Genomic DNA, 142761 nt, shown 5'->3' with positions numbered 1-142761 from the left:
TCATGAGTCTGTGCACTGTACTGCACTGTATGGTACAGAAAAACAGAAATAGCCAAGAAAAAGCAGTGGGATTTTGAGTATCTTGAGATTTATATTCAGTCCTATCGCTTGTGGGTAAGTTTTCTGTCTGACCTCCTGCACTATAAAGAATGTTCTTCGTCTGGTACATACGAAACTTCCATCTTTTCTGTCAGAATGGCTATGTATTATCACAGCAAATAGGGTTTTACTGAGCATGCCTGCTGAGGTAGGACACCCAAGCCAAACCAAGTTAGATTCATTATAGTTCACATCAAACGGAAATGGCAACACCTCTCCTGTAGTCCTTTTATTAGCCTACATTACTGACACTGCGCTTTTTCTCCTGATGTGTCATGCATAAAATAGTAGTGCTATGCCACATGTCCAATCTGAAAACCACAAACACCCTTTAATAGGAGAAAAGATGCATCCACAGCTCTAACTGGCCACTGGTCTTGATATAGTCTGTAACAGCTGATCTCATCGTATAATAGATTGTGTCTTGAATGCCTATCTTTGCTGACTCTCTTACTCCTGTATCTATACCTCAGCATACATACACACTCCTTATACATCAATCAGTGGTAGTTTACACACAAACTAGCCAAAAAACATCCTTATTTAAGAAGCACTGCCATTTTGTTTTCAGTTAACCCCATTCAAAATAATGTCTCTCTCCCTGCTGGCTTTGATTTGATATATAACCCTTTCAGATTATTTTCTGTTGTTCTTTTTGATGCATTCTGTTCCATGCTCTATCTGGATATAACCACATGGATTAATGTTGATGCTGTACTCAGTACAGTGACAGCATTATTAGAGCACTATTTTGTTGTCCACAATAAGCTCCGTCTTGTGCCTCTGGTGTTCTGTAATTAGGCCCCTTCAGACACACAGTTTAGTTATTATGGTTCATCAACTTATAATGCGTTATTCTAAATGACTGCATTTTCATTCTTTTTTTTTTTTTTCTCCTGTGAAATGAAAAAAAAAAAAAGATAATGGAGCTAAAAGGAATTACTCACCCTTCATCTCGATCTAACATAATGCTTATGGGCAGCAGGGTTAGCAGGAAGATGTTCTTGCGAAGAGATGAACTTGAGCAGCTTTATAGGACAACAGCCTAAGAAGAAATGACAAGCCAATACCCACGTTTACTGTTTGTAAATCTGAGCATTGATTCTGCTTTCACAAGTGGCTTTCATCAAATGCAAATCAGAAGCCTGGCATCTGCTTGGGTAACCAGGCAGCCCTGTCCCCCTTTCAGGGGAACAAAAGCCATACAATCAAAGGGTTTTAAAAGGATGGCAAACTTTGTAAGCTAGAAAAGGTTAAAAGTCTGCCAAGGCTTAAATATACCTCTCAGAACTCCCAACTATGAAAGCACTTGTGACCTTTTATGATTTTTTTCTGTGAAATGTTTCTGTGTATTTGAAACATGATAAAAAGTGACCAAACAGGAGAGAAACAAAGTGGTTATGTGTCTCATTTCCCAACTGATTGTCAAAGGTCCAGAAAGCTAACTTATATTAAAGACCATTTTATTTATTCTCAGATTTCAAAAATCCTGCTCTGACCAACAGCACCCCAGCTATCACAGCTGGGCCTACCTGTGCTCTCCCTGCATCAGCAGCAAATCTCCTGTAAGGATGCACAGAAACTGGCATTCACTCTAAACATAGTATTTCCTCATCACAGTACTCTCCACTGAGACTGGCACACCCTGGAAAACCATCTGAATCATATTTGGGTGGAGGAAAACACATACTTCAATGTCCTGAAAATTCACAGCTATACTTAATTCAGTTCAAAGCATACATTCTAAGCATCAGAGAAATTCAGACGACTGTTTCTACTTAAATCTTATGGAAAAATGTCTATTGATAATTTCACATGTATATTTATTGTATAAATAAAGACTTTTGCTGTCTGGTAACAACATACAATAGGAATTTAAACAGAAATAAATGTAAAATGCTTAACAAGCTCATCAGAATGTATCCTTCTAATAGTTTTATTTCTCATTTATTTGGGAATAATTACAAAGCTTATCCCAGTGACTGTAAAAACAGAAACCAAAGTTCAAGGATCTGAAATGAGCCTAAAGTGTCAGTTTGATCAAATATTCAGATTTTTCTTTAATGATTGATTCCAGATTCCACAGTCCAGAAAGGAACATTTCACACACAACTTTTAGCTTCGTAAGAATACAATTTGTCAATGTTGTTACTAACTAGCTGGAAAATAATTCAGTCCCAGCAATGTCTGAGGGACCCTGCTGCTGTAAGGAAACCACTCTTCATGTTTATAAACAATTTAATTTAAAACAGGTCTTGATTCTAATGGTTTTAAATACAGTCACTGTTTCACAAAACAACCTATGATTTCTTCTGAAGAATTCATAACCATCCCTGGTGTTTAGAGACGACTATAAAGCAAACGCTGACGGTTCTCTAAGGCAGAATCAGAACAACAGATTCAAAGCAATAGGAAGGATTATAGATATATATATGTATAGCATGAACTACACAAATCAAATTATGAAATTCAGTGTCACAAGATGTCATGGAGCCCAAAAATATAAATAGATCTAAAATCAGATTACATGAAGCAAGGGAGAAATCTATTGACAGCCATTAAACATGATGGTAGAGGTATAACCTCCAGCTCAGAAGGACAGATTAAAATATACCAGGTTTACCCTATGCTTTTTATCTTTTTAATTTTATGTTTTCAATATCTTTTATTGGCAGGTGTCTTTGTTGGATTACTCCAGGAAAAAGCCAGTTTGAAACAAAGAGCCTTCTCCCTGAAGCACAGAATTAGGGGTTCAAATACTGCAAATGTAACTGACAAAAAGAGAAACAAAACAGAACAAAACAAAAAGAAATACAGAAATTATAATTTAAAATTAAGGATGCAAAAAGAAAATAACAAGTAGGAAACAGATTCTGTTACCATTGTAAACATAGGAGGTGAAAGTCTACTTCAAGGAGGAAACATCACATAAATGCAAAATATGAATGTCGACCACATTCCCAGAGCACAAGAAATGACATACAGGAAGATGTCAAAGCACCAAATGTAGAAAAGCCAGGGAAGTGGAAAGAGATGTTAAAGAGAGCTCACTGCAACCACCACTCCCTGACACTACCCGGTGGAGCCAATGGATGCTGCCAAGTGGTGGTCTGCCCAGGGGCAGAGACATCTCTATCAGAAACAGATACTGAGCTGGAATCAATACCTGGTATTGAGCTGACACTTCCATCTAGCCCACCAAGAAATCTCTTAAAGCAACGTTATCAGGAAAAAGAAAAAAAATGATTTGTTATGCTGTTTTTCAGTACAGTATCTTATTTTTAAAGTTCATCTGCACTGACAGCAAAGCTATCTCCACAGAGACCTTTGCTTTAAGTAACATTGCAAGACCCTTCTCTTTCAAAATAACAGTGGATGTAGTGCATCTATTCAAGTATCTGATTCAGACAGAAAAAAAAAGTAAGAAATTCTGAGCTGAGTCATTCTCAGAATCATTCTTTCCTTCCCCGTGAGCCTTGACAGCTGCAGATACTAGACCTAGTTTCCTAAGAAATGCAACAAATAAACTATTTTATTATTACTCCTTTTAGTCTTAGTTTTTATCTAATCTAGTCATCTTAATAATAGTGAGTCTTCCCAGACAATTTCAGGAAAGCACAAAGTGTAAGAGCAAGTGCTAACTGCTGGAGCAGCAGCCTCACTTGCCTCTCACGGCTGTATGAAAACTACCATCAAATACTCAGTCACTGCAGCTCCTTGGCTAATAAGACTCCATACCACTCTTCTACACAACAATTACGAACACAGTTTAGCTGAAGATACTCAGAAGAAATTTCGGTACTTCAGGGATGAACTATGTATCTGATTAAACTCCCAGCTTGATGTTCCTTATCTTGGCAGTTCTGAAGGCTGGTATTGTTAGAGATTAGAGTGGTACGCTATGTTTGCTTAAGATAACTATTCAAATGTATCTGCAACGATGCACATTGCACAATAAGGATGATAAACTTTACTAATGCTATCCAAAATGCTGATAGCCGAATGTTAAGTACAGTATCCTTGTTTATTATGTTTATACAAGATAGCCCCACATAACATGAGCACGACACATTGTAATAAAACTGAATATTAATACAGGCATTAAACCAGCATGGGATTGCTTTTCACATAATCCTCTGGTTTTAGCTAGATTTCACTTGAAGCTCCAAAATAATTAGATAATGCATGTTGACTACCCTTTTCAGTATAGGCCGGAGTGTTTGTTAAGTGTTAGTTTCTAAGTACCAATAAAACAATTGCAGTATTTGTGCCTTAAAAAAATGTAAACTCCCTCTCCCAGGTCAGTACCTAGGACAACACAGATTGAAGGTTAAAATCCTCCTTCTTTCCTTAGTAGTTTTAATCTCATTTCAGATTCACTCTATCACAACAGTGGCTGTCCTAACCATAAGTTTCACAAATACTTTTCAAACCAAAAACATCAAATATGTAAATCACATTAACTTCTCACCTTCTATTCCGTAAATGTTTCCTCTTCTTTCTCCCCCCATATACATAAACACATGGAAACGCATTCACATATACAAAACAAATGCTGAAGATTACAGTATTTTTTTTTTAATGTGAAAGTATAGAGGTACACTCTTACAAATATGAAGCCACCATGGTTTAAAGTCTAAGCATTCAACACATAATTTGTAACTTTAATCAACACATCTCATTTTGCTAATGCACACTGACTGGATGCCTGAGTGCTAATGAGCGTCCCTGAATGCTAATGGCTCTGTGAAACTAGACGGCCTCTGAGCATCGCATGGATTATCTAAAACTTATTTGCATCTCAGATTCCCAGCACCATTCAGCTTCACCTCTCTTTGACCTTGACATTTTATAAACCAGGGAGAGCAGTTGTGTTATGAAAGAAAAGCCAAAACTAAACTAAAAAAAAAGGCAGGCAAGGACATATCCATCTAGAATTCATTCAAAACAATTTCTGAGTTGAATCTTCTCATGCAAGAATTTGATCATTGTAAGATATTGTACATCTTATCTCCTCAGTCTTTGAACTCTAATGCTTACAGAACACACACTTAGGGATAGTGTTGTCATAGCCAAGGTATTTCAAGGATCCAAGGCAAGCAAGGAATGTGAGAAAAGGTAACATTTTTCAGAACTGATTGATTTCCCAACAACTGAAGCTATTAAATATATTATATATTACTGCTTATATTCCTTATATTACTATATAATAGTAATATATGGTAATATAATAATACATGTATTATAAATTCAATATAGCTGGAAAATCAGACAGGGTTTGTGGCACACAAGCCCTTCTTCAGGTCCTATCCCATGTATCAAAAGAATATAATCCCTTTCCCCATCATATAACATTTCTTTGGTTATTGTCACATGTGCACTGTAACTTTACAAAAAAAAAACACTGGGAAAGGAAGGAAAGGGAAGGGAAGGGAAAGGGAAAGGGAAAGGGAAAGGGAAAGGGAAAGGGAAGGGGAAGGGGAAGGGGAAGGGGAAGGGGAAGGGGAAGGGGAAGGGGAAGGGGAAGGGGAAGGGGAAGGGGAAGGGGAAGGGGAAGGGGAAGGGGAAGGGGAAGGGGAAGGGGAAGGGGAGGGGAAGGGGAGGGGAAGGGAAGGGAAGGGAAGGGAAGGGAAGGGAAGGGAAGGGAAGGGAAGGGAAGGGAAGGGAAGGGAAGGGAAGGGAAGGGAAGGGAAGGGAAGGGAAGGGAAGGGAAGGGAAGGGAAGGGAAGGGAAGGGAAGGGAAGGGAAGGGAAGGGAAGGGAAGGGAAGGGAAGGGAAGGGAAGGGAAGGGAAGGGAAGGGAAGGGAAGGGAAGGGAAGGGAAGGGAAGGGAAGGGAAGGGAAGGGAAGGGAAGGGAAGGGAAGGGAAGGGAAGGGAAGGGAAGGGAAGGGAAGGGAAGGGAAGGGAAGGGAAGGGAAGGGAAGGGAAGGGAAGGGAAGGGAAAAGCTCTGTATTACCTTAGTCTATTTACCAGCTTGAAATAGTGTGGAAGGGCTTGATTTATGGCTAAGATCAAAACATAGGAGGGGCATTAGATTATCTATTTTGACCTCAGCAAAGTACAGTACATTTTACTTATAAACTTTCATATGGAACTCAGGATTTGTAGTTGACTCAAATATACCTCCCATGAAAGTATTTTTTTTTGATCTGAGGTTTTCACATCATGGAATATGAACACCTTCTCTTCGTGTTTGTTGTTGCAATAGCTTAATCACTTCATATATTTAAAATTATTTCTAACAGTTTCTAATATCCATTATTCTAATATTAGATAATTTAATAATATAATAAAATATTTCTAATAATATTTCAAATGTATGCTTCCAGATAGTGTTTTTCATTGCTTTACCTGATGGCAGAACCTACAGATACATGGAAAAAAATAAATGAAAGGTACTTCTGTATCTTCTATTCCATCATCCAACTAAACACACCACTATTGGTTGCCTCATCCAGTTTGCCTTTTTTTCTTTTTAATATTTATATTTTCTCAGTTCTGCTCTTCTGAATTTTACTTAGTACTTCAAGATTTATTAAAAATTACCAGCATGACAGATATCTTTATAGCTCTTCAAAGACCGTTTGGTACAAACTATGTGAAACTAAAAATGTTTATCCAGTAGTGATTATCTACACCCAGAGAAGTGCTTTCTTATCCTCATGGAATACAAACATATGGCCCTCCAAGTATAGAACAGAAACTCTTACTGATTATTTTTGCATCTTCTACATCATTATTAACAATTTCATAGAATCACAGAATCATAGAATATCCCAAGTTGGAAATGACCCACAAGGATCATTGGGTACAACTCCTGGCTCCACACAGGACCATCCAAAAATCAGACCACATCTTTGACAGTGTTGTCCAAATGCTTCTTGAACTCTGGCAGGCTCAGTTATTTAATTATCTCATGTTAGTAAGGAGTCTGTAGCACAACTAGGATTTCTTTGACATCTCATTACCATTAGCTTTGAGTTTCTCCCCTATTGTTCTTGGCTTCTTTATGAGTTTTCTAGATTTTTTATCTTCAAAACTACATATGTTATTTTTATTTATCAAAATCACTTTTTTGTAACTATGTAAAATTACAAGTCCTACAGGAAGAGAGCTGAATTCATAAAACTGTCCTAGGGACACCTATAAAAATTACTTTTGGATAAGATTGAAGACAAGTTTCTCAAAGGTGTAGCACAAAGTATCATGGATTCTTATGTGAAAACTCAGGCTGATGTCTGAAACAAATTTCAGCTCTTTATAGGACTGAAATTTAAGTATTTTGGGGTCTTCCAGATAATGTCATTGAAGATTCAGGAATCTTAAGACTCCTGTATTAAACATTTATAAAACACAAGCTAGTAATAAAAAAGTGGTGAAACAAATAGTCTCGATATATTAAGGAATACCTTTAGCACATCCTAAACTAAATTGAAACTGCTGTATCATATTCAGCACATAACAACATGGTCTGCTCTGTTTCATGCCCAGGAATAGAGAAAAAGCTGTAAGACTTTGCTATTACACTGTTAGACTTCTATTTCTTACAAAGATCATAGAGTGTAATGTTTGTTACAGATGGACTTTGGAATCCTGCTATAATAATGGCAAGAATATATAAAGAAAAGCTATCATGTAAGTAAAAAACTATCTTAGCTGCATGAGTGGTAGCATAGTTAATGCTACATCAGTAAACTAATCAATAAACTAATTGTTAAAGTTGTGGGTGCACTCTTAGCACTTTACACAACTTTGGTTTTCAAATCACATCACACGACTGGACAGCAAATGAATAAAAATATTACACTGCAGGAGAGCAGCATAATCTACAAGCTTTCCATATCAGTAATAACCAAATAATCAAATAACTACATCTTGGACCAACAAATATGAGATTTATGTAGATGATTCCCCTAAATATTTCTGGAAAATTATTACAATAAAGCCTTTTAACCAGTAATGGTAGAATAGTATTCTATTAGAAACTACATCAGGCTATGAATTTCTTTTCAGAGTCTAAAATAGTTGCACTTCTATTCAATATCTTCTTGAGTTAACAACAATAACAAAAATATTTAAGAGGCTGAAAAATGTTTAATGAATTTTACAACTTTCAAATTATTTTTTACTAACTTAATGTGACATAAAGACTTAATTGAAAACAATATCAGATATTTAAAGAACTTACTGTTTTAATTAGCTTGAAAATTTACAGCTGCTTCCCAGCTAATTCCGTATTATACACCTCAGTATTTCCCACTTTCCCAGTGAAATCTGTATAGGAAATGGGAAATAGTTTCAGTGGGAAAGTGGGAAATAAAAGCCCATCTAGGTTTCACCTACATCAGACAAGAGCCGAAACATTTGGCTGGCTTTTGGCTTACTATAAATTGCTGTTATGGGTTTTGTAATCTGAACAAAAGGACCCATTCAGCTACTTTAATCTTCTACCATTTCTGATAACACGTTCAAAGCAGGCAGAAGTTAAATCCTCAGTGCTGTGATCCAGCTGCACCTGAAGCACACCCAGCAGATTGGTGCACTTACTCCAGCCAGAGTCTGCTGGGACATGCAGCAATTCGCACTTCTCAGCCCTGTTATTCCAGGCTTTCTTCTGACCTCTCCATTTTACTTCATCTCAACTCATGGTCAAGTTTGGAGGTGTTTTCTCCCACTGTTACAGCAGTTAAGAATTTTAAATGTTAAAAGACAAGGGAAAAAAATTGAAGGTCAGCAGTCATATCATAGGATTATTCAGCTGCTGTGGGAATGAAGGAGAAAAGTGGAGATGACTGCTTGTTTCTGAGCAAAGCCCAGTTTATTCTCTGCCTTGATCAACCTTTGTGTTTGCCAATAGCATTTCTGGCATCTCTTGCTTCAAGCAGCCAGCCTCAAACACTAGCTATTGAAGGTATTTGAAGCACAAGGTAATTCCAGCGTGAATCTAAACTGTAAAGAAATTTTCAGTTTCAGTGAGAGCCTATATTTATTATGCTGTCCCTTGTCTCCTGAGTTGCAGTTGATTCATATCTCCACCACTGCTCCAAAAAAACAATATAGAGCTGGAAACAATTACATAAAAGTACTCTGTTGATTGTGGTAAGAATTCACTGAGTAGCTTTGTTCTGGTGTATCACGAAAAGCAGTTCTTCTTACAACACTTATAACTCCTGTTGTAACTTTTTCACAAAACGGAGCTATAAAAATTATACAAAATACCCTTGTCCTGCACGCTGGGTATGGGCTATCTCAGTTCGATCACCACCACCTTCTCTGGGCCGTGCGTGGAACTACATCCAGAGACTGGTGCAGCCTGAAGGGGATGGAACAAAAGAGACTAAAGCTAGATAGGGCCCACAAATTCTTGTTTTGCCATAACTGTAACAAAGGCACATGTTGCATAGGAGTGAGTCATGAAATATGTTGGTACCGGTGCCAACATTTTCTAACATGAAATCTTGGCCTCTATGGTGCATACAAACCAGAACACTCCAGACCTTCCTGAAGTATCACTGTGCAGAACAGATCCTAAACTCAAGCCTGAATTTGTTCAAATTTAATAAGACTTTTTACAGTAGTTTAAGCATCTGCTTGAATTTGTATTTTAATTGAAAGCCTGACAAAACAGCTGCAAATAAGCACAGTATGTGAAAATGCCTGCAAGAAAAATTTCATGTTAGAGTTAACTACCAACACTTTTCAAAAGGCATCCCATTCTCAGTTTTCCTATGTTCCTTTAATATATATATAAATATATTCAATATATTTTGTATTAAGAAAGATATTTTGAATGTTTAATGTTCTTTAAACTCATTTTCTTCTTTTCTTCTAAAAGCATTCTTCCCATGCAGACAACCCCTGGAGATAAGTAAGTTCACACAATTCCTGAGCTAACTTCTGTGCAGGTGAGATATCTCTTAAGCTTTGCTACTGTACATTCAGTGCTCGTTACAGTAGCCTTCTAAATGGTGCATTATAACCCCTTGAAACATTTGTGTAGTTCTCATGAAAATATGTAAAACTAAGCTTCACCTTGTGTGGCTGACAAAATGAAGCTTATCCTTTTATTATTAATCCTATTATGTCTAATAACGGCTTTAGAAACTTCTGCGCAAATATCTTAAAATAACTCCATATAGCATACTTTAATCCTGGTTTAACACAGCCTTTTACCAAGGAAAAGAAATCCTATTAATGATTCTGATAACTTTGTGATATACAGAAATAGGTGCTGTCTTCAGTCAAACCCTTCTCCATTTCCACTTGAGACCTGAAATAGAATTAAGGACCCGGGTGAAACTCTGGCGCCGTAACCCACTGACACAGCAAACACCTCTGCAAAACAAGGTACCCCATCACACTACTTCTGCTAAGAGCTTTTCTCAGAGCTTTTGGGAGCTGTATGTGCACCATTTAGATGTGAGTGCATTACAGGAATACCATAATTAAAACAATTTTTTGGCTATTTAGTCTGTAAAGCATAGAAGCTTTATGGTTAGAATAATACAACCTGCATAATTCAGTGCACATTTATTCTATAGAATGATAACTTAAAATGTTAAATAAGTCTTTGGGATACTTTGCCAGATTTTGACCTAACTTGTTAATTCCCAGTCTTACTAAAACAATGGGAAAAATATGAGCAAATTCCTATATTTTAGCCCTTAATTGTTATAATTTTCCATAAATTTACAATTATTTTTTTAAAATCTTAATGACATATAATCTTTTTTGCTAATTTTGAAAGAAACTTGTAAGTTCTCATTTCTTAAAAAATGTCATCACATTCTTACTTTGTAAATTACCCCAAAGTGAAAAAAGCTACATCTTAGCAGAAGTAAGGGGTCAAATCAATCTTTTTTACATACAAAGAGGAACCCCAGATAAAAAGAAAACTCTCAGCTAAGGTTGTTATAGATGACCAGTAATTTTCCTGTTGTTTTGCACAAGTTATTTTCTCCCTTCCATCCCCGCAAAGCAGGCAGATCATTAGCTAAAATCAGTTAGTTTGACCTCAGACATTACTGATCATATCCCTTGATCAGTAAACCCCAGACTGCAAAAGATGCATCTATTCTCCCTTCTTACTGGAAATTAGCATAGCAGGCATGCCAGAATGTTATTTCTAAAGCGAACACGCATTACTGGTTACAAATACACCTCTGTGAGTATTTTGATGCAAAGTTCATGGCCCCATAAGGAAGAGATGACAACATAAACATAGTACTGAAAGCTATGCACTGCTTTAACCTCTATGACTTTGCACATTCAAATTACAGTGCCATGGGTTTAATCAGTCATTCCTCACAGCACCACAGAATTACAAAACAAGACCAATCCCCACTGTAGTTTAACTTAAAAGAAGCATGAAAAAGATGTTTATGAAATGGCTGTTCTCCTGATCAATAGCAGAACTTCCAACCAGCAAAACATCTTACTTCTCTGAAGTGGGTAAGCACTAAACTACTGCTGACCTATAGGCTTTACAGCAAACCACTCTGAGCCTGATGTGAGGCTGGGCTGGGGACAGCTGAACTGCAGCATCTGGCATCATTCTGGGCTAACAGGGTCAAGAGAGGACAGCAGGCAAGAAAGAGAAGCAAGCAAGAAAGTCTCCAATAAGAAATTTTCAGAAGGGATTGACTATGCAGCGCATTGCCTTCATGAATCTAATCTATCGTACAGTCACTCCGCAGCTTTCTCTGAAGCTGAGGCATTGCATCTTTTGACTTCCAGTTTATTTAAGCCAGCGTGCTTCCGTGGATTCAGCTTGACATTGATTTTTCAGCTGTGTATGTGATATGGAAAGCCAATTCAGCTACAGTATTGTCAAATTATTATTATTTTTTTTTTCACATGGCATTTTACAAAATTCTCAAGCAAGAATGTGCAAGAGTTGTTTAAAACACACGATTCGCCAAGGGGGAAACAGCGGTTGGTTCTGCAAAGGAAAAAATGTCACATGGCTGAACGCATTCTCTCATTATTCCCAGAAGCTAAAGGAGTAGCTAGAGGCAGAAAACTGACAATAATTATATTGCCTAGAAACTGACAGCACACATAAATCTAGTGTATTAAGCCTTTATTCATTGATTTACTTTCCAAAGCTCATTTCAGCGTTAGCCCAGAAGTAATGCTGTACAAGACACTGGTCTTCAGTTTAAGGGGAATTTGGGTAAATTTTTCTTCTACGTACTGTGATAATTAAAGTTTTGTATGGTTGCTCTCTCTGTCCTGTGGCAACCTGAATTGCTATGATTTTTGGCTGCAATTTTCTTTCTTAGTAGATTGTCGGTAACACATGAAAGAGAAAGCAGGCGTGCTTAAAGAAAGAGTAATTCAGCCCTTGCTGAAATTGTTGTAGGCAGAGTGTAAGCCTGCAGTGCTGGCAAGACAGCTATTCAGTCCTGAATGTCTGTTTATGTCAAATCACAAGAGCATAGTGCAAGCAATCTGGACCCAGCAGGAATCTTTTACTGAACTAATTTTGATATAATACTGAAAAATCAAGAATTAGAGGTATATCTATGAGGGAAAAATAAAGATTGGTGATGCCACAGAGAAAGTGTTAGCACAGGACTAGCAGACTGACGCATATGTGTTCCTGTAACTATCTCACAGGCCAGCAAATTTTAAAATTAATTTCTCTTTATGAAGTACCATATCGAGCCTGCACTATTACCATACCTTCAGAAACAGCACATTGCTGTTGGGTTCCTGGACTGAGGTGAGGAGCAGACCAGCTCCCCTATTCCCCAAAAAAGAAAAAAAAAATAAATAAAAGCTTAAAACTTCCCACACTTATTAAATCAGCATTACAATTTTGCTTCTGTTTATTGCTTAGAGGTGCCCCTCAGTCTTAGTCGCTTGAGTAAACATTATACCTTTGGTATAAACAGATTACAAATGCAATTAAAAGTTTGGAAACATGTTCTATCAAATTAACATATTACCTATGATGTTTCTTTTTTGTTCTCAGATTTTTGAGCATGTTGGTATGCATTTACTTTATTTTGGATAACTTATCATTTGTATGCTACAGTATCATTTAATGTCATTTCAAAGGCAGAAAGTGTATAAAGAATTGCAACACTTCTATAGCCACATCCACAGGATATTCTATATGAACGAGTAAAATGTGTCATCTTTTGTAGTGATGATTAATGTTTATTAATATTTTTTTCTGCTACAAATTTCAAGATCTACAGTCTCCTTCAAATGATGTTAGCAAGTTTGCATATTGCTTATTGCATGCTAAGAATACAAATCAAACAAACAAACAAACAAAAAAGGCACAGTTGTGAAGTAATTACTTCGCAATTTTAAGGACTGTTAACTCAGATTAATGCTTATGTTATACTATTTCTTAATTGTGATAGACACCTTCAGGCTTCCTTTGAAACTCTGAGCTCTGGAGACCTTTTTGTTCTGGTTGCAGACCTCCTATATCCACTCATCCTGCTCAGGGAGACAGTTTACTTTTTTTTTTTTTGCTTCCAGGAGAGTTACCTAGGTGTGTGCATGGTAAACCCCGAAGCAGACTTTTTGCTCTTTTAAGGGACAGAACAGATATAAATCATGCTTTTATTCAGCAAATGTTTAGTAAATCTAGAGTTCTGAAACACAGGTGAAGGGAAAGGGACTTGAGGGATTCACAAAGACATCAGCCAAGCAGGGGGATGTTACTGATGCTATCTCCAGGTCAATCCATCCCTCCTGCATCCTGCTGCAAGTTGTCCCCTATAAGAGGACCAGAAGGCATAGCACGTGCTGTGTGGACTGTCCCAATGTCCTGTGGGGAGACAAAGCAGCTTGAAAGTAATCCTCTTCTAACATACTGCCTAGGCACCCCAAGTCCTGCAGCAGGCTCTGCTACTCCTTTTCTGGGTCTGGCATGATAAAAGGTGTAGAGTTCTTTTGCCAGGACAGCCACACGAAGAGCAGTGGTCTGTCTGTAGTAAGGTCCAATTTTTCTGCTGCTCAAAACAATCTGGATAACTTCAGGTAACTCAAATCTATACAAAGGAGTATTTCTGCAGAATTCAAAGGAGTCTTTAGCAATGACACACTGATCAAGACCCTTCCAAGTTCTGCATATTCCTGATTAAAGGAAATTGCAAAAATTTCACTTTGAATAAATAAAGAGCAAGTTAAACTTTGCACTCAGGATGATCTTCTTCTGAAATTAGTATCTGCATTGCCCACACAGCAGCCTGGCTTCAGGAAAAAAAAAAAAAAAATGTTGCCTGATAGTTCATTGAGAAATACACCATATTTCCAGTTTGCATTTTTATATTTTTAGGAAAGCTCTGAAACAGATTTTCAGCTTTGAAGACTTTCTGTCTTCAACTCCATGACAGAATTACTGCACTTGTTCTTCTTCTCCCTGTACCTACTTCTTCTTCTCCCTGTACCTACAATCTGTATGAAGCAAGAACAAAAAGATATTTCAATATTTCTTCTTCTAGGAAGGAAGGAAAGGAACCAAACAGACAACAGAGAAACAAATGAACAAACCAAGAAACAGTAGAATAAACCAGCTCTGGTATTCCCTACTCTCTGTACCTGAATATTAACTTTTTTATTTCAAATTCTTTGAGGAATTGGTATGACTAATACACCTAAATATCCAAATACGGTAGCCTCATATCATGGCCCAAGAACTTCCTGGGAGGGAAAAGAGGTGTCACAGCTTAATATAAGGAAAAAGGAGTCATAATAGCATATACTCTCCATTAAACTTCAACCTACCCTATGAAACAGTTAAAAGATCCCTATTCTAGCACCAATTAAACTAACTTTGATGGAGCATTCACTGTTGTACTCTACTGCTTAAATAATTCCTAGTATGCTAGTAATAAAATAATCTGTTGTGCACTACTTGCACATTGCCTGTGGGTTGTGAGGAAGAAAAAAATGCCATAAGTATTTTGTCTCACTTTTATTAAAATATGTTCTCCTGATTAACTATTTTCAAGCAATTACTTTCTCCTTATCATGCATGGAAGACTTTTTAAATTGAGTTTTGAAGGGGCAAGATTATTTTGGGTTGTATATATGCAGTTTACTGGCTTTCTAATCCCACAAAATACGGTGTCTCCACACAGTCCTTAGCAATTTATACCTCTCACTCCTGAAGTACAGAAAAATTCTTCGTGTCTTAGTGACAGATACTGAAGAATCACGACAAGGTTACTCTATGGCCATGTGATAGACAGACACAACCCCCAAGAAATGTTTTTTGTTCTGATTCTAAACATCCCCTTTCCATTGTTGGCTGAAGGGTGCCTGCTAGACCCGGTGAAAATCTCTCCCTTCCTATTCCAATGTTTTTTGAAGTGTAGTATAAAGCAATATTGTCTATAAATAGTTTCCATATATCTACCACAAGAAAGGAAAAAAAATACTCTCTTAAGCAAATTGAAAGAATATTCATAAGCCTGGAGGAGTGGAATACATGTGGCATAATGTGGGTAAATCCTTTTTGTCTAGGGAGACTCTACAAGAGGTTTTACTCTATTAATCCATCTTACTAAGGAAGGCAACCCCCCAGTATCCACTCTTATCCTTTCTCTACTCCCTTCTCCTTTTGCAGCGTTCCTTAGCCTTAACTCTGGACAGTCAAAAAGCAAACACAGATCTGTGAGAAGAGCCCTAACTGGTGAAGCTCTCCAGCAATGGCCTGCAGACTTTGCCAGATTATAGCTGACAACCCTGAGCAGCAAAGACAAGCAAGTAAATTCAGTGACTATAAGGAACCCTGCCACTAACCTTGCTGATCTTCTACCATTTAAACAATGTCAGTAAGGTTGATAGCAGTGGAAAAGGTTAATATAAACACTGGCAGGAGTGTGAAGTATTAAAAAAGAATATATAGAGTTGCAACACAAGATGATAGATCTTTAAGAGAGAGAAAGAGATCATATATATAGCATTTTGCTGCTGGGTGAACATAAGAAAACTAATACTTTTATCTACTGTGACTAAATGACTTTCTGAAGCTGGTTGTAATTTGGTGCAATATTTTTATTATACAAATGAATATGTTTATATTCTATTTTTTCTCATGTTTTACACGTAGCAGATTGTAAATGTACATTATTTTAATATTTCAAGCAATCTTTGGATTGTCAACATTCAGAAAAACTCTGAGGAAAACATATATTGGAAGAGCATTTAAATCCTATGTCAATATATTAATCACTATCACTGTCTTCCTCCTATGCCATGAAGGGGGGAAATCACATCCTAAAGATGATTAATCTTCTGAAATGAAGAAGAAAAGCTTGTTATATTTTTTTGCTCAACTATTTCAGTATCAATAATTAGCTCAACAGATAAGTTGCAGCATTTCTTGGTAAAACAGATGGGAATTTTTCTATGTATGTCTCTTATAGGAAAAGAGAATAATTTCAGTCACAATAAAATTCCTTATTAATTATTTGGGGGTTTTACTGCATTTCCCTCATCTCCTCTTTTTTTTCTTTTTTAACAAAAAGGAAGAAAAAGGTGCACAGCAATCTTTCCTCAGACATATTTTCTTACTGTTTTCTGATTGTCTCATTTTTTTTTCCTGTTGTTTAAATTATTTAAAGAATGGCTGCTTATATGACCATTGGTGATGTTATTTTTGTAGCTGTAGCAGAACTACCCTGATAATGTCATTGTCAAAGACTTCTGTCTCAGGCTTGGACTTTTAGGACACCATGAAGAAAGCTTCTTGCTTTGGTTTCATCTAACTTATCGATGACCAGTGAACCTTTGATCATGAATTATTGCTTTGAAGTACAGTATATGCACACTAAGGTATATAAATTAAGTGTCCACTTAACACCTCCTCAGCACTCAGGTCCTGCTTTGTTTGCCTCCCCACATACTTTTACTGCCACGTGATATATAAATTAATATCTTGTTTTTGTAATTAATAAATATATGCCTACAGGGTAGCATTTAGGTGGATCTGATTATTAGCAATTAGATCAGCAGTTTCCTTATGCTGCACAGTAGCATAGCAGAACACATACAGCTGGCCCAGCATATTGCTGCCAAAGCCAACTGAGCAGAATGATGCCTCATCAATAACTAAACAAGTGACAGGGCAATGAAAAATTTGATTTTCCCAAAAAGCGATAGCATCCAAGTAAGACTTAACTTCTCTGGACCATTTTGAGATGGTCTAGAATCAGAACTGTGACCATGCAAATACTACAAAAGACAACTAGAAGAAAAAATATATGGCAGATGGAGTATTAAGCCCTTTAGGTCTCCAAGAAACAAAGTCCAAGAAGAGCTTCTATCCATCTCCAGATCCCCTGCCCCATCCTTTCCCACCAAACAGTTTTAGGAAAGATTAATCTGGAGCACGGTAAGGAGTTACTGTTGTATGCTATGAAAAGAACTTGGGGCTAGTAATCAAACTGAAGAGCTGTTGGTGGTCCCTTCTGCACTCCTCTAATTCATTGCATCCTCACTCACACTCATCCCATCTTCACACTGCCACGAGCTCCATTCACCTGCAGAGATGACGAGTGAGATTTTCAGATTAAGTATATATAAAGGTTGTTTGGAACCGCGGCTTTGTCCCTTCAGCAATTTCATGTCCATTCATGTACTTTAAGGATTCCAGTTTGAGGGAGAATAAAGGCTAAGGGGGCAGTGCTAGAGGGCAGTTTTAGCCCCAAAGAACAGGCTATAATTTACATTTATCTCAGTCTGACAAGGCAGTGTGTGGCAGGGCAGGGAGATGTTGCTGCCTCTCTCTCAAGCTATTGATAAAGGAGTGATGGTTAAAGAATTACTAACAAAGTAACAGAGCAGCTTCTAGCCTGAAGGACTAGATGCAGAGAACTTCATCTGTGATCTAATCATCGGAAGATAAATTGTTCTATTCGCAACTGTAAGCCATCACTCCTAACACCAGCAGATCTGCTAAATAATGGATTTTGCTAACTACTGCAGCTTTTCTCTCTCTCTCTCACTTTTTTTCTTTTTTTTTTTTCTTTGTCTGAACCACATCCCTGCCCTGAGAAAACCATCCAGTTCACCCACAGGAGCACAGAGAGCTCCTTCAGAGCACAAGACATGGCAGCGGGATGCAGTGCAGCTGTTTGCTCAGCGGGCACAGCAGACGTGCCGCTACCACATGGTCCTACGTGGCCAGCAATAACATGATGTAACAGAAGTAACATAGAAATGTCTGATCCAAACTAATTGGTTCAACGGCCTGCAAGTTCTCCCATGGAGACCCCCAGTAGATTTCTTTCTCTGCTCCCACCCTTTATGTGTCTGCCCACGTCAATGGCACAATCTCTGTCCGTTCTCAGACAGAGAACAGATTTTCTGCACCAATTTCACATCAGACTTGACACTACATCACATCAGCATTTCAGTTTCCCTCTTCTCACCAGGCAGAGCCAGAAGCGCATTTCCATGCTGCTAAATCTCTCTGTGTAGCTTTGCCCAGCACTCCAAGAGGAACCGTGAGAACGAAGGAAGTGAAGGGGACAGCATTTGAACAAGCGCAGCTCAAAGCCACAATTAATAGGGCTAGTGATGGTGTGGTCAAAGAGAGTAGGCCAGAAGCACCCCAAATAGTTTAAAGACTAAAAAAATGTAAAAAGACCAACACAGATTAAAAAAACTTCTTCCTGTTTTTCACGGGCCAGCACTGGTGCATAGGCTTACAGCTCCCACTTTAGCTCAGAGTCAATCCCTGCCCGTGAGTTGACAGTTTACAGCCAATGGATGCATTCTGCTCCTCTTTATTTGGCATGTGTTTCGAACCTGTGTTTCTTATCTGTGCTTCTCTTTTTTTCCTCCAGAGGAAGGGAAAAACAGACAACCTTTCCTGACAGTCTATAATTAGAGAAGCGGGTAGTGTTAATGGGAATTTCCCATTTTCAATTTACAATGTGAATAAAAACTTCAGTGCTACTGATTTTTTTTTGTTGTTGATGTTGCTTTTGTTTTTGTTTATTTGTTTGTTTTTCTACACAGAGGTGTCTGAATTCCTACATACTAATGGAAACCCTGGCTTTTTAGTCCTCGCTCCATCCAGCTACAGATCATGTGGCTGACAGTTAAATGGCCAATCTGCAGATCCTGCCTGACGTTGCTGTGGCTGCGGTATGCCCCAGGATGTAGGTCACCATCAGTGTGCAGCCTTTCTCATATCCTTTGCTCCCATGAAGCATTTAGATGATGGTGCATTAACGTGACACTCTTTCAGAATAGAAGTTGTGAGATATAAAACCTGTTTCCTACATAAATGGTATTTAATCTGTAATTTCCATGACTCTTGACATCTGCCATCACATGAATACATCTTCTTGCTTTATTCTCAACAGAAAGACAGATTGCAGCTATCTCCACTGCCAGCACTCATCTCATCATCTTTAAACGGCTTTATTCCTGGTTTCCAGAGGTGCAAAAGGGACTCTTAAGAAGCAGATATTGTTGTTTTGGTTTGGTTTTGTATAGGAAACACTGAAAAGCAGAAAGCTCCTAGGGTTAGGAAGCCTTGCACCTCATGTCATATATGGTCACATCATGCAATACTTCTCATAAATTTAACAAGCTCCATCTTGAAGCTAGGGCTACATTTTGCCCTTCTCTAATCCCACTGAGAAGGCTGTTCCTAAACCTTGTATCTCTGTGGACCAAAGCTTTATTCTAATTTCCGGGCTGACCATATGCCTGTTTAGTAGCAAAGTGTAAGAATGCAAAAAATGTAAGAACTAACATACTAAACCAAAAACAAAGTCCATCTGTCTTGGCACCTTGTTTCCAACACGAGGCAGTATAAGACATTTGGAGAAAGAGTTTAAGAATCAAGTACTAAAAGAGGAAGGAAGAGCTATAAAGACTGTGATAGCAATTGGACACTAACACGAAATACTCTTTGAAACTGTACCCAAAATGAAAATTAACTGAATAAGCAAATTTTATTTGGTTCTCTTCCCTTCTGACCAGCCTAAGCATCTGAGCATGGCAGGTAAGAAGGTTATAGGTTCATTATTACTATTATTATTATTTAAATCTAAGTAGAGTACATAGCTCAGGCTGAAACTTGGCATATGATAGAGCTTTTTTTGTTTTTGTTTTTTCTGGGTTAATTAAAACTAGTCTGTTATAGTATGAATGCCTGATCAGACTGGGTGACAGCAGAGGCCATGAAACTATACTTACTTATAGATTAGGACCTATAGAGTATACAGATATAAATAGATACACCTTTTTTTTTTAAGATATTATAGGTAAACATGCCTAAACTTAGTGCCACTGGCCAAGAAGAATCACAGAAGTAAACCTAATATTGTTAGAATTTGTTTCAAAACCTGTAAGATCAACTCGTTATAAGTTACCTGAGTATCTTCAGAATAATGGGAAAAACTGAAGGGAGGCTGAACTTCATCTCTTACATCCTTGAAATAAAAGAGGTAATTGGGCAACTGTAGAGGCATAGTGGGGAGGCTGCTATCATTGAAATAAGCCTGGAAATAATGGAGGATATAGACAGTGGAAGAAGGCTATGGTGGAAAATTGTAGAGGTGTATTTGTCTTTCAGCTTCAGAGTGATCCTGGACTTTATCTTCCATTTTCCACACCCCTTCCCATTAGTCAATTAACTCTTTAGGTCCTAATGTCCCAATCATAGTCATTATCCTGTCTTCCTTACTCACTCTTTCCACTAATTCCTCCTTACACCCCTAGTTTCCCCACAAAAATTGTAATTGCTCAGGGTAACAGAAAAGAAAATGCCAATAGTGGAAAGAATGATATTTTTGATTTTTGCATTGATATTACAGGTATTCCAACTGCTGGCATGCGCAGACAGATGTAGAATTCAAACCCACTTGTTTTCCCTAGGTTCAATCAGATGAGACACATCCAGGGGGCATTTCACGCACATATATCATCACAAAGAACTTACACATACCATGCATTTCTTTGTAGTCTAATGCATAGCTACTTTGCATTCCATTAAAATGTTTATTTTCACTTCATCCTGGTTGTTGTGAGCTGGGTTGGGCAGAACCTTCTTGAGGAAAGGAAGTTTGCACCTTCCTTAGGAAAAACTGGGCATGCCCAGCCTGGGCAGGACATGCGAAGAGCAGATAAATGATAGAAAGGGGGAGAAGCTCCTGGAGATTCAGTGGACCTAGACTGAGTCACAATCCAGGCAGACTATTAGGGAACAAAAGCAAAGAAAAGGCCTCAACCTCCAAGGCCACAGTGGATAGAGAGTAACTTAGTCAAAACCTTTTGTTTCATCACATTACTCTTATGTTCTTTCTCTTTTAAAGGTTACAGCCTCTAGTGTGTGATTTAATAAAATGCAACTTAAAGGATCAGAAGTCCACATATGGTGCTGCTTTTAGGGCCCCAGCTTGCAACACTGGAGGCTATTTTCTCAGAAGTGTGGGTGCCTTTGAGACCTTGCACAGAAGATGGGTTGTGAAAGAGTGAAAAGCAAAGTTTCAAGAATCACTTACTTAGGAAAAGAATAAAATACATTGCCTTGACTTGAATTTGGGGTATGAACATTTACAACAGCCTTAACAATCACTTGGGAAGGTTTTTTGTTTGGTTGGTTGGTTTTTTGTTTGTTTTGTTTGTTTGTTTGTTTTTAGGTTAACATCTCATTATATACTGTAATCCAAATAGCAGCAAATTATGTAGCCAATAAGTTGCAGATAGCATTGTCCTTTCCTACTCATTTTAAATGGTTGGAGAAAGTTCCTATCAAAATGGTGGACTGTCCTTTCACATATGAAATACAGGCAGTTGTACATTATTACAAGGGGGAAAGTTAGCAACATATGATAGCCTTGTTTATTCAGGAAATTAAAATCCAGGGTTAAAATGTTATCTTTTCTGATTGGAACAGGCAAACTGCTTCCGTCACCTGTCTGACAATTTCAACTGTATTGGAGACTGACCAAGTTATATGTTTTTTTTTTTCATGTTTGTATAAAGAACACGTGGAGCCTTGGTTCCCTTAAACCAGAAAGAATCAAGAGAATTAAAGACCCTGTTAACATGCACGCATGTTTTGGCTGACTCTTAAATCAAAATTAATCTCTTTCAAGCTTTCTTCCCCCTTTTGGCCATAAATTCAGGATATGTTTGCATCTTTACATAGAACCTTCTGTATGATGTATATTGTTCTGTATGATCTTTTTGTGTGATGTTGATACTCTCACACCAAAACATGCTAAATTACTGATAGTACAACCATAAATTTTCTTTGTTACTCAAAAGTAAAACAGGGGTGTTACACAGCTCATCCTCTTGCCTTACACCAGTGTTTGGAGCTCATATTTTTACCTTTGTTTTGAAGAGTAAACCCCCTCTTTCTCATGTCTTTGATTTTCCCATTTCAGTCATCTGTTTTACCCTAGTTTTCAGTATCACCATCATCCCCTAACACCCTAACACTGCTCACACTTCTCCATTAGAATAAGCTGTGCTCTAAAACACCAGCATTAGTTCACCCACACAAGAGAACCTTTCTTGTTAACAGTTCCACTTTGCTCGGCAATCCAAAGCAACCTATAATCACAGCAGTTGGAATCATGCCTCACATAAAATGTTTTTGAATGAGATCTCAAAAAAATTAATAGGACAAAGAATAATAAGTTTAACAATGAGTAAGTGGAACAAAATACTTAATATAAAATCTCCCCTTTTTTTCCTGCTGAAGTTCAAAATTACTCTGTAAATGCCACCCTCAGTGAAAATCATTATAAGAAAAGAACCTCTAAACATTAAGTATTTTCCTAATCACAGCATGTTTAGGTGCATTCAGAGTCTCTGCATGAAACCCACAGAATGCAACCATGCACAAAGCAACTGCTCTGTTTAAGTCTGTTCCCCATTGACTAAAAGGAGGCTCAGGGGAGACTTTATCGTGTCTACAATTACCTTAAAGGCAGCTATAGCAAGGTGGGGGTCAGTCTCTTCTCCCAAGCCCTAGGTGATAAGACAAGAGGAAATGGCCTTAAGTTGTCCCAGGAGAGTTTTTAGGTTGGATATCAGGAAAAATTTCTTCAATGAAAGGGTTGCGAAGCATTGGAACAGGCTGCCCAGGGAAGTAGTTGAGTCACCTCCCCTGGAGGTCTTCAAAAATGTGTAGATGTGCTGCTTAGGGACATGGTTTAATGGTGGCCTTGGCAGTGCTGGGTTAGTGACTGGACCAGATGATCTTAGAGTTCTCTTGAACCTGAATGATTCTATGATTCTATGACTATAGCTCAGTTGAAATTAATGCATGAAATAATGGAATGTAACTCAAATGTGCTATGGCTTTCAGAAACCGTTCTTCCTGAAGGTACCTACCCAAGTCGTTTTGTTGTAGCAGATGTACATAAGAGTAGATGCACCTAATATCTCTTTCTGAATCAGAAGTATCAACTTAAACTCCAAAACTAGAATGCAGAAGAACAGGAGGAGCATTCCTTTACCTGAAGTCCATTGTTTTTGGCAAGTTAGTAACTGGAAGTCTGATGTTTGCACTTGATCTTGAAGGTCTTTTCCAGCTTAAATGATTCGATGATTCTAAGTGTGAGGGTCAAGGAGAAGATACTCATTTGAAAATTCAGCCCGCACTGGAAATGAAGAGTGGGCATTTCATGAGTATCAATTCCTGTTTTTGTTGTTGTTGTTGTTTGCTTGTTTTTGTTCCTCCACCAATTTTAACCAGTATTTTAAAAGGCATCAGACACTCATGAAGGAACTAATTATTGCCTGAAAACAAGAACTACTCTGTTGACAATGATTTTAGCCACCCCTGTTGCTTTGAACTTAAGTATTTTGTTAACTGGTGGCCAACAGCTACAAAAGCCATCCACCGTGATATGCTTGAAGCTGTGCTCCACCTGCAGCTCGAACAACACGCAGCCTTTGCGAGCTGTACCCAGCTTCTGGTAGGCGGCCTACAGACCTACAGTAAGGTGGCCGAGTGCCTCCACACAGGGTTTCATATCACCTCATGACTATGAGGGCAAACACCGCTTTGCACTTCCTAATAAACACTAACAATATATGACTGCATGCCAGCTACACAGCTCCTACATCATTAATAATATCTGCCTTCCCCTCCATGCATCTTCCACATGCTGTTCAGGCATTCTATACAGCATTCAAAATATTTCTGTGTTAACATGACCCACATACCTCTCTCTACCAGCACAGCGAGGACAGAACCCCCTGTACAGCGTGTACAGCACACCGATTCCCACCATATCTTTTGGGGAAGGATGCAGTGCGAGCCGTGGGCCTGCCGCCTGCCCTGTGAGGGATCTGGCTGGGGGCTGCCCTGGCCCAGCCCAAACTGACTCCATCCCGCTCAGGCACTGCTGGAAACTGCTTGGGGTTGTGGACACACTTGTGGGGGATGCCAAAAGGGGGTACACGTGTTCATGAGGGGGAGTGCGGCCTGCAGGACACCCCTGAGGGGCTGCGACCACGGCCCTGACACCTCGCTGAACAAATCCAAGCTGAGTGAATGCAGCAGTGAAAGTATAGAAAGCTGAGACTGAGGAGGGGGAAGGATACATTTTTTTAGTCTTCTGTGTATCCTCATGTTGCTAATAGCATGGTACCCACACAAATGAACAATACAGATGGTGAAAAGATTTGCAGGATAACACTTTGGTTGAAGAGTGGTCTGCAAACAGGAAGTTTGGGTTGATTTTTTTTTTTTTGAAGGAGAAACAAAACTTGGTATTCAAAAAAATTAAAGCTAATTATCAGGTAATGTGAGTAATGGACTGCCTCATTAGTGCAGTACTGTATGCATGCATAAGGCAGCCGTTATTGCTCTTAGGGCGTATGCTTTATGTGGCACTAATTTTAGATGCACTGTATCTGTTCTCTGCTGTCTGGAATAATATGGAAGGATGTGGATGACTGTGGCTGGCATTTTATGAGTCTGGTCATTCCTCACATGGAGGGTGGAAAAAAAATCTGGGGTTCTGAGTATATGAGAAGGATCTGAATAATCTGGAAAAGATACTTTCTTGGGAGTCAAAAAGGTTCCTTTCTTTCATGTGATGTTTGTGTACAGGCTTATATGAAAATAATTTTCACGCTAACTTGTGTGGATCCAGAATCTAATATGGGCTTCATTTGTATTATTTACTCAGCCACCTCTCACTAAGATGTTAGGGTACACTGGTAGAAAGAGTAATTGGTTTTTCAAAATTAAAAACAACACTGGATTTTTAAATCCCAGTTGAGACATTCACAAAACATTAACGCTCGTTGTGCTGGCTAGACGCTTACCACCACCTACTACCAGATTCATAGTCTACCTCTCTAGAGGAAGAGGTAACAGTAACATCCAAATTACTTGTCTGATGTAATCTCTGGCATAGCACCTCTGGCAAATAATCGTATATGATTTTGGCTTGTGCTCATGATTTTACATTACTTTCTCTTCTGACAATGTGGGTTATTTTCAGCTTCTGTTAGTGTGCTTGTGGAAGAGAGAACTGTATTTCATTCCTATGTCCTGGTTTTCATTTGTTGCTCTCAAAGCACTTTAAAATCATCTCATATATATTTGGGAGATGAGGAAACTGAGGTACAGGTGCGGAGATGCATTCAAAGTCTTCCAGCAGACCAGAAGCCAGAGCAGGAACAGAAACCAGGGGCTCCAATCTTAAGGCTTTTGCAGACTTTTTGTTTGTTAGAATTTCGTAGTACCTCCTTAGCAACTGTATTTAAAAGGAAGTTCATACAAGGAAAATATTGTGATTAGTGGTGTAGTTCATATCGACAAGAGATACTGAATAATGAATATCATACTATAAAAACAACAGTCATATGGCTTGCTACTTTTTGTTCCCTCCTAAACAACACTTTTAAACATATATATTATTATTACTTTATTCCACAGGCAAAGGAGTTAAAACTTCCACTTTCAAAACCCCATATTAACTAATCATTTTTTGTTTCCAAGTTCTATCTGTTTGTTAATACCAATCTTGTCTCAACAGCTCATTCTTTTGGTTGGGTTAGGAAATTCTGTACTTATAATCCTTAAGTGCAGTACAGGAGTCAAATACTTTCTTGCCCTTCTTATTGTGTCCAAGCCCTTAAAGCTGTGTGACAGAATATTGATTGACAATGCGCTTACTGATAACACATCAACAGAAATGCTACACCCTGTTGTGGGACTCCTTTCACAGCCTTGTCTTCTTGTCTGTCTTTTGGGGACAGAAGAGTAGAAATCATTGTTTATTATTATTATTTAACTTGGAACTTTTTTTTTTTAATATGGAATGTTTTTTGGAATATTTGGATGCAGAATATGTAATATATTTGTACTAAGGTGAACAAAAGGCTGGGATGCCTGGATTACAGGCAACAAAAGCAAGAAAGGAGGATGAGCCTCTCAGCAGAGACAGTGGCACAATTAAAATCCTCACTGTCGAAAATAACATTACATATTCAGTAAAGAAATATCCCCAATGTATTTGAAGTTTCTGCCCTCTGCTGGCATTCCCGAAGATCAGCCTCAACTCAGCTGTGGGAATCAGTGATCGTATCTCAAAAGAGTCATCGCAGACTGCAGGAGACTGGCCGTATTATAAAACAAACCCTTTAGAGCATGGTGTTTCAGAAAGTGCAGGAATGACAGTGTCTGACAGGGATCTACATCTCAACTGACATTTGCTACTGACTTCTGCAATGCTTTTCAGATGTCTGCCTACTTCTCACCTTGTTCAACGCTGTAAGGTTTAGTCTGAAGCATCTCCGACTGCTATTACAGTCCCCATCTGTTTTCTCCCAGTGAGCCAATATAAGGAAGAACAAACAAGAAAATAAATGCGACTTTTTGTTGTGGTGGTGGTTTTCATTCCATTACTGGGGGAAAAAAAAAAAAAAAAGCATAACGAATGGTTTCAACAAAAGATCTCACAGTGCAGTTTTGGGTTAATTTAGAGCTGCAGCTGCTGACTGACTCAGATATGACTCCATCATATGTGGAAACCATTCCATGATATTAAGAGTGCATAGCACAATTTTAAATCATTTTGTGGCAATTGCTATTAGCTAATTTGTAGAAGGCTAATTTTCCTGTAAAAATCCAGCTTTGAAAAACTAAATTCTAAATATTCTTTAAACCTGAGACATTTCGTAGTGAAACCTGAAAACATTTCAGACTCATTCCTGCAACAAACCAAAGCTTCTGCAAAGCAGCTGGTGTGGACATGGGTCAGGCTTCACAAGATGGAGGCCTCTGTCTGAGCAGCAGCTCAAGTTCTCATCGTCTCATGCTAGAGATGCCTAGAACAGCTTATTGTCCAGTATTCAGAAATCTTTGGATTTTCAGTGATACTACTGATATTCTTCTGAAAAAGCAGATCTTATACTTACTTGTGCTTTCTTAAAATCTACATTTTCTAACCTGTAGGAGAAAAATATTTATGCAGAATGGACCTGTCCATTCAGAATGCCAAGGCATTCTGGCAAAGTCATATTTTAGGAGGCACATTTATATCCAATGCTACTGTGTCAGCCTGCCACAGTTTGGATAATTGCATCTATGCATGTACTTGTCTTTTCAAAGGCACCTTGGCTTTGGTCTCAAAACATCTTTTTTCTAAAAATAAAAGACAAAAAAAAAATGGGTGGGGTGTATGCTACTTCAGTAGAAACAAGAATGCTAAGCACAAATGGGTTAGAGTATAGAAGCAAGACTGATCAGCCTGGCATGATTTGTGCTTTTCTTTTCCACAGATCTTGCAAATCTCTTCCTTTAATAAACAGTAACATGCATCTTCAAAAGAAAATTGTATTAAAAAGTGCCAGACTAAACTGGCTCTATATATGTTTTTGAATATGACATCAGTTGTACAGTGCTAAATAAAGAAAATGAATAATAACAATAAATAATAAAAAATAGTATATTCATCCACTTAACATATATAAAAAAATGCATTCCTTAAATTAAAGGAGAATAGGCTTCTTGCTTCTCCAGTATCACACTGTTGATGATTGTGCCATAGTAAAATATACTGAACAATTCAAGGGTTCCTAACATGTAAATTAGAAGTTCATCAGGTATTTCTGGAAGAAGCACTAACTTCTAAAATCTTCCCAGCAGACTTGCAGTTTCATGGTGTGTGTGCATTTCATATGAATTAATTCCCCACAGTTCCCACAGACTACATCCTTGCTTCTCATTGCAGCACCAACAGATCTCAGAACTTGCTGAAGGAGCCAGGCAACCCAGCAGATGTCTGCAATATTGGGGTGTTTGTTTTTCCAAGACAGTTACTTAACCACAACAAAGTTTGTAGGCACAGAATGAAACTAGTCATGTAAAGACTCTTTTCCATCAGACTCCCCATGCTAAATCTCTTCCCTCTATCCATGTGCTTGACATACCACTTGCCTACACCATTCTTTTTTTCAAGCCTTGATAAAGCCATTTTTGTACCCTTTCACTCATACCTGCAGTTGCTAAAAAATCCATCCAACTCTTCTATTCATAATTAACACTATTCACCATTTCACAGCATATTTCACCACTCTTATATTGCTACAGTCAACATACTGTTTTTCTATAGTTATATTAGCACTTTCCAGCAGGTTCCAGTACAAGTCAAGTGAGGACAGTGAGGCAGACGCATTTTATGCCACAGCCATTTTCTACCACTCCTCCTCCTTCAGACAAGAAGTGGAAGAAGGGAAGCTCAGCTGAGGATCTGCCTGTTACTACATCACATTCAACTCAGCAAGGATTTCTTCCATCTCATGAGCTTATACAGCTAATCTCTCTTATATCGACTGTAGACTTTCATTTAATTAGCTAGGTGAGATAGTAGTCAGGATACACACAGCTGGTTCAATGCCTCACAGCGCTCTGCACTGTAAGCTGCAGTGGCTGGTGACACTACTTCAACATTGTCCTGACACAGCTGTTCTGCTTCTAGATCTGCACTGCTGCAGTCATACAACGTTACGTGGAAGGAGATAACTAACCTGGTTAGGCTACCACAAGCTTAGTGACCCTCTCCATAGCATATTGTAGATACCACCTGTATTTTCCAGAACTTATCTCTGACACTGGCATAACATACCTGAAACAGCTAGGTCTGAAACACAGATGTGCCTCGCATTTTCCTACCAGGACTTCCCCGGGGAGAAGAAATTAATCAGGCAATGGATCACTCCTCATTTTCTTTTTGACTTTTTGCTCTCTTTATCAAAATGTAAACCTGCTTTCCCTTCCTCCCTCTGTATAATCTCAGTGTTGGTTATTTACAGCCTTCAACTTAATTCCACATGACAATAGCCATTAACTTTTTTCACCATGTTATCATCATTAAGGTCCAGGTGCATTATTCAAAGATGCTCAAAAAGCACTTGTAGCCCTTAGCAAATAAAAGAGTCTCTGTTCATGTCTTAAGTCCCACATACTATGTTACCATCTTTTGCCACGGCACATTTTACAGAAACACCCACAATCCATTCAGCCTGCTAAGTCCTCAGCTCTACTTACACAGCCATATAAATGCAGATCTGGAATCCCAGCTGTGCTCCCTTCACAATTCGAGTTTTTGATCTGTTCTTCAGGGAGCTTCTGAGACCTGATTCAATACATGTTCGTGAGAAGACAACACAAGCAAATTGAAAGCAATTTGGAAATTCAACTAGCTTGGCAAAGGGAAGCCTTCAAATGATGTAAGCCTGTAGTATGATAGCTCTTCAATTTTCTAGAATAATATACTAACACCTTACCCTTTCATTCCTCAACAGTACCTTGCAGTTTCTGTCTGTACTCTTAGCCTGCAGAAATTGCTGCTTACACAGAATGGTTGCTAGTCTTCCATTTAAGATCAAAAGCAGCACCATAATTTGACAGTTCTTGACTGATTTGACAGGACATAAAATTTTTCTTCTATACTATCCAGCTAAACAAAATGAGTAAAGGGACAGTCATACAAGAAAAAGGCAATCACACAGCCATCTGACCACGTTAAAATCAGCATGGGCATGAGGTTTTTTTTTCTTACTGGGAAAAAGAGAAAAGGTTCCTGACTCATGGCAGTAGAGCTTTGCCCAGCACAACCCTGAAGGTAACTAAAATAAATAAATAGAATTTAGATAAAACCTGAGATCTATTTTCAAGATGTTCCCAAAAACTGGCAGTGCTGGTTCCATGTAAGCCTGTGCACAGAAGCAGTGATACTTTAATCCAGCTACATCACGTAGAGATATGGTTTAATTGCAGAATGGAAGAATACCTTTTCTCCAGCTGAAAGCCTTTCCCCTTTGGATTACAGTGACAGAGACAGCCCAATATGTAAAACAATATACATTTATTTAGCACAAAAGTCCACGTCCAAATAGAAGTGTTTTTTTTCCTTTGTACTTCTTTACAGCACTTTGTGTTAGTCATTGTAGTTCTTTCCTTTTTGAAAAAGCAGAGACATTTGGCAAAACCACTGTTTTATCCTACAACTGTAGGCCTGATAGCAGCTTATAAACTAAGGCAAATTAGGAAGTCCTTCTCAAGTAAGCCATCTCTATACAGTTCCATTAACTCTAGTGGAACATTCACAAGAAAAGTGTTACAAGACAAGGATATATGATCACCATGTTTCCTACAGTTACAGCCAACATAATACGCAGGGGTGGGGCTATGTTCCCAGGCAGAGAAAGAAGAAAAAGACTCCTGGAAGATTCACAATAAATTGCCAGAAGCAGTGGCTGAGAAAAGAATCCAACCACTACATATGTGATTACACAACATAAGCACAATTCCCATTTCAGAAAAAAACGTGTAAGTCATCACATAATGCTCAGGATTTGAACATCTACAGACTTTAAAGCCCGCAACTTTTATTTAGGGACAAGTACATAGTACTTGTCCGTAAATAACTGCAGACAGCTCACAACAGACAGCACAAAAACACTACTTCAGATTTGGTTCCAATAATGACATGATTACAATTACTGGATACATAAGACCATCCAAATTATGCTGGCAGTCAGACTTTCCACAGCTTCTCCTTTGCTGAAGTTTCACCGTCTTAAGTGACCGACATCAAAGATGTGCTGGAACTAGTTCAGTCTTCCCTCCTGTAGTTATCACCTGGATTAGACTCCCTGAATTTGGTCGATTCTTTCCTGTTATCCAGTCATAAAAGGTTCTGTTTTAAAATAAATAGATAAAACAGGATGAGGAGGAGAGAAAATATACACACATACTATCAGTCATAAAAGCCTACTGATTCTCCTTCTTTTCCTACCTCTCTATAGTGATTTCTATGCATGTCACAAACTAGCAACGCAATCACTGGATTTAGACCCTCAGAGTAGGACAGAGGTCCAGAGAAATCAGAAGGGCTTGACAGTACATATGCAGGATTTTCAGAACACTTCAAAGAAAGAGGCCAGGAGTTGCATAAAAACAGAAAGATGTCAAAAAGTTTTTCCCAAGTTAAAAAAAATAAAATAATTGATAAGTGGGAGGCAGCGGCTACTTAAATTGCCTTTATAGCATGTATCAAATATGGACATAAGGCTAAAATAGAGTTGCTAAACCTTATAGGGTTGTTAAACCATACAGGCTAAATAATTGCTCTTTTCCTCCTGTATCTCTGTACTCTATTCGTTCTTGCCAGACCTATCCCCTTGCCTTTCAACCTGTGCAAGTACCTGTTCTTTCCAAGTCCTTCTTTCTTAACCCATTTTTCTGCCAACGGGCCATCACGTATTTAATGTTGAAATTAGTCTCAGTGTAAGCACAAAAAGCTCTAAGACATCCAGCACAGACTGAGTAAGATGGCCTCAATCTAGTTAGCACACCAGAACGCTTATCAAAACTAATACAGAAAACACAACATTTTCCAGGTCCATCAGCCTTTCCACTATTGTGGACAGAGCAACTGCCATTTTGGAACATCTTGCCATTTGACACAACATATATGGATACAACAGGCTTCAAAATGCAAGCACCCCATGGGAAAAAGAGTTCCTGCATCCTTTCTAGGTTGCAGATGTTAACAAAATCCTAAGAACACTAGAATTCTTTCCTTCAGCACCAGTGAACTTTTCAGTTTTCAAAGCTGTATTTAAGTTCAGAGAATTAGAATCTAAGAAACAAAACAAAACACCGAACTTAATTCTCCCATAAGGAAAAAGTCTTTAGAAGTTAAAAATTAATTTGTAAAGACCACAAACATCTGGTTAAGCACAATAAAGAACTTTTTTGAACATTTTTAGGCCAACTGAACTCAATTGATGGGACACTTAATGAACCACATTGAACAGCTGCATACGCTTCTTGAACCAAAAAACATTTTCCACTCGGGCATCCAACTGAATAAAAATTCACATCACAAGGAAACCAAATGTCACAACTACTCTGAACAATTAGCAATAAGTGAATGCTATTTCGGTGTCAGTTCTAAAAACTTTTGAATTTGTAAGAGTAAAGAAAAACATTATGTCCTTTACAACATGAAAGTAGATTCCTTTCCATTTTTCCCTCAACAAGGCAAGATAGCCATGTCCATTATTTTCTTCCATTTAACAGATCACCCTCAGCAAAGTCTTTGCTACTCTCCAGTACATCACAGAAGGCAGTACGTACGCTGCACCTTCTCTTGGAAGAATTAGAAACAATAAACCTTATTGTCTCAGCCTGTTGCTAAATAAACTGCAGCTGAAGTTTCAGCATTTTGAAACATCACTCTGGACAAGCCTTTGTGGGTAATGGAAAAAAAAAAAAACTTGGCTAAATTTTTCTAAACAAGAGCAGGAATTTTTCCAACTGTGAGAAGAAGTGAATTAACACACCAAAAATTGGGTAGTAAAGAGTGTTAAAACAAATAAATAAAACTAAAGTTTACATGCCTATTTGCAGTTTACCTTTAAGACAAACTCCCGCATCTGCTGTCTGTAATTTAATTTGTCTACTGGCTTTATGAGATTCTCTGGCTTCCGACTGATCAAGGCTATCTGCCTTGTCGCTATAACAGGCGTAGAGATGCTGAAGCTGATGGAGTTGAGCTAATTTTCTCCAGCTAGGAAGCTTGTGCAAGAGGCCTAATGTGATTTGAAGACATACAGAATCAGGGGAATGATTGGGAAAAACAAAACCCCAAAAACTCCAATCCAAGACAGCTACTTAGAAAGAACACACAGTAGGATGCAGCAGGAAAAGGCACAGTAAGGAATTGCTTAGTTATCACACGTATACTCACTCAGCAATGAATTCTAAGGATGTCCAGGAGCTGAAATCTGCGTCAGGCATTGATTTCCTGTTTGCTGGTGTATCCAAGGTAACCCTGTGATTAAAACGAGATAAAACTTTTATTTGTACATACTGTTTCTGATAAGAGCCACCTGCTTCTATTCATCACTGCAACATATGCTCCACTTTTATATACCACGTGGTATGGATTTCCTTTGCATCCTCTACATATGTTAACAGCATATAACCATCAGTTTCAATGCATATCAAAGGATCACAGCTTATAACCCCTTAGCTACCTGTCTTCCTGATGACATCCAGCCCACTAGGGCTATCACTTAGCCCACAGCTTTCTTCCAGTCTCTCTCATGCTCATTAAAAACAAATGAAGTTTTAATCCTAATATCCACTACTGTTTTGCAAAGGAAAGGAAGAAAAATAATCATTTTCAGGATACATTGCACATCATTATTTGCATACATTCAAGATGCGTCCTTTCCCTGTGAAGCTACGTCAGTCTAAGAAGCTATTTGAGTACTGTAGACAGGACATCACACCCCTATCAATGCGACTTGAGGTTACAGCAGTAATTAAACAAGATGATACAGACAGAGGTAACTTATGGTAAAAACACTTACGGTAAAACAGCAACAGCAGCAGAACCAGATGGCAAGCCACTATTGGTCCCAGCTAAACTCTGACAAAGCTGGTGCACTGCTCCTTTGGCCATGCCATAGCCAATCATCCCTAGCAATTAAAAACAGGAAAATTAGAGCACAATCAATACAGCTCTCATTACCAGCACTAGGACAGAAACTCCCATTATCTGACAAACAGTAAGTTTAAGATCACTTACAACAGCCAGAACAGAATCAGACTTAAAAACATATTTTTTAAAAAAACAACAATTCTTACTAGCTATCCTGGAACTACCACAAAGTTCAGTTTACTCAGCATTAAACAGGTACGAAAGTTACTGAGTTAAGCATCTTTAGTTAATGCTTCAAAATGTACCCTGAAGGATGAGATTTACAGGGTTAACCTTACAAAGCTAAACTAGTAAGTGTGAAGAGGTTTTTATTAAAGAAATCATTTGTTAATTTTAAGCATATGACAAAGGTATTTGCAGGTGTGGACCCGAACAGATACAGCTGATTTCTCTCCAAAACGGTAGTTCACCTGGTCAGCATCCTGACTATAAAACAAACAAAAACAACCCATACACCCTAAAGTAGAAAGTGACTGAATAATCTCCACGTAAAACCAACATCTTCCCAAACACTGCTGCTTTCTAGGCAGCCAGTATTTAGCAGTGTAAGATGCATGGGAAGGAGGGCATCCTGCACACTGCTCAGGTACAAGATCTGGGCAATCAGGGTGCTCCAGGTCTGAGATGTCTCATGGTATGTATCTGCCAAGCAGCCTAGACACAGACTAAGCACGTAGGAAAAATAAGTGTATTTTGTGTACTACAACTGGATGCCTTTCTACCCATTTACGCAACTGTACAACCCCTTTTCAATGTTCCTGAGGAAGTAACTAGTAATGAAGGTACCCAGGTAGTTTTAAATTGTAGAAATGTTTGTTATATTCAGTTAGACATATTGTGTAACAAACATGTTTATCAGGAGGAATCATGGGCAGCAGTAGCTAACATTTCATTATGACTACAAAATATTTGCATTTCTATCATAATTCCCTCTTGTCTCTTCTCTAAACCAAACGGTCAGTCTTCTTAAACCTGCATTTCTTAGCTATCACTGTCGGACTGCTTCTTAACTTATATTATTTTCATTTTTCTTCAGTTTGCATTAAATGACTCAGCATTTTCATAGATGAAAAGACAAAAAAAAAAATCACAGTAAGAGAAAACAAAGAAGAGATGATTCCTTCCATAATAGCTGGTAATAACAAGCTTAACAAGGCATATTTGCAAAAGTTGAGTAACATTTCTTTCCCAATTCTTCCTGATGTTAATAAGTTGCATGTGTTTGCACAAAGCACTGTTATGTTTTTTTTTTTTTTTTTTTTTTTTAAATTCCAGACTTGTTGAAAACAGCCAGTTCAAAACATGAAAGCAAATCACCGATTCCTGTGTTGTGGTCCCTACCTCCCAAAATGAACCAAACAAAAAACATCATGAAAGTTTGCCACAGTTCCCATTTTTTTCATCTGTATATTGTCAGTCAGTAGTACACAGTAAATCATTCATCTGCTGACTGACATAAAACAAGCCTTTTATCCTCAGACTAGGCCAGATGATTTTTCTACTCTGTTTACAGCTGCATTAACTACAGAATACAGCATATTTCTCCTGAACTATTTTAGACAAGGCTTTTACAAATATTAATTAATTTTATGATTTAAAAAAAAAAAAGAATTAATAGCTATGTCTCATCAAAATATTGCTGAAGTCACACTAGAAGATTGAGAAATACGAGCATTTTTTCAAACAAACAAACAAAAAAAACTTTCCCTGCCTGTGGGCTTCTGTGCTGCTGTTTTTTAATTTTAAATTATTCCCAGATTTTCTCCATGCAGACCAACATGCCTAGGAGTCAGATGAGAAAAAAATCTCAGGAAAGTTTGTACTAAATAGCTACTGAAGGGCAAAGCTGAAAGTCAACAAGCTTATCTTTGGCTGAAGCAAAGGTGGACTGGAATCAGACCATGAACAGGACAAGCACATTTAATAAAATCAGCTGAGTCATCACTGATTGAAAAACTGGGCAATTAAAGACTCTGCCTTTCAAAACACAAATCAGATATTTAACTTTATTTAAGCACTACACCTACTGTTGTGTGCTTCACAATTCTGCACATTTTTCCAAACTACTTTTTCTACTGTACCATGTATTAGCCAAGTACATTTCATGAATGCATGTCAACCATTACTTAATAGTGATTCTGTTTGCACTCCTGCTTCAAGAGATTCAATATTGCCATCCATAAAATTACACTTACCTTAAGTGTTTCAGCAGCAGTTTTCCATTTCTGTTTGATGTCAAGAAACTGGTTTGTTTTTTTTCCCCCACAGACTAACGTATAACTCATGTCCCAACAGTTATCATGCATGGCATTTTACCTGGAGTTCCAGATAAAGCAGCTTGAGCTCCTGTCAAAGTCAGAAGACCTCCTTCCTTCAGATGCTTTGTGGCTAAGTGACTGGAAATAGTGGATGTCCAAACACTCTGTTTCCACATCAGATCACAGTTTTTATACAAAGCTGATTAGGAAGAGAATTAGTTAGGTAACTTAAGAACAAGACTTCTAACTCTGATTTCCTTCCTATCACACGGAGTGCAACAGTACTATGCAAAGTACTATAAAAACATGCTTTCTATCATTTTCTACTTCTGTATCATGTAAAATACCCATTTATTTCTTTTAACTCTCCCTTCTCTTTAGACTTTGAATCCCAACTTGACAGCATATATTCTAGACAATTACCTACTTTCTTACTATCAGAAATAAAAAAATAAACACCAGATAGTTTCATTAGCTCTCTGTTAATGTTTGTGCTCAGTTCAAAGATTTCCAAATTCTTCAGACTTCTATAGGGATTGTTTCAATTTATGTCAATAATCTAAAAATTTTTAGATTAGCTTCTCCTCACCTTATAGTAGCATGAGCTCTCTTTCCATAATTTCCTCACTGGCTGCTCAACTTGTGGATAGAAGACTCCAAGAAATAAAGGAGTTGAATCAAGCACTTGATCAAGCTGATCACTTGATCCCAAAATAACCTTAATTCATAGTAACGTTATTGGAAGGATAGTAGGGTATGATCCATCACCTCATTCAAATTACTGTACAAATTTATAACAATACAATATAATGCAATTCTATAGAAGTATTCGCTCTGATTTAACTGCGTACGTCTTCTCATATTCTCTCTTTAAAGTGAACATTTTGCATATGATGTCTGAACAAGGAAGGGGAAGGAAAACACCACATTTTAACAGATTTACTCCAGACAGAAAGGCTTTTTTTTTTTTTTAAGTCTCTACACTAGTACATAAAGCATAAAACAATTTCCTGAATATTATACATTTAAAAGCTTTATAAACTGAGGACCTTTTTTCCCCTCTAGCACAGCCTCTGGCCATGAAACAGCTCCTTCCAATACTGTATTGTATACCAGTAGCTCAGAAAACTACAGCAGGCACCTGAGGTTTTATGCAAAAAGCAATGATTTGGGCAAAAAGATCAATGTTCCACTCAGCCAGTATATTACGTAACAAGCCTGACACACATAACCTTGGCAAAAGTTAGTTCATAGGTAATGCTGAACTCCTTTATATAGTGCATCAAGATTTACCAATAAAAACGGTGCATCAAAAAGTACCGTTGAGAACATTGAGGGTTTTGGAAATCTAACAGGCACCAATAATTGAGAAAAGTGCTAAGAAACATTGTGACTGAGTTACTCTGCACTATTAGGCTAACATCTTCAGGACTCTGGATGAAAGATGATCTCAAAGACCTTTACTATCATGACTTTTTACGGATTCCTCTCAGATTTCAATCATGTATTTGCTAGCATGCACCGGCTTACATTTAGCTTTGGCGCTGCCTCCAGCCCATCCTCCTGCAACACACAAGATTGCATCCACCTTTTCTTCACCAAGAAGCTTCCCAATCTCTGCTGTCACCTTCAAAACACAAAACATAACATTCTGAAAACATTGAATTTGTAAGGTAAAAGAATAAATATCAAGAATGAATGCCTTAGTATTATTCAACTACATAACTGGAAAAAAATACAACAAACAGCAGCAACTTAAACAGCTGTACAAAATTATCACTTATGATTTATCAACTCAATAACTGGGTTGAAAGCTAACTGTAGATGCAAGTCAGACCGTACACTGTGCGATGTCACTGGCAATAACTGATTTGAGCAGGACTGAAAGATCCGATCCTTACCTATATCATAAGCATTTTTCATTTGTGACTTACTTTTGGACAGGTTCTTCTCTGCACACTGTGCTGTTTAATAATACAGGAAATGAAACTCCAGGTCTGATCAGAACTGCTTCTGTGACATTTCCAATGATAGCACAAGAAACAAACAACTAAAGCCTCCTTATGAATCACATCCTTGGATTTGAGTATGTAGGCTTTTAAATATCCAGTATTTCTTTCTCTTTCAAATGAGACTTTGCACTTGGTGATGAATTTGTTGGTTGTCAATTTTCTCTGTCACAGTGCAAACCCTACCGGGAAATGTTTTCAGCATTACCATCCAGCTATGCAACACAGACAGGACATGAGAAAGAAGTGCTGCATTTTAAGATGCCCTAATCCACCTTGATTAAAGTAATCTCATTCTGCCCGCAGCCCTTCAGGTAACAAAGAGGAAGATAATACCCAAATGTGACACATTCTGAGTGACAACATAGGGTAACTTCTAAACTCCCAAAGCAAACTCTTCCGCGCATCCATGCCTCCAAACAGTTAAAAGGAAAGTGAAAAATAAATGAAGTTAAGAAGTGGCAGGCAAATGGTGGCACCCCTGAGCTCAGGGTACAGCAGCAGGATACCAAAACCAGCGGGGTGCCCACAGTCGGGGGTCTCAGTGCTTCTGAGAAAGGGTTTATGGCGAGCGGGTGCAAACCCACCGCATGGAGCCCGGACCGAGGGGCCTCCCCCGCGCCCCCCCGGCCCCGCGACGCGCTCCCACCTGCTCGGCCTGCTCGGGGAAGGACTCTGTCGCCCTCACCACCACGCTGACGCTGGCGTCCTCGTTCTCGGCCAGGTCGATGCTGGCGACCCACTGGGGCGGCGAGAAGGCACCGTTAGCGCCCGGCGGGGCACCCTTCGTTCTCCCCCCCCCTCTTACTTCCCCCCCTCCAAAGCAGCCCCGTCTCGCCCCCCCGGGGCCCGCAGCAGCCCTGCCGGCGCTCACCCAGTTCCTGGCCTTGAAGTACTGCACGCACTGCGAGCCCAGCGCCCCCCTGCCCCCGTACACCAGCACCCTGCCCGCCGCCGCCATGCTCGCTGCCCGCCTCGCTCCGGCTCCGGCCCGGCCCCAGCCTCCCCTCTCACCGACGCCACGCAGGGGCCGCCCCCGGGGCCGGGGGGGCTGGCGGCTGCCTCCGCCTCGCACCGAGAGCAGGAGGAGCCTCCGAGCCGGGGTTCAGCCCCGGGGAGCCGCTGGGTTTTTACCTCAGCCTCCCGCCCTTCAGCGGCGGGTTGCGTTCCCTCAGGGGAGTGTTAATTAGCGAGCGGCTGTGAGGGGCTCTAACTGTAGGAGTGCGAGCAATTGTTGCCGGTTTTCTTTAGTGCTGCTCGATGTTGCTGCTAGGTGGAATTCCTGCCCTCGCCACAGCCCCCAGCTCCAGGCCCTGCTGCCTGCCGTTGCCTCCCCACCCTGCACGAAGGGCCCTGCGCTGCCTGCTGCAGGCAGCAGGTCCCTGTGTGAAACCTCAGCCTCCTGGACAGAGTTTAAACACCTCAGCTAGCAGGCCGAGGGATGGAAGGACATCGCTCTGAGGGTTATTGCCAGCCCTGGTGGCTCTGACAGCACTGACATTTACACAGGGAAAGAGTAAGCACCAGGAGGAGGTAGCTTAACGCAGCCGAGATGTCAGCGGAATTCTGCTGATAAACTCCACGTTTGCAAAGCTTTGTCCCTTGCAGCTATTTACCCATGTTTTTAATCATCTTAAAAAAAAAAATGCTTCTAATTTTCATCCCACGTGGTTATGCTAAAGAACTTGATGCCATTTGAGCAGGACTATTAAAGCTCTGGTGAAACATTAGCCATGCAACAGATATAGGATTACTTTCTGCAGAAACAAGCACCACCGCATGACACGGTATTGAAGCTGTTGTTTGCAACCATTTCAGGATGCTTTCACAGCAAAACACCTTTTTGGACTTGATTTTTAACTGTACAGTTTAATTTATGGAGCTTTGAAATACAATGAGATGTATTTTGAAATACTTGCTATTTGTACATGGATTTCAGAGCGACAGGAAAAATGGGAAATGTGCCTAATTACTGAAGAGAGGCCTTGGAGATGATTCCTTGAAACCACTAGGATGCCCGGGTGTTTTAAAAAGACTTTGTTTGCCTTGGCTTCTACAATAAGTTTTGCGTCTTTTATCTTAATTGCCGTCGCAATGGGGACCCAAAGGTGGATGACTGGAAAGATGCTTTGCAAAACAGGAGCTGATTTAGTCAACGCCACAGATCCAGAGCTGGTCAAGTTCATGGGAGAAATTTCCTATGGCCTTTTTAGGGGCGGCAAGATACGCCAGTGTGGGCTGGGTGGGCGTCGTTCCAAATTCACAAGTAAGTACAATTTTGGTTGAATCTCTAGTCAAATGTCTAGTTCAACTTTATAAGCACTCCATTCATTTTGTTTACATAACCTGTAGAAAGCAAATCATTATTATTAAACGTGTAATTGTGGCTTACTTGTGGTCTGTATGGTTTGGGATTTGAGTGCTATTTCAGGCTAGGTTTTCTCTCTGATTATGTTTTGTAATTCTGGAATCAAAGAAAAAAAAATCCCTAGAGCTAGATTGAGTATTTCCTTTTAGTCTTGTGAAGGGAGCGAAGAGGGTTCCCTTCAGTCTTGTGTCCCGGGAGAGTTATAGGAGGAAGTATGTTGGAGATGACCCTGTAAGTCATACTTTTCCTTGACTGAAACTTTCCTATGCCAAGTGTTGCTCTGCAATATCTGCACCTCTATTCTTGCCATATTTGTTAAAGTGCTGCCTTTTTTCTTTTTCTTTTTTTCCTTTAAGAAGTAGAGATTTATTTCGCCGGCCCCATTTATGTATTTCTCTAGCTGTCCCAAAATAGATGTCTGCCATAGTAGATACTCCTAACTTATATTAACACGTTGAGGAAGTTTTTACTTTCTTTTCTGGTAACTTCAAAGAGAGAAAAAATACTGAATGCATACAAAGTGTAGAAATATCAAAGATTTTCTTGAGCTCTCAAAAGCTGTCAGATGTTGATCTGTACTTTGGATGACTTCCAGTTTTCACACATCCTGTGCTGAAGTGAAAATGATATTTTGCATCAAAGATGTTTAGTTTGGCGGATAGATCTGCAGCATCTTAAACGAATGTAAGTTGAAGCTGCCGCCGTCTCACTCTCCCCGGGTGCACAGCAATGCTGGCCCATCCTTGGCAATGGCTGTGGTACTTAACGTAGTTGTGTGGTGAGGTAGATCAGGGAGTTAAGCTTGCTGAAAATTAGCCTGCAAAAGATCAATTTCTTTCCCATAAACTCATCCCTCTATACTGGCTCCATACATAGCTGCACAAACACCGCTATAAAGTCTTGAAAGCAGGCAGGACTGTGGTCTTAGGAGTGGTGAAGAGAACCAGAGAAACTTAGATCAGCGTGACCTGTTGTTACGCTGTGAATTTGGACTAACCGCTTTTCAGTAACCAAAATGGCTGGCAAATAGGACATCAGGTCAAAGCTCATCCTGCTCTGCTGCTGCTCCTTCTCTTCGAGGTATTCAAAAATATAGTTCCAGTTCTTTCACCCCATCCATGAATGTCAAAGAGAATGAAGAAAAAGGTAGCTGATCCTCTGTAAAAGGATTTAATCCTTTTACAACTTTCTAGCCTTGTTAGTAAACTTTCTGATTAATTACTGTGTAACCTGAGAAGGCGGCCTAGCATTCCACCCTCACCACCGACTGTATTAATACATATCTGGAGGATGTGATCCTATTCTTCTTAGACAAACAAAGCTCTCACTGAAGCTAGCAAAAATTTTTCCTGTTAGACCTGTAAAATTGGGTCAATAAACGCAGCAGACACAACCACATATTTTAAACAAGTGTGCCACTTGTTTCCCTTTTAAGGGAAAAGACTTTCCCTTTTAAGTATTTTAATAGCTCCATAAAGGTTGCAACTTTCACAACACTGGCACCAAAATGGTATCATGATAGTATTACAAAGCTGTTAAATTCACCACCTTTTGGAGGTGTTCCCATACATACTGTGTCATCTATGTCAGATCCCCGTGGTTGTTACTGGAAGTCTTAACCCATCTAAATTGGCATGAGATGTGTACGTTTTGACATCTGAATCAAGCCCCGCAAACAAACTGGGAAAGCCGGACATTTTGTCTGTGTGTACAGCAAAAACAGCTGGAATGTGTCAGCAGCCCCCAAAGCAATGTCCTTCCTCAGGGTTCTTATTTCTGTGTATTAAGACAGGCTCGCTGCTCATGTCTTTGGGACCTGGCTGAGAGCCTCAGAAAAGACACAAAAGAATCTTTCCAACCACCCTGAAAACTCTGCTGGTTTATACTAAAGCTAAATTCCATGTGCTTTGTTTTTTACTGGCAGTTATTTTCCACTGGGAAAGTAAGCTAGTTTCTGGCTTCCCATTCCTCTTCTACTTTCCTCCTTTCTTCTTGTTGGAGTCTTTTCTGTAGCTCCTGTGTATACCATACCTCGCTATAAGCCCAGTGAATTCCTGAATTCCTGAAGAGCTGGTGAATCATGGATTTTTGTATGGAATTTGTACAGTATGAAGTATTCTGAATAATCTACTGGAATTCTGTAATGTCATGATGACCAAATTATATCCTTGATATTTGCTGTGTCATCTACCAGTTATTGCTGCCTGCATTTTATGTGGTTTATCTGGATTTTTTTTTCAGTTATGCAGCATAGGAAGCGATCTATTTGTTTATAATATGATGCACCTTCTTTTTAGTGACATAATTAGGCAGTTAGTTCTTCCAAATATGTATGAATGTGTGGCGCTACATTACCTGAAGGGCTCTTCTTGATCGGCCTGTATTTTAGGTTCCTTCTTGATCAGCTTTTCTCTTTCCTGTCAGTCAGCACATCGTCTACAATTCCCTCCTCATGTTTCTTCTGATTCTGTTACTGAAGGGTTGCATGATAACCTGAATTCTTGCATGTTCTGCATCTCCCTATTGCTGGCTGATGTTACTCCGTCAGTTACTCCAATGAAGTAACTGTCTGTGAAGACAAAAACAGGTTAATAAAGTCACTGTCCTTTACAGACAGGCAGGCTGCGGAGGAAGAGCTCGTGTATAATAAAACCTGTGAATACTTCATGCCAAGCCTGCCCTGACAGCAGCACTTTGCAACCTTTCTATGAGTTTAACTAAAGCACTGTCCAACACCCAGAAACATGTAAAAGGGGTATAAACGCTTGATGAGAAACCAGGAAGGGAATTTGAAAGTGGAAATCTGTGGGATTAGGAAAAATGAATTCAGAGTAGATCTCACTGGAGCCAGTTTTAAAGAGAGGAAGAGATAGAAAGAAGAATCATATGAGAAACTAAATCAAGCAGAAGCGACACTAATTCAGACACCAAGGGGCTGGACAAGGAAACTGGAACTATTGGACTTCAAAGGCATGAGATTAAGAGCATGGGACAGGAATGGGAAAATCAAAGGAAAGAAGTTTGGGGTAGAGAGCAGAGGTGAAAACAAGGCAGAAAAGAATGCAAGAGCAATACAGCAGCAGAGATAAAGACATTAACAAAACTAGATAAATAACACAGTACTTAACCCTGCATCCTTATTCACAGATCCTTTGTGAGTAGTACACAATCCCGAGTTTGTCTTACGCAGTGAGAAATAAAACATTGTGAGTGTAACTACCCGAAATGATTGCTTTATAAAAATAGTCTTGTTTATATATAATTTGATTTTGGTGCATGAGTACACTGTAATGTTTAGTGTTGTCACGAAAAAAATACACACTAAACAGATTTTTTTTTTCTTGACAGTTTTCCCACATATGGTGAAAAAGCTGAACACAGGCCTGCATGTGATGATTATAATGTTCCTCTGTGTGGCCATGGGCTTTTCTCTGGTCAGTTTTGGATTCTGCATTCTTAACGCAATAAAAGTTCCTTACCGGGCCATTAAGGGTCCAGCAGGACTATGCCTTTGGAATTTACTTGCAGGTAAAATCATTTACTAGTATTTTTCACCAGTCACATTCATAGGAAAATGTTAACTGTAAAACTTCTTTTCTTGCCTTACTCAATATCTCCCTGACTTAAATACTTGTGAATAAAATGAAGTTACCAATGAATTCTCATCTATCAAAAGAGAGCTGTCAGATGGCTTTTCAGCATATCGTGTCTAGTAAACTTTTTACAGGAGCTGCAAATGCCAGTCTTTAGGGTTCATATCACTGATAAAATACCTTTATTATAAACTTAAATATATTATTATATTGTTTGGCAATACATTAAAGGCTAAGCATTTTGAAGGTGTTTATGCCATGTCAGTCTGTCACATTCTGTTTAAGACCCAATTTTGTATTTAATAAGTCCTTCTGAAGCACAACCAAAATGCATGTCTTGTTTTGACAACAATGGTGAATACTTCTTTCTTTTTGTTGCAGGTGGATTTATAGCACTTGCAGTCACCGGCTTTATGGCTGCTGTAAAACTTCATCACCTCACAGAAAGAATTGCCAATTTTCGGGAAAACGTCTTTCAATTTGTTATCTTAGAAGAAAGGTTTGAAGACTGTTTTTGGCTTTGTGTGGCAAGTGCCACAGCACATGCAGTGAACTTGCTGCTAATAGCCATTAGTGGTATTCATTTCCCTAAAATTAAGACTAAGACAGAAGAAGCAAATGTTACAGCAGAAGATATCATGTACTAATAAATCTACATAAGACTACTTTGGTGAAGTGAACTATCATGACAGAAACAAATTCTTGACTCGTCAGCTTTTGCTTTGGACGGAGAATTTTGGTATAGACATGAGTAAAGATGCCAATTGTAAAAATCTGCAGTACTTTTTTTAAGGTCAGTCTACAAAACCAGCAATTAGCATGTGTGGGAAAGTAGGAAAAACAAATGTTACAAATATTATTCTCAAAACTGACCTATAGAGTTCACAGTTTTTATGAAATCTATATTTGGGCTATTTTAGAATACAGGTGATAATACAATTTCACCTAAACCAAGTATCATTTTGTTTAGAAAAAAAATATGTTTGTAAAAAATCTTCCATAATATAGGTTTATGTCAAAACAGAAAGGATGGATGTTTGCCAATTTACCTTCTCAGAATTATCTGGACATTTTTGAGAGGGTCATATAAGACATGTTCGATAATATTAAACTGCATTGAAAAAGAAGATTTCTTTATCTCTACGGCTAAATTTAAGGGAAAGCACAGGCTAATTATTTGTGATAAAGTTTTAAAACAGAAATTATCAAATCCCATGAACTAAAGAAGTGAGAAGAGTGAAGTTTACGGGACTGAAATAATTAGCTTTAGCATTGAAATGTGCAGAACGCTCAGTAAAGAAAGTTACTAGAACAATTCAACATTTTTGCTATCTAGGCAACTGATGTAGATGTTTGAATAAGGACATGATTTAGCTTAAGCCTATGAGCTTAACATTTGACCCAGATATTTATTTTCCTTCCTCTTTTAACTTTGTTTACATCTAAAGACCAATGAAAATAGATGTCTTTTGGAGTAAATTCTGCTTTCATTTGGTATTTTCATAAAATATGTTTTGCTGTTTTAAAACAGTGCTCTTAATTTACACAGCAGACTCAAACCACTAAATGTTCCAGCAGTGTTCGTGCAAGCTCCATGTGAGGTAAAAAATTAAAATAGTTCATTTCATCTTCAGCACATATGCAGCAAGACCAGCAGACATAGTGAGCAATCTCTGTTACTGTAGTTTATACCATTATACACAAGTAGAAAATGAAATATTTAACATTTGTAATCATTCAATGAACATATAATTTAAAAGAAGTTGTACAAAGACAATTATTATTTTAACACATAACTTAACCTTTAGTAAATATAATTTTATTTAAGAAATTAAAAGGAATCAGATTGAGACCCACCATGTAGAAAGATAACTTGGGAAATGCTTTTCTGTAGTGCGCAAGTATTACAACACGTTTTTCACACTGCAAATGAAGTGCATAATGCCCTGAAGACTTCCCCCCAAAACTATTATTTAAACTGTTATTGAGTAAAAGCAGTGGGACTACTCACTCAGGTAAAGATGAGATTGGTGGACTATTGTACTGGATTCCTAGGCAGGTTACAGTAGCTCTGAAAGAACCTTAAGAGAAGACTGTGCAAATAAAGAGGGTTAGCAGTGCTGATCAGATTTTGAATCTTGTGAACAGTGGAACATACTCTGCAGTTATAGTAAAAAAAATAAATCCTGATGCCACTTCTATAAAAGGTCTGAGTATTACTATGAGATACTGTAGCTGCATGAATGGTGAAATAACATTATCATCCAATTACTGTTTTGTGACATGATAAAACAGTATTTTCAGTTCACTTTAAAGTGAATAGAAGTATTACCGTGAAAGAATTAAACTGAATGAAAAAGATATAAGGTTAAAATAACCTTTCAGTTGCACAGGTTGTCACAGTGAAGCACTGCTAAGACACATTCATGGCAAAACACATAGAATAGTTACCCTTTTGTTGCCTGGGGGAAAAAAAAGGTTAAATACAATCACACATGGTTAAGCTATACAATTACAAAGCACGCAATAAGATTAACAGTGGCTAACTCTATCACTTAGACCTTTGCAGCTTTCCCCTTTACATCATAAAATACTTTCAGAAAATCTGGAACTTGATATTAAGTGTTATAAACTGGATATAAAGTTACCTTATTTAAACATTTTAGTTATGCTTCACATAGAGACCTACCTAATCACATGCATAACCAACATGGGGAAATGAAGGCTTCTTTGGGGGTACTTCAGAAAATTTGAAATCCCAAACAAGATAATTTATGAAGTGTATCTGTCCAGAAATTTAAAGAGATTATGGCCAATATCCTGTTTTTCCATAAAATTGAAGAGTACTTAATATGCACTGGAAATACTCATTTAATTAATACTCGCAGAATATACAGATGCTCCATGAAGGATGTAGAGAAGCTGTGGAGCCATTCGTCAAAGAACAAAGAAACTATTCTTTGTACAGAAGAGTCACTCCAAAATTAATGAGGTTAACTACTAAAACACTTTGAGTTTTTTAGCAGTTATGATTTAACATTAAAAAAAAAAAAAAGTAATTGTACAAGGTAAATAAAAATGGATGCAATTTCCTTCAGTTACTGTCTCAGAGTGACACTGTCCTCAATTAGATGTGTTTGTTCTTCCTCTCACACAGATGATACCATGCACGTCAGCAAACTCCAAACACTTATTCTCCACACAGTGCTCTTGCTAGAAAAGAATCTACTTCTGACACCACACTGATGACCCAGTATTCTGGTGTGAATTTTCTTGTCATAACCAAAGTCAGTCTTGTTGGTCTTTCATTTTCACTTACTACATTTCTTAATTTTATTCTGGGAATTTATCACTTTTACTCAGAACCTAAATGCGAGGATATTATACAAGTAAGCTACCATCCTACGTGGGAAATTACAAAAACTTGTTGTGTCTGAATTTGAGATATATTTTTTGCAATTCTCATACACCACTTACACTTCAGTGTTTCACACGCATATAAAATATACTGTATGGTATCAGGTCTGTTTTTTATAGGCTGCTATAAGCCTCCAAGACAAGTTGTTTCACCCTCAGCAGCACGTGTGAACACTAACCTGGAGCACACCACAAGAGGGCAAAACTCCGCCGTAACACCCGCTGCTCCCAACACCTTGCGCTAACAACGGGGGGCAGACCACGGGCCCTGTGTCGCTTATGGGCTTACAAACTGATTGGAAATTGGATCATTTCGGGTAGAGAAAAATTTTCCGAGCTGTGCGAGCCCACAGCCTCCAGTAGCGACCGCCTCAAAAGGCGACGGGGTGGTTCCGCCATTTTCTTCCCTCCCCTTTCCTCCAGCACCGCCCCGCTCGGCGCGGGCTGATGAGGCGAGCAGTGCGCCGGGGTCGGCTGCCGGCACAGCCTCCTGCTTCTGCTGTGGGGCTCCGGGGCTGTGAAGCATCGGGGCTGTGAGCTCCGGGCATGTTGGTGCCGTGGGTGCGGCGGGTGGCTGCCCGCCGCCTGGCCGGGCATCTCCCCGGCCGGGGCTACAGCCACGGGGCGGGCGGGAAGGTGAGGGGGCAGCGGGAGCTATGGGACCGCCATCTCGCGGCTCCTCTCGCCCATGTGGGGATCGGGCGAGGTGAGGGAAGGGGGCAGGTGGTGTGCTAGTGTCTTGCCGGGCTCCTTCGCCTGTCCCTGAGGCCTTGGGGAGCCGGGGCTGGGCGCGATGCGGCTCCGTGCGCTGCTCCCGGGGCTCCAGGTGAAGGAGCCGCGTCTGGTGGGCGCAGAGGGGAAAAAAAAAATCTGTTGTGCCTTCAAATTACGGATTGCACGAGCTCTTGAGGCGAAACGATTGGTACTCGAGTTGGGCTGTGCCTCCTTTGTAATGTTTTGTCCTGTACCACCAACACGTGGCTCTGTGCCTTGCATGTCAGATGGGTGCGTGAGTCGACATGCACCTGTAAACCAGCAGCAGCGATCTGAGCGCTGTGCTTGTTTCTCCATCAGGTCTCTAAAATTTCACACTGTTTACATGAATGTGCATCCTTTCCTAGGGCCTCGTTCTGGGAGCCTACTCAAGTGAGCAGGATGGAGGTGCTGCCCAGCTCACCAGTGCAGGAGATGCTTTCGATAAGCTTGTGTCGGGAAAGCTGAGAGAACTTCTGTCTGTGTAAGTGTCGGCTACCTTCCTGAAATGGATTAAAGTATCTATCAACACCAATAAGAATGGGGGTGTCTTTCTGATCATTGTTGGAATTTGAATCCACACCCTCCTCTCAGGCCAGAACTTGCTTCCTCCAGGATGAGCAGCCTGGAGGGAAACTCCTGTGGCAGAAGCCAAGCATCAAGGAAAGAGAAGCAAAATACTCACAGGGAAAGCCCTTTTCTGTGAATGATGCTGAGCCAAGCGTCCCAGCACAGTCTTGAGAAGTTCAGTGTGGTTGGGGGGTGAATGCAGTGGTACCGTAAGCCTTGTTACCCTTGTTAAGGCTTCTTTACTGAAAGAACCTTCTTGTGTTGTAGTTGTGGGCCACCTTTGAAGAAAGGCAAAACGTACCTGTTCCATGGTTTGCATCAGGTATGAATGGTGGATTTTTCATGATGCATATTTATTAATATGTGAGGCTTGCCCTTGCATCTTACCTTAAGCTTGGTTCACTGCTGTGCTCACGTCAATGCTCTGCACTTCTCTTCCCTCTCTGCCATTGTTCAAGCAAGACTTTTGTCTGCGCAAAATGGTATGTCACAGTTGTATGAGATGGGGATTCACCTGCTTAAAGTTTGGCTTTTGTTGCCCTTTGAGAAGTCTTAACACATCTAATGTGTGTGGATGGAGCTGGCTGGTTACGACTTGAACCTTTTTGGTGCAATAGCTAGAGGCTAGGCAGACTTTCAATATGACACTAGGTGTTCTTGTGTAAGTAATTACATTGTACATTAGGGCTATGTAAATGATTTTAAATAAATCAATTTGTAGTGATTATTGCCTACCATGTATAAATACCTACATGGAGAACACAGGTGATATTCTGCTCAGTAGAAAGGCTGTCATGAATGTCATGGAAGGTCCCATTATGCCAGTTCTGCACACAGGATGACCTGTGAGTAGGAAATCTCTGCAAGAGCATGTTGGAGAATCTGGCCTAATGCCCTCTTAGTATTTAAAATAATGATAGCTAAAAAAAGGATAACTTGAATCATTGATCTTCTGGATAGCTTATGTTAGTTCCACCATCTTGTGGACTAAGAGGCTTTATGGTGTAGCAGATTGGAAACTGATTGAATCTGACAGAGCAGCTGTTTGCGATGGAAAGGTAAGGGAGAGCCTAAGATTAAGTTCATTTTTTCTTGAGAGCAGTGGGAATCACATGTATTAAACCATACTCAAGGTTATACAAATTTGACTTTGTTCTTAAAAGACTCCTTTCATCTTCGTTATCTCTTCTTTTTTGCCCGTTACTTTCAGTTTATGAGGCAAGAATGTAGTTTGCTGTGCTATGTTACTTTCCTGAATTCTGGATCTGTGTACCTTTGCACAGCTTTTGTTTGGTACTTGGCTAATCATGCCAGCTCAGCTCCTGAGCCGAGCTTGTAGGCGTGACCTTTGAAGAGATTTTATTAGCTTGAACATAGCACTGAGCTAAAATGGGTACACTTCAAAGGACAGAAGTGTCTTTTGCTATGTGGTGAGCATAAAGCCCTATCTGCTGCAATACAAATTGTGAAATGGGCAACCAGGACAACTGTTTGGATGCCTGTGGCAAACGACTGGGAGTGTAAAATGGTGGTACCATACTGGCGCTCTTATGCAGAAATCTGCGTGACGTAGAGAAAGAACTGAATGTATTTTAATGCTGTGTTTGGTTTGGTTGAGAAAGTGGAGTCTGTAACAACTCCATGCTGTGGCTGTAACAATGAAGAAAGTGAATCCCTTTGTGTGTTGGCTTTGTGTAGGACTTTCCAAGTGTAGCTGTAGTTGGCTTGGGTAAGAAGAATGCTGGAGTAAATGACCAAGAAAACTGGAATGAAGACAAAGAAAATATTCGTGCAGCTGTTGCAGGTTAACTGTTTTCTTATTTTCTTAACCTTTTGTCTAGAAAAGCCTTTTAATGGTGCAGCATGTTCCATTTTTGAAAAGCGAGTCTACATACGCTTTTGTTTTGAAATGCAAAACATACTGCATAGTTTGGGAAATGCATTTACTTGTCATTGACATTCAGGAGATTTTTTCTTAGTGAGGAAGAAGTTACACAGCATGTAAATCAACCTGCAGACAGGTAACTTCAGTACTTCTCCTAAATGGTGGGGTATTGAAAATGCACTTGTTTAATTGCTATGATTTTGAAGCCTGAGAGCTCACTTAATGCTCTCTTATTACTACTTAATGCTCTCATGCTCTCAAAGGCCTCTTGTTTTCCTGTGTTACTGAAATTGTGGTGCATGGGCACAAAGGTAACAGTGGGCACCTCATGTAACCGTGAGGTGTGTTGTACTTTGATAAATCTGTACTTTCAGGAATTGTAGCTAGCAGAGACACCTGATAACTCTACTGTTTCTCCTTATAACAAATAAATTTTAACTTCACAGCTTAGACATTGCTGGCTGGGGCGTCAACTCACAGCTAAGCACCCACACAACTGTTTGCTCACTTTCCCCTCAGTGAGACAGAGAATAAGAAGAGTAAAAGCAGGAACACTCATTTGCCAAGGCAGACAGTTTAATAATTGAAGGAAAGAAAACATTATGCAAAAGCTATTGCTTGCCACCTCCCGCAAGCAGACCAATGTCCATCCAGTTCTAAACAGTGGCTACTTTGAAAGACAGTATCTGCCTGTCCCCACCACCAAGCTTTTATTGCTTGTGAGCAGGATGTTGGTTATGTGATACAGAATATCCCTTTGGTTAGTTCTGGTCAGCAGTCCTGGCTGTGACCTCTGCCGTTTACTTGCCTACCCACAGCCTACTCGCTGGGATAGGGTGCAGAGTGAGAAGGGGAAAGTCTTGGTGCTGTGTGAGCACTGTTCAGCCATAGCCAAAACATTGCTGTGTTATCAATGCTGTTTTGGTCAAAAATCCGAAACTTCTATGGAGGCTGCTGTAAAAAAACATTAACTCCAGTTCATCCAGACCCAGTAAAAGGTCCTCTGTCTTAATCAAGGGTGACTGTTGCATCCAACTGTGTATAAAACAAGAATAAAGAGCTCTCACAGTAGAGGTTATGATCTGAGACAGGAGGTCAGTCACACATGTATGACAGCTTTTTGTCCAAAGGGCTAGCCTGCGTTGTCTCACCAGCTGCCAAAACAGTTACATTTTGCTGTAAAAACACTGTTAAATGTATGGAATATATCTTCTAACTCTTTTCTAAGAAAAGAAAGGTTTAGTCTTAGGAAAAAATAAATCACAGCAAATTTCTGATACCTATAGGCCTCATAACCCATAACACTCCAGAAGAGTGGTTTTCTTTGATGTGGTATGACAAAGGAATCAGAACGACTGGGGAATTTCGTTTTTATTCTTGTGAAATGGCTCGATCATTGAAACTTATCAAGTGATATTTTTCATCAAAATGTGTCAATGTGTGATCATTAACATTTTAAATTATTTTACTACATGATCCTTTTTGTTTATTTACTTATTAACTGGGATATCTTGAGTAAAGCTATTTTTTTCCTTGAAGTGTTATACTGATCACATCAGACACCTGTTTTGCTGTTCTGTCCAGTACTCGGCCTATTGATTCCGTACTGTATTTCTCAGTTGGTTGTAGACAGATCCAAGATCTGGAAATCCCCTGTGTTGAAGTGGACCCTTGCGGAGATGCTCAAGCGGCCGCAGAAGGTGCTGTCCTTGGATTGCATGAATACAACGAGCTGAAGCAAAAAAAGAAAACTGCAGTTACTCCTCAGCTTCATGGAAGGTGATGGCAAAAGGAAAGCTTGCATATTTATTAATTTGTTTATAAAACTGTGCATGAGAAAGCCCTATTAGTTTTATTTCTAACAGCAATTTCTGCTTAAGGAAATTCAAGTGAGTCCAAGGAGTTAAGTATTTAACACCTCAGTGTTTGCTCCATACGTCTTGTTAGTATGCCTTGTTCTGAGGATAAGGGTAAATAAATGCTGCTTCATAGAAAAGAAGGTCCAGGGTAAAAATAAAAGTAAAAAATTACTTGAAACATTGTTCTGATGTAAAAGGACTTATACTGGTATTGCATGCCAAAATTGTGGAGCAGAGGTATTTCAAACTCTGTAAGGGAACAAATCCTTTTGATAATCAGGAAATGCTGAGACCAGACCATGCCATGATGAGTATGTCTTACATAGTTCACCTGTTATGTTTGTACTCACAGAACAAAATGCAAGAAGAAAAGCTTTGGTGCTTATGGACTTTAAGTAAACATCACTGTTCCTTGAGGGCAGAAAGTAGTATCAGGGTTTTTGCTTCTTGGTGTACCTTTCTTCTCCAAACTCTGTTACTAAGCAATAGGCACTGAGGGATCTGGAAGTAGACCTTAGTAACTATTAAGACTGATGTAAAGCAGGCATTGAGAACCTCAGGCGTCTCAGTGTTCTTTAGATTGCCAGCCCCATTGAGCAATGGGACAGCAATACCCCTGGCCTTTTTGCTGATGATGTACCAGTTGAAGCCCTCTTGTTGCCTATCCCACGTTTTGCTATTTTGCTAGTTTCTCTCTAGCTGAGATTTGGCTTCTTAATTCCATCCCGGCATATCCAAGCAATGTTTCTATATTCCTCTTGGCGCCCATCTGCCCTGTGTTGCTCTTTTGAGAGCAGAATCCAGCTTAATCCCCTGCTTCATGACATTTTTTAAAGCAAATAAGTCTTTTAGTTCTGTGTCAGTAAAATGAGAGGTTATGTACTGGTAGCGTTGCAAAATAATCAGAGAGATCCCTATTTCCTATGCAGTCAGCTTTTTGAATGTTTGTCCTATCTTTTGTTAGTGAAATGTCTGTAGTGCACTGTGAATTGAGATCCAAGTTCCACTCTTATCACATAATCATGTTTCAGCAAATTGAAAGACAGACTTGGAGGCTTTGTATGGTAAATAAAAACTTTCAGGGGTGTTGTAGTTAATGCGATTACAAACTTTGGAAGGGATATTAAACCCTGTCCTTAAAGTTTACGCCAATTTCTGACTAGTAAGGATTAGGGCAAGACCACATATATCAGATAACTTTGCATCTGTCTGCTCTAGGATTCTTCTAGCTTTCTCTGAAGCATTTGGCACTGACTGGAACCAGAGATGAGATTATTAGACTAGATACACATTGGATCTCATCCTAAATTCCTTGTAGGATGGGTAATAAGAGGTTCTTAATTCCCCTGAATTAATAATACCGTATTTTCAGATGGGAGAGAACAAATAAATGCTGCCATTATCTTACTTTTGTAGAAGTCTGTGATCATGATTGTTGTATGGTGTCGTTTAGTGCTGGAAGTGAAGCTTGGCAGAAGGGCGTTATCTACGCTGAGGGTCAGAACCTCGCTCGGTACCTGATGGAGGCTCCAGCTAATTATGTAACTCCAATCAAATTTGCTGAATATATTGAACAGAAGCTCAGAAGTTTCAGCAGCAACGTGAAGGTCCATATAAGGTAAAATCCACTGAAATGATTCCTTTATAGGGTAAGAAACCTTCCATGCCAAATTTGCTGCATGCTTTTGTTTTCATTCTGCCATTTCAAATGACAAAAGCAGGTAAAGTAGTTGGCAAAAAGGCATGAAGGTCCCCAGACTGCAGGCTCCTCTCAGCATTAGAAGATGAGCTTCTAGCTAGCAGAGTAAGCAAGTTACTGTGAGACAATAAAATGATTGTCAATTAGTCATGCCGTCAATTAATTGCTTAATTGACGTGCTGTGAAAGAAGAAGCCTGATGAAGAATCAGTGAATAATCTACAAATACTGGGTACCTTTTTTCTAACACCTTGTGTTTTCTTCCCAACTGTTAGCCTTTCTTTTGTTGTTGTTGTTTTTTGTTTATTTGTTTGGATGTGATAATTAAATATCCTCTATTTACTGCTGCTGGGTTTTGTTGCTTTTAAGCTTTTAAAAATGTTGAAAGGGCTAGGGCCCTACAAGCCCTCACAATTGAATTTGCACAGCTAACGTTTCCTGCCTCGGAATTTCTAGACACTGTCCTTTAGTGGAAACAGGCTAATTGGTTGTGGAAGTGTTGGAGGCTATTTTGATTTCCCTCAATCTTTTGCTTTTTATCAACTCTGTACATAGTTAACCATTTTGATAACAGAAAGCTAAACTGTAACTCGATGCAATGTTGTTGCTCCATGTGCCTTCAAAGACTACAGCCTGAGGGCCAAGTAAAAAGTTTAATGTTTCTGATGCAGAAAGTATAGATTGGTCTTGTTAAAAACAAACAAACAAAAACTGAGCAGCAACTTGGAGGCAGTATTTTTCTGTTTCACAAAAGTAGTAATAATGGTGGCATTTAAATGACTGTTTCCAATTTAGCTAACTAAAATGGAATTAATAGTTTGTGTACAAACCTTCAAGAACTGTGATTTTTAAAAGCAGACGAGCAAAAACAGCTTGGTCAAAGTGTCCAACTTAAACTTACACATATATATTTCTGTTTCAGGCCAGAGTCTTGGATAGCAACACAACAGATGGGAGCATTCCTGAGTGTAGCTAAGGGTTCAGATGAACCTCCCATCTTTCTGGAGATTCACTATTTAGGTGGTGCTAATGCAAATGACTCTCCTTTGGTATTTGTAGGAAAAGGAGTTACATTTGACAGGTATGTATAGTAATAACTTGAATAATTTGGGGGCAGGGGGATGCTGTATTTCAGTTATTAAAGGATGGAGCACAAATGGACTAGTTGTGTAAGTCAGCCAAGAGATACACACTTCTGACAGTAATCCTGTTAAACGCAGAGGCGAGGCTCTCCTTGTGCCTTCCTGCTCTTCATGTTCAACGCAGAGATGCTTTTTCATTGCTCAGCACATCTTTCACTGCCATTCTGGTGAACTTGCCCTATATAGTAGGTTGTGCTGCCTTTCCTGGGGATAAGACAAGCTTGAGTGATTGAAATAAGTAGAAGCGATATGCCTTTGGTTTGTAAGGGGAAAATGGAAATCTAGAAGGAAAGAAAACAAAACTTAGTGTCTCTTTCTTTCTTTTTTTGGCCTGAGCAAACCTTGGGATGAAGAATTTACATGTTGAGAGTTGCAGTCTGTCACTGGACATCTAGTTCATGCTTAAGCAAAGTAAAAACAGTTCATTCTTTGCAGAAATTCCTTTAATAGGACATAAAAGACAGTTATAACTACTGAACACTTTATCAGTCTGTTCTCCTTCCATATGCTTGGTTTTATCAAGTCTACTCTTTTATGCTTGTGTTGTACTCTTCTGCTGTTATGAAGACCATTGAGCACATGAGAAAAATGTCTATTTTTTTTTTAGTCCACTACAGATCACCTGAATTTTTCTAGATTCCTTGTTTTTCAGTATGTGTGCTAGGGTGTTGCAAGAATGTCTAAAAACACTGAGTCTGGCGTTTACTGACATTTGGTGCTGAAACACACTGATGGACAGAGTATTACCAACATATGCAACGCCCAGCTCCTCCGTGTTGATGATACTGTTCTGCTCGTTTCAGTGGTGGCATCTCACTGAAGCCGTCATCGGGTATGGATGCGATGAGAGCAGATATGGGAGGGGCAGCAACTGTCTGTTCGGCCATTGTGACTGCAGCAGCGTTAAATCTACCTCTTAACATAATTGGTAAGTGTGTTTGTGTGAGAATCTGAAAATATTAATTTTACAAGGCTGTTTAGACAAGGTCCTTTCCTAGTATCAGCCATTGCTGCGAGACGTTCTGTCCTACAAAAATGTCATGGGCTTTTTCAGACCTGCTCATCTCATTCATTTCCTTAGCTTCTCTTCTGTTTTTACTTGGTTATCAAAACTCACTAGCTTTGCTTGAATAAAATATTGCGAGACAGAATACAATTTTTGAGGGCATGATTTTTAGATCTTAGGAGAGACTAAGGAGACGTAGGAGAGACTAAAACAAGTTTATCAACAAGCTTTGCAGAAGTCCTGCTATTTCATTCCAAGAAGAAATGTGGATACCTGTAAAAACAATTAAAAATTAAAAGTAGGTGAGCTACTTCTGTGAATGTTTGCCCCAGCTGAACAGGATAACAGCTTTTGTTTCCTTAGGTGAATGTCTCAGCCAAAACTTAAAAACAGCTACGACAAAAAAGCTTTCTGATGGTATTTTTGAATTCTGAGCAGTGCTTATTTTTTCTGCAGAAATGTTGCTCAGCTAGAATTGGCTGATTCAGGAACTGTTGTTGTCTTTTTTAAAAAAAAAAAAAAAACAAAAACAAAACAGTCGCTGGTAACATGTAATCCATTCTAGGTTTTTATGTTTGAGTACCGTAACTTTCAGGGAACCAGTGTTTTAGTCGCTTACATACTTCAACCAGTAGAGGGCAGTGAACCACACATCCTTAGGAGATTCCTCCAATAGAAGGATAGAACAGGAAGTGTTAAGCAGAAATCAGTGGAGCAAGTCTCTGTCCGCCACTACACTGAAAAGTGGTCGTTCACAATTCTCTTATTCCTTGTTCTTTGAGCTGAACACAGGAGCAGGTTTTCCCTGGGAAAGGTGGAAAGTCTTTCATCCCATTATTCCATTTGTGGTTTTGATGTTGACTCTTTTGCGCCGCTACTTGCTCTTACGGTTGGCATTCTGTGACAGTTCCTTGGACCCCTCTTGGCATTACACAATGAGCAGAGCTTGAACAGCTCAGAGAGTGGAAGTTTTTATTTTCAGAAAGAAAGAAATCCCTTTACATGTTTACTAATTGTTCAGATATGGAACACATAAGATGCTATTTGTTGACAGGAGCTTCAGTGAATTTTAAAGCTCCTCTGCTCTCACTTGCCTAGGTATAAAGTAGAAGTAAATCCTAGTGTTAAAAGGGTGTAGGTGAGAATTTTGTGGTGCACCATGCAGAGAAATTTCACCGATTGACAATTGGACCATGTGTCTTTCAGTGACCAGGAAAACCTAGCTATTGAACGTAATTCAAGATGAGAATACTACTGCTTTCTTAAGGTGTTTTTTTTTCCTCTTAAGTATTTTTTTTCTGCCTCTTTTCTGAGAAGGAAATCGGTAATGTACTTTTCTTTTTCTCTCTGAGGTTTGGCACCCCTATGTGAAAATATGCCCAGTGGTAAGGCAAACAAGCCTGGGGACGTAGTTAGAGCCAAGAATGGAAAAACAATACAGGTATGCATCTGAAACTTGGATTTTGAATACTTTTGGTGAATTGGTTTAATTGATCAAGTTACATGACTGCAGTCAGTGTACATGTTTGAAAAGACCCTTTATAAAGAAATACAGTGCAAATATAATGTTTTTACAAATGTAAGAAGTATTAATTTAGTTAGAAGTTAAATTATTAGAAATTGCTATCACAGGATTCTTTCAAATATAAATATTGAAGAGGTTAGACATGTTTTAGAAATCACTAGGAAAAACTGAAAAGTTTGTTAACTTAGTGAACATGCTAGAAAATAAAATCATAAACTTCTCTGAGAGGAGGAAGTTAAAGGGATCATTGATTTATTTATTTTAATAAGGAACTGTTACCAGGCATGCATCTGTGATTTCTTGTGGATCCTTCTCCTTCTTTGCTGTTTCCATGGGCCAGATCTCTGTGCTTGCTCAGAAACAGCCCTGGGGTTGCTGGGGCTTTGCTGGGAGTGGTGACCTGCCCCCTGCGCTGCATTGGGGCTTGCCTCCAGGCCCTTCTGAGGAAATTGAGTAAATTTTGATTTAAGTTCCTGGGGCCTGTGACAGTGCATTCACAATCTGACAGCTATTTAAGAGAATATGTAAGAAACAAGTCAGTTAAAGGGATGTTTTTAGTAGTTAATCTATTTTTGTTAACTTTGCACCTGAAGGTTGACAACACAGATGCAGAAGGAAGGCTGCTATTAGCTGATGCTCTCTGTTATGCCCACAATTTTAATGCCAGGGCTATTGTGAATGCTGCAACACTGACAGGTAAGCAGTCTCCCTTCCCTGCTTCATTTTAGATGTCAGGTCTTTGTTATTAACTGGCTATGGATTAGTTACACTATGTATACAAATTCAGCCTGAATTAAAAAGCAGCTGAGATGATTTTACATGTTGTAGGACAAGAGCTTGCAGAGTTAATGCTCTAACAATTTCTACAGCTGCTTGTCTCCAGGGCTGGCAGGTATTGGCATGCAGGGTACAAGCTAAGCAGTGCATGTGAAGTTGGTCCTGGCCCAGCTGGGCTGAAAGTAATAAGCTCAGGAAGACCTATGCAGGCTTGGATGTGTCTGCACAATAGTGCCCAGTGCTTCCATTTCTGGGTGAGCTTAATGATGATTTCCAGGCAATTATGTCACCCAACATCTGAGCGAAGAACTTCCAGCTCCTGTGTGGTGCAAAGAAACTGGCATGGCTGTGGAAGAATCTTGCCAGTTCCGTATGGTACTGGCCATGCTGGAGCCAAAATAGCTCCTTTGTGAACAGCCTCTTAGTGCCTGAGTTCTGACCTACCCAGCACCAGTTCTTCCATTTGCTGAGCTGCCTCAGGTGTCCATGATTCTATGTACTAGGAGAGTCATTATCATCTTCCCAGGAAGTCATTCCAGTGAAGTATCTTTTTGCATACTTTCAGGCATGAAAAAATGTGTTTTAATTGTTTTACCTCTACAGCTATATATGAATGAAGCTATAATTTTAAATCTAAAAGCTGCAAAAATAGCATTAATGGTGTATGCATCTTATGAACGGCAGCAACAAGCTGTCATGGGTGAAGTGACTTTGCCTGAAAGGTGAGCAAACATGGAAGAGTGGTTCAGATAGGAGTCAACTCTGTTGCTTAATGAATAAGCTGAGAAGAATAATCATCTTTCTATATAGAAACTGGTGCTTTAAATTATGTTCTGTAAGCTTTAACAGTTCAAATGCTGTGGAAAATGTCTATAGACAGAAGGGAAGCTTATGTTAAGATGGTTGGCTTGTATGGCAATATTTCTGTATGAGGCGTGATACGGGAAAGAGGCTGCTGCCACTACAGACTGTTGTGTTGGGAATCCCTGGGCACGAACAGAAAGGAGGACAGCTCCCGCAGAAATTTCTTTGACATACTATTTTTGTTAAAGTTTTCTTATTCATTTGTTTGTTTTTTAAATCTCCCTGGGGATTGAGTGCCATAAATAGCATCAGCATTTGAGAAGCATTTCTGTGGCAACAAATAACTAAATATGTATGTAATCTCTCTGCTTTAGGCATGGTTTATTATTTTGATAGTGGTTATTTTTATTTAAAGTACATTTGCATATGTTGTGCAACAAATCTACATAAGTGAAATTCACAAAAGCAAAAATACCAGCTGGAAAATTGCGTAAGTCTATAAATTTGAAAAAGTCTAATCATCTGTGTTTTCTGTATGGAAACAATTGAGTTTTTTTTGAGAGGAGATGTATTTCTGAATACATTGTGTTAGACATTGCTAGGAAACGTCAAGCTGAAAGCAGAAAGTCTAGTTTTATGAGATGTGGGAATATCATTTTTATGAATTCTTATCCTCTTTGAGCATGTAAACTTTTAAACAACTTTTGAACTTTTAAAAATAAATACAAGTGTATTAAAATCTTTGGTTGGTTTGTGGACTTTAGAAGTCACTGATAATGAGAATTGAGAAGGAAAGTACTATGAGGAGTCTGGATGCAGAGTCCGTACTCAAGTCCACCTGTGCCTTCATTGTATAACCTTCAGGACGTCTTTCTGTAGGTGCCATGGATGTTGCGTTGGGGTCTGCTGCAACTGGAGTGTTCACAAATTCATCTTGGCTTTGGAATCACCTTTATGAGGTAGTCCATCAACGTTATCAAATAATAATTCAGTAATAGCTGTGGTTACTAAACAGTGCTTTACAGAAAGTCTTTATGCCAACCTAAAAGGTATGTTAATACATTTTGAAATCTCATAGGAGTGTGTTAGTATTGCATTTAATTGAAAAATACATAATGATGACTATTAATTACTGGCTCTTTAGTGAGGTTTAGTATCATACAGCAGAAAGCATGAATCATTATCTCAAGTATCTGCATCCTTTGATAACTTACTGCATATGCATAAGCTCTGGACTACTGACAGTAATTAGTTTTTGTTAAAAAGATTGTTGGTCTTGCTTAGTAATAAGAGAAATTCAGAGATGCCTTGTGAGTGGCTGAAGTGTGATAGATAAAGGAAGCCTCTGAAGGGAAGCATTTGAGAAAATATACGTTAACAGGAAAAAATTATATGAAGGGGGGAAAGTATTCTTTAGATTTTTGCCTGTTGACTACCACTAAAGTACCCAAAAAGGAGGCTTCATTGTGTTTCAGAGTTTCAAACCAATCAAAGCTAGACGAAGATAAGCATGCATAATGGTGGAACTTATAAATGCAGCTTTATTTAAAAAAAAAAAAAAAAAGAGGAAAAAACCACCAAAACTACCATAGTGAACTTTGCCCCAACTATCACTGTTTCTTTTTCAGGCCAGCATTTTGACAGGAGACCGAGTATGGAGAATGCCTCTTTTTGAACATTACACCAAACAAGTAACGGACTGTCCTCTCGCAGACCTGAGTAACATTGGAAAGTACAGCAGGTAGATGTGCTAACAGCCTTCAGGCACCCTTTCCCTTCAGTGTATTAGTCCAGCCTTTGTGCTGTTTGTGTTGTTTCTAAAGTGACACCATCTTTCTGCTTCCCACAGAGCTGGGGGAGCGTGCACAGCTGCTGCCTTCCTGAAAGAATTTGTGACTGCCTCTCACTGGGCTCATTTGGATATAGCTGGTGTGATGTCGAATAAAGACGAGGTGCCCTATCTTCGAAAAGGCATGGCAGGACGGCCTACACGAACATTAGTAGAGTTTGCTGCTCGGTTAGGGCAAGACAGTCACAATACCAAATAAATGCTTATTCTAAAATCATCCATTCTGCCTTAAGAAAAAAAAAAAAAGTAAAAAAGTGTTAATAACGGAGTGCCCCAAACATATTTTCACTATAGCGATGACCTACACTTACATTTTGTAAATCATTACTGGGTAAGAACATCTCAAATTTGAGATTTGTCTCCCTATGATATGCAGTTTAAAATAAAAAGATGCTGTTTGAACTATTTGAGGTATTAAATAGCAAAATGTGATCACGGAAAATACCTGAGTTCCTATTTTATATGTAAAGTAAACATAATCATTGTAATCAATAAATCTCCAATTTTGTGTGGGTACGCATTTTGATTTAGAGAGAAATAATAGGGGGGTGGTGTAGCTGTGCCTCTGTTTTGGATGGCTAATATAGTAGGAAAGGTAATGCTGGAGGGTTGTTAATAAAAGTCCCCTGAGCATAAAGAAAGCTGGAAGCAACCCTAGGTGTGCTATGAGGCAGGAAGGATATACCACCACCCTTTATAAACTGCTGTGTGGCTTCTGCATGAAATTAAGACGGATATGCTCCTATGGCCACTTTTTAAGACTTCCTGAGTCCTCTGACTATAGTAACGACTGAAAGAATAAAGGAGGGGTGATTTATTTTCTTCACGTCTTCCAGCCAGCTTGCTGGGCAGTTTATTCATTTTATACCATACCTCAGAGGAAATTAAAGTAGCTCCAGAATTACTGGAAATGTTAAACAGATTTAACGTTTATAATGTGCGGTGGGGGGTTACAAGTTTGGAATTTGGGGACCTAGTCAGAGGGGCTGCCCTTTGCCAGAAGCCTCCTCAAATGCCGGGCTGGCAGAAGTCGCAGCCGGATAGAGGCTGGAGGTGGAGGTTCGTACCGGGAATGCCCTTTTTGCTGCCTTTTTTGTCTTTAATCCCTTATTTACGCATGCATTTTATTGTATTGTATTTTATATTTGCCGCCCCGGGCCGAGGTAACGCCCGGCCGGAGGAGGTACTCGCCACCCCCGAGCCTGAGGCGCCGGGGCGCAGGCGCGGGCCGTGAGGGGAGGCGGCCGCCATGGCGGGCGCGCTGGGCGCCATGTTCGGCAACCAGCCGCCGGGGCCGCCGCCGCCACCGCCGCCGGGACCTCCGGGGGGGCCCGGCCCTGCCGGCCTCATCCCGCCTCCGCCGGGGCCTCGCAACCCCAACAACACGCTCGTGGACGAGCTGGAAGCGTCCTTCGAGGTGAGGGGCGGGGCGGGACGGGGGGAGGCTGCGGCCGGCCGGGCGGCGCGACCTCCTCTCACGGCGGCGCTTGTCTCTCCTCAGGCCTGCTTCGCCTCGCTGGTGAGCCAGGACTACGTGAACGGCACCGACCAGGAGGAGATCCGCACCGGTGAGCGCCCGGCGGGGTCGGGGGGCTGCCCAGAGCAGGGCGCTAAGTTTGCAAAGGGCTGCCCCGTGCTGAGGCTTAGTGCGCCTCCTGCTTCTAGATACCCGTCCCTAAAATCCCTCATAGTACACCTAAAGGGTCTCTTTCTAGAAGATTCTCTAAAAGGTGGTTTTAGTAGCACGTATATGCAGGTAACCCTTGTCAGTCTGTAATGATGTTTTGGGAATCTGTTCTGTCTCTCCATTCTCGTGTTTTATGTTTAGGTGTTGATCAGTGCATCCAGAAATTCCTGGATGTTGCAAGGCAAACCGAGTGTTTTTTCCTACAAAAAAGACTGCAGTTGTCGGTCCAGAAACCTGAACAAGTAATTAAAGAGGTAGGCTTAAATTAGTTTGTATGCTGTAATTAGTTTGACTATATCATGCTGCGCCAGGTAGGCTGTGTACCAGTACAGTTAGATCACCTCATTCACACTAAGTTTGGGTTTGTCAACGTGATGCTGTATCTTAAGTTGGTAAAACTTGGCTGTTAAGGTAGATCTTGCCACAGACCTGGAGAAGCTGGATGCCTGCTGCTCTGGGGAGTATTGAAGCCTGAGGGCAAATGATGTTAATTCATCTGAAGAGATGCTGGAAGTAACGAGCTCTGAAATACACGACCTAGGCAAACAGAATGGAAAGCATTCGCAGTGCTTTCTCTCTTAAGTGCTTTTCCAGTGTTAGAATTCCTGTAAGACCAGCTTGAAAACTCAAGCTAAGAATTACATGCACTTTATTTGAGGTTCTTTATTATTCTTAGGAATACTATTTCCTTACTAATACGTGTTTTCTCATTTATAGGATGTGTCAGAGTTAAGAAATGAATTGCAGAGAAAAGAAGCATTAATTCAGAAGCATTTGAGTAAACTGCGACACTGGCAACAGGTCCTGGAAGACATCAGTGTACAACACAAAAAACCTGCAGAAATGCCTCAGGGTCCGTTAGCTTACCTAGAACAGGCGTCTGCTAATATTCCTGCTCCAATGAAGCAAACGTGATCTTTGAATTTACACAGTTAAATGTTTTGAATGATGCAAAGCAATGGTTTCATATGCTTTTTGTATAAAGTAATTTGTACAATAAATATAATCAGTTAAGACAGAATTAAGTGAAATAAATTATCTTTTTGGTTTTTTCCAAAAAATACTTGAGAACTAAGTGTTTTGTGGTCCGGTAGCTATTCTTCAGTACCATTGTTGAAGTACCCTTTGAATTGTATCTAGTTCAGAAGAAGAGTGTGCTTTTTTGAAGTGGACTGTCCATCTCCACTGGGCTTTCACTCCCCTCATGAAGGCCTCTTGGGATATACAAACTTGATTCTTCTAGGGGGAAATGAAAACGCAAGATGTACCCTGGAGGTGGGGAACATAATACGCTCCCAGTGTTGCTTGTGCTGTCAGGCTGGTGTAAAGCTTATCCAAAATACCTAGCCTCAGATTAATAAAGACCACTCATTGTGGGTGTTGGGTCATCAGCACTGTTCCAGTCTACAGAAGCAGCTCCTACCAAGGTGCAGTATTTAGTAATATAAACAGCCAAAAAAAGGGTTTGGAGGTAGAGGTAACAAAGGAGTTCTGTCTCTGCATTACAAGGCAATGAGCTTAATTCATCCATTTAGCCAGGAAAACGATGTGTTAGAGGCTCCTTTTTGGGAACAGTGTTAAGAAATTAGGAAATTGTGACTCTAGAAGTTAGAATTAGTGACTATATACTGAATTTACATGTTTTAAAAGATTTTGGGGCACAGTGGTTGAAAAATCTGATGAGAAACTTAGCCCTGTATATTTCTGATCTCACAATTGCCAAGGCACTCCTGAGTGTTACTGTGCACCAGTTTACTATTCCCCTCTTAATTATGTGTATTAAAAATGTCTTTTTGCCAAATCTGATGTCATAGTCTCTTTCCAAACCCAGCAGTTTACCCCAGAAATAAATATATTATGACAACTGGGATAAAAATACTGGCCTGTATTGTACCCGTTCTGCCACCTTTTTGCCATGGGAGATGTACAGTGGCTGTTCGATAGTAAGCTCTTGCATCTGTTGGTACAACATTTGCTGGCTGTTGGATATAAGAGGTGTTAGGATGGGCATATGCCTCTGCATATATAAAATTTCTTACGTAGCTGGGGCCTAAACCGGGGTTCAAATCCCCCAGCAGTTGAATCAGAGCTACCCTATCTTAAAACACTAGGCTGCTGGTTGTGCGGTTCCCTTTCTTTCATGTTTGCTGAGGAACTACCTGAAAGTTAATCTCTTTATGGGTGCCTTCTTTTAAGAATAACACCTTTCCTCCCCAGCAGTGAGCTGGTTGGCATGATTTCATAAATTTAGTCATCCACCTACTTTCCATTTCAGTGGGCATGAGAACAATATTGATCGTACAAAATTGCAAACATGCAGCTCCCGTAAATCTGGAACCTCTGAGTGTATCAGTCTCACACTTTATCATAACACTATTTTGCAAAACATGGAAATCATTGGTTTACAAGCAAGTTTTAATGTCCATACTTACATATTATCCCGATTTATTAGGCTGATTGGTCGTTACATGTGTTGGAAGTGCACCAGGAAAACATGGCAATACTGACTATACAAAACGGTTTATTAAGCAAACCATGAAGTGTTTCTAAAACAGATGGCTATAAGCATGCTGATCTTGGTTGTATGTCACATGCTGTACAGCATAAAACAAATTTAACAAAAAAAAAAAACAACCCTTACAAATACAAAATTGCCTTACTATATGCAGAAATGATTTTAAGCAGCTGATGAAGCAAGTAGATAGCCTACAGGAAGTACGTAAGTAACGTCTTCAGTTGGGGTCCCTCTGACAGGACATCTCAGAGAACAAATTGCATATTTCATGTAATTGTGAAGTGGTACATTCTCTTGAATAAAAAGTCTTTTCACGTAACAAAATGAAGATTTTTTTTTCTTTTTTTTTTTTTTTCCACAGAGATTGTTAAAAAATGCATTTTACTGAAATCCATGCCTGTAATTTCATTTTAATTTGCTATAAGCACAGTTGTCCCTAATTATTTACTTGGAAACAATGTTGGATTTTTTTTCATAAATCATACATTGCATTATCATTCCCTAGGAGAAAACAGAAACAGCTTTTCTAGTAGTTCTAAGGAGTAAGCAAACTTGCTTTAAAATGAAAAATATTTAGTAAACCATTCTTGATGCTGAGGGTCTTGGGTTTGGTCGTCTTTAGTTTGTGGTGGTTCATTGCCGTGTGTCCTGTCCAAATAAACAAACATTAGCATTGCTTACAATCTTACCAATATTTAACACTTATTTTCATGGAAAAACTTACAATCCAATGATTGGACCTGTGCTTAGATGAAGTGTGTGAAGGTGCCAGCGGCAACTTCTAGTGGGACGTAGTGCTAGCCAGGTGACTGGACTAACAGCACTGTTAGTAAGTCGGAGGAGGGTGACAAAGGGCTAACCAGCTATGGAGAAATGTTTGAACATAATTCCTGACATCTCAAAAATATGGATGCTTCAATAATGGGAAATACTGAAAATCAGAAAAGGGCAGCTGCAACTCATTCTTAAAAATATACAGTTTATGCATGAAAAAACATCAATAGAAATTTTATTTGGAACTGAATATTTTCTTAATATTGAGTGGCCTCTATAATTGATGCTATTACATAAACCCCGATTTTTCAGGATTCAGGATGTTGGTTTTTTTTAATCTATATTAATTTCACTTATAGTAGCAAATATGAGTTCATTTATAACTGTCTGTTTTAAAGGAATAAGTATCGGCCAATCTATCCTTAGTGTCCCTGTTTATTTCCCTTTAACATACAAATCTGATTTGCCTCGGCAGTCATCTAGTATGACACAGAATGCTTCTATCTTTAAGATGTAGGAATTACCCAACTGGACCCCAGCCAGTGTCCTGTGTTACTGGCTTTGGCAGCAGGCAGCACCATCTGCCTTCCAGGAAAGAACTCTGCAGCATGCAGTGTACAGTCTAACTACTGCCCAACAGGACATAGGTGAGAAGACTGGCTTTTGTCCTGAAGTATAGTGCTACGTTTTGTTTTTTTTTTTATATATATATATATATATATTTTTGGAAACTACTAAGCATTGTTTAAACAATAGCTTGTACATTTGAATAATAATAAAAAGCTTGTAAGAGAAAAAACACGATACACCAAGTTAGAAATCAAGAACAGCAGAAGATCTTGATGTGTGACATTGGAAGACCACTATGTATCTGCTAGTCAATTTTTAAGTCTCAAAATCCTTTGCCTAGGTTCATTCAAACATCTTCTAAAATAAAAATGTCATCTACATCATCCAAGTGCAAAGCAAGGAAACAAAAGTAAGAATGAAAATAATCCTTAATAGAATCACTGATATGTACGCAGAGTTTCAAGGCCAGGTTCACTATTAACCACATTGCTGTTCAAATATTTGCAGCTTCTCTCTTCTTCCTTTGTATCTGCAGGGACTGCAACCACAAGCTCTGCTGGGCAGTGATTATAGCCTAATTCTGCAGTTAAGTCCTGTGTCTGTCTGCAGAAAGTTGGACACACAGAGCTTGCTGCAGGACAGGAACCTTACATCATTATTTATTTCCAAGTGTCTAATGTGTTTGAATGCCTACAAGATGCAGAATATTTATTCAGTTATCATCTTCCAAGTAGGTCACTTCAAAACGGACAAATACCTTGTGGCAGCACTGCTGTCGGAGGTCTGTGCTGGTGGAGAGCCTACTCCGAGGCAGCCAGGACTCCGGTCTAAGCTTGTAGACTTTGTTATTTGAGGAGCACTTCTTTTTGATCTCAAGTCACAGCTCAAAAGGCTCTTTGCGTAGGAAGCTAAATTTGGAACACTGACAACACGGCTGGGCACCTCCACCGGTCTCTTCTGCTGTTTTTTTATCATAACAGAAAGCTGCATTACATGCATATTTTTTCACACCTTATACTATAAAAACTCAACAATACTTCATTCCTAGACATCTTGTGAGGAGCACCCAAAAATGAAGGGTCCCATATTTTTCTATAGGTATTTAAAATAAATTCTCAGGTACACTGTGAGCATTCAGGGGTTAGGCAGTCCAATTAAAACAACCTGGGTGTTTGACCTTGAGGTTTCAGATATATCAAATCCAATAGATTTGCAGGGATACTCAGAGCTAAGTTAAGTGCTTTCCACCAGCATACTGTTTTTACTGTTTATATATAGTATCATACAAATGGAATGACCAGGGACAAATCCTGTGTTGCCCAAACCCAATTCATAATTTTGCTTGATGCATATGGTATCAAAATAACAACTCCCAATTACCTCCAGTCAATGGCCGTGCTTATTCCGATGGAAGACTGAGCTCATTGGGGGTCTACTGCTTTATATTTGCTTAAATACTTGTACCCATGTGCTTACATACTTCTACTGAATTTATGTTTTACTCAGCACCTCATTATAGGTTGGCTTCCTGGAGTTCTACTGAATAACAGTAGAAAATTAACAGGACCTTTATTGTCCTTGTCATCTGTATTATTCAAATAGCAACAAAACATCAGGATTTGTGATTTTAATTGAATTGCCTATCTTACCTTTGTAGAAGGAGTCAAGCATCCTTGATTAGGGTTGAAAGAAAATGATCGATTCCTGTAAGATTCAGTGTTGGCTAAAAGTGAATGGTGAAATTTTCTTCCTTCCTGATGAAAAAGAAAATTACGTGTGCCTCTTTGGTTCAGAAACATACATTTTTCAAAGAATTGCAGAGCAGAAAGAAAGTATTCATCAAAAGCAATGTGTGAAACACTGAATAGAACCTTCCAACAGATTCCAAAGTATCTATGTGTATGTAGAAGGAAATCTTACCACCAGCTGCTTAATAATCTCTTCTCTCTCACTTAGTTTATCTTGCAGACAGCTTATAAGTTGTATATCTTCTGCTCTGGACTCCTGCTTTCTTGTCTTTTCTTCTAATTCCTTAAGTCTGTGTGAAAGAAAGAATGCAGACCAGCAAAAACACTTCTTTAGGCCAGGTTCAAGAGACACCTGGGCTGTGCTCTTAAACTCCAAGCCTCGGAGATAGGGACATAGTAAGGACCCTCTGATAAAACAGGATGTTATAGAAAATAGAATATTGTGGAGTTCCAAAGCAAATTTTCTACCCAGTGTATAATCCATCCCCTGGTGTAAAATGCTAACAAGCTTGCACATCATATTGCTAGTCTAATTTACTAAAGAGAAAAATCTCTGTCACCATATCTATGCATATCTGTATCCACCTGTTTTTTTTTCCTTACCAATAATCTTAGAATCTACAGCCTACTTCCAACCATACTTGATAAAGAGCTGAGAAATACTAATTTCCTATAACTTTCATGAAAAGAGAGGCTTGGATATACATGCTGCTTTAGTTTGTCCTCTAAGGCAAAACCTGTAGTTTTACTTTGGCTCTTTAAATGTCTTAATCAGGGAAAAAAAAAAAAAAGAGATCTAATCAGAACTTACACCTTCTTAGAGATGGTGTGGAAACATACATTTCTTTGACCTATGAAAAAACAACTCATTATTTCATCAGCCAAATTCACGAATTTTGCTGCTCAAGAAACTAAGTGCTATGAAGTTCATCTGCCATGTTGTTAAATTAATTACAGATACAAACCACTTTTTTTTTTCTTTTTTTTTTTGGTGAGGGGAAACATTTTTGAGAGGAAGAAAAAAATCAATCTTACACTTTTGATTTAGTCTACCTCAGAATTCAGATATGAAGATAAAATTTACTGTCTGAATGTTTTGAGACCCTACTTACCTGCAAGTAGGGCTCTCTGCAGAGCTGTGCTGCACAGCTGGGATTTGAGGAAAAGACAATGTCATGACCAAGGACTGTTTGTGGGGGGCCTCTGCTGTAGAGCCTGAAGCACCACAGAACTACTTACCTCCAAAGAGGGCTGCAGAGTGCATTTATTTACATGATACAGTGGGGGCTGCAGTTTGGGAATATCCTGGGAAATTTGCAAGGGAGTGAGAATGAGCATCATCTCAAAGGTGCTGCTGCAGTGAATAAAATTAAGTACAAAATGATGGATCAAGGTCTCTGGTATTATCTGTGACAAAGATGATTTTACACGCCATAAAATTGTAAGAGGTTAAGTGCAAGGTTTAATTTATTATTGTAAATTTTATGTATAATGCTTTACTTTAAACAATATTCATAGATTATTACAATATATCCATGTCTTTCTGTGTTTGCAAAGGAAATACCTAAACACTTCTATTTCAGTGCTTATATTATTCTATCCATAAGCTATAAAAAAAATCATGCATAGTAGGAATAATAATTAAAAACAGAACTCACTGCTGGTATGAGTCACAGTTTATTTAAATGGCTTAGTTTCTAAGGAGAAAATCTTTGCTTGGAGATTTGCCTGCTGAAAGCAGGTAACATTTTTTTATTTCCGTCTGGTGATCTTGTTTCAGTGTTGTCTACTTCTTGTTTATGCTTCATTTTGAGGTCTTCTACCACTAGCCTTTCATCGGTCTTAAAATATGTCTGAATTCTCACATTTTAACACTTGTTTATTATGACTGATGAAAGCATGCAGTTTTCAGGTCTGTTACTGACAGCAAAGGTGGCTAACAGCACAGCTCTGGGCTTCTGCTTACTGATCTGACTTCAACACTTCGGTTGCAGTTGAGGCTGATCCACACTAACACTGAGAAAGAGTAAAATTATTTGGAGAAGAAGCCCTTGTCCTTCAACCTTCAGGAAGTGGGGGGCTATTTTATATGATGCTATTGGTATTCTATCTATGGTCAGCTTGTAGATAAATCTTAATGGACAAAGGTGACAATAAAGTATTATAGGAACTCATACCAAGCAAAATTATTTTGGAATCTCTGGGATTTTAATAGGAGGCTCCGATGCTCTATTTCATCACCTCATAGCACCCCATCAGAAACAATAATGTCTACCACCATTCTAAAAAAGTTTTTTCTTAAATGTGAATGTAGGAAATGTTATAGCAATGCCTTAGCTACAATGCTCATCTTTAACAGGCAATATATTCTGAAAAATACTGCTATATCATTAGCACCATCAACTGAAAAATAAAAAATGCCTGATATTTTTCAAGCCTAGCCATAACATAGCTTTCTGACACCAACCCCCAAAACAAAAGGCATTTATCGAAGAATCATTATCTTACTGCCTTTTGTTTGCTAATATTTTGTTACACAATGGAGAAACTTTTTCATTAACTCAATGCAAAGAACCCATCTTTTGTTTACTGACTGAAATAAAGATGTCAAACTCAGCAGATTAACAACTCTAATTTTCACAAAATGTATTCAGTTTACCTTTTCTTCTTCATCTTTTTTTTTTTTTTTAAGTATTTCATTTGTTCCTGAATGCTTCATTTGTTTCTGAAATGCTTCAAGAAAGGCCAAAACGCTCATGGAATATTTCTGCCCTTGAAATTAAGAGCACAGCCATGAGGGTGATTGATTTGGCACTCAGCACGAAAGAAGAGTAAGAGTGAAAACAGGGGATGAATCCCTGAGACGGATCCTTAAGGGTAGAATTAAACTCTCATTCAGAGGGAGAGTCCCTTCATTTTAGGATTTGTCCTCTCTTCCTGTAAAAAGAAACTTTTTATGCTCAGATCCTAATCCTTACTGAAGGTTTCTGTCCCAGAGGTAGAATTCCCAAAATTCAAGAGAATCGAAATGGAAGTGATTACTTCAAGCAGATTACTCATTACACTTACCTGGCAACAGTAGAAATATTAATTTTAAAAAATTGGTTAAAAAAATTTAACATGTGCAAATAGCAAGCCACAATTAGCTTTCAAATCAGAAACAGCTACATAGCATAAGACAAGGTTGTTGTTGTTACTGTAACAGTAAAAACTGTTATTTTTACGCGCTCCACAATTTAACTATTCCTTTACCCAAATTATTCATCCTACAAAAGCAAATCAAGAGCTGCAGGTTAATGTTCCAGATCACGCACGGGTTAATTTCATAGCAGCCTGTATCAGGTACCTAAGAACATTTGAGCTCTTTGGTTCTACCTCCTGTTATTTGAAGGTTTTCTCCTTACATAATTTCCATTAATGCTTCTTTCTCAAATGCGTACTGCAGTAGAGCTACACCAGCTATCCCCCTGTAAAGATTATCCTCCAGCCTAGCAGCTTTACCATTTGAGGCCTTTTAGACCTCATCACTGACATGTGAATAATTCTTCTCTTCATGAACAGAAGCTCTAAATTCCTTCAAGGTAGCTGGAGGGCACTGATGAAACTCTCTGGTTTGCAATTCTTTCTGTTGATCTTGTTTCAAAAGCTTGAAATGAAAGTCACTTTTAAGTAACTCTCCAAAGAGTGCAAAGGAAAAAAAAAATGTTTCTTTCTCATTCTTTAAATATGCACTGACTGGTAGACAGCAACAGAATTACTCTGGCCACTCTGACAATCTTCAGAGAGACATATCCCTTGAGTGCTTTTCTCTAGACTATGTAGGATGTTATTTAAAGGACTCCTTTAAAGTTATACTCTTCAGAAATCCTTTTATATATACAGCTTGAGTAGTTAGGGCTATACATTCTACATGATCGCAGAAAAGAATTGAAAGTTACCCATGAGCCAGATCCCTCAACCTCCCTGCAAAGAGAATTTGTTAAGCATCATCATCCAGAAACTTCAAATGATTCAGTGGCCCTACAGATGTACTGGACAGTGAACCCCAATCTTGTCTCCCACATAAAAACTAAGTTCACCACTTTTTCTCTACAGACATGAGAAAACTGCTACTACAGCAATGCAACACATGCTCTGTGCCTGTGACTACACTAAGAAGATGCAATCCACTTTCTACAGACAGCCAAAACTACAAGCCAGCTCACCAATTCCTGTGCCCTGATAGCATATTACAGCTCCAGGCTTCCATCAGCCCAGGCACTGTCAGTATCTGCTGTCACTGCCCTCACCCTGCAGTGCCAAGGTGGCTGCTATAGCCCTGGCAGAGTCCCACAGAGTATGTGTGGCACTCTCAAGTGTTCCCTTCAGAGTTAACAACCCTTTGGTTTCAGCTATACAGAGTGGGTTTAAAAAAATGACATTTATTCTTGGAGACTTTTTTTTTTTATTATTTTTAATAGCTCTTGGGTGAGTTTAAGGTTTGTCTTTTCCAAAGCTTTGAAATAAGGCTGATGTTATGCAGCTTTTCTCAGGTCATGCCTGTGGGGCTACACAGGACGTGTTTATTTGTGACACGTAACTGAACAGTTAGTTCAAATGCTATTATTGAGGCTGGAGAGAGGAATGTGATACTACTGCTTTTGCAAAACTCTCAGCATCTCCAACTAGACCTTAAGAACGGAGAGAATCTGACATCACATTTAGAACACCTCTAATGCTGGCGGTAAGAATAGACTCTCTGGATAGTACAGCGAATTGTGAATTTAAGGCAAACCTTTTGAGCTGTTTTTCCCTGTCCTGAAGCTGTGCAGCTTCTTGCTTCTGTGACTCCAACTCAGCACTGAGTAGTTCCATTGTGTCCTTCAAAAGTAAATTCTCTTTCTTGAGCTCAGAAATTTCACTCTGACATTTTTCCAGTTCATCGTGAAGAGATCTGATCTGGCTCTGGCTACTTCCTTCCTAAGAAAAAGGCCAAATTTAGTTATTCATAGTCTCTTATTATTAACTTTAAGATCAGAGAATCATAGAATGGTTTGCGTTGGAAGGGACCTTAGAGACCATCTAGTTCCAACCCCCCTACCATAGGCAGGGATGCCACCCACCAGACAAGGTTGCCATCCAGTTTCTCTGTGCAACCTGTGCCAGCGCCTCACCACCCGCTGAGTGAAGAATTTCCTTCTAATAGCTAATCTAAATCTCCCTTCTTTTAGTTTAAAACCATCCCCCCCCTTGTCCTATCACTATCTGCCCGAGCAAAAAGTTGCTCTCCATCTTTTTTATAAGCCCCCCCTTTAACTACTAAAAAGCTGCAATGAGATCTCTCTGGGGCCTTCTCCTCTTCAGGCTGAGCATCCCCAGCTCTCTCAGCCTTTCTTCATAGGAGATCTGATCATCTTCATGGCCCTCTGGACCCGATCTAACAGATCCACATCCTTCTTGTGGTGGGGGTCCCTGAGCTAGATGCAGTACTCCAAGTGGGACCTCAAAGATCTCCCTGTACTTGCATGCATTGCTTTTGCATGAACTGATTTTTCAATTCTATGTGAAGTTCTATGAGCAAGACAAAATCTGTGGTCATAATTTCCTAAACATACCTTATAGTCTCCATATTTTTTTGTAACATTCATTCATTACTTGTGCTTTCGATTACAATCTTTAAATGTTAAAAAAATCCTTCATTTTTTCCCCCATTTTATTTCCCCATTTCTAAGCTGATAAACAATGCTAATATTTAAGTGTGACATAACGGACGGAAACCTATTGCATTCCTGTGAGAGACTTTTATTATGTCTACAGAGAGAAATGTGATACCACTTTCAGAAAACACCACAAGATAACGAAGTAGGAATTGGATTCTTGCCTGTTGCTTCTTCAGTGTCCTCACACTCTTCAGCTCCATTTGGAGCTCTTCTATTTGTTTTTTGAGATTAGTGCACGATGTCTGCTGCTCGGAAAGTTCCATCCTTAGAGATCCTAGTAACAACCAGACTGACAATCATTAGGGCAGTCGGAGGCCAGGTGGATCGGAGGTAGATACAGACAATGTAGATGAAAATATTAATACATTACATTTGCTTTGTCTCACAGCTCCTTTGCCATTAAATATTATAAACAGGAATAGAAAGAAAAAGGAACATGCATTCTCTCTGGTAAAAGCTAAACCTATTATAGTCAATGCCATTGAGCAACAGTAAGAAGATACAGAGCTACAACAGCAGTAACACAACATCATAATCAGAGAGGTAAAGTCTGTGTCAGCTGTTTTGCAAACTGAATCACGATAATTGCTTCTTCTAACCTTGGACTTTAATAGAGCAGCCCTGAGCTTCTCTGTTAAGTCTACTGATGTTTTATAAAAGGCCGTAACACAATGCTGAGATTTCAGTTTGTGCTAACACACACTGCAACACTTAAATGAGGGAATCTGTCATATACTGCTACTGTTGTGTGGATTGGGTACAAGTTTCAAAATGGATCAAGTACAAGGAGAAAGAAGTTTGTCTCTCTCATTCCTACAATTTTTCTTAAAGAAGCAGAACAGAATTTCTCTATTGAACATACTAACTTTAGAGAGCAACAAATCTTTCGAGTAAATTTGCATACTGAATAAAAAGCAAGAACAGAACGCAGCTTATATTTAAAATACTTTTGAATTATTCCTTCTTTTTTATTTATAAAAGCCTCTTATAAATGAGCTTTAATAATCAGAGTTCAAGCCTGGAGATATTATGGGTTCTCATATTGCAGTGTTCTGGTAAGATCTGAACTATTTAGGGAACTTTCTAAACTGACCAAACAATATGTATGGAGCTACAGATCTCCACTGCTGAACTCTACCGACTTGAACCATATATAATAATTCCTCATACAGAAAAAAAAGGAAACCTATGTACTAACTACAATATTCCAGTTTAATACACTACCAGATGCATAGCTGTATGTTGCATACCAGCTGCTGACAGCTAAGAGCAAGGTTAACAAACAGTGCTAAGTGTGTATTGCTCAAATTGTAGGGTATGGGAAAGGAGATTCACAAAGACCTGAGTTCCCAGAAGGTGACAACGAGGATGAATGGGATGAAAGTCAGGGCTTCTCAGCATATCATCAAACAGTAGGAGCTGTGTATGACATGAGACATTGTACCTAGCAATAGAGTTTGCTGCTTCTGTATCTGCTCGAGTTCATCATGTAATTCTTTCTTTGCTTTCTCTTCCAAGGTTTGCATTTCCAGCCTATGAGACTGATGTTGGATTTTGAAAGTCTCATTAAATTCCTTTTTCAAACGCTCTTCTGCTTCCTGTAAGCAAAGCACAACCCCAGAAAATAAAATAGTTGGAACCTGTTTATCACTTTGTTGTTTTACTCGTAACGCCTGGATGAATCTGGTCTTTCATTGCAAAACTATTACTATTTTCATCATCACTTTACATGACACTTCACCAACACAAGAATAAAAATGACCTGAAGTTAAAAAATAAAACTTAACTTGGACAAGAGAAATTATTAGGTATCTTCCACTAGATTTGCTTTACATCATGAAATAATAGCAATGACACAGACATTTGACATTAGAAAGATATTTTATTATCCAACATACAAACCCCCCAGATTTGACCTGTATGACTATATTTATCACACTGTATCAAAAAAGACTCCTATCTTTTCTATAATTTTTCGTGGACAGAACTTCCACTGTCATGAGAAGTGCTCCTGATACACTGCCGAAATATTATAAATGATGGAGCACTTGCTATGTAGTGGCTCTGAAAATAACCCCCTACTGCCAGTTTCATTTCTACCAGCCTTCAGCTTGGTTTGTTAAAGCCGGGATTTTATTCTGAATATGTAGAAAAGATATTAAATTCTTCATCTTTTTTTTTTTTTCCAAATATGTTTTAAAAGGAGGTTTTTCCTAATGTTTGCAATATCAACAAGGACATTAGAACTCCATGCCATAATCACATGTAGGTTTTTTTAAGCTCTTTTTTTTTTTTTCCTTGAACAGCTACTTTGTTGAGTACCTCAATATATTGCATTAACATTTAGTCACTGAAATAAATCCACTTGAACCTTTAAAAGCTTTGGTTATCTACTTACAGAATTGATTTCTTGAAGGTATCTAAGCCAATACACATCATTATACATGCATATTATAATTCTCTTAAAGTATTTATGTATAAATGAATAATGGATGAAAAAGAATAAAATAAAGTCCTTTTAATAGCATGCTTAGGAATTCCCTTGTATTTTTGAAACCAGAGCAGAGCTAGAAGAGCTTGTATTCATTTCAGTCTAACTGTATAGGGTAGGATACATTATTTTATGAAATACTTCATTCCACTGTGATCTCAGTTCAAATGTCAAAATTTAACAAAAAACTTGAAGATGTTGAGGTTTCAGTAATAACAGAACAATTCATTATGTGCAACAATAGCTACACATTATTAAGATGAAAGGTAATAACTAAGTTCATAATCAGTTTATCTTTAGTTTAGCCCACACAATTTATTTTTTTTAGCTAGTATCTCATAAACTGACCTTGAGTTCCTGTTTTTTGCTTTTCTCCAACATTTTTAAGACTTTTTGATGTGATGCCTCCAGTTGCAGTTTAACATTCTGGTTTTCTTTAATGGTGCTTTGAAGATCCTGCAAAAGCTTCTCTTTTTCTTTGTTGGACTGTAGATTATGCTTCTTCAGTGACTCCTTGAAATTATTTGCTTGTTGGTCTAATATTTGCTTCAGCTGAGCCACCTGCCAGAAAAGTAAGTCATAAGGATAGGATTAATGGCTACACTCACAATGGAGAGGAACTATGCAAATTTCAGTATATTTTATGAACTTGTGTTGCTCTATGAAAAATAGCAAGATGCTTGCTTCATGCAATGAGCCCTTTGTTTCAGTGAAGAATGGAGTTATGTGATTTTTTCTGTGGCAGGAGAGGTTTAGGTTGGATATTAGGAAAATTTCTTCACTGAAAGGGTTATGAAGCATTGGAACAGGCTGCCTAGGAACGTGGTTGAGTCACCATCTCTGGAGGTCTTCACAAGATGTGTAGATGTGGTGCTTAGGGACATGGTTTAATGGTAGACTTGGCAGTGCCTGTTTTATTTTCTCTTCAGAGCAACTAAGAGCCTGAAAACATTGTAAAAAAAGATGCTCCATTTGGTCTGTTGGTTGTTTACCATTTTGAGTAAAATATTTGGATCTGGTATTCACAGAATATTCACAGAATATCAGGTGAAGAGGATTTATTTCTGTATTAGGAAGATTCACGTGAAACACAAATGTTCACAGACTTCAGGTGATGTGGAGATAACTCAAAACCTGACTTGAACACACACACCTATCATCAGAACTACGTAACTTCTTACTGAGTCTGGTTTCTTTACCTCTTTTCTTTACAGCTACAAGAGAGGAAGTTACTGTTCCATTTTTGAGTATGTTTATGGCTGCACAGCTGCTGTTCCTATACACAAGTCAATATATTGTGTTCCTTCCATTTAAATAAAATTTGTCCTTTAGTTCAAATCCACAAATCATTTTTTTCTCCAGCTAATTGGTGGTGGCCGTTACTGATCATCACTGATCTTGTACTTCAGTTTCCCTCCGTACTCTCTCCATCAGTTTGCTCACAAAGAACCATACCAATATTATAATTAATGTGGATTTCCTTTATTAGATGGGGTAGTGTGCTATATTTGAACTTCAAAGTTCCTTAGCCTTATTACTGATGTTTCACATGTTCTGAGATTTACAACACTATCTGTAATTTACACACGACAGAAGTCTGCAAGCAGAGATGAACCTCGTTAAAAAACTCTCTAATGGAGCTGCAAACTTGGGCAGCTGACTTTCTTCTACTTGGTGGTAAAACCAAGCGATCAATAAAACTTCCAGCTGAATCAATTCAAAGGAAACATTTTCGAATGTATATGTCAGAATAAAAAACTTAAAATGTGTTTCCTTCAGACCAAATTCACTGTTTTAAGAAATTAAAAATAAATTATTTCCTCACTTGCAAGGAGAGAAATGGCTTTATTCACAGCACGCAAGGGAAGAAGAGATGGCAGAGATGGTTCTGCTGTGTGTGTTTGAGAGAGACAGCAAGCATTGAGGCACAGAAAAAACAAGAGCAAGGGAGTATGTGCATGTGCATTTGAAGGTAACTGGTACACTTACCCAAGCGATGAAGGCCTGGGTCGACCAATTACAAGTTAATACATAAGTGAAGAAGTAGCAACAGGAGACAGTAGTATCTTATAACCCAGTGATAAGGAAACTCTTTAAATGGTGAGAAAGCTGGCAGAAGCAAAAAAAAAAAAAAATGAAGCCCAGGTCTCTCACACTTCATGGGAACGCTAGCTTGGTAGGTAAGAAAACAACAATAACACCCCGTGTTATGTGAATCAAGACTTTTATCTTGTTCTTTTTTAAGTGCCAGAAAATGAAAGGTTAGTTTTACCATCTCTCAAACGGTTTCAAACCAACTTGGTACATATCACTGAAGCTATGCAACCAAGTTGATTTGAATTAGCCAATTTGAAAAAGCATCTAGCACCAGATGCCCCAAACTGTGAATTTAATCGAGCTAATCTTCCAGTCATTTCTTGGCCTTTTCCTTTGTGTCATCCAAATAAACACAACTAGCTGGCTGAACAAACAAGTGAAGAATATACTGAGCAAGTATAAGGCTGTGCATGCCATTACAGTTGGCTTGCCTTCTGACTTCTGCTTTGATTATTTTAATTCACTGTGCTTCCAAGCACTATGAATATTTGAAGCCTAGCTAATGTCTGCTCTCCCTTTCTTTTATTTGTTGTATGTAAGGGTAAAATCTCAAAGGCAGGATCTGAAGTTGGAATCAGAGAGAATATTTTGACTTCCTGTATCTTTTAAGTAGAAAGATCTGAGTTTCTCAATGCATTGCTAGGGGATGAATTTATATAAAAGACTTAAAACTGCCTTTTGATGTATTATAGAAGAGTCACCGCATTTGAGAGTTTGTTCAGACAGTGAAAATAAGGTGCCTGAACACTACAGGGTTTTACTCATACTATGATGCTATTACATCAAAACACTAACACAGCATAAAAACTATCAATAAAATAATGGAATGTTATTTTATTGTAGTCTTTAGGCTTATTTCACAGTTACTTCAGTTAAGTTCACAGTTAAATGCCTTCCTAAACTTATGGCAACTCCTGACTGGAGGGACAGGTGCAAACATAATAGTCACACCTCTACTGCTGCTATCATTATTTGGTGGTGCCTCCAAGACCATGATCAAGGTTCTGGGCATTACTGTGTTAGCACCGTTCACAGATATATCACAAAGGGATTCCTGCCCTTCCATTTTATGTACCTTGTAATTCCAGAATAGTCTCTGGCACACATGCTGAAGAGATCCTGGAGTGCCTAAGCAAGAGACTGAAGGACTCTCATGAATTAGCAGTCAACCTACACAGCTGTCTTTCCTTCCATGGCACCAAACAGGTGCAAATCTAGCTTATTTATTCAGAAATATCTCAATAATAAGGAAATACTGTCATTTTGAAGTGCATCCCCAGAGAGAACAAATTATCATGATTCTGTCTACTCTGCACAGTGTTCTAGCTATGTCAGCCCAACCAAAAATAAGCCCTATGCAGCCAAGAAAGCTATTTTTAGATGTGAAATCGTATCCAGGTTAGAACTGGATTAGTAACAGCACATTGCCTAACCTCTGAGGCGGAAGCTCTGGGCTGAGCCATTGCAAAGTTCCCAGCTGGGAATCATGTCCTCAGTGAAACATAATGTTGTACAGTAAGTGGTGTTTTCTTGGCTGTGAATGGTCAAATATTTATAGAAGTAAAGTATTATAAGTTGAAATTACAGCACTTCCCTGGCAAAACTGCCAAGCAACTGGTTCAGAAAATAACCCAGGGCATACCAAGAACAATGCAGAGTTTCTCTTCAGAAGAACCATTTCCATCTTCACCCTTTTACAAGCACTGTAAGATATATTGAAATGTTTCTTAGTGTTCTGTTGATACTTACCATGGTATTGTGAATATAATATATGACATGATATATGCTAAACATAGGTTTCTTTCCTATTTTTCTGGCCTGAATGTGTGACTTCAAGAAGAGTAATTTGCTGGCTCATTGCTTTAATTCTTGCATCTGCAAAACCCGAACAATAACTGCTTCACAACGTAAGCCTTTTGATTTCTTTGAGACCTTCCAATGGAATATACCAGCTGCATATAAATATGCAATATTATCAGGTTGGACAGTATCCCTCTCTTCCCATCATACCTCAGAATGAGTATAACTTTCAGGCACTACACAGCAATGCCAGCAGTTTTCAGCTTTGAATAGCCTAAGATATTTTTATGGAAATATGTACATTAAGGGGAATTAGAAAAAGAATACAGATGACTGATTTCTAAGAACCCACATGTTGCATTAGGTGCAAGGAAGACACTCTGGATAGGCCAACACAAGTTGGATTGACCTGAAACGCTCTCAGTGAAGAAAACTGTAGAAAACAGTATTATACACAAATGTGTAATAAAACCTAAAACCAGGATTTAGCTAGAAATTTTAAGAACATTAAGAACTACACTTAAATTCTGTATTTCTAACACTGAGAAATGGACAGAATGTCAGAATGCAACTGTTTGATACCAGAAAGTATAGATCTGTTTTACAAGAGAAATAAAAGGGAAAAGACCATACTGCATTCAGAACTAGCACAGCTACTACAGCTTGAATGGGAGAAAAAGCAGGTGTTATATAGCAAATGACCACAACTCATGCCCCGATTGCTGAAATATACCACACCAAGCAGTACTAATAGCAAGGGAAAGTGAAAACAGGAGGAGATATGACATCTTACTTAGGCCCCCAGTGAGCCTATCTGTCCTTTCTCTGTCTTTGAACACTGAAAGAGAGCTTATTATGACCACTCAGAGTCCACAAATGCCAGCTGAGAAAGATCTAGGGTTTCATCTTTTGCAGAGCTGTTCCCATGCAAGCACCTACTGAGCTTGCAAGAAGTGAAACTGGTTAGAAGCACTGAAGATACAAAGTGATGGAAATTATAGACAGTCAGTTAGGAGAACTGTGGCTATCTCTAATTCACTAGTACAACAGTGTCAGCTACCTAATTCCTGTTGCTGTCCATTACTTTTTCTTGAATTAAACTGAAGAAATTTTGTATTTGGGGAATATTCTGATTTCATTTTGTAAAAATTTGGCTCCTCAAAACCTTGATTGTCAGGGAAAAAAAAAAAAGATGACAAGTCCTTATGATGAAACATATGCATCCACTTATAATCTTCCAGAATGGACAATCACAAATCATTTTATTGCTGAAAAAGCCAACAAATGTAATGATATATTTGGGATAGAAAAATAAATGCAGCACTGAGCATCAACAGAACTTTTCACTAGGGTAATGACTTCAGTTCTCTTAAAGCATTTACTTTACAGCTTATCTACAAGATAAAAGCATCAAAACGTTCACAAGCAAAACCTTCACATGAGAACACTGAAGAAAAAGAAATATCCTGAGCATAAGATTTTAAAGCAGGTAATATTTGCCTAAGAAAACTGAACAACGCTCCAGGGGAACACCTGAGGCAGAAAACATATATTCACAGTTGTGAGGAATTTTAAAGGTGCACTCTACCTCGTTAAGTAATTGCCTTGCAGCAGTTCTGCTTTGTTTTGACAGAAATTTATTTATCTAACCTGAAGGCATGGATTTTCAAATCATGACACTTTATTAAAATTTTGCAAGATGTAGTAATCTGGAAAACGTGCATCACTCGGCCTTCAACTACCTATACATACAGCTGTTAATGGATAATCTAATACTAAACCATCTCAGGTATTTATTTCCAGATTAATCCATGTTAGCAGATTCGCATTGTGACTTAGATGTAACTGGAGCAAGGAACGCTATATAAGCTGTGTCATCCTCAAAGCTGCTTTGGGGTCACAATAGTTTCCCTATTTCATTTTTGATCTTGAGGACATGCAGACATAGCTAATGACTCATATATAAAATACTGTGCGTTCCAAACTGCAGCAGTTACTTTATCAAGCAGACAGAACAGAAACAGTGATCTATCTATTCAACCTGTTTTCCATTCAATTCTCTTGCTCAAGGAAGCAAACAAGAAAGCCCTTTTACATGTCTATACAAAAAAAAAAAAAAATCAGAAAGTGAGGAATATTCTAAGCCCATATAGCCCCGTATGGGGTTTAATTTGGGGGTTTCATTTTCAGATGGAAGGAAAAATGAAGTGCCTTCTTATTACTGAGTTACATATATGCCCAGCTTACCTCAAGTGAAGAGTTTTGAAGTTTCACAGTTAGGGCTTCTTTCTCTTTCTCTAGTTGCTTTATTTCATGCTCAGAGGTTTTTTTAAATTCATCTAGCTGTGTCTGGAGCTCCTAAAGTTAAAAAAAAAGGAGGGGGGGGAAGGAAAGAAAAGAAGAGAGCATGCAATAGCTGGGACAAAATAGGCAGCATGAAAACAAATTACTTAAGATTTCCTTAATACTTCTCTGTGACTCTCTAAGAAGAGATAGTTACAAGCAATATTTACTACCTATAAATAATAAATGCCTCCTATTATGCTTTTTCACTAAAATGTGAAATGATCTGACTCATATGAAGAATTTTAGCCTAGCATCATTCTAAGTATACCGTGTACAAACTCATTGACATAAAACAATACTGTATGTAAAAGGCGGAGTCCTTTTCATAAGGCTTGCACTTGATAAGGCAACTGTGTCCATTGAAACGACGCACCTCCACATATTGATCATATACGAATACCTTCATGATCAGATAAAATAATTTACTCCCACAGATTCTTTTATGAGAAGCAGGACCGCATAAATACATGAACTCCAGCAGTTTCAGAAGGCAGACATGAATTCTTCTGAGGAGCACTTAACACAGTTCATAGTCCCCAAAATCTAGAGGTACTGTCAACATTAAGTGATAGGAGCTGCACATTTTTTACGACTTCACAACTCATCTGCAAGAGTTTTAATTATTCTCAAGTAGATGTTGAACTTGGAAAGGTATAGCAGTGTTAAAACCAGGAAAAACAACAGAAGCACCATCTTAGCAACAACAAGGATCATTTGACCCGTAGTCTGACTGTCCAGCCCTACAAACTGCTGTAATCTTTTTTTTTGTCTATTAGATGCCTGACAAACACACAAATATAGTAGGAGACAGAAACTAAATTTCTCCTTAGTTTATGTGCAAATGTGGCAAACTAGTTGGCACGCACTGAAGTGTGAGCATCAGTGAGCATTAAAGCACATGCTTAAGACTAAACACGTGTTTTCCTACCTCTGAATGGACTCCAGCTCACATTTAGGTTCCTACTGCACAGGAATATTACAGATTGCAAATGTGCTGCAGCCAAACGATTCCATGCCACTGGGCAAGAGAGCAGAATTTACCAGAGAGCACTTCTCAGGGAAGTGAAATTCTTTTAAGAATGTCTTACGCCAATTGCTGCTAGTACCTACCAACAACAAAACAGTGGCTTGGCCACTTAAAACACATTGAGAGAAGGTATTGCTCTGGCAACTTGCCTGAAGTTGCTCTCTTGTCCATGAGAAGACAATCATTCTTTCTGATTAAAGAAGGACATACATACACACTTATGTATTTGTTTGTAACCAGTGGTGAAGTAATTGATAACACCTGCATTCCAGATCCATTTATTAACACTTCGTAGAATTAGCTTCTTTGCATAAACAATGCAAAATGTTGATTAAATCAATGGATTTAAGTATTTCACAGCAGAGATCCGTGGAAAGTGAAGTCAGAAATTGGAATACACCTACAATACATTTTTCTTCAGGAGGGAACTTACATTAATCACTCCAGCTGTCACACACAAAGCACTCAACGTGTTGCTAAGAAGGCAGTTTGTCACATCAAGGATAAATTCACCTTCCTGCCTCTGGAGCTTTTCACAGAAATACGTCAGCTCGACTTTCTTCTTTCCTTTTTTTTTTTTTTTCAGTAAGACCATAGCAAGAAAATCCTTGCATTTTATGATAATTCAAAGTGCCTCCAGTGAGGATAATTCAAATGATGTCACTGTGACCAATAAGATTAAAGACAGATGAATTAGAGCATCTATAAATAGAATACGTCTACCTTCTGCATTTTTTTCAGCTTGCATGAAGTTTTAGACTAACTTGATTTTCTTTATATGCCTCATTACAAGATCTTCCAACCCATTTAACAGCTACTCCTTCAGACAAATCTTTTCCTTTTGGAACTGATAGTTGCCTTTACAATAAAAGTTCTCAGTGTCTTTTACTCATACCCCCTTTTAGCTACAGCTTCCATAGTCTTTGCAATACAGTAGCTATAGAATTTGACAAAACCGAGGTAGAAGTCTGTGGTCTCAGCTATCTATTTTGTAGGGAATATGCTATTTCAGTGGACATACTCCACTGAAAAATACTGGCTTTATTTTAGTAAACAGTGTGAAACTTTAACGATTGAGGGTTGCACGCCTCATCTTCAGCTGTTTATCTTTTTTTTTTTTTTTTTTGTAATTTTGGTTTGGTTTTGTGTGTGTGACTCACTTGAAAGTATGGAGGCTTCCTCAAGGATAACTTTAGTTATTTCAGAAAGTACAAAGGAAAATTTGTTTTTGTTATGTCTCCAATAACAGGTCTAATTTTCCACAGTGGTAGTAAAACAGGAAAAAATATATAGAAAAATAAAATATATATACAAATATACAGAAAAAAATTGGGTCTGTACAATTGATTAAGGGGAGACATTGCATACAGAGGGAACTCTCGGGATACATACATTACTGACTGTAGTGAGTCCGTTCTTGGTATTATTTCTGCTTAGCTTTTCAGAAGAAAAGAACTGCTCTCTACTAAAAAATAATTTAAAACATCTGTATTTCAATTTGACTTAACAAAGAAAGTCTCACTTGAATCTTGTTCTCTTCCAGTTTTTGGTTATAGAAGAAGTTGAATGCTTTAATCTGATCTAGCTCAATTTTACTTTAAGGATATAAAGTAGTGTCTTAGCTGTCATTGAGCAACTGATGCACTTGAAGTTATGAACAGTGTTCCACTGGATGAGGGCAGAGCTCTAGGAATCTTACAGGACTGACTTCTATAGAATAATCTAAAGGCCCTTAATGGTGAAAGAAAAATTACATCGAATTCAGTAGTTTTTGGCATGCTTTGGAATGTTTAAGAGCAAAGCACCTGTTTAAACTCTTGCACACCTTCAGAGCCTCTCATTTGGTTTTGTTTGGCAGAAGTCATTTGCTGCAGTTGCATTATTTGATGCTTCAGTTCGTCTACTTCATTAAAAACTTTGCTCTGGGAATTCAGTACAGCTTCTGTATCATCTGTGGTAGCAACATTTACATTTCAAAGAGCATAACTAACTTGTGGAATGTGAGTGACTACTAACAAGGGAAATAATTCAGAATGACATTAATGAGCGTCTTACCTGCTTTTTGCAAGATTTCCTTCTCCTGAAACATATTTCTCTCTGACTACACTTAGATTTTCCTTCACGCTTTTCAACACACTTTTTTGATCCCAGAATTTCTTGCTGTGTTCCCTAAAGCTACACTTCCAAATTCTAAAATATGCATTGTGCTTCTATGTTTATTACATATGTTATTTTTTTGTTATCTGGAATAAATCATCATTTTCTGTCTTGGTGCAGTTCCATGGCATGAATCTTTGACCTAGAAAGAATGTTTAAAATAACCTTTTGCTCTTCCATACCCTTAAAGCGACTCTGTTGCCAGAATATTTGTAATGTGGGGCCATTCCATCAGATGCAGTAAGCATCACTGTAAGGTGAACACTCATCAAGAGTTACCATTTAAAAGATGCCTGAAATTATCCTAAATTTGGAACAGGACATATTTCCTTTAATTTTCTGACAACTTGTGCTGAAAGATAATTTTTTTTCCAGTTGCTTAAGTATAATAATTTGTAACACAATTCATAATACAGATGCCTAAAAAAAGAAAAATCATCTCCTACAGACTTTGCTGAGAATTGTCTGTCTCTAACTAAAGGGAAAAATTGGAGCTTAACTATTGTTGCATTTCTGGAGGTTCTAGCCTCAGTTTCCAAATATCTAACATAATACTGCAATACTTACTCAGAATAAATTTCCATTTGTTCCTATATGAATGCTATTTGAGTAGAACCTCATGGATTAAACCTACTTGTATTTGACACTGTCTGAAGGTGAAATCTTAAAGGTAAGCGTGTTTCTTTTACCTCTGTCATATGCCAAAATTATTCCAAAACTAGACTGAATAGATCAGACTTAACGACTTGTCATCCTTTATATTCTTTCTTCCACAGTAATGATAATAAACATGAGCTAACATGATGCCTTTCATCTAAACGTCTCAAACCACTTGACATACACTAAGGAGAAAACAGAAAAATCGCTTTGCTTAAACATCAGTCCTTTTATCTTTCATGCATTTTGACAGCTTTTTTTGGATAGTATTTACTGATGATCAGAGGCATTACTGATTAAAGAAATGCTTCTGTTTCCAAATCTGCCATTATCCATAGGATTCTGAAAAAAAATTAATATTTAAAAGTGGCAACAGAAATAGCCAATTAAAAAATTAGAAGTTTCTCCTTTCTCTTTAAACTAGAGAGAAATAGAAAATAACATTGTGTCTACCTGTTCTCCTTCCAGATTTAACCTAGTCCCAAACTCTCTTTAAAGATTCAAGGCAACATGCTAAGCTGGTGTGTAAATCAGTCTCATTTATAGACTTAGAGGATCTGAAATGTACAAGAGTTGAGCAGATGTCTATCAGAAGAGATTTCAGTTTCATCTAGCTGATACTGAATTTAGAAATTAAATTGTTCAAGACTCCACCTTTTTATACCCAGTTCTTGTCAGATTTTAAACTTTTTATTCCTAAAACACTGCCTTTTTGACACAATAACTTAGAATAGTAAAATCACGTGTATAAATTTTCGTGCATCCCTTCTCCATTTTTCCTGAATATTATTTAAAGAGACCACAAGAAATCAGGATCTTACTTGTCCCTCCTCCCTCTTATCCCTTATAAATATAGAGCCAGGACACTTTCCTTACTGAAACAGATACTATGGATTCCCCTGACTCTATTGAAAAAATGGTTTATCTGAATCTCTACCATTCATTGTAACATCTCTGCTCTTCTGTGGAAAGTAGAGATTGTTCTGCTATCGATCTACACACTGAGAGAATGGTCCTTAATGATGTCGGGGAAGGTGAATTCAACGCACCCTCCAGCCTTGCGAAACTCACACAGGCAGTGACTGTATTAAAGGCTGAACTCCCTCACAAAACATTCCCAAAGAGGCCCACAGCTGTGCACCATCACCAAAGTGATGCTGTCTGGCAAGACTTGAGGGCAGATGGTGAAAAGCGTCACAGATGTTTTGGAGGAAATGCAGCTGACTGGGGTGATCCTGCTCTCTACAGGATTCTGGGGTTCTCCGAGACTCTGAAGGAGATAAATCTTTCTCATTAGTAAACTATTTTTGTGATTCTGAAATGCTCCAAATCTAGACCTTCAAGGTATTTTCTTATTAATATGTTAGGTTGCTGTCACAGTTTTGGGGTCAGGTCTAGCAGGTAAGTTTCTGTGATGGAGAGACCAATACTATTAGAAGGAAGTGGAACTGTTGAGCACAAAGCCTGGCTGGGTGCTTTGGCTTCACTGCAGTTCATCAGCGTCTCTCCCACACCCTGACCTTACGCACCAAATGCAGCCAATCTCTGCAACTGCATCTGGCACAAGGGGCAATGAAGCAGAAAGGGGCTGCAGAGCTGTGCTGCAGCTGTGCTGTATGAGAGATGCACCAGCTTGGGTAGACAGGCAAGGTGTGAAGTGAGAAGTAACTGTGAAACTCACCACACGAAACTTCACAGGTGTAAATGACACTTATTAAATGTCACTTGGAATGAGGCATTCTTTCAAGAGTCATACAACACAAAGCACTTCATTCCTAACCTGCCAGCTCACTGCATGGTCTCTTATCTGACCACGTTCATATCAATACATTGAGCTGCTGACAGCTACAATGCAAGCGGAGAATGTACTGTGTAAGTATCGCTGCTAGTGTTAGTGCCGGGTTGGTTCTCCACATTTCTGGGCAGGAAAGTTAACAGCTCTGTTCAGTCAACAGACAAATTGACTTCACTTCTCCCTCAGGGGAGCATTCAAAGACTCCCTCAGTCTAGCATTCAAAGACTTCTCCTAATGAGTTACTAATCATCTTAACTCTTTCTTCAAAATTCTCAGCACCAAAACTCCCATTTCTTTTCCAAGCCTCTAGCACTGCTTTAGTGTTTACAAAGCTTTTGACTCAAAATGATGTTTAAAAGAACTCTCTTCACCCAAATTTTAAAAATATACAGTTTTCTACCTGTATTCTCTCTTTCAGCTTCTGGGAATGCTTCTTCCTCTCATTTATCTTCTGGCTTTTCTCCTCTAGGTCTGCCTCCAGCTTCTTTACTTGCTGTAGCAAAAAACCTTCCTTAGCCTCTGAGCTCTTCCTTTGCTCCATTTCTCTTTGCTGACAATTCTTTGTTTCTGCCATGGATTGCTGCACAGACTTTTTCAAAGTCTCTTTTTCTCCCTCACAGGAAGCTTGCAGCTGGCTTGTTTTCTGGGTATATTCTTTAATTGCTCTCTGGTTCTCACTCTCCAGGTTTTCCATCTCATTTACTACAGCTTGTCCTTCCACATTGTATTTTTCATCTAAAATTTCTTTTCTATCTAAGTTTTGTCTCCTAGATGCTTTGCATTCATTCATCAGTCCTTGAGACTCACGATTTAAATGCAAAAGTTTGTTTTCAAAGTCTGCATTAGTATCTACTGTGTCTGTGGAAAGGACCATCTGTGCCTGTTGTACTTCTGTCCTCAGTTCCCTCTCTTCCACCTGCTGCTTGCACAATGTTAACTCTGCCAAGGCTTCTTCCTTTAGTCTCTTATGTTGTTCCACTGCAATTTCAAGGGCTTGAATATGTTTTCTCAGCAATTGTTCTTCTTCAGCTTTGCTTTTATACTGGAGAATTGTTTCCCTTGTCTCAGCAAGAATGTGTTGAATTTCTTCTTCATGAGCATCTCTCAGAGCCTGTATACTAGCCTCGTGTTCATCATTCTTAGTGTTCAGGGCATATATCACCTGTAGATAAAGGAAAAGAATATAGGAGATTAAAGTATCTGGTAAATGGTAGTGTTATGAATTCAGTTGCTATATTTAGCAAGAGAACAATCACTACAGTTATGTATTTTGTTGTCTTTTTTTTTCCTCCACTAGCTACAGAAAGGATAATTATAAACTGCAAATCCTTGTAAAGAAAGAAGACAATACTGTGAGAAATATTTTTTTCCAGATTTTTTTAGAGATTTCCTTTTTTGTTCTTAGCAAGTTGTCACCTCATACATCAGGTTTGACCTCTAATACAGGGACTGAAACAGAAATTCTGTAAGAAGATTAAATTCTGCATTCCTGACTTGAACTAAAACACCACTGAAGATGCACTTCAGAAGCCATATGACTAACATATTAACTTGATTAGCATTTCAAGATAGCTATTACTCAGCTGCAAGCACCTTTAGGTTTGAATCGCAGAAGTGCTCAGGTAATGTCTTTTATCTTACCTCAGTAACAGCAATAAATCTCAAAAATCACGCTTTAGCAGGTGGCCCTGCTAGAGCAGAGAGGTTGGACAAGATGACCTCTGGAGGTCCCTTCCAACCTCACACATCCCATGATTCTGTGATTATGCCTATTGGTCTCTCAGTTGAGACTTTCCCTAAGGAAGGATTGAAGATTACAGGGCCAGAATTCTAGTCTAATTGAAGAATTAGTTATGACTGATTTTATTTATGTGTTTAAGACTATACAACAATAAGTGACAAAAGTCTGGAGCATGTGTTGTATAAACCCTGAAGACTTCACAGTTACTGAATTTGCTTGGCTATGTCTAACCATTCTTTTTGGAGCCCTCTGTATATTCAATAACATATTGAATTTCAGTCATCCATAAATGAAAGCAAACATACAAATACATTTTATGTGAAGTCAGCTTCCTCCCTGGTGGTAATGAAATAAATATAGAAGCCTTAAAGAGTCACAAATGCAAAACATGGTCTGAATACATAAATATGTGACAGAAGAGAGTAACAGCATCGTATTCCAGAAGACAAACAGACACGAAGTCATTGTCTACATTTAGATATGTGTACTGATTGGCCTTAGATTACATGTTGTTAAATCTTCTCTGCTATTTTTGACCATTTTTTCTTTGAAACAGAAATAGTTGCAGATTCCTCCTCCCCATAAGTGGTAACTAAAATAATTCTATGAACCTTTTTTTAACTCTTCCAGAGATAGACACAAAAACTACAAGGAAAATGTTAATTTTGCCCATGGCTTTGGAATGATCTGTAATAAGTTTGGGCAACTCTTCAATTAACTAGGTCAGATATTAGCAATCATATTTTTATTTTGTTTCATCAGCAAAACAGAGATGAGCATTAAAACATCTGACCTTTGTGACTCAGACTTCTCCCTTAGCAATGAATTTATCTCGTAAATCGGCACTGCCTGTCTCATATTATGTTATGTTCAGTCTGACAGTAGAAATAGGGTTCCTCTGAGGTCTGACTTCATCCTCAAACTTCCTCAAATTCCACTGAGCGTTCGAACAAATCGGAGACATTCTACATTAATGGTTATCACCAACATCTTAGGTGAGTTATCTGAAAGACTGGGAGAAACTGAACTCCCTGCTCTATCAATCATTCCTACACATCTGTTCAATAGTGGCTAGAACCACAATGAAGAATTCTGACTTGAAAATGAATGCCTTTAAATTTAATCTTCAAGCTTGACTGCTGAAACTGATTCCTCAGTATCTTAACCTTCTTAAAAGATTTAATTTTCAGAGGGTTGCTGCTCTGTACATTCTGAAATTTAAGCGCCTCACACATGCCTTTCACTCCCTACTGAATATAGCTACTCTATTCCTATCCCAAATGCCTCATTGAAGAGACTCGAGTTAAGCGAGATGAATCTGAGCAGTTTATGTGCATTCTGCTGGAAGGAAAAATACTGAAAAATGATTTCAGCACCTGTACCTTGTAGAGTGTACATGATGCTGACTAATGTGGTATAAACATCTCGACAGTTGTGTTGATCAAAAGCTCATCAAAAACATTTCTGAAAATGATTGGTTAGACAACTCAGACAGAATTGCCTTCAAATGCAAAAAGCACTGCATCACTCCTTGAGTAACTAGCTTAATACCAATGGCTACCACCTCCTTACAGTTCTCCAAAGCTGTATACTGTACTGATGTTACAGCAACCAAGTTATATGGCAGCTTGGTAAAAACTCTGTAACACAGTATATGCCACCAGAGCATTATGACTTTAGATTTCCAGGTGTGACTACAGTCCTTTGGAAGAAGCTAAATAAACTTATTTTCCTCTGAAGTGAAAGCACAGCTCCATTTGAAATACCTTTGTTTTAAAAAGTTGTTTTCATGTCAGTATACCCACTTCATGTTGGCTTACAAACCAAAATGGATATTGGGCATACAAATACTATGTGCACCTGGTTGGATGCAGGATTTTGGAAAAGCAAGCTTTTTGTAGTTTCCTTTTGTTTTCCATCTATATTCCCTTTTTATTTCTTTTCCCAATCTTGCTGAGGTGTTTATGATTGCCCTCAAATTAGTATCACCTGTAATTTTTAGAATGTTGCTTATTTTTACTTCCAGATCATCAATTCATATGTGAAATAAGGTGAGCTCTAAACCAATGTTCGACATGCACACCTATATGGAAAAGCAGAGATTAAGACTAAATTGTCGGATCAGAGAATGGTTAATGCTCACCTTTTGCAATCTGTCTTGGCAAAGTTCTTGCATAACTCCGCAGGGTCTCAAATACCCCCATAAATTTTTAGCCTTTATAGCCTTGGATGAGTTCAACTACCCTTATGAAGCTGTTTCAGACAGTTGACATGCAAGAAATAGATGTCTTCAAAAGAAAACTACATTTATAACTCCACCCTCTGTCTGTTTTAAGGTCAGTGTAGTGTATGTGAATTTTTAGTACAGAAGTTCAGTAAAGTTCACAACTCTGTGATAACAGAAGGAATCAAAAGGCTGTTGTATTGTATTTCACTGACAATTTAGTTATCTGGTTTTTGTTACGTATCTAAACCAGATCTAAAGACAGTGGTGATAGAATTCATTTACCAAATTAGCACTCAATATAGTGAAAATGTTCAATCAAGTCTCAGATTTTTAAAGATCTTTAGGGGTTAAAAATTGCAGATACATGTTTAGCACTTTTAAAGGGTTGGTGTTGTTTTGCATTTTTATGATGCTTAACTGAATCTTTAGCCTTCTATAAGGGCTTTAAGAATCTTGGTACAGATTATCATAATGCAACACTACCCAGTCTTAAATGAAGTAAATCAAATTCATCAAGTTCTCACTTAATACCTGTTTTTTCAAAGTATTTCCTTACTTTAAATACAGTAGAATTTAATTCTACAAGTAGAAATCAAGAAGTGATGGGACAAACTGATTGGAAAAAAATCCAATGAGGGCCATTCAATATGAAGATACTTCTGTGGTCTCCAGAAAACACAGGGAAATCACCGGAGGCAGGCAGAGTACCTTGCACAAGCGCACTAAAGGCAGGTCATACTCCTGCCACTCTCTGGGCACCATCAGAGATGAGCTACTGCCTCAGATATGCCCCAGCTTGTCCTCATGTCTTTGTCAGCACAGGGTTTTTTAAAAGACTTTTTTTTCTTTCAGTTTCTCTCCCTCCTCACAAAGCAGTACCATAAAAGTCAGAATCAAGACCCAAAGGACAGATATCGTAATACTACGTTATTACACACATACCCCAATTTCTACCTTAATACTAGACTGAAAATAGCCACTACTCACATTCACATTTCAAGAAGACATTCTTATTAAGTAAATACACAAGAGCTAGCCTGAATATTAATGTTTCCACTAATTTTTATGTATGCTTTGATCTTTAATTTTTAAGCATTAAAGTTCAAAGTATCATATTTGTGTTGCAAACCATGACTCCCCTGAAGGACCAGGAAGCAGTGGTTATTGCTGCACCCTGCAGGACTGTGCACCCTGGCTGCACAAGCGGGCAGGGGCTGTACTGTGCCCCAGTACATCTGCAGATCAGTGGGTAACAACTGCAAGGAGCACCACCAAGATCACCTGTCCTGTAGTTTTGAGGCATTTCATTATTTCTATAAAATACTAAGCATATTAGTAAGAAATTATTAAGCAAAAGCATTTAAAAGTACAAGCTATTGTTCTAAACAGCCCTGTTATCAAATTCTAGGAGTTCCCTCCTCCTGAAAAATGCCAGATATTCAACTAAAACCTCATATTTACATTTAAAGGTAGCTCTCATCTAAACCTCCAACTGTCAGTGAACAGTCACAACCAAATACTGTAACTTCCAAAGACAATTACAACAGTAAATGGCTCTGGTAGTGATCAGTTTTAAGTTAATACTGTGTTTAAGTGCTTAAGGGCCAAGTCATATGAAGTTCTGAATGACAACTACATTAAAAAGAGCAATATTACTTCAGACGAATTTTACCGAATTCATGATATTAAGAAAAATCCCAAGTTGAGGACAGACAGTTTGTAGTTCCCTTACAAAATAAAGGCAGTGCTTCCTCAGTAATAGGGTTAAGTGACGTTCTGCTGCCCCCGAGCCCCTTGGAAGACAAGTGCACGTACAGTAAGTACAATGCCAAGTCTGAACCAGCACAACCGAGCCTGAGCTAATGTGTCCCACTGGGAGGCAAGATAAATTAACTCAGTCTTGGTACCGGAGTAATTCACACATCTCCTGATGGCTCTAAGCACCGCTGAGAAGAACTTGTGTGTCTGTCTGCTCCTACTAAAAGCACAGGTTCTTCAGCAGCACACAGAGACAGCCTGGTGGTGCACACCTGGGAAAAACAGTGAGCTGTTACAGTGAGAGCTAATGTGGTTAAGATCTGACTGCAGACTTGGGAAAAGAGTTCCACCTCAGTGTAACTGCTGTTTTAATAAAACACTTTTTTTTACCTAAGGCGACGTGACTTCAGGGAAAACAAGAACACAACGCTTTATGGATGAAAATACTTCATATACCACATGCAATGTTCAAGTGTTCAAAAGCCTGAATATAGAGTATTTAAGTGGGAAAGCTGAGTAGGCAATAACTTCTAACTTGGGTATAATCTTTTCCATTGTAAAATGCTGACTTCTCTATACTGCTTAAAGAAAATGTTAGAAGAAAGGAATAGTTATAAAGTCACTGAAAAGGGTACTTTGGGACATCATCCATGAAGAAAAGATTGAACATGATAAACTATAACCTTGCAAATTTCCTTTATGCAATTAGTGGACCAATAGATATTTTATTACCCACTGCCTGTAATGTGGATATTAAGAAAATGCATTTTGTTTATAAACAAATGATTTACATGGGGGTCTCAAGATAGTGATATATTTGATAAATCTGATATACAGCTTCCATTGTGAGTAGCTTTTAGTTGTCAATTACTAAGGCTGTCAGATTTTCTGCAAACTTGATATATAGTTGGTAACAAATTTGTTAAAACGTTAAGAAGGTAATTCCAATACATAGATGCCATTCATATACCTTGAATTAATTTAAATGACAGTTTCTAGCCTTCTGAATAAGAAGATTCTGGGTTACTTCCTAATAGAAATAGTGGCTTTAATACTGTTTTTGACTAGTTAACACAATTACATGACGTTGCACGTGGACTTTATGATCTGGGAGTTCCCTTCCAGTTCTGTAAGGAAATGGTACTGCTGACAGGTTAAGAAATCTTACTCTGTACGTTTTTGTCAGCTAACAGGCAACAATAGTGCTACCTTTGAAATCCTGATAGAAAATTGTATGTAAAAATAATTTAAACAAATGCATCATCAAATATATCATGGGGATATTGGCAGCTGACTTTTCTAGTCTTTTTAGGACAAAATGTAAGCAGCTTTATAAAATGATTCTTTCTTTCTTTCTTTGCCTACGTGGAAACCAGTTTTTATATTCTTTGCCCAAAGGAAAAGTATTGTAGCTCCAAAAGCGTGATCCTAGTTTTTATGCTGCTCCATTTTGCTTCATTTCTGTAGAATGCTGAATACCACTCCAGAGAACTGACATCAAAAAGCCTTGAGCACACAGCAGAGCTCTGGTAGCATAATAACTAATTGCACATCAGCTGGGCCACGGCAAGCACTGGTTACTGAGTACTGTTAATACATCATAGTAAATAAGGTCAATGAACTTAACTTAAACTTAGTTAAGAAACACAACATATTTCAGCTAGGAACATGGGCAAACAGGAATGCTCAGACAGGTACAGCTGCTCAGCTGATATGTGCTTCCAGAGTAAACCATTGGACTTTGATCATATTCCCACCCCAAACCTATCAGCCACTTTTTATGGCAAATAAAATAGGAAAGGTTAAATGATCTGATATACAATTATCCTGCAAAACACTGGAGTGGTGTAAACAATCTATGTGCTCGCACACATACAGATGATTTGCTAATTCTTCCCAGAAATTTACACCTCTAGAGTGAAACTAATAGAACTAAATAACGGAATCACAAAATGGTTTGGGAAGGGAACTTAAAGGTCACCTAGACCAACCTCCCTGCCATGGGCACGGACACCTCCCACCAGACCAGGTTGCTCAAAGCCCCATCTAGCCTGGCCTTGAACAACTCCAGGGATGCAGCATCCACAGCTTCTCTGGGCAACTTTTTCCAATGCCTCACCATCCTCTGAGTAAAGAATTTCAGTCTAACCCAAACCTACCGTCTTTTAGCTTAAAACCATTAAGCCTTGTTCTATCACTACATGCCCTTGTAAAAAGTCTCTCCACCTTTCTTATAAGCACCCTTCAAGCATTCTTCCCTAACCTAAACCCTCCCACCTCTCTTAGCTTTTCTTAGCAGGAGAGGTGCTCCAGCCCCTTGGTCATCTTTGTGGCCCTCCTCTGGACCCACTCCAACAGGTCCATGTCCTTCAGGCCCCAGAGCTGAACACAGGGCTCCAGGTGGGATCTCACAAGAGCAGAGCAGAGGGGGAGAATCACCTCCCTCGACCTGCTGGCCACGCTGCTTTTGATGCAGCCCAGGATACATCTGGCTTTCTGGGCTGCAAGCACACATTGCCAGCTCACATCCAATTTTTCATCCACCGTAGCCTCCATGTCCTTCTCTGCAGGGCTGGAGAATATGCTAGTGTATCTCACACACTTTTGTGCAAAAGTCAGACATTCTTCCTCAAACAACTAATGAAAGCGGGTTTTGCTTATCTGACTCATTTCCCACTGAAGCTTATTAAATAATGTTCATATTTTCTACTCTGCTGACTCAGCTGAAGGGCAATAAACCTTCTGGTGACTGGTGGTGTTAAGCAGCCAGAGTACGTAACATTTTCAGCTGCTCCACACAGAGACGTTAAGGAACATCTGCCTATGCTGCTTCTTGTACAAAAAGAGCACACTTGTTCCCACTTGACGTTTCTTTCCCCTGCAGGTGAAAAAAAAGGGTTTACTGTGTTTTACCAGCAATTAACTTTTCCCTGCATTGGCACTCTGTTCCTCCGTTTAGGTCCACAGGATTCAACATATGCAGAATTCTCACCAGACTGCCTGATTTTTAAAAAAATAGAAATCTATTTAACCAGAAATACTACAATTTAAAATGTGTTTCTTGCAACAAAGCTCCCAAATTCCCCATAAAGAGTCACAAGAACCCCTAGAGGAAATGAGTAACTATCTCTCCTCATTAAAAATATTCCTCCATTGGTCTCCAGGAATTTGTCTCTGAGAAGGAAACAGAATTGTTTCGTGACTTAGGGAGCTCTCTGATAACCAGATAAGGTCACCACCCTAGTTATTCATACTAGGCTTGGTTCCAGGGCGTTAGGTTTGCCTGAGCCCCACTGCAGAGGTTTGAAAAGAAGCCTGAATATCATGGATATCTGTACTGTACCTAGTGCTTGCCAGCTCTGTCCAGGCTGCCTTTTCACTGAAAGCTGATCCATGCTCCTAAACACTCTTCTTCAAGAGTTCACTTGCATTCCTCATCCTATCTCAAGTGAAAAGAACTGTCCTGAGAAACTGTAAGCAGATGAAAATCCTGTAATAGCCAGTGGATATTAGAAACCCATAGCCTTGAGGCAGCAGGGAGCCCAATGCTTCTTATAAAATTCACCACACATTTTAAACTCCGTGTTATTGCTAAACATACTGGAAATGCAAGGAATTGATATGCACAAAAGAGCATACCAAGGGTGCAGAGTTTGATGAAGACTACATCACTGGCACAAAGTTGTGCTTTCTGCTACAGTCATGAAAATGTACCAACTGAAGTCCCTATTAATTCAAATGTTGCAGAAAGGTATCTACCAAACAAGTGTGTCATCTGTCTATGTGAATGACAACTACAGATGGGCATTCCCATCTGGAAGCAGAATTTTTCTGTCTGAATTTTTTTACTTCTTAAATCTCATGAGTTATCTTCTGAAAACTCAAAGCCAAGTTTATTGAGAAATAGCTGCAAAGTAACCTTATTTTAATGTCAAAAGACAGAAGACCCAGACATCTCTCATCCAAAGTCACTAATATTACCAGGTCTTGTACATTTTTTACTTGCATTAAAAACTTCAGGTTTTAATTTGTAATTTCTTTTTTTAGAATATATTTTTAAAACAAAACCTGGTTAGTCTCATATTCATTTAGTACCATGAGCTAATGATTTAAAAGAAGAAACTAAACTGCACAATGAACAATAAAATCCTGCCATGTTTTCGTTAGTGTACTTCAAATATGGGAAGCCAGATGTCTAATGGTAAACAAGAGTCTGTGGTTAATTCTGCTGTGAATTGTAAAAGCCACCTTACTTTTTTGGAGGGGGAGTAGGAGGAGGAGGGGAGCCTGACTGAGCTTATAAATATGCCATACTGAATACACAGCTTATCCACATTGTATTTCTCTGCATCCACTAAATCCAAATCACCCCTCAAGTCAGTTCTGCTTATGAAAGTCTCCAATTCCATTACTTGGCAATTAAAATTATTTATTTATTTTTGCACTTTCAAACAGATGCATTTTTCCTCACTTTCAGTTTAGTGGATAGCTATTCCAATACCAGAGCACTACAACTATTGCTATTACCATCTGACATCTGCACCTTTAATTTCAGGCTCCCAAGCGCTGAGATCCTTTGCAAGGACAGACGGGTACTGGCAGGGCAGAACGGAGCAGGCACGATGCAGTCTGTGTTGAACACCTTGAACATGCAACAGAACAAACGTGCTTGGTGAAATGTCAACAGTGGTAAGAGTCAGTCTTTGAAAAGGAGGGCCAGGCTTCTAAAAAACTCATAAATGGCCTCCATATGAGCTACAGAAAGCAGTAGTTTGTCACCTGAGGCAGAATTTCTGGAGGTTTGTATTTTTACTACTACAGCAAAAAAAGCGCAGAACAGAAAAAGCACTACATGACCGAAGGTGTGAAAAGTTGCTCTGTTCTACCTCTCCAAAAGCAGAAACAGCAGGACAGTAGAATGAGAGCTGCTTTCAAGATCTCTGTGCCTTCATTACTTGTGGGGATTCCCGTACCAACAAACATCGTACCATGTCACCAGCAGTTCACACTGCTGATAGAAACCATCACCTTGCCCAGCTTGGTTCTGCTACTGATGTCTCTGCACGCTGCTCCTTTGCCTTTGAGTAGGAGGCAGCCACCACTGGCTATAAAACAGAGAAACAGAATGCAAGGCAGCTTTTGTATCATACACCTAATTTAAACATTTTGTATTCATTTCTCCTTTTGCCACAATGCAGAGTGGATGAACAGAATCACACCACCCAGTTCCAACCCCCTGCCACGGGCAGGGACGCCTCCCACCAGACCAGGTTGCCCAAAGCCCCATCCAGCCTGGCCTTGAACACCTCCAGGGATGGGGCATCCACAGCTTCTCTGGGCAACCTGTTCCAGTGCCTTGCAGCCCTCAAAGGAAAGAATTTCTTCAAAGTATCTAAACTAAACCTACCCTCTTTTAGTTTAAAGCCATTACCCCTTGTCCTATCCCTACACTCCCTGACAGAGTCCTTCCCCAGCTTTCCTGTAGCCCTCTCTAGGTACTGGAAGGCCGCTCCAAGGTCTCCCCGGAGCCTTCTCTTCTCCAGGCTGAACAACCCCAACTCCTTCAGCCTGTCTTCATAGGAGAGGTGCTCCAGCCCCTTCATCATCTTTATTATGGCCCTCCGCTGGACTCATTCTAATATGTCCATGTCCTTCTTGTGCTGGGAGGCCCAGAGCAGAATGCAGCACTCCCAGTGGGGTCTCATGAGAGCAACACAGAGGGAAAGAATCACCTCCCTCACCATGCTGGTCATCCTGCTTTTGATGCAGCCGTGGATACAGTTGGTTTTAAGGGCTGCAAACATACATTGCCAGCTCATGTTGAGCTTCTCATCAACCAACATCCCTAGGTCCTTCTCCTCAGGGCTGCTTTCAGTCCATTCTCTGCCCAGCCTGTATTTGTGCTTGGGATTGCCCTGGCCCTAGTGTAGGACCTTGCGCTTGGCCTTGTTGAACCTCGTGAGGTTTGCACAGGCCCACCTCTCCAACACGTCCGGGTCCCTCTGGATGGCATCCCTTCCCTTTAGTGTGTCAACCACACCACACAGCTGGGTGTCATCAGCAAACTTGCTGAGGGTGCACTCAATCCCACTGTCCATGTGGAGATGATTCAATGAAATTGTCAATGAAATTGTCATCGCTAGGACAGAAAGTTGTAGTTGTGTAACAGATAGCAGTAGGTCATACTATGTTAGAAACAGGAAAAGAGAACCCTATGAGCAAATCAAAACTAAGAATGAATTCATTATGGTTATCCCAACTGTAACAGAAATGAAATGAGAGTGATTTGAAAGGGAGCTCTCAAAGTTCCTAGGCCAAAACCGATTATAACACTTTTTTCATATACCCATTTTTCTGCTAATGCAATCTCAGATTTTACTTCATAGCTGTTTGCTGTTGGTATAGCAATAGTATACTCAGAATATAGAAAAGAAAGTGTATGATTAAAATTCAAATCCTGCCCCAAGTTCTCTGTAATCATGGTGTTATAGCAGAGAAAATTGGTTCTTGAAAAGCCACTTTCTAAAACAGAATGATTTGCTTTTCAGAAGTACTTTTCTGAGTTTCAAGTATAAAACAAGATGACTTAAAAGTATCCAGATAAGGACTTCTATTAAAAGTAGAAATTACCCGACCCACCTTTTAACAGTAGAAATTTATCAGGAACATATAATTTGATGAAAGCCTTACTAACATTTTGCCAGGATCCTTTGTTCTGAGGTAAAATTTTCGCCTTTCTGATGCAAAAATAGCTCTCAAAAGTTTTTATCCCCCAACTCTAAGTCTATCTTTATAAAGTAATCGAATAGTTTTTACATGGAATAAGGCATTCTTTCCCTCAAAAGAGTTGAGATTAGAGAGACTTTAAAAAGAATCATGATGTATAAAAAGGAAGGCACAGAAATCTCTACAGAATATGAATTCAGCTTGTGGAGTTGAGAAGTTGAAGAAGGGTCTCTTTGCACAGATCTCATCAATATGCTCTAGGTCAGATGTTGAGAAATGGATTACTCAGAAAGAAGGAGCTGGTAATTCCTCAACTCTTCTACTCTGAAGTATAATCAGCTCCCAATTAGCACAAGAGACACAGTTATTGCTTTTCTGTTAGAAAAGGGATTTTTTTTTCAGTGGTATTTATGGCCAATTTTTACTTAATATCAATCTAAGATAGCAACTGAATACCAGACAGAGACCAAGAAATTTAGGAAAATGATAATCTGATTTACAGACATCTCTCCATGCACATTTCACTCTGTTTGAGGAATCGGGAATGGTATCAATAAACAGAAAGTGCTTCTCTCTAAGAGTAATAAAAAGCAATATTGTCATGTACTTGGACAGTTAGCTTACAATTACCGCAGAATCAACACGTGCCTTAAAGAGCAATGCATGCATCTGTGGGCAAAAAGTAAGGATCAAATTTTTTATGGTGCTCTTATAGAAACATCCAACCAAAGCACTGGTAAGTAAGCATGGGCATAGGTACAGTATAGTAAGTATACACAGTTAGTACATGTGTAAGTATAGGTAGCTCTTGTCTATGTATAATACACAACATAGATTATCATATATAGTCATCATTAGACGAGAACAATGGCAAGCCATTCTAGCAAGCCATTCTAACTCAAACATTTTAATGCTTTCCTATTGTTTGACCTGCATTTATAGTCAGTGTTTTTGCATTGCTAAAATGCAGTAAAGATACAGAGCATGTAAAAGTGTTAAAAGTGTTAATAACCAGGGTATGAAATAGCTTTTTCTCACTAACAAAGGTGAAGCATAAACGTAGCTTAAAAGGTAACTGTCACCTGCTACAGACTTTCTCTCTCTCTCTTTTTTTTTTTTAAAGAAGAAAATATTCAAACATTTCTTAGTGTAGCTTGGTATTGACTGAAAGTTTTAGTACCATATATTAAGTCATCTAGTTCTGTCTTCTCCAACTCCTGTCTTTTACTAAGGTCATTTAATGAGTTTCTGTTTATGCACATCAGTTACAATTAAGCATGAGACAAGAAGTAATACTCTTTAGCACCACAGTTTGGCTGCAGCTGTGCAACAAAATCACATGAGAATCTATAAAATGCAGGTGAAATGACATCTTGGTAATTCCAGGAAAAAGCCCCTAAGGTCAATTCATTTGAGCAGAGTGCAGACACGAAGACAAACCCTATGTCTTCGCATAGCCTGAGCTCTTCTCCCTGTCGCTCCCCACTAATTAGAGTTTTTGCGTGTGAAACCCAGGTCGCCAGCCACACAGGCAACCTGCGAAGGCTGTTCTGTAGCACCTGCAGGGAACTGTTGGAAACGAAGTTTGTGCACAGGGATGCTCTCAGGAAGCACCTTACAGGACAGCAGCACTTTCCTTGCCCTCCTCCCAGGCAGGGGCCACGGGCAGAGGCAGCTCCGAGCCTGGGCTGGGGCAGCCTCACCTCGCTGGGAAGGCTGCCACGGGCAGACCTACCTTGGTGAGCTGGGCAATCTTCTTGCACATTTTCATGTGAATTTCCTTATTGCATCCTTCCGCCGAGCTGCTGCGAAGGGCTTTAGATCCATTGCAAGTCCCGGGCTGATGAAGCTTGTTTATGCCGGAGGCCATTAGGCTGGAAATATTTTAATCAAGTCCGTTTGTGTATGCTCCGGGCAGTGCGAGCCTGTCCTCGCTGCTCGCCTCCCCACACTCAAACCCCCGCAGCACTGGAGGAACTTCAGCCCCAAACAGGGCAGGCTGCAGCAGCTGCTTCTCTCCCTTCTGTGCAGATGTCCCAGTCCTTCAGCAAAACACCCAGGCGAGGAGGCAGAGAACAGCATGTGCAAGCCTCCTGATCGTGGTGGTTTTTGTTTTTTTTTTCCTCCCCTTCTTTTCAAATGGTTGAGCTTCCGCCAGGAGAAGATGCCAGCGGCTGGATGCTACAAATTCCCCACAGGATACACTGAGCCAGCCAGCCAGGCAGCGGCACAGACGTTGCTGGGGATCTAATAAGAGAGATCGTCTGCAGATTAAATCATGTTGCCTTCCTGGACTGCTGAAGGATCACAGGGGTCGTCAGAGGAGGATTATGGCACCTTTCACAAGCTCTGCTATTTTGGCAATCCTCTCTAAGTCCGGATGGACCAATAAAGTGATGAAGGAAAGCTAGTTCAATTTTTGCTGCTCTGCTGAAAGCAGAATGAAGCAGTTCTGCCACCTCAAACACACAGCTGAGCCCCGGAAAGGTGTCCCGGAGCAGGTCACCCTGCCTTATCCAGAGACTGGCCAGTTCCCCTCAGTTGCACTAAACACATTGGAAAGTAGCCTGAAGAAAACAGACAATATTGCTGGGCTTTTTTTCTTCATCTGCAGCTATTCATTCTCTTGAAAAAGACCACGCTTCAAAATGTAAAAATAAATAGATTAGAGCACAGCAAAAGAAGGAAAAAGGCATAAAAAAGGCAACTTTTTTTTTTTTTTTTTAAAGAATGGTTCAGTAAAGTGTTGTGAAAGAAGAAAAAGCCTACTGGACATGTTTTAACAAGTCCAGGAGACGGGCAAAGGAGGAGAAAGCAAAGTAGGGGGAAAACAGAGGTGGAGAAAAAGGAGAATGAACAGGTAGGAAAGCTGAGAGCTGCTCAACACCCTGCGATGTGTCACCACAGCCAGTGCAAGGGACCCCAGAGAGCAAGCCCCATCTCTGCCCGGACGAGTACACAGGGGACAGAGGCTGCTTCTTCCCCCGTCCCACGCAGGTAAGGCGGCTTCCCCGGCCCCCTCTCACCTCCTAGCAGCACCTTCTGTCCTTCTGGGGCTAGAAGCTTCCACTTTGCTTGCCGTGGCTTTGAAAAAGAGCTTCTTGTGATCAGAATTGGGAAGGAGAATTATCCCGTGTCAGCTAAGGGCAGAGCAAAAGGAATCTGCAGTAAAAGGGGAAACCTCGATGAGGACAAAAAGGGATAAGGTCCTGTTAAGAATAAGTAGTCCAAAAGGAAACAGATTGGGCAGAAGAAGAATGCCTGCAGGCAGCAGGGGGGAGAGGGAGGAGAGAGAAGATGTAAGAAGAGAAGACCTTGGGACAGAGAAACCAAACCCTTTAACTGCTGGGAGAAAAAGAAGGACTCTAAAGCTTTGGAGGCAGAATCTTCACTCCAGGAGTGAGAGTGAAGACTGACTGAGAAACTTGCAGAAAGAAAACACCAGGAAGGAAAATGAAGATGGTCACAGCCGAAGCTAGGTACTAAGGAGGGAAGAGAATTTAGCCCCGAAAGAACATTGATAAGAAAAGGTAAGAAACATAATCTTTGCACAAAGTAATGACTAAGTGTGGTATCTTCATTAATTTGCATTAATGTCAAAGATGCTGCTGCCTGAGACTGGAACTTTTCTGTGACTATGGCATAAGGACACTCCATTGCCTGGTATCTAATAAGATGTGTACACACAAAAGTTCAACTCTGCTAATATATGGTTATATTATCTTCCCTACATGGTCACTGATTTGAGGGAAAAAAAATGCAGGAACTTAATTATATGCATAATTTTGATAAAATTGGCAAGCTTATTAGGACAATCAAGAGAACGCAAAGGGCTAGAATAGTTTCCTAGCTACCTTGTTTCCTCAGAAAAAGAACAAAATTAAATGAAAATAGAATGCTATTTAAGACAAATGCAAAGGGTTTTAAAAGTACTTGCAATAATTCACCTGTGTTACAACTCTAATACAGAGACAGCAATGTTTATTTTTATTATTATTATTTTTTTTCACTGAACAGCAGGGTAGTACATTGCTGGACATCAATGCATGCCTGGATGGAGACTTGAGGCACTTCCACTGGCAGACAGAGTAGAGGAGCACAGAACTTCAGGTACACTGGGAAAGCAATAAAAAACAGGTTATTTTCAGGCAGTCTGTTAATATGCTTTGGGGGATTAGAAGGAAAAACTTGAGGCTTTGGTACAAGATGGTGTTGTAGCAGAACATAATTGGTCATTGATAAATTATTCCGAGTCCAGAGAGTCCAGACAAGACTTGTCAGCTAATAGTTCAAACATTGGAAAAGCTTCGGTCAGACCTCATGCATCAAAAAATGCAACCAGAAAACATAACTTCACAGGAGGCTCAAGGTTTCATTGTTCTGCTACTCAGGAAAACACTTGATTTCAGTAACAGAATTGCAGCAGAGATTTTAAATGAGAATTTGACCTTTTTTTTTTTTTTAATTGGTCTAGGGATCGCCTGTGGATAAGAAGACAAAGCAAGAACATCACAAAGGGTCATTTAAGCAGGTACTATACAAAAGTGGATTTTAAGTGAACCATGTGAACACTTAAGTGGATGAGAAAAATGTTCTTGAACTCGGAGCAGTACAAGGCAAAGATACAGTTTAAAATACAAATGAGAACAGTCTAAACAGAAAACACACATGCACACACACTTCTGCTTGAATTACTATTGTTGCATTTGTTTTACATAAATTATGAGAGAGAAGGTAGTGATGGCACTATAGTCTTCAAGTCTGTTAGCAACTGTACACAGGTTTATAGCTTTGCTGCTCAGGTGTGTTAACTAATTTACTTACAAAATTGTGTCATATGAATAAATGACTATATGCCTTCCACTTTCAGTACCTGCTGCTTGTTCAATATGCAGATATGTTCAATATACAGCTTCTGAAACTTTTATATCCTCCTTTGCAGTCCTCCTAACTCAACTGACTGTGGTGTGCATACTGAAGTTTAGAGTTGTTTATTCCACAAACTTTAGTCTCCTCACCCTTAGCATTTGGAAAAACACAGCACGTGGACTATCACTACATGCGAGTATGTTCTTTCCCTAACTTTGATGGAGGACTGGGACATTGTTACATAGTAAAAATTAGATATTCTTTTCATCACATTCTCCCAAAATTTGTCAGGTCTGTTTTTTTCATAATGTAGTATTGAAGGAATTTTTACTGTCTCACTCAGTGTGGAAGTCAACAGGACTTCTGGAGAATTCTCCTTCTTTGTAGGAGAACAAAAATATATATATATCCTTCTATAATATTTGTATACTACCTTTTTCCCTCTGTCACAAAGAAAAGAAACAACTTGGAAAAAAAAACTGCACTCAAAGTAACTTTTGAGTTCTTATCCTTTTACCATGGTACCAAAGCAATCTGTTATTGCCTGGTTAACATAATAGCACTTGTTCTTGTCACATATTTAGTCTATAAAAGTGACTCATGTCAGAAACAATCTCTGGCAGCTGATCAGTTAATGCCAGTAAAGACATCAAAGTCAGTAAAAAGCCTCTAAGTCAACATCATCAGGGTCGGCAAATGGGAGAAGATGCAATTCTAGGTACAATTACAAGATCCTTGCCACCAAGCAAATTAGCTTCCTGCTTACATGGCTGAAACAAATGGCTGGAAAGCTTTCATAATACATCTTTCAAATTCTTAATGATTTAAGCATCAATACAATTAAAATAAGGTGTGACCCACCATCAAATTCACCCACTTTATCCTCACTATCTCAACTGAAACCTAAGTCCATCAGTCCAGCATTATTTATACCTACAGAAAAAAATGGGTAGGATACACAAGGTAAGACTAGCTGTTATTAAAAGGGCCACAATTCATGAATTCCAAGACATGAAGAAGATACTTCTGTTGCAAATGTTTAATGCATAAGCTTTGTCCTTAGTTTAGTGTATTGCAAACAGCTTTCCCAAAGCACAATTAATACAGAGCCCAATTCTTCCACTATTTATTTGAATACCGGTCCCACTGAAGCCAGTAGGATTTTTTTTTATATGTATGAGGACAAAATTAAACTGATTCCCCAGATTAGACTCTACTGATGTTTTCCAGCCCAATAAAATTTGCATTTGAAAATGGTGTAACAATACAGGTAGTCATTAACTGTCATGGTAGATTTCAAATGGCAAAGCCCTATCAGTAAAACAGATTTACAACTTCTCAAGTCAGTGTTGCAACAAAGGAAGATGCATCCCTAAGTGAAATGTTAATTTAATTCATAAATCACTAGTCTCATTATTGATCTCCATTTAAATTCATTTTGATCACAGAGTGCCTTTTTGATCTCAATATAGAATTCAGGGACTGTTTATTTCCTTCTTACAGAAAAAAAGAAAGAAACAACAAAAAACTGGAAAGAGGAATCAGAAGTGGTCAGAAGACCCATAAGAACAGCTATCCTCCCCGCCTAGTTCATTATCCTGCTTCCAGTAAAGCTTGCGTAGGGGTTGAATGCCAGAAAAAGGACAAGCATAAAGAGATTCTGTCACTGGTGCATCTTTGGTAATTACAATGATGGGATTATATAACTATTTTACAATTTTCCTTTCCTCCCCTCTCATAAGGCAAACAGGATTTGAGAGTCCAATTCAAAACTCATCAGAAGTGGGGCTGATTTCCTCATTGACTAAAAATAGTAACTATTTGAAAACTCATATACGATTTTATAGCTGACTTACACACACATTTTGGAGGAATGTGGCAAACAGAATCTCTGATTACTACTGCATAATGATGGCCCTATTATGGATGAAGTATTACTGTGCTTATACTTCAATATGGAAACTGGAACCAACCATATGAAACAGTTATAAAAGCCCTGGAACACAAACTAAATGGGTTAGCAACAACTCTCCTTTTTTAACTTGCTTTTTACCCAGTGACCTATAAGTGAAATTACCACAAAATGAATGGCATGCAGCAAGTTTTGCTCACTCTGTGTCATTGTGTATCTGTTCACGTAACAGGACTGACAAAGGAAAGAGAAAGGCTCTTGAGCAGTGCCATCAGAAGAGACAGACACAGTCAGAAAGAGACAGCATTAACAGATGAGATCACTACTTGGAAGGACAAGGAGAGAATCTTCAGCACACTTCCCTCCAAAGCCTGGAGCAGCATCCAAGATCTGATTGTCATCATTGCTTTCCTTTTCAGTTAGGACTGTGCGCTCCTCCTGGCCTGCTCCACTCACCTCACTTGGCACTGCAGGACTGGGCCCAAGCTGGTATAGTCACTACCTTCATGCTTGTCCTGCCCTCCCTCAGCTCCTCATCCCTAAGGAAGCAGCTGGCTCTCACTGAGTCCTGACATTTAGTTCAGACCAGGACTGGAGTCCCAGGGCTGAGCTGAAATGAGGTTACCAGGACCCATGGGCAAAGGCTGGAAACCCCAGGGAGGCTGCTCAGGGGCCATTAAGACTTAATAGCACACTCAGGGCTCTGAAACGTGACCTGCAAACTCTGACAGCAAATCCTTCCACCAGTTAAACAAAGTAAGTAGCTAGTATCACAAGAAGACAGTTACACTTTGTGGAAATCTGGATTGCTGTGGCATATTTACCTGAAAGCCAGTATGTCTAACCAGGTTAGACTTCAATTTGTCACAACAGAAGCCTGACTTCCATTTCAATCTAGGAATACAAAGCCTAGCAGAAATATTTAAAGCAGACTGAAGAAATAAATCTCACATCCTGGAGGAAATCGATCATAAGGGACTGCAAGGTATTCACAGGGGAAAATCTCCATCTGTAGATCTGAGGCGCAGGCAGACACAACTGGATTGCCAAATGTGAATCAAAAGTAATACAGTTTGCATTATTAGTTTCACTTAAAATAAAAGTCCTGGGTTTTTAAAGCCACAAGAATCATAAAGTTTTACCTGTTCTCTTCCCATTTCAATCCTCTTCTTCATAAACAGACTACTGTGGTAGAAAAAAAGCTGGATGAATTTAATTTTCCAGCACAAATATCTTAAATAGAAAGATGATTACACATTATGTTTTCCCAGAAAATATGAACTTGCAAAAAAAATAAACAAAATCTCATTGAGGATTCACCGTTGATATCGGTGCTTTTGAAGACTGTTTCTCCAACTAAAAAAAATGTAGAAAGTTGTTTTAGCATATATGATTTTATGTAACTAATATACTTGAACATATAGAATCCATTTCCTGCTCTCTAGGAACAGAATGGGATTAGTCCAGATCCACAGATGTTACCAGTTAATAGAACCTACAAAAGACTCATCTTTAAAAAGTAGGTATCTGCCAAATAACATGGAAATGTATGGTAGTATGATGTCTGAAAAATCTTCCTGCCACATGTATAAATGATTTTATTTCTTTTTTCTTGCTGCTGCTGTCCATTCTCCACAAATAGCTCATATAACCCATAATCCTTGACACATTTGTAAATGGAAAATCATTCCATTATTTTGTTGATAAAAATCTACTAAACACTGTGACGATTCAGCTATGAAACAATACTGACCCCTAGTGTTCATCTATTCTATTTGTTAGATTTTTTTTTTCTCAGAAAACAAAAAAAATCCCTCACACACACAAAACCAACACTTCTTCAGGATGGGTTATGCCTGTTTGACCCACTTTGATGCCTAATGGTATGTCATCCATCCTTCCTAAATAACTACTGTCGCTTGAGGTAATTAGGCATGTTTTTATAAGCCTAAACACAGATAGATGTCAACTACCCTAAGTTCCTAGAGCCCATAGTGAACTGCTTATGTCCACATTTTTGTATGTTGTTTCTAATTAGTAAGTGCTCAGAATGTTTCCATTTGACTCATCATCCACTGCACCTTGCTTCTTGTAAAGCATCTCCCCCTCTCACAGCATGTTCTGTAACCAAGTCTCTGGAGTTTCAGTTTATTTGACCTTCCACTTCTTAATGAGATGCAGAATTTATTCTCACTTCAAAGGATACAGTAGGTTCACAACAAATGCTTGAAAATGCAGGGGAAAATTTACACTAGTAAAAGATGCAATCTGGAAAGAACACAAATATTCTTTCCAACAAGACAGCTACAACTCTTTATCATTCCTGCCCCCTTACAGATGACACAAAACAGAAAGATGTTTCAGTAAGAAAGGGGTTTTATTACTTTTAGACACAGGCAGGGCTTGGCCTGCTACCCCACTTGCTTTGGGGTAACAAAATCACAGATATGTTGAGGTCAGAAGGGACCTCTGAAGATCTAGTCCAACCCGTGGGCGGAGCAGGATCACCAACAGCATGCTGTGTAGGATGGCATCCAGGCCGGTTTTGAGTATCTCCAGAGGAGACTCCACAGCCTCTCTGGGCAACCTGTTCCAGTGCTCTGTCACCCTCACAGTAAAGAAGTGCCCCCTCATATTGAGCTGGAACCTCCTGTGCTTCAGTTTGTGCCCATTGCCTCTTGTCCTGTCGCTGGGTACAACTGAAGAGACCGGCTCCATCCTCTCGACACCCTCCCCTCAGATACTTATACACATTGATGATGTCTCCCCTCACTCTCCTCTTTTCCACGCTAAACAGGTGCAACTCTCTCTGCCTGTCCTCGTATGACAGGTGCTCCAGTCCCCTCATAACCATAGCCCTCCTCTGGACTCACTCCAGTAGCTCTATAACCTATAGATGGCCCACCTCCTTTTAATTTCTGCTTTTACTGACCCTTGCTCTAGAACAGTCACAAACTGAGCTCCAGCACAGGCACGGAGATAACCTCACGCCTTCCTAAAACGAGAAAACCCCAAACCCTGCAACCTGGCCACTACCCCCAGCGGAAAGCAAGCGGTCACTCCCTCCACCAAACGTCCCCACCTCCTCCCTCCACCAGCCCCTAGCCTCAGCTGATTTCTAAACCTCCTTTTCTGCACACATGTACCGCCCCCACAACCCCGGGCAGCTCCGCGCTCCCCACAAGATGGCGGCACACGGGTTGAGGCACGACTCCGCCCGCCATTTCCCCGCCCGCCATTTCCCCGCCCGCCATTGGCCCGCCCGGCAGAGGCGCGGCGCCGCGCAACGCCCCCTCCCCCGATCCCCGGCGCCCCGCCCCTTGGGCGCGCGTGCTCGGAGGCGAGCACGCGCGCGGGGGCGTGCATGCGCCGCCGGCTTTTCTCGCGAGAGCGGGCGGCGGCGCTCGCGCCGATTTTGAAGCTGGGGGCGGTTGGCGGGGAGCGCGCGGCGCCGGCGGGCGCTGAGGGGAGCTCTGAGGGAAGGCTGAGGCAAGCCCGAGGCGCAGCCCGGCCGCGTCTGGTGCCCTCCTGCCGCCTCTCCGGTCCTTGGAGCCCGGGGTAGGGACCTTGAGGGGAGGTCGGGGCCGCAGCCATGGGAGTGACGAAGAAGCCTTTGGAAGTGAAGGAAGCCTTTCGGCTGGCGCAGAAGCCGCACCAGAACCACGCCAAGCTCGTCGTGGCTTTGAGGAGCGCCTACAGCCAGGTAGAGGGGCGGGCGGCGGAGGCTGAGGGGGAAAAAGTGGCGTAGTGGTCTCCTGGGGGGCCTCTCCAGCCTTCTCTCCTCTCAGTTTGCCGCAGAGGAGCCCTGCGGTTAAAGGACGAGCCAGGGCACGCCAGGCTGCTGTAGGGAGCCCATCTGGGGCGTGAATCTCCGAGCTGAGAGGGGAAAATGGGGCCAGAAGGCGCTCGGGTAGCGGGGAGGCAGGCGGGGTGACAGCGGCTGACGGGGACCCAGGGTGGCCGGCGGGGTCCCGACACTGCAGCAAGTAACCGGCAGCTCCGGGACGGAGCCCTGTGTAGAGGCTTAGGGACAATGGGGCTGTTTAACCAACCGAAATACTCCGTGTTATTATACCTGAGCTGCTGCTGTCAGCGCTTTAAACGTTTAAATGAGCGGCGCCGATTATAAAACCGTTTTTAAAGGCTGCTTTTGAAGGATAAGACTGGTAGTTATCGCTTGCTGTGGTTTGATTTTTTTTTTCAGTTGGAAGATAAGGCAGATTTCCATGAAAAATTCATTCATTTCCTTAAGTATGCTATGATAGTCTACAAACGGGAACCAGCAGTGGAGCAGCTGATCAATTTTGTGGCTAAATTTGTTACTTCATTTTATCAACCGGAGGAAGGGGAGAGTAGCGAGGAAAGAGAAGAAGATAACTTGCTTCTGAATTATGTGTTTAACTTTCTGCTTGAGGTACAGTAATACTATTGTATCTTTAACATGACAAATGGAAACTTTACATGGTGGGGAAAACTTGCTCACGCTTATGGTGTTATCTACAAACTGTAAACTTCAAAGTGAAAGAAAGGCAAGGCTAGTGCTTTATGATTTACAAAACAAAAACATTTATTTATGCACACAATACAAAAAAGGGGGGGGGGAGGAGGGAGGGAGGGAAGAAAAACAACCCCCCCCCCCCCCGCAAAACAGATTTTAAAAGTTAAGCCTCTGCGAAAATATGGATTGTTTTCTTGTTTGGCAGCCGGGTGTGTAATTAAAGGCTTTACTGTGGGTGCATTTATAAGTGTGAAATTAATTTATATTGCTTCACTGACAAGTAAAAATATCACAAGATTTTTCACATAGGTGTGAGTGGCACAGGTATTATTAATCTCTGCTTATTGCAAGAGTTACATGTAGAAAGAAGACCGTCAGTTCCAATAGCATGAAAGCACAAATAGAGTTATTTTTTAAGCTATTGTTTTGATACAGAAAAATCATTGGTAATGCCAGGATCACTAGTTGTTATTACTGTTTTCTTTTTCTGTTAATGTTTTATGGAGACAGAGGATTAAGTTAGCTCGTGTAGTGGTCTGCACTGAGTAGTGAGCATGTTTCTTCCTTTGTGAAGGCATTGCTAGTTATGTAAAGTGCTGTTATTATACGTGGTGGGCCATAAACGTTTTTCAGTGCTGTGAATTTTTAATGTTATTAAAATAGGAAGGGGGTTTTGAAATATAGAAATGCATAGTTAATGTTCTACATAGAATATTAACTTCTAATACGTGCATGTTAATAACCTTGTAAAGGAAATGTGAAAAATGTGGTTATAAGTATACATTCTTGGTTTTTCTTCCCTCCCCACTCTGTTCCATTTCCCCCCTAGTCTCACAATGCAAACAGCCATGCAGTTAGGTTTCGAACGTGCCAGCTTGTTAATAAGCTTTTGGGAAGTATGCCAGAGAATGCTCAGATTGATGATGATTTATTTGATAAAATTAATGAAGCTATGATGACTAGACTTAAAGATAAATTTTCGGATGTGAGAATTCAAGCTGTCTTGGCCTTGTCGAGACTTCAAGATCCTAAGGATGAAAACTGTCCTGTTGCTAATAGTAAGTAGTATTGTTTATTTTCTTTTGTTTAAGAAGAACTTATTGAGTTACATTGATTTACTTTAATTTTTTTTTGAAGCATTGAGTAAGCAATTCTTAGAGGCATTCTTCGTGCAGTTGTTAGTAAATAGTGTATCTCCTTGTGAGTGGAGGTTGTATTTACAAGAGTTGCATATGTTCAAGGGGAGAAGGCAGAACTGCCTGACGGAGATATCCTTTGGGGCTTAAATCACACTGGGCTCAGGCTGTTCTATAAACTTTGTGGGATTTGTGGGATAGGAAGGGTAATGGTGTGTGTTGCAAGTTGGGATGGAGATACAATGTGTTCTTGCTCTGTTCAGACTCTGAGTCTGCTGTTGGACTATTAGTTGACCTGAATTTGTACAAAAACACTTAAAGGATTAGAAATGGTAATAGAATAGGTGATTTTTGTCCAAATGATGGCAGTCAGCTATATCAGAGAGGCAAATTGGTTATTGGGATTGTTGACCTAAGTATGTTTAACCCCTGACTCTTTTTGAGTCTCGTCTTGCTCGTGGATCGGTTTCTTTAAGAGGTTAGTGCCTCTAGAACTCAGGTTTCTTCATGCTGTTTTTATGCTGTTTGTGGGTTTCTTTTCTGGACAGTATGATTCTTGATTAGACCTCTACCTCAAGGTTTGGTGCTATGGTAGGTGGACTGTACGTTTGTAAAGTTAGAGTACGTTAGTTAGCTGGGTTCTTTTTGTTGTTTAAGTACCTTCTTTGAAATTGTTTTCTAAATGTTTTGTTTAAGCTTCTTACTTAAGAGCATATAAATTTCATAGTGAATCAAAGTAGTCCCAGAGCAAGAAGGAGAGTTCAAGTGTTCTCTGATTTTAATTTTTTTGTTGCTACTTTTAACTTTTTGCCTGAAGAAGGGGTGAGAATATAATCAAAAGTATTGCAAGAGATATATACCTCTTTTCCTGCTAAGCAAAGGACCAATACGATCCTTTATCATTCTGTCATTCTAATTTATTTTTCTAACACCTTCAGAAAATTTTCCCCGAAGCTTTCGTGTACCTTATTTGTGAAGCCTGATGAATCCTTATTTCTCAGTAGACTTCCTGCCTTTCCTCCTCAGTACAATAGCTTGCTACTCTGCTTTTAACATATTCCCTTTCAGTAACTGCCAGCTATTCTTCACATGGAGATGTCAATCTTCAATTTATAGGAAAATTTGAGGATCCACCTCAAAGGTGATGAGGATGTGTTGACAGTGAGTAGAGGTCCTAAGGAGCCAACGTGTGGAAGCTTTTTTTTGTCAGTTAATGACAAAGTGGTTATTTGTAGGTAGGATCTAGAGCGGTGACTTTCAGAGTCTGAAGATTCTACATATGTTTGCCAATGCTATTTCTGCAATTGATTTACTTTTAAAGTCATAGTTCAGTTTACAATTGCTTGTGACCCTAAACTGTTCACTAAAATTATATTGAGCGTTGTGCAAAAGGATGAAGGAATTTAATAACACCTGTTCATTTTTCTCAAGTATTTTCTGTTTTTTTCTGTAACGTGTATTCTTCAGTCTCTTACAAAAACCTATTACTATTTTACTTTCAGTTTACAACACACTGCTTGAAAATGATTTGAATTCAGAAGTGAGACGTGCAGTGCTGTCATGTATTGCTCCATCAGCAAGGACTTTGCCAAAAATTGTAGGCCGCGCTATGGATGTAAAGGAAGCTGTCAGGAAGCTGGCATATGAGGTAAATTGCATTAGTTATAATTAATTTCAAACACTGGCTTAGGGAAAGGCTTTAAATCTTTTATCATGTTTCACTTGTTAAACGGTAATACCAGTTAAATAATTCATTTTCATTTACCAGAAAGGGGGTGAAGGGGGAGGAGACTGAATACAAATTTTCAGGAACTTGCTTGATAAAAATTACATTTCTGATAGAACTCAGCTCTTTAGGATCAGAAAGTAGAAAGTACATTATTCTTAGTCTGCTATTTTCTGCATACATGTTAGGATGTTTGCAAAGCAATTTTTCTTCTGTTATTACATAATAGATAATTGAAATTAGAATCACAGCAGTAAAATGTGTAAAATACTTCGTTTTTTGGTATCGCAATCAATTGTTACCTGTGCTTACAAGTAGAGGTAAATGGCAAGAATGTATGCTGTCATATATATATGTATATCACACGTACATTTCTTGGTCAGGCACCTTAGAAATTGTAGGGCAAGATCTTCTAACAAAATGTTCATTTTTTTTACACGCAAACCTAATCCATTCTTGCTTAACTTAGATTGTTTCTCCTTTAGTGGCCTTTAAGAAAAATACATACTTTAGTTATTTCGTTGGTGGTATTAAGTGCTCTTGGACCTCAACAGAGAGTTGTTTTCATATCCAGGTGTCGCACAGGAGCTGAGTAGCCAAGTTTCTGAGCTATTTGTTAACTGTATATATTTTCTTCCATGAACTAGAATCTGCTTATTAGCTTATTGTCACAATGGCATTGCAGGCTTTTACTGCCTTGCAGTTTTTGTGGATGAATAAATCTGAGAGTTTAGACCCAAGGTTAGCTCATGAATTCAGTTATTAAAATTTGTAGAAATGTATTTTAATATATATTTTTTTAAGGTTTTGGCAGAAAAAGTTCATGTGAGAGCTCTCTCAATAGCACAGAGAGTAAAATTGTTGCAACAAGGACTTAATGACAGATCTGGTAAGAGATCATCCTTTTTAAATATATTAATACAAATGTTTGACAGAATACTTTCTAATGTAGTGGGGTTCATTTATGTGGAAGCTGTCATGGTGGTAATAAGGAGCTCAAAGGGAGCCATGAGATGTCAGGAAATGTTTGAGCACAAGAAATTCTGCTTTACAGCTTTTTGGTTTCCAGTCCTCTGATAGTGGATAAAACAAAGAAGGATTGCATTTTGAAAAAAACTTGAAAGCTGCTGAGCTCTAAAGTACGACTGAATACTATAAAAACTGAAAGAAACAAAAAAACACACTCCACAATGTAATTAAACACAGAAGTGGAAAAAATGTAATTAAGTGTATTGCGAAACAAAAATGCTTCATTACATACGTCTTTGTGACCACTATGTATATTAAAGAACTTAAATGTAACTCTAATATCTTTTTGAAATTGTTTTAAAATGTTTGTAATGTAAGTTCAGAGAAATTTTCTCCATTTGTCATTTAACTATCTTGAATATTACTTCTTTGATTGACCTTCATTCATTTCATCATGAAGCAGCTTTATTTGTTTTGATGTCTTCAGTGCTGTATCGTTTTTATATAAAGAGCCATTCAGAACATGCCCGCAACTGAGTGTGCTGTTGTTGCCAAAACATCAAAAGGTCATGTGTGTCTGGCAGAGAATTAGACCTGCCTATGTAGGAAGTGACTTTTTTTTTGCAACATAGTAATTATATACATCAGTTTCACAGTTTACTGAGTGTTACTGTGTTATTCAGGTATTTTGTTTGGGAAGCCTGTACTAAGACCTGTTGGAATTTACTCTGAGAATTTTCCTTGTGTAGTAATATGCTGCCTGGGAATTTTGAGAAGTGTGGCCTAGGTGGGTACGCCCTTGCAGAACAAGACAAGTACTATGGTCACTGGTAACCAGAGCTCTTAAAGGAGTGTCACATGTGCATGTGTTCTGAGCTACCTTTCCTCCTGGCTAGCTGGACATCATATCGTGTTCTTGATAGCAATGGAGGAGAGGATTAGCTGAGTGCTCTCTTATGCTGCATTGAACTACACGTAAAAAGAAGTCATCCTTCTGTATAAGTTTTAATCAGCATTTTTCCCATTTACTCTCAATTATAGGAATCTAATGAAGTTTTTCAGGTTTTGTTTTTGAAATCCAACACTGAAAAAATATTCTATTACTATTTCTTATCAGTATACTAGTTTGCTGTTTGACCTCACCAGCCACTTCTCATTTGTTGTTCTTCCCCACAAAAGGAGACTAATACTTGATCTTGACTGGTAACTTTTGTCTTTTAGGTGAATGCATTTCTGTTTTAGTAATCTTTGAAAACTGGGGGAGGAAGCTACCTTGACCAGTTTTTTCTCTGATCCTTCCTGTAAGGAACAAGAATTTGCTGTATTTCCTTACTGAGAAGAGACAGACTTTCTACACAGCTTTTATTTCAGTGACATTGAGGTGTTAGACATAAAACTAACTTCTTTTCTGATTCAGAGAAGATATTCCCTCTGTCTCCTCTCTCTTCCTTAGGATCATTCTTCATACCAGCTATTGAGGACTTGTTTTTCCTGACACCTAGAATTACAAGGGAAAATACCTGCCAGGGCCTGTAGCCTCCTTGGATTCATATGCTCTTTGCTGGGCAAAAGAGGTTTATGTTCCAAATAAGCTGCATTTATATACACATCCATTAGGTTTCCCTCATTTTGATCTGTTTTGCAAATTCTTGCAAAACCTTGAATGTGCATCTTTATTGAACTTGCCTGCTTGAGTATGTCCTGAACTAACAGAAGAGGAATCTCTTCATTCAAGACTGCTAGGTTGGAATTTTGGATGTTTTCCTTATTTGTGTTGGAATGGGGGGTTGTATTTAAACCAGACCTAGAAAAGATAATCCATATTGCGTCTAATTCTGCTTTTCAGGGTGTATTTAGCTGTCAGTTCTCCGTTCTCTTTCATGCTACTGCGTTCTACTACTTTATGCCTTTCACTTCTTGGAGAGGCTTCTCATTCATAGAATATTAAGCTCTTTTGAGGCCTCTTACAGAACTTTCTGAACTCTTAAAGATATTGACATGCTGTATTTATTTTCATGAGTCCTGTATAACAGGAAAGATGAATGTCGTCACTCTGTATGGTCTTTGCTATTTCCCTTATTGGATATTGTTTAATGAAAGGTCCTAAGAACATACTCTAATCACTCTGGTGCAAGGAAAAACATAACTAAAGACTCTTAGATGTTCTGTTCCCCTGCCGAAATCTATGTATGTATTCTAGATGTTTCCATACTTTTTTTTCTTGATGAATCTTACTCCACTGATACTGAAACTATTTGTTCATTGTGGCAATGGGAAGAGGGTACCTGAAGCATTTTTATGTAAATTTCACAGTCCAGTTGGATAATTGAATTAATACAATAATTCTGTGTGGCAAATCAGACCAAAGGTCTGCATAATAGTATCTTGCCTCTGAAGTGGCTAATTACTAAATGCCTAAAACGGAAAAGGTATATAACAACGATTCCCTGAAATGTTTCATTGCTTTACAAGAATTCACGGCTCATAGTTTTTCTGGGAGGAGGTGCTATCTGTAGGCGTAGCTATTTTAGGTTAGAGGGTTCATTTATTCTTTATAGAGAAAAATGATACTGTCAAATACATGGTAGTGCCCCACAGGTAGTTTCTGTTTAACTGTTTTTTTTCTTTAAGGAATCATAAGTTTAACTAAATAATAACTTAATTCTAAAATGCCTTTATATAATAAAACGGTTTGTGAATGTATGTGGAAAAGCCGATATTTCTAAACCTATTTTAAATTGTTTAAATTCTTATATTGTTAGATGCTGTTAAGGAAGTAATGAAGAAGAAATTGCTTCGAGCCTGGTTACAGTTTACTGAAGGGGATGTTTTAGAATTGCTTCATCGACTGGATGTGGAAAACTGCCCAGAAGTGGCCATTCTAGTACTGAATGCTGTGTTTTCATTAATTCCACTTAGTGACAATGTTCAGAACTGTAAAAACCTTGACAGCAGGTATGCAGATTAGTTTTCTTCTCTGAAAGATGAATATTGTTTATAAGAAAAATATTAAAGGTTTTATCTGAATGGGGAGCAGAATAACTATTGCCTGTTATAAGGAGACTGATATTGTAATGTAAGCTATGGTATGTCCCTGGTGTTTGTGTCCTTAAGTGTTTTGGATATGTGGTTTTGTGTTTTTTTTCTTTTAAAGTATTGCTTCATCTGCCACAATCATTTTCAGCTGAAAAGGAAAAACTATAAAATGTCTTTGACTTCTGTTTCCTAGATACCCCAAAAAACTAGTTTGAATTCAAGAGGGGAGTAAATACATCAACAAAGCAATTTCTACTATGAGCAATAGGATTTACTAATTCTTATTTTTTTTATTTCCCTGTGCTGTCTGTACAGCTTAAAATGAAGGCAATACTCTTAGTTTACACCTGCAAAATTGTAATTTATTCTCTTAATCTGTGATATTGAAGAGCTCTTTTTCTTCCCATCCCCACTAAGGCTTTTGATACCTCCGTCCCCCCCTTCTCTAGCCCTCCTTGGCTTCCTTCTGTTCTTTTTTGCTGGCCTAGGAGCAGCACAGTCTGGGGCTGTTCCAGTTATCCGTGTACTGATTGGAGAATCCATCAGAATAGAGTTACTGAGCTTTTTTCAGCCTTCTTTTGAAGGTATTTCAGTTGTACTAGCAGAGCTTAACAGAGCTTTGAGGCTTTGTTTCCCATGTTTACTTTTGGTACAATTTGATTAAGTGAGCTCCTAAGCTGTGATGAAGATGCCTTGATAAATATTAAGATCCATAAAGATAAAATGAAAGGGGGAAAAATGAATTGGAAACTAGAGGGAAATTACTAAGGGGAACAAAATAGGATGAGAGGAAATGGCTTGAGTTAATTGAAGAAACCAGAGTGGAATGGTTATTAGCAGTGCTAAAAATCTTAGGTGATAAACTTAAATGACATGTCCCTGATCAAAAAGTGTTAACAAAAACCTAGTCTGTGTTTTTTTGGGAAAAAAGCATAATGCCATCATATGAAGTGTCTCACATTTTATTGTAATAGCTTATGACTGATATTTTGAAATCAGTAGACACTAGATGCATTGTACCCCAAAGCTACAGATGCAGGCCTGTCTGTCTTTAAGTAGCACCAATAATGGGGAAATAACTTCCTTACAGCCTCTGGAAATGTGCCAATATCTTAAGAAGTTCAAAGGAAAAACTTATAGTTATGGACTTGTCAGTCTGACTTTGAACTGCCACAAAACAAGGCTTCCTTTTTAAAAGAAAATCTCGAAGAAATAGATCCGTTGGACTAACGACCTTTTGAGAGGCAGTGAAATTATTCAGCTTGTAATGAGGTTACTTGATTTATGCAAAACATTTGGCAAGTTCTTGCACGATATTTTTGACTACAGCTTGAAGCTTCATCCACATATTGCCAAGGTGGTTTTGTTTGTGTCGTGTGCTTTTGTTTGTTTGTTTGGGGGGGGGGGGGGGGGGGGTAGGTGGGGTGAGCAAGCTAAAGGGAAAACAAAATTTTTTACTGATAGTCTGCAAACAAGATGGGATTCCGGTGAGTGCTAAATGCTGAAGTGCCACTGACAGTGATATGCTCTGTCTTTTTGGGGTAGAATCAATGCACAATTTAATTTTCTACTTCTGAAAACAAATAACGTGCTCAGCTTATAGTGGAAAAGGAGTGCCATTCCTATGAGTGATAAACTGAGGCTAAACTTGCAGAGGATGTTGAGAAGCAGTTAATTACTTTTTGTGTTCGATAATTACTTTTTGTGTTTGACATACTACTATTGCTACTGGAATATTTTGTGAAAATCTTCTGTTAAAAACAGAGTAAACAATTCACAAAGATAAGCTGAAAAATAATGCAGTTAATTCATTTCTGCAGATTAATGGAGTTTAGTTTTCCAGAATTGCAGAGACATAGTAATGCTTCATGGAGTTAGACCTAGGTGGCTGCTTTTGGAGATCTGGAGGGCTGAGCAGAGTGTTTCTGCAAACAGAAAACCTTGATTTAAAATACTGAACATGAACAGCGTTAATCTAAAACACTGAAAAGTTCAATGCAGTGAGAGGTTCAAGTTCTATGTCCTTATTTATGGAAGAAGTTATTTTTGTCTGTCTATAAGTACTTCTATAGAGAGCATCTTCGACAGGATTTTATTTTCTGCTTAGGAAATTGTCTGTTTCCTTGCATTTATTGTCTTTGGCCATATTTTATTTCTCTCTGCATTTATTTATTTTATTGTTAAGAAAAGTGATTCCATTGGAAGACTTAACAGCTGAGAATGTGTTATACTGGAGATGTCTTTGTGAACATCTGAAATCAAAAGCTGAAGAAGGTGAAGATTTGCTAGAACAGATATTGCCAGAACCAGCGGTATATGCAGATTACTTATTAAGGTACGTTACACTTTAAAACTTTCTCGCATTCCACAAAAAATAGATATTTTTAAAAGAGAGAATGTTGAATGCTTCAGCTCCTCAAGTTTCCTCCAAAACCAAAATTCTGTTTGAACAGTCATTTTGGGGATTTTTTTAAAGATTTTTCTGAGAGGATTTACGTCTTTTAAATAAAAACTGTAAAAAACAATATTTCAGAATGGTTTTCTCATTACTTAATAATTATGAGCAAGATGGACTTCTAAATCGATTGCATATAATTCTTTGCCATTAAAGCTAATAGAATTGTCGTTCTGTAGTAAGCAGCTATTCTTTTGTCCATCTGTTAGTACATAGGTTGCTGTATGTTTGGCAGAACTTGCAGAAACTCACACTTTTTTTTCTTGTTGTGGTAACTTGTGAAAATAAACTAAAATCTGGCTACTCTCCCCAGAAGTGTTTTCGAAACCAAAAGTCCATTCCCTTCTGTCTCCCTGCTCAAGCAGGCACGTTTCCCAAAAACTTAAGTTCTAAGGCAGTGAACGAGCCAATTACAGAACATTTAACAAAGGAGCAACTGTGGATATTTTGATAAGTCAATCTTCTACCTAAGTGAACAAAGGAAATTTTATTGTCTCAGTGGGATACTCATCCAGAAAAGTTTTCAGTCTTAACATAAACATAAGCTCTGTTCAAATTTTATGAGCGTGGAGAATGCTGAGAAATTTTAACTGAGGTATTACACTTCTAAAATGTAGAGTAAAGGTTCCAAAAATGATTATAAATCAGTTCTGCTGAAGAATGTAGTACTTTGATAGATGTTTCCAATTTAATAATGCATATTTTCTCTCTTCAGTAGGGTGGTAGTATGCTAATAGTACTCCTATGAATCGTTGTCACTTTTCAACATTGAATGTGCTAATGTCTTTCATAAACATTTACCGTATAAAGTGTCTGTGCTTCTTTAATATAGAAATGTGGACGTGGTCCGGTGGGTAAAAGTTTTCTAGTTCATAATTAAAGTGTCCACAAAACATTTGCTCTCCAAACAAACAAAAAAAGCTTGTTCCATCTAATCTTACTCCCTTTAAGGAAGAGACTGAGGAAGCTTTATTAGGTTTGCTGGTACTTGGTTGTAGTATCAACTGTTAAACTGTTCATTGGTGAGTAGTGCCAACAGTTGTTTCAATTAAGATTTATAGTTCTGGTGAAGTCTTTGATTTACTTGCACTGTGAAAGCATCAGGAGGAGCAAGAAACTGCAAGTCACTGACACCTAAGAACAAATATAGGATTGTAAGCTTCATTTAGATATTATCTGTTGCAAATTACATTACTGTTAAATGATCAGCAACTGCTGCCTATATTGTAATTTCAGATGGTCTTAAATAGTAGCTGTGTGCTAAGCTTTTTTTCCTAATTTTGAAGAATTAAAAAAAAAATTGCTAAACTTAGCTGTTGCTGAAAAGTATATGCAAAGCTATGGGAAAAATAAGCATCTTTTTCAAAGCTCATATTTGTTTTTTATGTATTACACTATATCCAGCATCGAATGTCATACATGATATGCTTCACACGGGATTTTCTGAGTGTGCATGCTCAAGTTAATAGATAAAATTTAAAGAACAGTGACAAAAAATGAAAAAAATGAAATGAATAAACAAGATAGTGATTACACTTTCTGTGCTATGTGGCTGTGAGCATCTGACAACAGATTGTTGTTCTTCTGTGATGGCATACTTGATCAGATGCATAATTTAAAAGATGTGTATTTTAGTGATTTTTTTTCTTGTAGGCAATATAACATTTCTGAACATGTATTTGTGGTGTGTTTTTTCATTCCAACAGTGATTCTGAAGTAATTTATCTGTTCTGTTTCTATTCAGTTACCTTCAAAATATGCCGGTTCTTAGTGAAGAACAAAAAGAAGACTTCGCTTGTTTCGAAAACCTGATGACAAAAGAATTTATAGGCCAGCAACTGACTCATATTATAGGCTGCATGGATACCACTGAAGAGGGAGGAAGGTAAATTTAAATAGAAAATCTGTGTTATTAGGCTTATGACACACATGCCTGTGGACAGGCATAAAGTCTCTGTTGAGAAAATGACCTGATCAAATGGACGAAATATGGTTCTCTGATACTTGGAAAAAAAAGGCACTGTCTCTTTAATGGAGTTGTTCCCCAAAGGGTGCAAAAATACTGTCTGCTTGCTTTTATGGAAAAATGAGGTTTAATGCATATATAACATTGTTTGGGGGAGATGAAAACTGGTTGTTTTTGTAACGTGTTCTTGAGATTATGAAGTTACAAGTCTATTCATTTGGAATTTAGTATATCAAAAATAAGAGGAGATATCTGTGAGACTGTGATCCATTTGACTTGTAGTAGGTAGCCTGTGAGTTTCTTGAGTTTTAAACCCAGTTTACTAAAGCCTAGAAAGGAACAGATGTTTTAGATGTCAAGCTGAATTGGACTGTTAGCTGAGGTATTTAGATGATCTAAAGTTTGAATGGCCTTTGCATGTGAAGTAGTAAGAGAATAAATTTAGAAGTTCATACCATCATAGCTATTTTCAGAAAAATAGAAATCATGATAATACAAACATGGTAACAATTTTATACCCTCAGTGGAATGCGTTCTGTGTTTTTGCCTGACTGTCAGGATAGTTTAATTTTTATTCTTTTTTTTCTTTTAAGTTTCCAGCCAGATAATTTCTGTGGAAGCATTCTATACTATTAACGCTTTCACTGTTTTTTTTTTTACTGGAATGATCTTTCTTTCAACAACAGCCAGAACTGATTTAAAAAAAATAGCATTTTCTAATTGAGAGATATCAGGTAAAACTGGGAGACGATAAATACTACTAAGTATGGAAGCACATTCAGCAATTAAGTAGTTGTATAGAGAAGTTTCTCTTGCAGTGTATTCATAACACTAACTCAAAGTGGGTAAAATAATAGCTCTTAAATATCTTCAATTTTCTTGAATAAGCAAATAGATTTTTTTCTTCTCTTTAATGCAGAAAGCATCTGTTACTTGTTTTACAAAGGATTCTCATTCTGCCTGCCACTTCAACAGCCCTTGTGCCTCTGCTTGTGGAAAGATTACTTAGTATCATTAAGGATGATGACAGAAGGATTCAAATTGTAAGTAATTCCAAAGACTCATTGTTTTCTGGGCTCTGCTTTCTCTGTATATCAAATAGCCTTTACAAATTATTGTAAATGAAATATCAGGAATTAAAATAATTTTAGTTTGGAAACATATTTATGTTCTTCCCTGCCATACCAGCCTCCTCCCCTTTTTTTTCTTGGCATCGCTGCATTTTGTGCTCATATGAAGATATGAAGTGCTCTGCCTTGAGAGTATTTGACCGATTTTGTAAATGTAATCCTCAAATTAGGAAAGTATTACACTTCAACAGCCTGTTTCAAAATCCTTTGTCATACTAGATCCAACTGGTTTTGACTAGAACATTCAAAATGAGGATAGTATGCATTTCTAGATTTCAGATTTTTCTTCCCTCTTTTCAGCTGAGAGCAGTTCTAAAAATCCTTATAAGTATTTTATATAGCAGAGTCCCTATATGCAGCATAATTATTTCAACTTGACTCCTGAAACATGGACTCTTGGTTTTGCTCAAATACTTCAAATGAATCTTGGACTTTATGGACAGAGACCACTTCTGGAAAGCCTCAGTCTAGTGGGTAAAGCTAGGGTATAGGTTTGTTCCCTGATTATGTTGGGAGAGCTATAGTAATTTTAGTGCTACAATGCTAACAGAAAATGTACGCTTTTCTAATGTGCTGGTGAAATGCACTGATTCAATATATTCTGTTTATTGGATAAAGCTAGAGTTAACTGAGTTAAACAGAAGTTAAACTGAGTCAATCTGATACAAGGCAAATCAAATTAAGACTATCCTCATCTCACTCTTTAGTTTTCCTTATATTTCATTTCATTTTTTATTAACATAATGGGCATCACCTTAAAGAAACCTCTAACAAACTGAAAAACCCTCAGACTAGTTTTGCTTCCAGTTCTATGCATATATTTGGCTTGGAATTCAATTACTTATATTGCTTCTTATACTATGTATGGCGGTTTATAGACCTTTAAATGATAGTGTTAGTTGTATTTTGACTGAAATAGTAACAGATTTAAAAACAAAAAAACCAAACCCTTACACCTGTTACTAGCCTTTCCTTTTGAAATGTGTGCTCAGACCTAGAGGAGACAGTGCCTGTGTATTGTCAGCATAGAAATTCATAACTTATTAAAGGATATGCAGTCTTCTATTTTCTTGTTTACCTAGCTAACAGTAGAAAACACTCAACATACTAAATACTTGCCTACAAATTGAAAACACTGGACTTTCATGGTTAGGCTACTTGTCATTGAATAGCAGTCAAATAAGTCCTATTGCAGTGACTTAACAGCTAAGGAAAACTGCACAGAAGTTTCAGAAGGATGGTATCTTAAGTTTGTAAAAATTAAATGCATTGGATCTGACATCTAAGCTGAAGTTACTTGCACTAATATTTTGATTGTAACAACAGATAGCAGAAATCACCTCAGAGGTTCGTGAGCCGATTGTTACTGTTGACCAGCCTCTTGATGCTTCTGAAATAAGAAAGCGAGAGGTTAAGGTAGGCAAATGAAGAAAAATATTTTTTAAACTTATCTGTCAAATAAGAGTTTTATGTAACTGCATTATTGATTGATGTTGGCTGATATAAGTTATAATATTGCAATGTTTTCCTTGTACTTTATATTTCAGTTGGCTCAAATAAAAGTGAAACTTTTTGAAGCAAAAACAGCTTTGGAAGAATGCATTTCTCTTCAGGATTTTAATAGAGCATCTGTATTAAAAGAGAAAATAATTGAGTTGGAACACATAAAAGCCGATCTGATAAAAGAAGCAGAGCAACCTGAAATTAAAGAAACGCGTGTGGAAAAGGTTTCTTTTCCCCCTCTTGTATTACCAAATGCTAATTGTGTTTTGATGTTTATTCAAAGTGGATTACAGTAAGCTTCTTTTTTGTCCTTGAATGACTGAAGAATTCTAAAAGGATCTTGCTTTTGCTGTATTTACTCTTAACTAACTGAAAACATGAAACTTGAATCTTTTCATCATTGCTTACAGATTAATTTAGATTAATTATCTTGCAAATCACGTGTAGTGGACAAGAAATGTTTATTTGGGTAGGAAATAATCATGATTAATGTCCCTGTTCTCATCACAGCCACCATTTGTAATGTCTTTTCTTTTTTTCTGACTCACCTTGAAGAATGATCCTGAAACACTGTTGAAGTGTTTGTTGATGTGTTATGAGCTTCTCAAGATGATATCCCTTTCTAAAGGAATTGGTCCAACCATTAATGAACTAATTGAATCTATGGTATGTAATAATAAATACTGCTTTACATTATAATAAAAATAGATATGTCACAGTTGGCACTTGGGTGCTGGCAGGATGGTTTGTGATTATTTCAGAGTAGTGCTGTACCTTAGTGCTGTGTCTGGTGCTTTTAAGCCTTACCAAAACCGAGTGTCTTGGAGTTGCAGTCCAGATATGCTGTTCTGAGCTCAGAATCTACATCAGAACTGGACGCAGCAGAGTTACTAAAATAAAATGGGAATATGGTAAATAGCTGACTAATGTTTGACGGTGTTGGACAGTGCTGAGTTCTAGTGCGCTAGTTCTAGTGTGCTGCTTAAGCATCTGCTTACTGCCTTTGTTTGTACTTTAATTACTTGGATTTTCTATTAGCTGAAGGTATGAGATCTCTAATAAAGAACTCCAAGGTACCTTTGTCTGGAGCTAGTCAAAAACTCTTCATCGGAAAGAGGCTGGAGCCCTTGTAGGCTTTTCTTTCATCCCTGCCTGGTGCAAGCAAAGATGTTTTATCGTAGAGCATTTCTGCCTCTGTTTTCTTGGCACCTTTGAAGAGCAAAATGTTTCTGTACTGAATAATGAATGCAATGGCATGGTCTGCCTTTTATAGTCTGTGAAATGTACTTAGTAGTTTTAGTTGTGAAGGGTGTGGATTTTAAGACAAATGTTTCTAAATAACACAGAATCTTAGCTATCACTGAGTGTGCTGCTTCAAGATTTGAACTGTTTCCTGTGCAGGCAATAGAGAACCAAGTGGAAAAAAGCAATGTGCCGCTGTATGAGCATGTGGTACATCCTCATCTGAATACTAAAGGCAATTCTTATCCCCTCTGTCTAAAAAGGTTGTATTTGAAATGAAAGTGGTCAAGAGAAGGGTAGCGAGGAAATACACGAAACAGCTTCTGAATGAAGAGTGACTAAATAGGCTACCTTTTTGTAACCTGGAAAAAAGAGGACTTAGGTTAGCATCTGAGAGAGAAGTCAGAAATCATGCATATTGTGGGGAAGGTGAATAAGGATTGGATGATCACTTCACCAGGTAAAGCTAGCAACTAGCAAGCTCAGAACAAATGAATTAAATGAGTTGATTCTTCTCCTAATATGTAATCTGTGGAATTCCTTGTCACGGGATGTGTGCATGCTAAACTCTTGCATAAATTTTAAGGAACATTGAGTAAATTCAAGAAAAATAAATATTACGGAAATTAGGTAGATAGAACAGTCTCCCAGCTCTGATGTCTCAGCTGTGAATTGCTGGGACCTTGTCAAGAATTCCTGGGAAGAATCTACTTACCCTGTTTATGTAATACTTTGTAGGAATTTGGTTTTGATCTTTGTTATTAACAGGGCAATGGGCCAGATGATTTGACTCAGTATGGGCATTCTTAAAATTCAAACTGGAAAGAAAGTTACAACACCAATTTAGATTGGCTTAAATATTGTGGAACCACACCTGATTTCTTTCAGATATATAATAATGTTCTAAGAAATCAGTTTTGATGTGTCCCACAGAACCCTTTTTCTTTTTAATTAGGTGTTTCTTTAATTTTCACATTCATTGTTTATTCCACTCTTTTTTTCTCCAAGATCCTGCTTTCATTTTGTTGTTCCTACTGGGTTTTCACTGATTACGTGCTTTAGTATATCTTATTTGTTGTTTTTTAAACTTAAACTCTTCAATCAATGCCAAAGTATAGAATGACATCATTGTAGCATGCTTCCTGTATGGAGTCTCTCTTTTCTTTCATGTGGATTCTTACCATTGATTTCTCAAAACTATTCCAAGTAAATGGAAGTCTCATCTGTATTTTGCAATTTGAAATTGGGTATTGTTTCTCTGCAAGAATGATAATGTATTTTATGAAGAAATGTTTAGGTTTGTCATTTATTTCACAATGAGTGGTCAATTTGAATTGATTTGAAAACAAATGTTTATTAAAACAAATACAAAGCAAAATGCTCATGTGAGCCATTCTTTTAGTGCTGATTTCAAATAGGATACTCAAAATACCTTTCTGTTTATGCCTTGATAAACAGAGTATACAGTAGTTACCAATTTCCAATCCTGTAATGCACTATGTTATTTCTAGTTTCAGGGTAAGGAAAAGTTAAGCAGTGTAGCCGATTTTTCTTTTTTCAATTTATATGTTTCAATCACAAATTAAATATTATTGTTTCCAGATACTTCCTGGCATAGCGAGTGTCCATCCAGCTGTGAGAAACATGGCGGTTCTGTGTTTGGGTTGTTGTGCTCTTCAGAGCAAAGAATTTGCCCGACGACACTTTGCATTGCTGTTACAGGTAAAATTTCTGAAGGGAAATGAACTGATGGTTTATGTGACTTAGATCCAAGAGTGGTTTTATTTATTATTACAAGTTATCCTGCACATTACTTGAGTAGCAGTGATTCCTGATTTTCTGAAGATCTGGATCTGGAGAGTGTAGTTTCATGTAGATTTTTCTGATGTCTAAAAATATTTAAGCTTATAGTATTACATCTTGGTAGTGTTTCCTTTGTAAGGCCACCTATTTTGAGAATTTCTAGGAACTCTTTATTGATAAGATCTCACTTTCTCTTCCAAGTCCGCATGAAATCAGTCAAATATGTTATTATAATGTAGAATACAGAAGCTGTAGGATTCTGTAAGCCTTCCTTTCTTGGGAAAACAAACTAAACAATGTGACTGTTTTTACATTTGTTGCATACTTACTGTAATCTGGACATACGATTTAATTTCCAAATGACTAATTTTCTATGGGTTAAGGAAGAGCTCTTAGAGTGTAAAACAATATTAAAACCAGCAAACGATAGTGTTTTGCTTGTTTTAATGTTATGGTCAAACACCTATGAATATGGAATGCACTGGCTGGACTCATGAGAATGGCATAATTCCAACATCTCCCATCTTGGTAGTAAATGTTCTGATGCTCAACTGATTGTATAAAAGATGTCTACTTTTCAAAAACCCTGGCTTTAACAGAAACATGTATGTTCACTGTGCTTTATTACGAGTTTGTGCCTGTGCGCACTCACGTGAACTGACAGCAGGCACGTGACTCCCATAAAGGATGAGATTTGGAAAAGGTGTGGAAATAGTATGCTCTGCTCAGACAAGATGCTAGAGCCATCAGCAGAAGTTAGAGTTCCTAAAAAGCTAGCAAAACGTTTTTAATCTGCCTTTAATTATGTCTCATTAGAAATTAGATTGTTTAGGGAGGATTTGAGTTGTTTTAACAACTTACTCATTTCTGTAGGTACTAAATCTAAAGTTTAACTTTAAAACCTGCATTCTTCATATAGGTGTAGGCTCTCTATGCTACCCAGCCATATCTGCTTTTACTTGAATGTTGACTTGAAACATAATACATAACCTGTGCACCTTTATGACTTGCCTGCTGTATTTCATGTACTGTTTATTTTAATTAAACGATAGTCTTTTAGAGCAAGGATTATGTTAGTGTTTTTTCTGTAGTGCCTAATACTATGAATTTAGTACAGACAAATAAGATTTTTTGTTTGTCTAATGTCTACTTAGAAGTTGAACGATAAGGTTACATCTCATACATGCATGGTACACGCATGCCCTCTGTGAGTGAAGTTGGACAGACTTTATTTTCTATTTTTTGGTAATAGAAATTACATAGATAAGCTGAGAAATTCTTTCTCAGAATATTATAAATCACAGTTTAAGCTTCATCTAATATCATACCTTCATAGAGTCTGAAATTTGTTTAATTTGGGAAACTTTGTATAGTGCTTGGGATAATCTTACTGAAGCAAAAAAGCTAATATCCACTTATGCTTAACATTGGTATGCTGTAACATTATGGATGTATTTTCCTTATTAAACCTAGGTTTTACAAATAGATAATATAAAGATAAAGCTCAGTGCTTTAAAGGCGGTCTTTGATCTGCTGGTGCTGTTTGGGATTGAGCCTTTCAAAGCCAGACCGGGCAATGAGTCTCGAAGTGAAGATGTACAAACTAGAACTGAAAATTGTGAGGAAGAAAGTAAAACAACAGAGAAGGAAGAAGAGACTGCTACTATTCAGAGCTTCTTACAACTTCTTTCTAGTTTTTTAGACAGCGAGGTAAGAGATTGTTACAGAATATGCCTTGTTTTTGTTCTAAAATAACTTTTTGCAGAAGGCTTACCACTTTATTACATTGCATTTGAACATTACATTGTGTAATTGAATGGTCTAATGTTAGAACGGTTGCCCTAAAACAATATAACTTTGCCACTGATACTGACTGTGATTTTTGAGCCAACTTCTGAATTCTCTACAGGTGCAAATACGTGAATGTAGAGAATTGATAGTTGCAATAGGATGTAGACTATTTTACTACGAAGTACTAGTGAAAATGCTGACACTGTGGTAGGTATGCTGTGTATATGATCAATTTTTTATTCAGTTTTCAGAACTTAGGACAGAAACTGCAGAAGGCATAGCCAAACTGATGTTCTCCGGGAGGCTGATCAGTGCCAAACTTCTTTCTCGTCTTGTTTTGTTGTGGTATAATCCTGTGACTGAAGAGGATACTCAGCTTAGGCATTGTCTGGGAGTTTTCTTCCCATTATATGCTTATGCAAATAGGTATGGCCTTTGTAAAATATTATGTGAAAATGTACATTTGTCTTAGCAGCTTTAGCAACCCTTTTCAAATTGCACAAATGCAAGTTAGACCTAAGGGTCTAGCTCAATCCCCTATGCATATTACTTTTGAATGTATGTAAACTCTCAACCCATGACCATTCTGAAAACCTTCCATTAACTCCTTCTCTCTCTGTGACCTATGTTTTTCTTTCCTAGGACTGCTTGAGTGAAACAGTTCTTCTGGATATTCAGTTTAAAGATTAGTTTTAAAAGATGTACTTTATTTATGCTGTTGAACACTACAGGTGGGCTTTGAACTGTCACTTAAGAGCAGCTATCAGGCATGGTTCAAAATAGAATAAACAGTGTCCAGCAAGTTCTCAAAGAAACAGGCTGGTTTTTTGTTTTCTTAGCCAAAGAATATGCCAAACTAAATGCACAGAAGATTCAAAATCTTCTGTTTAGTTTGATAGTGGACAGAGGAGGTAGAGGGTTTATCTAAGGGGGCAGGAGTTTAAATAATAATTCTCAACTCCTTTTACTTGCTCAAAATGGTTTTTGACTTCATTTTCAGCTGCTGCCAGTCTGAACTTGCTGGGGTTTTCTCTGCCTCCCCTGTCCCCTCTTTTTTATGGCTAAGATTTAATTTAGCAGTATTACATGGTACCTTATGTATTTTTTCCAAAACAAATTCAAGTTTTTGTGGTGTATAAATTGCCGCAGTTAGAGTGGCATAGTTCAAGGGGGACTTGGTTGCGGGGAAGGAGAGGTGGGTTGAGTATTTTTTGCTCTTTTCAGAAGAATGATGGGAAAAGTAACCAGTCTACTCCAGTGTGTGTTTTTCCCTGCTTAAGTGCTATTGAAAATAGGTAACAAAAACCTAATTTCATATGCTTCCAGTACCTTTGATATTGAATAATGAGCATAGGCTTTTACCATGGGTGATCTCTTTGACCTGTGAATGTCTTCTGACCCTATGTATCTCTCTCTTTATTATGAGTCCTAATGATTGTCTCCCTGAGGCCCACCTGAGTAATTCTGTGTATTTCAAAGTAATTTGTGAGCAAGGCAACTCTTTGCACCTCACAGATGATCTTTGGGGCAGGGTGCATGCTTTGAGCAAAAAGTAGAAAAATCAATGGATAAAAAAAATTCCTAAATCTTAGTCTGGCTCGCTAATTCAGAATCTCTGTTAAATTAGGAAACCTCGTTAATTTTCTGTCCAGAACATTACCTGCATTCTGGATCTCACAAATGGTTCATTTTAAGATGAATCATGGAGTGTCTTCAGTTACCAATACTGTATTTTCAGAAGAGAACTATTAATTACCCTGTGGCAGCTGATTCAGAGCAGTCTGCAAAGTTGCCATTCAGAAAAGGAAAACGAAGGCAAATGTGTGAGTTTTGGCTGGGTTTTGTGCCTAATTTTGGTACTGATCTATTGCTGAACTTTTAAATTCTGTTTGTTTTCTGCATGTTGCTCTGACTTTTCCCTATGATCAGATATAGTCAAGAGGCTTACTTTTTTAAATTAATATTTGAGCTTTGTGTGGTAAACAAATGTTGCTGCTGGCTTTTATAAGTAATATTCTGTCATATCAAAAGAATGGCATGGCACGTTAGTAACAGGGACAGGGTCCTGTAACTGGTGAACAATTCTTATTCATGGAATGTTTATTAAAGAGTAATAATTTCCCTGGCAGCCTCAGAGGAAAATGTTCTGCCTTGTGCCTATATGCTACTAGACTTTATTTTATTTTTCTAACTTGCAGGAAATAATCTGAATGATACTTAAGTTATACTTCAGCCAATTTAAAGCATAAAACTGCTGAATGGGAGAGTTTTTGCTTCTGTATTTTCTTGCCCCAGTTATAGTGCTCACAAGGTCTTTTGGTCAGCTCATTTGACTTGCATCTAGTGGCAAGCAAGCTGATTTTTTTTGGAAATCATTATTTACTTTGTTAGTTTTCTTCCCCAGTTAGTTGGGTTCAAATAGGAGGTGAACAACTATTTGAGATTTTTTTAAAAAGCTTTGCTTCACCAACCAGTACCTTGTACTTTTTGGCAACTTTCCTGTTAAATTGATTTTACCTATCTTACGGAACTATACCTTTAGACAACTTGCTGCAAAACCATGTGCAACTACGTGATTTCTAGGCTTGCTTGGCAGGAGTTATAAACTTTTCTGAGAGAAGAAAACACAAGTATTTCTTTCAAAATCTTGTTAATCACCACTTTTTTTGCCAGGTTTCATTGTTTTTCTTACAGTGAGATATGTACCCCTAAAGAAAAATACTAGCAGGAAGGAGGAATGAGCACAAGAAAAATAAAGATATAGGGAAGTGTATTTCTGTCCCTTGAGAGAGTATCTGTCTGTATATGTCAGTTAGGCTTTTAATGGTAAGGATGAACTTCCAAACTGTTCAGAGATACAAGTGCTACCTAAAATTTCCTTGAAAACACAATGAGCTAAAACTTAAAAGGAGTTGGTTCTGTGAAGTGAGTTTTGTTGTCTTGATCCTGATGCCTGTCTCTAATAAGGTTGGCTGCTCCCCCTCTGCTTTGATAACTAAAATATATTGTAATGGGTCTGTAAACTTTAATCATAGAAGAGAAAATTTAGGGGTGAATTAATGTTTAATTCTGTCTCCTTGTGCTGCTAATGTTTGACTCAATTGAAACAGGTCTAACCAGGAATGCTTTGAGGAAGCTTATCTTCCAACTCTGCGAACGCTGTTAAATGCTCCTGCAACTTCCCCTTTGGCTGAAGTAGACATCAGTAATGTTTCTGAACTATTAGTGGACCTGACCAGACCAAGTGGACTGAACCCTCGGGTCAAAAAGTCTCTAGACTATCAGGTACAGTGGGTTAAATTGAAAGAAAGCAGTATTTGTGTCTAGAGATTAAGAACTGCTAGCTGCTTGTTGGGCCTTCTGAGATTCCTACTGTCAGAGTCTGGATTAAGCAATTGACAGTTCAGGCAATGAAAACTTAGCTTGATTCTCCTTCTCTCCATCCCCTTCCCTCTTAGAATTAAGTAATGCTAACAGGAACTTGCACCATCCTTAATTATCTGTATAGGGAAAAAAATTTTTAAAATGCATTGTACAAAATGTGCATAGTCAAAATTCTATATTTTAAGAAAATATTTACTATGTAATGTTAGTTATTAGCTAATTAAATCAGCATGACCTCATTGTTTGGTAAATAATTTTCAGAGAAATTTCAGGTATCGATTTCTTTCCTTTACAGGACTTCACAGTGCATGATAGTTTAGCACTGAAAATTTGCAATGAAATCTTGACGGACCCAACTGCACCAGATGTTCGTATTTATGCAAAAGCTTTAAGTATGTTAGAACTCAGTAGTTCTTCCACAGAGAATCTTCTGATTCTGCTTGATGAGATTCTAGAGGTAGGGCATAAATAACATGGTTCTTGCTTTTTATTTTATTTTACTATCAAATGGTTAAATGCTTAAAAATTAAGTGCCTGTTTACTATGACAATGTGATCAGAATTATTTTTTTAACCAGTCTTTGAAAAATTCATTTTTGATGAGGTTATTTATGTAAGTTATACAGTGGTCTCAGCTAAGTTTTTCATATTTCAGCTACCATAGATAGCAATAACTGTCCAAGTTGATACATTTCAAAACTGTAAGGTCTTATGGTAACTGGTGTGTAGTTAGTTCTTAGTCTTTAAATGTAAATAAAATTGAATAGTGTCTTTCACAGTTTGCATGGCTTATTTAGTTAATTATTAACAGTTGAAATTTTATGCCTTAACTTGCATTGTAACTAAGATCATGAGGCAACGTGAAAAGGGTGCTTGTTTAAGATGAAGTAGGAAGGGATTACAAGTCTGATGCGAAAGTTTTTACATTTATCTATTTTATGGGTAAATATAAAGTAAAATTTGGGAGTGGGACAGAGGAAGACAGTGTTATGCTGAAATGTTGGAGAGTCCTGATCCCTCTGGGCATATCATCAAGAAGTAGCAATGTTCCAGGACTCACCTGGAAAGGTCCTATAACTTTAGTGCTTTTTCAGGTTTCCTTTTAAAAAGATGAAAATAAAAATTCTTCTGGAGCTTCTGTGCCAAGAGTTGATGGAGGAAGTGTTTCTCCTTTTAGCTAGAGTAATCAACTTTGTGACACTTTCTGTCATTCTTAGGGTAAATTTAACTAATTCTATTAATGGGTAAACTTGATAAAAGGAATGGTTGTAAAATTAAGTAGCATTTAATGTTAAGTGTCTCTTCCCAGAAAGTGAAAGATAAATTGTGTCAAAGAGCTATTGAGAAGATCAAGGTGAACCTGACCAAAGGCGCTAATGCGAGCAAAAGCCACTCTGAACAGACAGAGGAAACAGGCCTCGCTGAAGGGACGCAGGAAACTGGCACTACATTATCTGCAAACACTCTTCAAAATGAAGAAGGTAATTCAGGAGGTGTGCATTTCAGTAGGTACAATTGAGTGATTGTATGAAAAGAAGTCTTAGCTTATCCTCTCCTAAATGAATCTACTTTTTGAAAAAAAAAGTGGAAAAGGTAACTCTAGTAAAAATGTATCCTGTTTAATATGTTTGTTGTTAAGCATTTTCTTTTTTATTGCTTCGTGATCAGTTTCTGATTTTTCTTTCCTTATTGTGTTAGTTTAACCAGTGTATTTTGAGTCTTAACCTATAGTTCTTTCTTTTTGACAAAAAAAAAGTATTAGCTTTTTTTAAAGCTGTTTGTCATACTCATCTGCCTGCTAAATAGTATTGACTAACTCAACTTCAGAATGTGGCTCATAACAGCTCCAATGGACTATGAAATTACCGTGCCTGTACTTTTTGGAGACTGTATTATAGCAATGTACAGTTGATATACACTGAACTGTTGACACTGGTCTTTCCTTATTACTAGTTCATATGTTGGAGCCAGTTTTCTATTTATTGCTATTTCGGAGCTTGAAGTGGAAGTAGCTGGAAGACTTTCTGCTGTCTGAACAGCTTATGTGGCTGCACGTGGTTTAGCAGAGTATGTTTTGCTGGTAGCACAGGAAGTCTAACGTATTAGTAAAAAAGAATCAGATGAAACCTGTTTAGGTTTACCTGAAGCAATAAAGCAAAGATATTGACATGCAACTGTTTTAAGCAGAATATCCCATTAAAAAAAAGTTTATTTTCTAGTGGATTATTTCAAGGCTTTGATCTGTTGCTTCTGAAAGTGTCAAATTAATTTCCTATGTTCTATGTTTCTGTATTGAAATATTTATTGGATGGGAAGCTAGAGAAGCTAGCTGGTTTTGAGAAAGCAACGGAAGTATTTCTAGGTGAAACATTTTCTGCTAACAGCCAATAGTATTCTGGTATGATTTTCTCATGAAAGAAGAATTTTGAGCACTTTAGGCAAGCAGTAGGAGAAAAGTATTGTTTCCTTTCTCTTTCAATGCCACCCAAGTAAGTTTGATTTATTTTTAATGATCCAATCTTTACCTCTTCAAATATGGAAATGATAGCTGTGAGCAAAAGCCTTTACTTTTTGTACTTCAGTTGCTGCAAAGTAGATCTAGATTTGACATTAGGGGAAAAAAAAACACTTCCTAGCAGTAACATAAATTGCTGAAGAAAAAGACTTCCTAAAATTGTTAGAAATACTAAGGGAGGGCTAAATAGTTCAGGAATAGTTTATACATGATTGACCTATGATGGGACAATGTTATGGCTGAGTGACATTTTAAGTTGCTTTCTAGCCTTATTAATTAATTTCTAGTTTAAGGAAAAAGTGGAGTTAAAATTGGCTAGTATATAAAAAGCCATACAATGTTTAAAGTGTACTGATAGTACTTTAAAGTACATAAGATAAATTGAAAGATGATTATGACTTCTGCATGCATTGTTCTGTTTTAACAGAAAATACCAAAGATGCTCTTCATACTCCAGTTAATGAAGCTAAAAGTAAAGCTACTACAAAATTGAAATCCACAAGAAACAAAACTGGCAGAGGTATGCACTGGATGTTTCTGGCTATAATGTTATCTGTTTTAAATAAAATAATTATTTTTTGTGAACCTCTCTCACTTTGTTTAAAGAACTCAGTCTTTGTAATCTGTTTTTAAAAAAAAAATATATTAAAAGATTAAAATCATCTGTTTTGTGGAGGCTTTTGTTAGTCTTTCCCAATGAGAGATAAAAGTAAAAAATACTCCCTGTGACTACAGAATCTCAAGATAATTTGGTCACAGTCACTTACAATAATGTACAAATGTTTATGTGAGAAGTATTATCTTGTGGGCTTTTTGTTTGTTTTGTCTAAAGAAAATATTCCATCTAATGTGATGACTGCATGTTATGGGTTTCAATGGAACATCAAACACTGAGGAAAAGATACAAAACTGGTTTAACAAAAGAAATAATGTGATGCAAAAAGACTTTTGTTTATACTTAGGACAACGAAAAGCAGCAGAAGCGAGGTCTGTGAGCAGAAGAAAAACTGGCACAACTGCAAAATCTGGTAGTGAAAGGTAAATTGTTTACTTTCCACCTTCAAAAGCATGATTCTAGCAGTTCCAGCAAAGCAATTTAATTCTTCACTAGAAAGGAATATTTTTCTTTCTCAAAACCTAATGCAAAAGTAAACATTTAAGAAAAAGCATTTCTTTAAACTGATACATTTGAAATGTAATAGGTATGAAAACTTCAAATGTTGTTATTATTATTATTGCCTGGTAATTAATTTTCACGTACATCTAGTACATACAGTTAACATACATTCTGTCTGTCAAAAGATAAATTTTTGGTTGCATTACTCTTCTTTCAATTGCTTTTTGTTTTAATAACTGTTCTGTGAAGGATCCTGACTTTTGTGTTGTTTTTTTCCCCCGCCAAATTTCTGGCTGCTATTTTTGTTCCTGTCTTTCAACATTTAATAAACATTTAGAAATGAGTGATAAATGAATATACGCGTGGCATTCCTTCTCTTGAGATTTTGTAGGATTAAAATATAATCTCTGTAATTTTATGCGCTTCAGTTGTGATCTGTCTTTTTCAAGCAAGTAATCCACTAAGTACAAAATCAGTAAGAAGTACTTCTGCTCTTTAAGACCAAGATTTTGTTATACACCGATTTCAAGTTTTTCTATTAACAAACTCTTTAGTTTGCTTAGTCTTTTTGGTCATAATTTAAAATATTTTTTGTTTCAGTGGTGATGAAATTCCAGAATCAGTCCCAGTGCCCAGTTCAAGGCCTTCAAGACGAGCAAAAACATTGGCGCTTGAAAAAACAAGAATGAATCTTTCAAGCCTTTTGAGTGGGGAAACAGATGAATGAAGGCAAAATGAGAAAAAATGTCCTTTGCTAATGCTAGTAGTTAACAGCAGACTTGAAAAAGTAAGATCTATTTTGTTGTTAGTCTCATTTATTTCTTTCAATATTGAATCTTTTATAATTCCAGATTTTTATAGGAACTTTTTTAAAAAGGTGCTTTTGTTTATTTTTGCCATGTGAAGTACATCATTCTTGTAATAAAATGACATTAAAATATTGCCTGAACAAATTGTGATTTTATTTATTTATTTTACTTTAAAAAGAAGGCGGCTTTTTATCTGCAAATGAAAATTGCTATTGGTGGTAAGTATTTAACAGTTGCCAACTTACACTTTTTTAAAGTTGTTTTTATATTTAATGTTTGTTTGAGCTGGAGTGGCTGTGTGTGATGGCAGCACTTTTGAATGTACCTGCCTTTAATGCACCTAGTTTCTTTCCTTCTTGGCCTGAGTATCTGCTGACTGTCTAGAAAAAATAGATTTCATCTTAATTGTGAATTCTGCTTCCTGGACATAAATGTGTCTGCTTTATTTTTAAATGATGTCAATGTGGTAAAGCTGTTAGTCTACAAATCGAAGCCTCCTACTGACCCTGTAGGGGACCTACAGGAAAGATGGGGACGCTTCCCTCCCTGGAAGTGCTCAAGGCCAGGCTGGATGGGGCTTTGGGCAACCTGGGCTGGTGGGAGGTGTCCCTGCCCACAGCAGGGAGGTTGGAACTGGGTGATCTTTAAGGTCCCTTCCAACCCAAACCATTCTCTGATTCTATGACTTTGGCCTCATTATATAAAATCACTGATGTGCTTTTCTAAAAGCATAAAAATATTTGTGGCACAAAATAAGATCCAGTAAGGAAAGAGCAAAAAATAAAACACTTCGTTAGTCTGCATGTTATCTCTTTACAGTGGCAGACAACTGTGATTTGGTTTATAACTTTGAAGATCGCAAACTTTTTGTTAATGACAAGGAAAAGTCAAAAGTTTTGCAGAGAAAATAGAAGATTAAACTGTACCAAATATTCACTGTTGGCTGAGCATATTCACTCTGGAAATGTTAGGGTTTTGGTTTGGAAACACCGTCAATCATGTCCTTCTGTGTTACAATTCAGATAATTTCCAAGGCAGTCAGAGCAAAACTTGTCAATTGCTCAACATGTGCATGTCAACTGCTGATGTCAAATGCAGCTTTCTAAGGAACTTCTGTTTAAGATAAATTAATATATTGCTATGATCTTTGGTATTTCTTGAAATGGCTTAGGGACAACAGAAGTGAAAAGTAGCATTTCCAAAGTGTAGTGCCCAAACTACTATCCTATTTTCAAGTTTGCATATAGAAAACAGACAGAACTGTGTTGCTTTTCATCCCTTTCAGTTTTTGTTGGAAATCTTTCAAACCACAACATGCCATGACACATTTTTGTGCTGCAATATTTGCTATTCAGAGGCTTATGTAACTGTGATGAATTATTTTTATTCATCGTTTTAGACTGAATTTTGAAGTTTTGAGCTCCCTCTTTTGATAATTCTTTTCCTTCAAATTGTGTTCCCAACGTGAGTTTGCATGCATGCAACCACTTGAGATCAGAGACATTGCCTTTCCCCTTGAATGCTGCCTGAACGTAGTTCAAAAGGGTGAAGTATGTATTTTTGATTTTTTCCAGTTGATTGTCAATCAAAGTTTTCCTTGTACTTCAAATATTAGTGGTTTTATTTCCCCTCAAAGTACTCTCTCTGAGTGGTTCATTCTTCTGCCACTAATACACTTTCAACAACTGCTGGTAGTCCCTTCTGTTATTTTGGTTAAAATGAGTTTCTAGGAAAAACAGGAACAATAAAAATGTTTAAAGGCTTCTTTGTGAATGCCTTCCCGAATAAACTGAAGACCTTCAGTTTTGCCTTGCTGTGCTGTTGTGCCTTGCCACATATGCAGGTTCTGTCCCTGGAATCTCTTCAGGAATGCTGCACTAAAAGATCAGGTTTCCCTGAAGCTTCTCAGTCAGTGGCTGTCTCTGCTGTGGATGTGGTTTCACTGGTGGGTGGCAATAGAAGAAAGACATTGACAAACTAGAGTGAGTCCAGTGGAGGCCCCCATGTTGGTCACAGGGCTGGAGCACCTGCCCTGGGAGGAGAACCTGGGGAATTCGTTCAGTCTGGAGACTTTGGGAGGAGCCCCGGTTACCTTGGGACACTTTGTTGCATGATGGGAGGTCAAGAAACACTGGGCATAAGCTGAAATGACCAGATCTAAGGAGAAACAGGCAGTGCACCGGGTTGCATAGAGAGCTTGTGCAGACTCTGTCCTAGGAGGTTTTCAAGACCAGACGCAATACTCTGAACAATGCAGTCTGACCCCACAGCTGGTGTGGCTTTGGGCAGGTGGTTGAAGCATGGACCTCCCAAGGTCCCTTTACGCCTGAATTATCCCACAGTTCTCCCCAGGGCCGGGAGCTCCACTGGCAACTGGCAGCTAATTTCCTGCCCCTTTCTGGGCTCTTCTGCCCTGTGCCCTGCCAAGGGTTTGCAGTGCAATAGAAAGTACGGTGTGCTCACAAATTACCATCTTCTGAGGAGGGATGGCTGCTTAATTGCAGGATTGCATGAATAAATGTGTTGCATTTTTCAAAGCTAATTATTAGCAATAATCAAGGTTTAAAGGTATGCAGCTGTATTTCTGAGAAAACTGTATTTAACAGAAATGGGGTGTATGCAGCAGGTGGCAAGGAGGCAAGTCGGGAAGTATCTTATTACCTGCAGTGAAAAATCGTATTATTTTTACCTAGGAAGAGTAATACGTATACTATTGCTGACTTTATTTTCTTTAATTCCATGAGTACCTTTCTGGCTACTCAACCAAGGAATAAAATTTTAATTCTGCAGATATTCTGACTTAACAACAACAAACCCAACTCCATCCTCTTTGTTGCTTTAAACCACGTGCTGTGCATCCTTTTGCTGGCTAAACACAACGGGGTGTTCAGCGTGCATAACCCAAACTAGATCCAGTCCAGAGGACTTGGTTCCATACTAAATGATTATACGCTAGCGGGGGCCTTTCAGTGTCAAACTTGAGATAATCTACTAATGTCTATTCCTGCGCTAGTTTTTGTTCGCTTGCCCTGCCTCTACAAAGTCTCTAAAACCTAAAATGTTTTCTCCTGGTTAGAGTTTCCTTTGGCCAGTCACATCTCTGAAGGGTAAGTGCTGTACCAAGAACGTTTCAGAACATTTCTCTATAGCTTTGCTGCTTCTTTTCTGACAGAAGGATGTGGTAAGTGAGCTTCTGTTATGCTTCTGTCTGATTCCTACCTGAAAACTTGTGAACTCGGAAGTCAATTGAAACTCAATTTGACACAGAGGAGAAGGAATCTGTATTTTTACAAGTTTACGGACATAGACAACTACTTGGAGGTGAGACGCCTGTAATGGAGAAGTTTTGGCATGTACTTGATCTTTGATACGAGAAAACCTATATGGCACCTCTTCCATCAAGGCACATGAGCAAGGTCAGGCTACATTAGTTCCACTGCTTAAAAGATGGCTTTTACATCCCTTTTTGTTCACTGTGCTTTGG

At 38.6% G+C, this 142761-nt stretch overlaps 6 protein-coding genes and 2 long non-coding RNA genes across 16 annotated transcripts; 5 read left to right on the top strand and 3 right to left on the bottom strand.

Moving 5' to 3' along the window:
• Positions 1–30423: 30423 nt before the first annotated feature.
• QDPR (quinoid dihydropteridine reductase) lies at positions 30424–39389 on the bottom strand. The gene is made up of 7 exons (XM_080590084.1): positions 39231–39389; positions 39006–39098; positions 37878–37974; positions 36406–36546; positions 33959–34067; positions 33331–33414; positions 30424–31272 (listed from the first exon to the last, which is right to left on the bottom strand). Exons 1-7 carry the CDS (start codon positions 39315–39317, stop codon positions 31167–31169), a joined length of 717 nt encoding a protein of 238 aa, XP_080446210.1. The 5' UTR covers positions 39318–39389; the 3' UTR covers positions 30424–31166.
• Positions 39390–39492: 103 nt separating this feature from the next.
• On the top strand, positions 39493–46322 carry CLRN2 (clarin 2). Of its 2 annotated transcripts, XM_080590086.1 has the most exons (4): positions 39493–40143; positions 40296–40622; positions 44073–44252; positions 44699–46322. In XM_080590086.1, the coding sequence occupies exons 2-4, from the start codon at positions 40370–40372 to the stop codon at positions 44962–44964; spliced, it is 699 nt and encodes a 232-aa protein (XP_080446212.1). In that variant the 5' UTR covers positions 39493–40143; positions 40296–40369; the 3' UTR covers positions 44965–46322. The 2 variants fall into 2 exon arrangements, with proteins under 2 accessions (XP_080446212.1, XP_080446211.1); XM_080590085.1 differs by having other exon boundaries at positions 39493–40622.
• Positions 40616–48051, bottom strand: LOC308194323. 3 transcript variants are annotated; one of them, XR_013950436.1, is made up of 4 exons: positions 47914–48051; positions 46329–46410; positions 43080–43293; positions 40616–41882 (listed from the first exon to the last, which is right to left on the bottom strand). It is a non-coding gene; the product is annotated as an uncharacterized lncRNA (long non-coding RNA). The 3 variants fall into 3 exon arrangements; XR_013950437.1 differs by having other exon boundaries at positions 40616–41541; XR_013950435.1 differs by having other exon boundaries at positions 40616–43293.
• A 116-nt stretch (positions 48052–48167) lies between these two features.
• Positions 48168–62118, top strand: LAP3 (leucine aminopeptidase 3). 2 transcript variants are annotated; one of them, XM_080590082.1, is made up of 13 exons: positions 48168–48370; positions 48856–48971; positions 49325–49379; positions 50756–50861; positions 52562–52721; positions 54255–54419; positions 55422–55580; positions 56445–56569; positions 58000–58088; positions 58766–58868; positions 60633–60712; positions 61382–61494; positions 61603–62118. In XM_080590082.1, the coding sequence occupies exons 1-13, from the start codon at positions 48281–48283 to the stop codon at positions 61799–61801; spliced, it is 1560 nt and encodes a 519-aa protein (XP_080446208.1). In that variant the 5' UTR covers positions 48168–48280; the 3' UTR covers positions 61802–62118. The 2 variants fall into 2 exon arrangements, with proteins under 2 accessions (XP_080446208.1, XP_080446209.1); XM_080590083.1 differs by lacking the exon at positions 48168–48370 and adding an exon at positions 48408–48440.
• Positions 62119–62810: 692 nt separating this feature from the next.
• On the top strand, positions 62811–64305 carry MED28 (mediator complex subunit 28). Its single transcript, XM_080590087.1, has 4 exons — positions 62811–63019; positions 63104–63170; positions 63431–63543; positions 64007–64305. Exons 1-4 carry the CDS (start codon positions 62852–62854, stop codon positions 64202–64204), a joined length of 546 nt encoding a protein of 181 aa, XP_080446213.1. The 5' UTR covers positions 62811–62851; the 3' UTR covers positions 64205–64305.
• Positions 64306–65690: 1385 nt separating this feature from the next.
• FAM184B (family with sequence similarity 184 member B) lies at positions 65691–104675 on the bottom strand. 4 transcript variants are annotated; one of them, XM_080590079.1, is made up of 13 exons: positions 104444–104675; positions 103153–104058; positions 99235–99333; positions 89366–90127; positions 83231–83341; positions 77435–77647; positions 76040–76193; positions 74757–74869; positions 73671–73855; positions 69069–69186; positions 68798–68902; positions 67906–68105; positions 65691–66452 (listed from the first exon to the last, which is right to left on the bottom strand). In XM_080590079.1, exons 2-13 carry the CDS (start codon positions 103285–103287, stop codon positions 66362–66364), a joined length of 2286 nt encoding a protein of 761 aa, XP_080446205.1. In that variant the 5' UTR covers positions 103288–104058; positions 104444–104675; the 3' UTR covers positions 65691–66361. The 4 variants fall into 4 exon arrangements, with proteins under 4 accessions (XP_080446205.1, XP_080446204.1, XP_080446206.1 ...); XM_080590078.1 differs by having other exon boundaries at positions 67906–68108; positions 104444–104672; XM_080590080.1 differs by lacking the exon at positions 99235–99333 and having other exon boundaries at positions 67906–68108; positions 104444–104667.
• Positions 104676–104808: 133 nt separating this feature from the next.
• Positions 104809–106559, top strand: LOC308194322. Of its 2 annotated transcripts, none has more exons than XR_013950433.1 (4): positions 104809–104947; positions 105435–105527; positions 105892–105948; positions 106360–106559. It is a non-coding gene; the product is annotated as an uncharacterized lncRNA (long non-coding RNA). The 2 variants fall into 2 exon arrangements; XR_013950434.1 differs by having other exon boundaries at positions 106288–106559.
• Positions 106560–111580: 5021 nt separating this feature from the next.
• Positions 111581–139410, top strand: NCAPG (non-SMC condensin I complex subunit G). The gene is made up of 21 exons (XM_080590077.1): positions 111581–111901; positions 112403–112612; positions 113526–113754; positions 115335–115480; positions 116363–116447; positions 119290–119482; positions 121749–121898; positions 123763–123903; positions 124904–125027; positions 126441–126530; positions 126662–126841; positions 127173–127283; positions 129462–129581; positions 131136–131372; positions 131698–131879; positions 134564–134738; positions 135133–135294; positions 136146–136317; positions 137779–137871; positions 138314–138389; positions 139069–139410. The coding sequence occupies exons 1-21, from the start codon at positions 111791–111793 to the stop codon at positions 139193–139195; spliced, it is 3114 nt and encodes a 1037-aa protein (XP_080446203.1). The 5' UTR covers positions 111581–111790; the 3' UTR covers positions 139196–139410.
• Positions 139411–142761: the final 3351 nt, after the last annotated feature.

Source organism: Anser brachyrhynchus (genome assembly GCF_964034855.1).
Source record: "Anser brachyrhynchus genome assembly, chromosome: 4".
Lineage (NCBI taxonomy): Eukaryota > Metazoa > Chordata > Aves > Anseriformes > Anatidae > Anser > Anser brachyrhynchus.
The sequence above is the reverse complement of the archived record's forward strand: the minus strand, read 5'-3'. Positions and strand labels throughout refer to the sequence as shown.

Coding starts and splice junctions, on each gene's coding strand:
- MED28 (XM_080590087.1), top strand. CDS start 62,852: ATGGCGGGCGCGCTGGGCGCCATGTTCGGCAACCAGCCGCCGGGGCCG. Junction 63,020..63,103: donor AGCTGGAAGCGTCCTTCGAG/GTGAGGGGCGGG, acceptor GTCTCTCCTCAG/GCCTGCTTCGCCTCGCTGGT. Junction 63,544..64,006: donor CTGAACAAGTAATTAAAGAG/GTAGGCTTAAAT, acceptor TCTCATTTATAG/GATGTGTCAGAGTTAAGAAA.
- FAM184B (XM_080590078.1), bottom strand. CDS start 103,287: ATGGCCTCCGGCATAAACAAGCTTCATCAGCCCGGGACTTGCAATGGA. Junction 83,342..89,365: donor AGCTGAAAGAGAGAATACAG/GTAGAAAACTGT, acceptor TTTTAACTTTAG/GAGCTCCAGACACAGCTAGA. Junction 68,109..68,797: donor GCTTGACTCCTTCTACAAAG/GTAAGATAGGCA, acceptor ATAAAAAAACAG/CAGAAGAGACCGGTGGAGGT.
- CLRN2 (XM_080590086.1), top strand. CDS start 40,370: ATGCCCGGGTGTTTTAAAAAGACTTTGTTTGCCTTGGCTTCTACAATA. Junction 40,623..44,072: donor GCGTCGTTCCAAATTCACAA/GTAAGTACAATT, acceptor TTTTCTTGACAG/TTTTCCCACATATGGTGAAA. Junction 44,253..44,698: donor CCTTTGGAATTTACTTGCAG/GTAAAATCATTT, acceptor TTTTTGTTGCAG/GTGGATTTATAGCACTTGCA.
- QDPR (XM_080590084.1), bottom strand. CDS start 39,317: ATGGCGGCGGCGGGCAGGGTGCTGGTGTACGGGGGCAGGGGGGCGCTG. Junction 37,975..39,005: donor TCCCCGAGCAGGCCGAGCAG/GTGGGAGCGCGT, acceptor TGTGTTTTGAAG/GTGACAGCAGAGATTGGGAA. Junction 34,068..36,405: donor TGCTTTATCTGGAACTCCAG/GTAAAATGCCAT, acceptor TTTAATTGCTAG/GGATGATTGGCTATGGCATG.
- NCAPG (XM_080590077.1), top strand. CDS start 111,791: ATGGGAGTGACGAAGAAGCCTTTGGAAGTGAAGGAAGCCTTTCGGCTG. Junction 115,481..116,362: donor TCAGGAAGCTGGCATATGAG/GTAAATTGCATT, acceptor TATTTTTTTAAG/GTTTTGGCAGAAAAAGTTCA. Junction 125,028..126,440: donor ATGACAGAAGGATTCAAATT/GTAAGTAATTCC, acceptor TTGTAACAACAG/ATAGCAGAAATCACCTCAGA.
- LAP3 (XM_080590082.1), top strand. CDS start 48,281: ATGTTGGTGCCGTGGGTGCGGCGGGTGGCTGCCCGCCGCCTGGCCGGG. Junction 49,380..50,755: donor TGTTCCATGGTTTGCATCAG/GTATGAATGGTG, acceptor GGCTTTGTGTAG/GACTTTCCAAGTGTAGCTGT. Junction 61,495..61,602: donor AACATTGGAAAGTACAGCAG/GTAGATGTGCTA, acceptor TGCTTCCCACAG/AGCTGGGGGAGCGTGCACAG.